Source organism: Monodelphis domestica, chromosome 4 (assembly GCF_027887165.1).
Source record: "Monodelphis domestica isolate mMonDom1 chromosome 4, mMonDom1.pri, whole genome shotgun sequence".
In the NCBI taxonomy this organism is placed as follows: domain Eukaryota; kingdom Metazoa; phylum Chordata; class Mammalia; order Didelphimorphia; family Didelphidae; genus Monodelphis; species Monodelphis domestica.
The window spans coordinates 136,091,605-136,235,783 of NC_077230.1; the positions used below are offsets into that span (position 1 = coordinate 136,091,605).

Sequence of the window (144,179 nt, forward strand, 5' to 3'; positions counted from 1 at the left end):
ACGCAATTCCACTGGGTACAAAATTCTGGATACTTTAAAGATAATCCATGACTCTCGGACATCTTTTTTTCTGTCAGTCTTGAACTGTAAAGATGATTCTTTGAACTCCAGAGGTTCTGTGGAAGATCAATACCCTTCCCCCATTACGGTAAAAGCCATGACCTCATGGGCAAGCCTGTGTGTGGAAATGGCCTGCCTTCTGTTGGTGTCTTCTTTCCTTTCATGAAACCTCAAATGGCAGCTGGTAGTTTCCTTTTTCCAGGCACATTTTCAATGTGGAATCAGCTACCAGAGCAGTTGGGGAAGAATGAATAGTAGAAGCAGAAAGGGAAAATATAGCTCACAAGAGAGAACGACCTTATGGAAGAAGTAATCCTTTAATATTGAGTTAAACTATATTTAGAGAAAGTGAATGTAAAATAGTCAATGAGCAGCCTCTTTGCAAATGTCCCATGAGACTTGAGAACTAATCATTTGTAATCATTTTATGATAGCTCTATGGCTTAGCGTCTCCTTGTTGTATGGGAATAAAACAATCTATTCCATACCTGATTTATGTTTATATTCTAAGTAACATTTTTACATCTACATACTGGAAAAGACTCCTCAGACTAGTTCCTCCAGAAGATAATGAAGTAGCCTTATCTTTTACAAGGGTAAATCTTTCTATGAGAACCCTTGATCCCATTTCATTCCACCTTCTTCAGCAGATTACCCATTCTATCATTTACTCTCTCTCCTGAAACTTCAATCTCTATTGCCTGATTTCTTCCCTGCTACAAATAGAAGAGTCCATGTTCCTCCTAGACTTTCAAAACCTCTCTTGATTCAACCATTCCTGCTACCTATAATATCTTATTTCTCCTCCTTTTTGTGGCCTATACTCCTTAAGAAAGCTAGCTACCTTCAGTATATGGTTTCCAAAATAATCATTTGATAGAAACTGTTTTTTTCCCCCCAATGATCTTTTAATGACCAAATCTAGTGGTCCTTCTTCAAACCTCATCCTTTTTTTACCCCTCTATAGCTTTTAACTTTGGCTTCCATCTTTTCTCTGGAATATTTTTTTTTGTCTCTCTGCTTTCATAACACCAGCCCCTATAGCTTCCATATAGTAATAGTAATGCCTGGCCAACAACTCTGTTAGATGCTGAGGGTACATAGACAAAAATGAAAAAGAATTAGACCCTGGACTCAAAAGCATCCAAAATAAGTAAATAACAAATTATTCAAACTAGAAACAAAATGATGCTGTGTATGAAGGGGAACAGGGTATGAAATGGGGAGAGGTTAACATTTGGGAAAATCAATAAAGGCTTTGATAGGAGGTGGCCCCTCTAACTGAATCTTGAATGAAACTAGTCTTTGCAAAGTCAAGAGGTAAGCCAGCAAGAGAGCAAGAACTGTAGAGAGACCAAGAGAAAAAGTAAAGTTTGGAAATGTCACTCTTAGGAACCTTAAAAAGAGCCATATCACAGGCATCATCAGAGAGCCAGAACTGGATAGCTGAGAGCAAACTAGAATAGTAACAGGTAACAGTCTATGGAGCCACAGTTGGAAAAGAGGCCTTGTATTTTAGTGACCATATAAATGACAGTAAGTATTTATATAACTCTTTAGTGTGGTTACTGCTTCATAGATTTCTTACTTTTAAAAATAACTTCTAATTTCTCAGTATTCTGTAATATTGTTTCTAGAAGTGGTGATCTTTTCTCAGTAGATTGGGAATTAATGTGTAGGTGTATTTTCAGGTTTTTTTTTTTTATCCAAGAAAAGTAATAAAATCCTCAACATGTGCTTGCACCCTTCTTGCCATAATAGTTTTTGACCTGTGTAGATGAGCACTTAGAAAAGTTTGTGTTAAAAAACTTGATTTATGGCAATTCAAAAGAAAAAAAAATTGAAATGAGAAAAAAAAGCAAAAGAGAGATAGAGAGAGATAGAGAGAGAGAGAGAATGTGCTAATCACAGGGAACCTATATAAATTCAGTAAAATCTAATTATTCCAAACTAGCTTAATTTGTTTTTGTTTGTTTGTTTTTTCACATGGCTATTTAACCAGTAGATCAAATAATTGAAATGATTTTGATTTTGCTAAAACCTTTGGTGAACAAAAAAAGAGTTGGAAAAAATTACAAAATGTAAAATAAATAATTTTGATTACATTAAATTAAAAAGGGTTTGTACAAACAAAACCAATGCAACCAAAATTAGAAGGGAAGCAACAAATTGGGAAAAAATCTTTAAAACAAAAACCTCTGAAAAAGATCTAATTATTCAAATTTATGAGGAGCTAAATCAATTGTACAATAAATCAAGTCATTTCCCAATTGATAAATGGGCAAGGGACATGAATAGGCAATTTTCAGCTAAAGAAATCAAAACTATTAATAAGCACATGAAAAAAGTATTCTAAATCTCTTATAATTAAAGAAGTACAAATCAAAATGACTCTAAGGTACTATCTCACATCTAACAGATTGTCTAAGATGATAGCAAAGGAAAGTAATGAATGTTGGAGGGGATGTGGCAAAATTGGGACATTAATGCATTGCTGGTGGAGTTATGAATTGATTTCAACCATTCAGGAGGGCAATTTGGAACTATGCCCAAAGGGCACTAAAAAACTGCCTTCCCTTTGATTCAGCCATAGCACTGCTGGGTTTGTACTCCAAAGAGATAATAAGGAAAAAGACACATACAAAAATATTCATTGTTGTGCTCTTTGTGGTGGCAAAATGGAGGAGAATTGGGAAATGGATGAACAAATTGTGGTATATGTTGGTGATGGAATACTATTGTGCTGAAAGGAATATGAACTGAAGGAATTCCATGTGAACTGGAACAACCAGGAATTGATGCATTGAGAAAGGATTAGAACCAGGACAACATTATACACAGAGACTGATACACTGTGGTACAATCGAATGTAATGGAATTCTCTAGTAGTAGCAATGCAATGATCCAGGATAATTCTGAGGGACTTATGAGAAAGAATGCTATCCACATCCAGAGGAAGAACTGTGGGAGCACAAATGCAGAAGAAAAAAACTTCTTGATCACATGGGTTGATGGGGATATGATTGGGGATATAGACTCTAAATGATCACCTTAATGAAAATGTCAATAATATGGAAATAGGAGTTGATCCACTGATACATGTAAAACCTAGTGAAATTGTGTGCCAGCTATGGGAGGGGATTAGGAGAGGGGAAGGAAAGAAGATGAATCTTGTAACCATGGAAAAATATTCTAAATTAATTAATTAAGTAAATTTTTCCAAATTAAAAAAAAGGAAGAGATAATTTTTGTCTAAATTAGGGGCTTTCCATTATTTATTTATTTGTTTTATTTATTTATTATTTATTTTTATTTTTTATTTTATTTAAACCCCTCTGATAATCTGTTAATGTACACTACCCTCTTCTCAGAATAATTTTTGTGTATAAAATATAATGTATATAATTAAAAAATAAATCAATTTATTAAAACAATTATCTAAAATGAGCAATCAAACAAAATAAGCCTGCAGATAGCAGGATAAGCATCCACAGTCAAATTCCACTGAGAAAAATCATGTGACTTTTGATTACAAGAAGAGTTTCCTCTTGAAGCATAGGAGTACAATGGCCTGATTCTCTCTGTTGTGGAGAGGAAATAAAATTGGGCAATTTTAAAGTCATGCAGACATTTGTAGGCTCTTTCTGTGGCTCTAGTTGTAAGAAGACTGCTGAATCTCTCTCTTTCCCTGCATGTAGCTGCATCAGCTCTACATAGGTCACCTACAGGAGCCACATGGTACCCCTGAGGTAAAGAGGGAAAGGCCATTATCAGAAGCAGATCCAGAAACTGTCTCCAAACTGCTAACCTGCTGCTTCTCAGCAGTCCTTCCTATGTTTTCCAATGTCTAAATAACTTTCTTGTTTTTCACTAAAACAAAAAGCCAGCAACCAAATGGGTATTTGCTCAACTTGTTTGCTATTTATATTCTAAAGTAGATGTTGAGAAATACAATTCCCCTGCAAAAGGCACGTGTCAAATTAGGCAAAATCAGTCCACTATGTCAGTTTCACAGGGAAGTACTCCTAATCATTCTCTATACTACTTCATGTTCTGAGATGTAGCTACTTTTTGCACAATATTTCTAAGCCTAGTGAGGAAGAAAAGTGTCTTGAATCCTTAGAATCTCCTTCCTTGCAATGTCCTACTCATGAGGACTTTAAGACACAGGTGATTGTATATATACTCTATCAATACTGTTTTTGTTGTCATATAGGCTCTGAATATAGATTTTCCATGCAGATGTTAATTAATTCTCCCACAATATTTGTTTGTTTGCTTTTAACTTATTCTAAATCTGAACTTTAAAAATAGAAAATAAAACAGACATTTCTATATATATGGTAGAACAGAAAAAGAGGGTTGTACATGAAATTGCAGGGTTCTAGTATGCACAGCTTGACTTTTTAAAAATATGTAATAATTTCAACCTCTAGCTTTCAAAACGAATCTGAAAATATGTACTTCTTTCTGGTTTTCTTCTTTTTTCTTCTCTGAATTTAAAAAAATAAATTATTCTTTCTTCTTTTTCCTTTCCTTCCTTCCTTCCCTCTTTCCTTCCTTCCCTCCTTCCTACCTTCTTTCCTTCCTTTCTTCCTTCCCTCCTTCCCTCCTTCCTTCCTTGCTTCCTTCCTTCCCTCCTTCCTTTCTTGCTTCCTTCCTTCCTTCCTTCCTTCCTTCCTTCCTTCCTTCCTTCCTTCCTTCCTTCCTTCCTTCCTTCCTTCCTTCCTCTCTCTTCATTTCTTTCTTCCTTTATCTCTATCCTCTTTTACCTTCCCACTCTTCCCACCTATCAGACAAAAGGAAAAAAATTAACTCTATAACAAATAAGTACAGTGAAGCAAAACAAATTCTCACATTGATCCTCCTACATGTTCACATCAAATATTGTTAGGGTTGTTCTTGAGTGGAAGAATATGTTGTTTTTTTCCCATGTCTTTGTCACCATGACTTTTCTGTAATAATTTTGAAAAATCCAGGTAAAAGACAATAGAAGACAGTAGTAGCCGCAGTAACTACTTTCTATGGAAGACAAAGCCCTACCAAAGATTTCCTCTCCTGCTGAGATATGACATGGCAAGGCCCTTACCTGCAGGTCTAAGGAGCACTATGATTTTGGTGGTTGATGGAGAAAGTAGCTAGGATCATAGATAAAGAGCGAGAAGAGGCCTTAAAAATCATTTAGTTAAACCCCTTTATTTTACAATGAAAGAAATTAAAGATCAGGGAAATTAAGTTACCTATCCAAGGCCACACAGGCAATAAGCCATAGAAATGAATTTCAAAGCCAGTTACTGTAAATCCAGCATCAGCTCTCTTTCCTCCCTACTTGAGTTATTTCAGTTTTTCCCTAGAATTGATACGCATGGCAAACAGAAGTATTATAGAATGGAGTGACCATCAAGAAAAAAGTAAAAGGTGGTTATAAAATGAATCCCCTCCCTGCAACTCTCTATTAGTTTAGCTAAATGGAGTCCATGGGACAATTTAAAGGAACATCAGATTAAGAACCAAGGGGTGTGATAGGAACTAGAAGGGATTTTAGACCATCATAATAACTTAAAAGTTGAAAGAAACAAAAGTTAAAAAGATAGTCTTAAGGCATATATATATAAAGCCTTTTCTAACCCAACTAGATTGGTACTATTGGCTAGGGTTTGCATCATAAATCTAAAGCTTATCCTATTGCTATCAAAAGAAAGAAGTTCCAGCTGAGGGGGAGAGGTAGTATGTTAGTTAAGGACGCCACAGAGGAGCAAAGAACTGCCACAGAAGCCCAGCAGAGAACAGAAGCAACAATGGCAAATATCCAGCAGAGCAGCAGCAGCAACAGCGGAGATGCCAATAGAGAGCTCAGAAAAGAGAGCAACCGTAGAACCTTGGTGAGAAAAGCAGCTTCCCTGATGGGTATCAGATGGACATCAATGGTTGAAGGACATCATTTCATTCATTAGTTACTTCAACTTCATGTGAGCTCTAGCCACAAGTGTTCCCTACCTTACAGGTAACCTCCGCGGCTAGTGGTGTTGTTACCCCTAAGTGTTCAACTGGATGGATTTATAAAAGATTTTTTTCACTTAAATTAAAATATGCAGAGAAAACATGTGGATACAATATCTGGACTTAGAGTCAGAAAGACCCAAGTCTGCATCCTGTTTCAGACATTTAATAATTGTGTGGCCACTAGACAAGGCAATCTCTTTGAACCTTAATTTCTTCAAATACATAGAAACAAGAATAATAATTGTTGTTATGGAGATCAAAATAGATAACATATATATATATATATAATTCTTTTCAAACTTTAAAGAACTGTGTAAATGTGAACTTTTATTATAATATTGTTTAATTACATTTCTTTTGCTTTTAACAAACATATCCTATAATTTGCTGGTAAAAGAAACAAATCAGTGGGGCCTTCTGAACAATAATACTGACCTTTACCAACAATAAGTATTAAGTGTGGATGAGCATTTAAGAACAGCTATATGAGGGGCTATGGCTATGACATACGATTGAATAGATGCCTTTTCTGTGTTTGATCTCTGCCCATTTGCATTATATTAAGCTAATATAGAAGATTCTTCATTGGATTTGACTCAATATGTTTTGAGGCATTTTCTTAACAATTCAAGTGGTCTATTCTTAAATGCCTTTAAAAAACTCTGTTTTGACCAAATGTGTATGAAGTCATGTAACACTTTTATGTTTTTTCCTTTCATCCTAAAACACACATAATCTACAAATTCTGTTTCTTCTTTTCCTAAAGTAATTGTCTTCAGGCAGGTTTCCCCAATTTTTCTGTAATAAAGAACTACTCATCATTTATCAGCAGTCCTGAGATGACTGTGAGATGGAGCCTGGCAGTAATTCACTAGAACCTGGCAGGAGTGCACTGAATCCAGCTCAGACTGAAATTCTGGTTGTTAAATTTTTAGCATGAGCATTTTACACTTCAGAATTCAGTAAATACTACAAATCAGTGCTTGATTTATTGTTTTGTTGTTTAACTCGACTTGAAATGGTAAAGAAAATGTTAATGATGCAGATTGAAGTTAAAAATCTGTTGCATACACTTTTTTTTTCTTGAGGGTGGCAAGGTGGTTGGTAAGCATGCACTAGGACAACTCTGAATAGGAGTAGAAAGCAAGAAAGATGTCCACAGCAAATACCCTAAGTAGAAAAGGAGTCACTATTGCTTGTTGCTATTTAATCCAGTAGTAATAACTAAAAAGATATGTGAGAGAATGGGATTTAGAGGGGTATATGGCCTTAGAGATCTAGGAAGTGATTTTGAAATTGAGTTATTGATTGAGGTTGCTTTGACTTAAGTTAAAGCTTATCGACATAGATACTAGGATTTTAAAATTGAAAAACATAATATTCCAACTAGAGTGGAGGTGTGTTTCCCTCTTGCTTAATAATTGCCCTTGGTTTTTTGTATGTTTTTTTTTTTAATTTTCTTGGCACCATAGAGCACAATAGTAAAGGGCATTTACAGGATATATTATCTTTGAAACATTAATGGTTGTTTTTTTTTTTTTCCCCAAAGAATATGGTACTGTCTCCATGTCAAAGGATCAAATCTAAAGATGGGGGCATAGGGATCTTGTGACGTCAGAGAGGCCATTTCTGGAACAGAATTACAACCCCAGTACAAAATTAGAATTATTACTCCAATAAGAAATGGCCTTTATGAAAGAAAGTTCAAATGCTTTCTGGAGAATCACTGTCTTGATAGAACTTTTAATTAAGTTTCTCAAAAGTCTGAGCTCATTTCTCCTTACTTGTGCTGAATATTTGACAACAATGGGATCTTCAGAGTGCTCCCAAATTCACCTAGACTTTACTCAGAATCCTAATTATAATTTGAGTCTTTAAAAATGTATTTTGCCTCATTCCAGGGGCTTTTCGAAAATGACTTCCTTGCATATCATAAAGATCTTTTTTTTTTTTTTGATTCTCACTATAGAAACTTGCTGGGTCCCATCCATTAAGATAGTTGCATTATTTCTCCCAGATAACTGGCAGTAGTTCATATTGTGAAACCAAATTAAACAAAATGAATTCCCTAAACCAATTAAACTCCAATATGCTCTCATTTCTTATCCCACCTCAAAAAAAATGATAAAACAAACCATAGAAAAATGACTCAGCTACAATATTTTTTAAATCAGGCTTTTTAGTGTTCATCTAATAAAAAACTAAATCCTGCAGAAAGTTTTTACAAACCTTAAAATGCCAAATCAACCTTTTCTGTGCTTTTTGAATAGGAAAGAAGCAATGAAATTTAACAAAGGAATTTTGTAAGCATGGTCTTGACTGTTTTCCAGGGAGGGAGATGTCTAAACACTGAGCACTGTGTGACTTACATGTGTGTACATATGTAACATATTCTTAGAATACAACAAGGACATTCTAGCTGTGAAATTTTTCCTTTGAAATCTGAAACTAGTCTGACTTTCTGAAAGTTATTGAGATACTCCTATCTCTTTACTAACTTCAACTTAAAAGTTGGTTTTCATTGCTATTGAGTTATATATAAAAAAAAAAAAACAAGGAATTGAGGCAAAGAGGAATCAAAATTGTACATTTCCCTATGAACATTAGGTTTAAACTTTCAATTATCTTTTCATAAGACTGCAAAATTCACTTGACTGCAAAAAATATATTCAGGATTGATAGCCTTGAAATTTAACAGCAATTGGATTTATGTGAAGGAGGCTTTCTAGCTGTTTGAACTGATTTGACATCTAGCGTATACTGCTTGAGTTGAATTTTGGAAATATCTTGGGAGGTAGCCTGTTCTTTGGTTTCTCTATGTATCTGTTAGGTATCTAGGTGGCACCCAGTGACTAGATCACTGAACCTGGAGTCGTGAAGACCTGAGTTCGAATATGACCTCAGACCCTTTGAAATGTGTGACATAGAGCTAATCATAATCCTGTTTGCCTCAGTTTCTTCATCTATAAAGTGAGTTGGAATAGGAAATGGCACACCACTCCAGTATCTTTGCCAAGAAAATTCCAAATGGGATCACAAAGAGTTGGATATGACTGATAAGATTCAACAATAAAATGTATCTCTTGTTTTTCAGAGGACAGCTCCAATAGCACTACATAATAAATAACATATATAAATATATATCTATAAGATTAAAAAATGCTACTCAGTCATAATGATGAACAGATCTTAATTATTTTCAGCTACATGGGAGCATATGGATAATTACTATTTTTCCCTTATGTTTTCCAAATGGTTATTAGTACATTAATGTGTAATCCATGCTCAGATATAAAAGATGATTTTGGATTTTCAAAAAAAGTGGGAAAAGAATCAGAGAACATGGAAATGATTAAGGCATGGTCAAGTGCTGTTTTAAGATGACTTGTGTGAGAGAAGGAAATGTCAAAATGAATGGAAAAGACTGGATTTGAAAAGCTGTCTCAGAAAAAGATGAGATGGAATCCTGCTGCCATTGGGGGATAGGATGGAACATTCCAGCCAAGTTAAAGCTGGAGCAGTTGAGAACTTATGAGTTCTTTTTCTCTCCTTGACTTGAAGAGGGAAGGAATAAAACCCTTACTGAAAAGAAAATATATATTCATCAATCCTTTGCGGAGAAATAGAAGATCCAGTCCATTCATTGTGATATTATTAGGATAGAGACTTTTCCCTTAGGGGAAGGCAAGAGTCTGTCCTGAAGAAGATTTTTGCCAACCATATCTCTGAGATAAGAAATACCAACATCTTTGATCTCATCAAGACATTCAGTATTCAAACCCCTAAAACCACCTGTAGAAGGGAAATTGGGACTTCCTGTTTCCTCTACCCACGTTATACCTCAACTCTTTTACCCAATAAATAGATATTTTTGGTTCTACTGAAGACTTAATCATCTTCATCTTCATCTTCAATGTGCTAGAGGGGGAATTACAAAATATATCAACTAAGAAGAAAGAGACTGAAGGGGATTTTCACTTACCCTTTGACTCTACTCAGACCTATCTCCATAGTCAAACAGCTCTGCCTGGGGAAGGGGAGGAAGAAGTGGTGCTACCTTTTATCTATTCCCTCTTTCCCAAGTATCTGTCAACACTTTGGTTCCTTCTTGATTTCCCCACTAGTACACTTGGGGTAGGAGAGCAGATTGGTGATTCCATTTGTGATAGTAACTCCATGGATAGGAATACAACTAATGGCAACTAATATGTACCTTATAGGCTTAAGAAAGTTGTTTGTAGGCTACTCTCAGCATTGCAATGATCTGGGACAATCCTGAAAGACTTATGATGGGGAGTGTTAGCCACCCCCAGAGAAAGAACTGGGGTCACATTGCACATCAGTGTATTTACAGTTTTATTTTGGGGTTTTGGTTATGTATTAGTGTGATCTTACAACAATGACCAATATGGAAGTGTGTTTTGCATGGCAATAAAAAATGAAAAATAAGAGAAGAAAGATGTTTGGGAGAGCTTAGAGGTTTATAGCTTATGTGAGAGTTAAAATTTGAACTCATATCTTTCTGATTTTAAGGCCAGCCTTCTATTCACTATGGTATATTGCCTTTAAGATGCAGGGAAGAATCTGTCTATAGAATTAGCAAAGAACCTTATTGACAATACAGGCTCAAGATGTGATTATTTAGAAATTGTTGTTGCTATTTGTCATTTTCAAAAAAGAACAATGTCATCACAATGTTGGGGTAAAATAGTGAATGATGGGTGATATCTTGACTTGCACTTGAATTGGATTTAAGTGAGAGAGAGTTATAGAAGGTTATCAGTCTCTGTTTCAGAGTCATCAAAATCTAGTGTCAGGACAAATGCCAAGCCAATTGGCAATGGCCTGGGATGCAGTGGATGACCTTGGATTCTTCAATATCTGACCAAGTTCTAAGAGCTCCAGAGCACTTGCTTTAGCCACTTTCATGGCCATTAGAACAAAATACCCATTTCACTAGGGGAAGTCTTTACATATTTGGAGTAGATACTTCCCTATCTCACCAATAGGTTTAAGGCCTATTTATTACCCTTACAGCCTGGTTTTGCCTATCTGCCAAGATGACTTTACTGGGGTATAGCTAATGTTCATACTACAGATTCTTGGAGTCACAGGTGAAAGTTGGGTGAGAAAAGATACTACCATGAAACAGAGACTTGGGACTACTAAATTCCATATTTTATGACTCCTATTTGAAAGTTAGGTCTCAAGAAGGTAGATTCAGGGGAAAGCTGGGAAGCTCAGTAGATTGAGAACCAGACCACACTTCCCAGCTATGTGACCCTGGGCAAGTCACTTAACCCCATTGCCTAGTCCTTACCACTCTTCTGCCTTGAAACCAATATACAGTATTGATTCTAAGATGGAAGGTAAGGGCTTTTAAAATTTTAAAAAAAAAAAGTAGATTCAATCTGTCAATAAATAAGCATTTATTAATTTTTTAACTATAAATTTAAATTTGTTTACTATATTCCATTAATTCTGTTGATTACTGATGGGTATATAAAGAAAATGGGGTGTATGGGGTGCTCAGGGAGGGGTAGTATCTCTGGTATGGAGGGCTTGTCGTGCCCTCCTAGGGCAGCTCTCCAGCCTCTGACCCCCACCTGCCACCCAGCTCTCACTTGTGGCTCCCAGTAGCTGCTAGCATGTGGCAGCTGCCACACCCCAGGCAACGGCTTCGACAGGCCGATCAAACCTTGTGAGGGTAGCCATTGGGTCGTCGACCCCTGGTGAACCAGGGCTTTGCTCACCCAGCATGTGAAGACTGCTTCGGCTGAACAGGCGGAAGAAACCAATAAGAAGGTCCAACGGCTGAGATGGCGACACAGCAAAGCACTGTGGAGTGCTCAGGGCGTGTTGGAGCACAAAGGACAACACGGCCATCCAATGCAGCTGAGGAAGTCTCCAGGTGTAACTATTTTTCGTGCCACTGGACCCAGGCTTCCAATGAGAGAGTGGGACTGTCTCTGTGCATCGGCTTTTCCACTTAAATCTCCTTCACGCACAAGTGTTTTTGTGCACACTCATCTATCACAGATGAAAGCGCACAAAGACAATCGTCATCCTCGGTTATCGAGAGACCACTACTATTATATAAAGAAAAGCCATAACAGTAGTGACTATCCTCAAAGAGGTGACATTCTAATGGGTGAGGAAACATCTAAGTGACTAGGTTCAGACAGCCCATATACAGAGAGGAAGGTGAGAAAGGAACAGATATCTAGATATATTGTATTGAAGAACAAGATTAGGGTTTCTGTATTTGGCTTAAGACACCAAAATGATACCATGGAATCTATTTACAGAATGAGACTACAGAGTACAGTGTAGAGAGCTGATCTCAGATGATTCTACCTGGTACCTACTAGACAAGGACAAAAATGGGACAGAGAGAGACAGAGAGATTTAGAGTCAAATGTTGTTATTCACTTATTTTTCAGTTGTGTCCAACTCTTTTTGATCCCATTTAGGATTTCCTTAGCAAAGATCCTGGGTGGTTTGACATTTCCTTCTCAACTCATTTTTACAGCTGAGGAAACTGAGGCAAATAAAGGGAAATGACTTGCCCAGGATCACACAGCTAATATGTATCTGAAGTCAGATGGGAACTCAGGAAGATGATTCTTCCTGACTTCAGGTACAGCACTCTCCACTGTGCCACCTCACTACCCAAAGAATCAAACCACCTGGTTTTAAACGCAGGTACAGCTTCCTTATGACCTGAGGAGGTCACTTTACCTCTCCAGACTTCCCTTGTTGAACTCAGAGATATTTAATGTGTCTTTTGTAGTCTCAATCTATATAGTTCTGTGAACTTAGACCATCTCAAGGTTTTAGTTTCCTCATCTATAAAATGAGGATAATAATATGTGTGCTACTTACCTCTTAGAGTTATTGGGAGAAAGTACTTTGTAAACTTTAATGCTCTATAGAAATGGGAGCTATTATAATCATCATCATCCCTTAAGGTCTAAGGAAATTGTGTTTCGCCAGTGATATCATTTTAATCAAAAAGGCTGAAATGAAAGATTAAAAAAATACTCTGAAAGTGTCTAAGTAGGTACTGAAAATGCCCAGATAAAATTGTAACCCTAATTACTACTAAGAATATCATGTACAATACAGAAAGAGAAATAACAATAGTAGAGGGTATTCAATAATTAAGTAGAAGAAATATACTGATGAAAAGGTTAGGAACAAAATTTCTGTGCTAACCAGAACTTGAAGCTGATTAACTCTCTAACAAGCAGCTAGGTGGCACAGTGAATAGAACACTGAAATAGAGTCAGGACAACCTGAATTCAAATCTGACCTCATTCACTTGCTAAATGTGTGACTCTTGGCAAATTACTTAACTTCAGCTTACCTCAGTTTCCTCATCTGTAAAGTGAAAATAATATTAGCACCTACCTGCTGGTGTTGTTGGGAGGATCAAATGAAATATTTTTTAAGGTTCTTTGTACACTTCAAAGTGTTTTATAAGGGTGAGGTTCAACTATCCTTAGAGGAAAACTTCGGTGACCATATTGATAACCTTCAAATACTTTGTCTTCCCAGCTTCTTAAACTCTTCAGATACTATGACTTAAATGACTTCCTGGCACCCACCAAGAGATTAGCATCTTTACATGTTATGTCCAAGATCCTGAAGATTCTTGTCTGAATTTTCAACATAATCTCTTCTCATTCTAAAACACACTTGCTTTTTTCCTTTACCTACTCTTTGACCTCATCATGATCTTTCATCAAGTCCCTAATTACATTCCCTCCTCTTCAATATCAATAAATGATGCTATTTTTCTGAATGAAAGCTGAAAGATGCTACTTGATATCAATTCTTTCTGTTTCCATATTCTTCTACCCTAGACCTTTCAAGGACATAATACAGGATTTCCTTTCTCACTGCTCTCTCTTCTAATTTCTAAGACCCTAAATTTTTATCATGCTCCTTCTACATCTCAGATTGCTACTTCCCTCTCTCTTTTTCTGGATCCTTATTTTCGCCTTGTTCCTTAAATATGGGAATATTCTAAGATTTTGCTCAGACCCTCTTCTCTTTGTGATCTTATTTTACCTCTTGTGGTTTCCATAATCACCACTATGCACATGACTTCCAAATCTTTATTTCTATCCCAAATCTCTCCCTGGAGTCTTCATTCTCATGTTCCCAACAGGCTGATAGTTCTCTTCACCTATATATTTAGGAAAAGCTCCAACCATGCACCTTGAAGTACTTCAAGTTCAAGACACAAAAAATTGAACTCATCATCTCCTTTTGCTTAAATCTATCCTCCTCCTTCTCCTCCTGACATATAATAAGTACATAATCAAAGTTTATTGACTAAGTATTGACTAATAATAATAATAAAACCTAACATTTACATAACACGTTTCTGCCCTGGCCAAACCAGATCTAAAACAGTATGTTCAGTTTGGAGCATCCTATTTTAGGAAGAATATTGGGAGAACAGAGAATATCCAGTGATTACCAGGATGTTCAAGGGTCTCAAGACCTTGTTCTAAAATAATCTGTTAAAAGAAACTATTGTCTAATCTAGAAAGAAGACCTGATAGAGATGTGATTGCTGCCTTCAAGTATTTGAAGAGCTGTCAAATAAGAGAGAACTTAAATTTGTTCTGTTTGACTCCATGGGAAAAAACCTGGAACAATGGGTGGAGCATGCAGAGTGGCAAACTCTGGCTTTGTATGACAGGAATTAGAGCTCTTCTAAAACAGAGTGGGTTGAATCAATATGTGCTGAGTTCTTCCCTCCTTGAGATCTCTAAGAAAATGCTCTAGCATCTCTTGTCTAAGGTGTAACAAATATTCTTGTGGAAGCATGGTTTAGACAAGCTCTAAATCACAGTTTTAAAATAATAATTGTAATAATTGCTGAATTGTAGCACTTTTAAATTTGTAAAATCTTTTACATACATGATCTCATTTGAGCTTCATGACAACCCTGTGACGTGAACAATAGAAGGATTATTTCCATTTTACAGATGGACAATGTAAGGGTAACATAAGCTAAGTGATTTGTTCATGGTCACATAGCTATTAAGAATTTGAACCTAAGTCTTTATGATTCCAAGTCTAACCCTAAGCCACCAAAGATGAAAAAAGTCCTAATTTTTTTGAAATGGGAAAAAGTAGAGTTTTCATAAACTATAGGTCACTGAACATGTTATTGATCCTAGGTAAAGTTCTAGGAAGGATAATTAAAAGCTAATTTTTGAGTGTTTAGTTATGGGAGTGATGTCAATAAAAAAGATAGCATTCATTCATTTAGAAGAAACTATTCCAAATTAACCTTAATTCCCTTTTTGATATGATTACTAGATTAGTAGATTGGGGGAAGAGCATAGCCTTTGAAAGTCCATATTTATTCAACAAATGTTTAATATGATCTTTAAATACCCCCATGCTAGGCAGTAGGCAGTAGAGATGCAAAGATGAAGCTATATATATACAAATATATATATACATAATATATAAACATTAGTGTATATAGTCGTTGCCCTAAGAAGTTTATAATCTAATAGGTGATAAAACCAATATGTAGGTAAGTATAATATAATTTACAATATAATTGTTGATAAAAGAAGATAGGAGGAGGAGATATTTTTTGAATGGGGAGTCCAGGGAAGGTTTTATCAAAAAGATAACACCTGAAAAAAGAAAAGAAGGACTTTAGCATCAAGATAGGAGGAACAGAAGTACAATATAGTCAAAGTGGGTGGTTTAAACCAACACGAGAAGAAAGGAAAACATAGGAAGTAAAAGTGAGAACACAGAATACATAAAAGAGAATAATATATAGTAAGACTAAAGGGGTAGTTTGGAATCTGATTACAGAGGGCCTTAAATGAATTCTAAGTTAAAGAGTTTATATTTTTTACTTTAGACAATGAGGAGATATCAAGGGATTTGGAGTAGAGAAGAGATATGATTAGACTTCTGGATCATCAAATTTGCAGGCAACAAAATAAAAGATTATAGAGTTAGGATAATAGAAAGAACAGAGTTCTACCTCTCTATACATCAGATGAAGAAACTGAGACTCAGGGTGGTTAAAAAGCAAGGTCACAAGAGTAGGATGAAAGGCTGGATTTGAACCCAGATCCTCTGACACCAGAGCTAGTATTCCTTCTACCATACAATATTGATTCGGGGAGAAACTAGAGGATAATTAATATGTTAGATAATAGAATTGATACACAAAATATCTCAACAGGGTTAGGCAATAGGCTGAAGCAAAGGAAACAAATAGGGAAAAATGAAATTCTGGGCATAGGTTAAAAAAATCTACTATAATTACTGGATAGGATAGACAAAGCTGGAAAACAAGTCATGGAAAAGGGGCTGTCTTATGGATTTTATTTAGCTAAAAAATAAATATGTTAACAGTATGGTATGACTATTAAGTACTAAATAAAATACTAATTCAATCTTGGACAGCATTAATGAAAGTCTAATAAATGAGAGCAATGTTTTCACTGAATTCCATGTTGGTTAACCATTATCTAAGATCCCACATTCAGTTCTGTTGACATTTTGGAAGGGATGTTGCCCAATCAGAGTCTCCAGGAAAGGGCAACCACTTTGGTAAAAGATTCTCTAAACCATAAATTCGTGGATTTAGACTTAGTGTCTCAGAGACTATCTAGTCCAGTCCCTAATTTTGACAGATGATTACAACTGAACTCAAGAAATGTTGCATAACACATAAAAGGTCACACGGAAAGCATGTAGGTCAGCCAGAATTAGAACCTAAATATGATGATGACAAATCTTTCCACTTTACAACATTCCTACAGTTAATGCGAACACAGTAGTCATCCTTTTTATGAGCCTAGTGAAATGACAAGAATGCATATTTGGCAACAACACACAGTAAAAGCCATGATTGCCAAGAGAGAAATGCTATCCTGCTGGCTCAGTCACACTATTTCATTGAGGGTGAACAATTTCCAGTCCTAAGGTCCTCTTAAAGAAAGATAAACACACACACACACACACACACACACACACACACACACACACACACACAAACACACACACTCACACTCACACTCACACTCTCACACACACAAAGAATGGTTTAAAAATCTAGCACATGTCAAAGAGAAATGAAGATGTTTATGGCAAAGAATACATTATTATGAGGGAAATCATAGCGATTGCTTTTACATATTGGAGGGTCTGTAATGATAAATAGAGTTTTGACATTGTTTGGGATTCCTGAAAGCAGAGTCAGAATCAATTGGTGGAAGTTATTGTGAGACACATTTTACTTCATTATAACAGAACTTTCTGGCCATTAGAACTCTGAAAATGAAATGGTCTGGGGAGGGGGGATATGGCTCAGTGGATTGAAAGCTAGATGTAGAGACAGTTCCTGGGTTCAAATCTGGCCTTGGATACTTCCCAGCTGTGTGACCCTGGGCAAGTCACTTAACCCCCAATGCCTAGCCCTCACCACTCTTCTGCCTTGGAACTAATACACAGTATTATTCTTAAGATATAAGGTAAGGTCAGTGGATTGATAGCCCTAGAGACGGGAGGTCCTAGGTTCAAATCTGGCCTCAGACACTTCCCAGCTGTGTGACCCTGGGCAAGTCACTTGATCCCCATTGCCTAGCCCTTACCACTCTTCTGCCTTGGAGCCAATACACAGTATTGACTCCAAGAAGGAAGGTAAGGGTTTAAAAAAAAAAAGATATAAGGTAAGGACCCTAAAAATAAAAAAAAAAATTGAAGTGGTCTGGATCATAGAGTAATCATCTTTATTTCTCTATTCTAAAACACTTTCTGAGGGACTTTTACAATTGATATATTAATTACAAATTGGAGTAAATGATCTCTAATTCTAAGTGATTCATCCAAGGTTACCTGGCTGAGAGATGCTTGAACTCTTTCAATTAAGCCATGTTGTTTTTCAGTGTGAGAAAATTTACACAAGAAGTGGAAAATCACACCCAGCTCCTGGTCATTCATCACAATTTCATAAGCCTTGAAAATTCCCAGATGCCATTTCCGTGTTTTTATTTTGTGAATATTGATGACCTTGGAACATCTATGACCATCTATAATCCAAAGTTAAGAAGGTCTTCACCTCAAGATCCATACCTGGAGCATGAAGACCCAGATCAAGCCAACCTCGTTTCCATTTATATTGATATTGATATAACTAAAGCTACTCAAATTGGTCTTCTCTCTTTTCTCACATGTGCTACTCTATATTCCATCTTCAAAAATTTATATGTGGGAACTAGATGGAATAGCAGATAGAGCACTAGACTTGGAGACAGAATGGAACTTAGTTCAAATCCTACCTCAGATACTAACTATATGACTGTAAGCACGTCACTTAATCTCAGTTTGCTCATCTGTTTGGATAATTGATATTATTGCAGTTAGAAATCTATTGCCTTTATGTTCTCTTATTTGATAAAATATGGCTATGCAGATTAGTTTTTTGTTTTGTTTTTACTTTGGTATTTTCTCATTTCCATGACAGCTTTTAAGTTATCACAATTTAATAATACAATATATTATTGTTGCCTATTAGAATTTGCTGGCTTTTATAAGCTAGTCTAAAATTAAAATTTTTGTAAGCATTGCATGTGTTTTTAAAAATATTTATTCTCTACTCAGCTTATTTAGTGTTCTCCTTTTAACTTCCAATGTATTAAGTAAGAAGTTCAGTTCTTATAATTATTTACTTTTAACCTTTTATTTATCATTCTTATGATGGAGTATCAATATGTACTCTTATATGTTTTCTGTTTTTTTGTATTTCTTATATTTCCTATTTTGAATTAAACAGTTGAATTGTTTGGTCAAATAAATTGAAATGTTGCATTTTAAAAATCAGTATGGTAAAAACATCTGCCTTTCAGGAATATTTCCAGCATTACACGTGCTAACACATGTAAAGTTCTTTGCAAATTTTAAGAGTAGTATAGTGTTGTTGTTATTTCTGTCCTTCACTGTACGAAAGCACTCCTTTCTACCTTGACCTCTAAGTATCCCTAGTTTCCTTCCAATCTCCAGTTAAGTGCAGCTTTCTGAATAAAGCCATTCTTGAACCACTCTACTATGAGTAACTTCTCCTTGAAGTCATATTGTGCCTACTTTGCATGTACATATATGTATATAAATAGGTGGATACACACAACTCATTCCCCATAGCTAAATTGTAAACTCCTTGAGGAAAAGTGACTATTGTACTTTTGTCTTCATATCACCAAGGTCTTGCAAGGGACCTAAAACATCAGCATCTAATGAGTTGTTTAATGAATTGATTTCAGAGCACATATTTGCACGAGTGGATTGAAAGCAGTCTGTCTTTGCATTCAAGGGCCAGTCCAACTCCCAGGAGATCCAACATGCTCCTACTGGTTCCAGAATGTGCTGGGCCTTGGAACCTGGTTTGCCTTGGACCCAATGTATGCAGGTATCAGCACTATTAAAAAAGATCTCCTTCTATTCTACTTGTACATCTTACTGTAACATCAAAGACTACCCCTAGCAAGCAGTATCACTGTGTGGCTCAAACAGAGGCAGTGCAGACATCTCTGGCTTCTTCCTGTATCAGCTGAGATAATATTGTAAAGCACTTAGTATGGTTGGAACATTTTATAATTCTTGTTGTTACTCAATTGTGTCTGATTCTTTTTTTTTTTTTGGCAAAGATACTGGAGAGACTTGCCATTTTCTTCTCTAATTCATTTATAGATGAGGAAACTGAAGGAAACAAGTTTTAAGTGACTTGCCCAGGGTCACATAGCTAATAAGTGTCTGAGGCTGGATTTGAACTCAAGTCTTCCTGATTTCAGGCCCAGTTGCCTGTCTGGCACATAATAAGCACTATATACATATTAGCAGTTATTTTAGAGAGCAATCTTTGTGATTGGTACTATCTTTTCATCTCTGCACTGCACATTTCAGCCCATTTTTCAATTAAAAGTCACATATGGGGGGCAGCTAGGTGGCTCAGTAGATTGACAGCCAGACCTAGAGACGGGAGGTCCTAGGTTCAAATCTGGCCTCAGATACTTCCCAGCTGTGTGACCCTGGACAAGTCACTTGACCCCCATTGCCTAGCCCTTACCACTCTTCTGCCTTGGAGGCACTATACACTATTGATTCCAAGAAGGAAGGTAAGGGTTGAAAAAAAAAAGTCACAGATGAGAATTAGCTTTCAGTTGCCTTGTAAACTATTCTTGATTATCTTTGGGATCTTAATAGAGGTAATAATGTGTTTTCATACCTTGCCATATGCCATTTTGGTATATCATTTTGTGTCCTGCATCACTCCTTATAAGTCTCAGGATACAAATCTGATCAGAAATTATCTTCTGTATGACCTGCACTTTTTGCTTGTCTTTTAGGAGATTGGAGAATAGATTATTCCATGTTTCTTTCATAGAAGAATAGCAATTTTATTATTGAAAGAAATGAAGAACAAACAGTAACAAGCTCTACTCTGCCCAATCACGCTTAGTCTTGTATTTGGGAAAGGTGCTTGGGAGTTGTGCATGTATAAAAGTAGTCAATAAAGCACATTTTCATCATATGCCAAATAACAGAGTTTGAAGAGCTATTCTTGAGTCAGAAACAGAGTTCAAAATATAGATAATCTAGGCCTCAGATTCTGCTGGCTTTTACTTGCTAGTTGGATAGAACTCTGGTTTTGACCCCAGAAAAAGCAAAAAGTAGACATCTAGGCAATGACTAAAAGAGCTCAAATCTTTCCTTGCAGGGAAAAATGAAACAGAATAAATAATTAAAATAGCAACCCAGAAGTGGTAGAGTTCAACAGAGGCCCCCCAAAGAATGACCAAATGGGGACATCAATGGATAGATAACAGTTCCTCAAAAGAATAATACATAAAATATTACAAGGAGGCGGATAAGATCAACATGGAACACAGTGATAGGACAGTTTAAAGAAATCACCGAATCAGTGGAGAAAATCAGAGAGTTTTCAGGGGAGGAACAAATGGCAGCATCAGAGGTAAAGAAGGTTCTAATGGGGTTGTCCAACTACCTGTACTCTCCCCTATGTATGGCCTTTTCCCCATTAGTTTTGTGGGAATCTTTGAGAAGATGTATGCCTTCTGTTTAAGGAGGCAACAGAGTTTGTCATTTGCGGTGCTCTGTTGTTTAATTAAATGTCATTGGCTTTAAACTAATATGTCTTTTAATTGGTTTAGGGGAAAAAATGGGTTGACACTTAGGCGCTTTGGTTTTGAATGTGGGACCACAGAACTTTCAAGGGGCTCACAAACAAGGGAGGCCAAGGCTGTGTAGTCTATGCTAGAGCTCCTTCAGGGCATACCACACAAAAGCCAGATGGCATTGAAAATAGTCTGAGTCACACTCATCTAATCCGAATCCTCAAGAAATGGATTAAAGTAGTTCCTTTTATCAGAACTATTACGTGGAGGGAGCAATTCCATTCCATACATGGAATGTAAATAGTTAAAAAAAACAGTACTTGGCAAACTGTAAAATGCTAAAAAAAAAAAAATCTGTTATGCTATCACTCATTCTGTGTTCACAATTGCCACATTCAGTAACTAAGCAGGCACAGTGCCAGCACTGTGGGGAGGCAGGAATGTCCTTCTGGAAGGAGAGGGAGAGGGTAGCCGACTGGAGAGTGTTAGATCAGAGTTAGCGTGGCCTAGTGGAAATAGCACTGCGACCTTTATCAGGAAGATAAAGGAAATGATGTGTGGAGCAGGAAGCAACAGCTGTTAACAATAACCTTAATGAGACCTCCAGCTTTTGTCCCCCTCCAAGATTGCCTTTAGCCAGGCTATGAAAGCTAAAGTTAGCCTAAGCTTACGAGCCAGAATTTCTAAAATGGCCCTCATCTTGCAAAGCTGGCCATGCTCTCGGGAATTCAGAAGATGAAGTCAAATATTAGTATAGCAAGGAACAAAGTTGAAGATTTTCCAGTTCCCTCCATGGCAGGAAACTGAGAAGAGAAAAAAGGAAGGCACAAATGTGTTTCCTAATGTAAGATTATTCCCAGTTTCCACCTCGAATAGTCTTTGGGTGGTTGTCTACCATGAGAAACAGATTTCGGTAATTCATGGTAAGGGTTGGGGAGTATAACCCCAAATAGTCTTAGCTCAGATACTTACTGACCGTGATTGAGGGAGCAGTTTGGGAGATGACTATCCAAAGGTATAGAATTAGTCAAGGATAACATTCTGGGTGTGCGCCCATAGGGAGATGAGAGTATGAGGGACTGATATCTTCTGGGAGTTAATTCGAGTGATTAGAGAGTGGGGAGTCAGAGCTCATTGAGATTAGAGAGTGTGCAAGTGAGAACATAGATTCATGCTAACATGAGTGGAAATGCAGCGTTTAGGAGACTCTGTAGCATTTTGTAGCATCTAACGATAGTAAAGGAAATGAAAATGGGAACCATTTTGTTTGGAGTCCAGGTAGCAGGACTCTGAAACATTTGCTACTGCCTCCTTTGTCCCCTACTTCAGGTGGTACATTCAAACAAGGAATGAATCTTCATAAAATTTAGGACATTGGAAAATATCCAATTGAGAGTGTGGTGGAATCATGGGCTTCTGTATTCTTCTTGGTCCATTGCAAAAAGGCAGTATTCTGGTAGAGGATGAAATGTTAAGGAAGTTAAGCAATCTAAGGTGTCTATCACAGAAGACTGTGTCACCACTGGGGACAGCCAGGTGGTGCAATGTATAGAGTGCTAGGACTGGAATCAGGAATACTCTTCTTCCTTAGTTCAAATCCAGCTTCAGACATGACTGAAATGATTGAACAAGCTGGCGCTAATATTGATTTCCCCATATGGTCCCCATGTGGCTCCCAAAAGTCCTTAGTTCATGTGGACTGATTTTGGTCTTGAAGGTAACCCAGAAGATTACTAACTCGTTGGCCCATATTGTATCGATGCAGAAGGTACTTACTTTGGGAAAATATCTAAGTAAAGCTCATCAAGGACTCCACAAGATATGAGTAAAAAGGATCCCTACTCAAGGTTATAAGGAAAGAGATGCATTTAATGACTTCCAGAGAGATGTAATTTCACCTCAAAGAAAATGCCAAAGAGCAAAAAGACTTAAAGGAACTCATGAACATTGCAGAAAATATACAAAACATGCACAATAGCCGATAATCATTACAATCCCTTCTATACTCTAATAGGATCTACTTTTCCTGAGAATTTTGAGATCCTCCAGATTCAGTCCCATTCCATGGTATCAGAAGAGTAATAAATTGAAGACTACTATTAGATGGGCAACATCATGATACTTTGTTAAGCTCCTCTTAAAACTCACAGTCTCTGAGGCTTTATACTCTTCTGGCAGGGAAACGATAACCTGGGGCTTATGAACAACTTCCTACCCATTGAACCTACTCTGTTCAAAAAAGTCATTATAACTTTTAAGTAATACATTTGGTTGAAATTAGTTGAATATTTAGATCCTGGTTCCTCCATATCATCACTTTAGTCCTCTGACATAGCTCCTCATGGAACCAGGGGCCATGAACGTGACCCTCTTCTCTTGCCAACCCAGAAAATTCCTTTTCTCTCAATGGAAAGCGAGCTCCTCAAATTCTCAAAGTTGGAGCTCCTTAAAAGGCAAACTCTAAATCTAGAACTGCCCCAGTAATTACTTGAGAAAACTAGATTGCAGGATCCCTCAGGTAGCAGGAGATTAGAATTCAAAAATGACATTGATGTGATGTCACTAAAGCCAAGAATTGAATTACTTATGATCAATTCTAAATCTGTCCTTATTCTCTTCATATTCTCCTTGTCATATATTATGGAACCTTGAAAGTAAGTGATAGAAGAAATTTATGACACTGGACTGACATTCTGGATTCTAGTTCTAGTTCCAATTCCAACTTGGGTTCACTTTGTACTCTTTTTTATAACGTTTTTTTTATTTTTTTCAATTACATATAAAAAATATTGATGATTGTCTTCTGACATCTTTTGACTCAGATTCTCTCCCTTCCCCCCTTCTTTCCCTATCCCCAAGACAGTAAAAAGTCTGATATAGATTATATCAGTGTTGTCTGCAATATCTATTTCCATATTCCTCATGCTTTGACCAAGGACACATATTACACATACCATAAAAAAAAAAACTCATGAAGTAAATAAAATAAAAAATGTTGTGCTTTGATCTAAAACCAGACTCCAGCGTTTCTTCTTTGGCTATGGATAGCATTTTTCATCATGAATTCTTTGGGATTGTGTTGGAACCTTACATTGCTGATAATGGTTTAGTCTTTCACAGTTGTTCTTGGTATAATATTTCTATTACTATATACAGTATTTTTCTGGTTCTGCTCACTTCACTTAGCATTAGTTCATATCTTTCCAGGTTTTTTTTTTAATTCAACCTGTTCATTATTTCTTATCTCACAATAGTATTACATTAAAACATGTATCACAACTTGTTTAACAATTCCTCAATTGATTAATATAACTTCAGTTTCCAATTATTTGCCACTACAAAAAGAGCTGCTAAAACTATTTTTGTACAAGTAGGTCTCCCCTATTTTAATCTCTTTGGAATACAGACATGGTGGTAGTATTGCTGGGTCAACAGAGTTTGCATAGTTTTTTGTTTGTTTGTTTTATAAAACCCTTACCTTCCCTCTTGGAGTCAATTCTGTGTATTGGCTCCAAGGCAGAAGAGTGGTAAGGGCTAGGCAATTAGGGGTCAAGTGACTTGCCCAGGGTCACACAGCTGGGAAGTGTCTGAGGCTAGATTTGAAATTAGGTCCTCCTGTCTCTAGGCCTGGCTCTCAATCCACTGAGCTACCCAGCTGCCCCCTGCATAATTTTTATGGCCCTTTGAGTGTGGTTCCCTATTGATCTCCAGGATGGTTATATCAGTTCACATTTCCATCAACATTTCATTATTCACTGTGTAATCTTGTTGTTGTTCAGTCATTTCCAACTTTTCCTGACCCCATTTGGGGCTTTCTTGGCAAAGATACATTTTCTTCTCCAGGTGATTTTGAAGATGAGAAAACTGAAGCAAACAGGGTTAAGTGACTTATCCAAAGTCGCCAGCTTTTAAGTGTCTAAGACCAGATTTGAACTCAGGATGATGTCTTTCTGACTTCAGGCTCAGCATTCCACTTACTGCATGAGCTAGCTGTCCTGTTTACTCCTGAGAAATCATTTAATCTCTAGGACTTTAATTTCATTGTCCATAATGCTGGTAGTTTGGTAGTAGACTAGATAAACTGTAAGGCCTTCCCAGCTTTAACATCTTGTAGCTAAAATAGCCTGAAAGCCTTTATGAAGGAATACATCAAAACTACGGCCGACCAACCTTACCCCTAGAAGCATCTTAAAGGACTTGTTTGCCTTGTAAGCATTAGGTTTACTACAACCCATTTCTTTCTTAGCCCCCTGACTGGTCTTCCTAATATGCTTCCTTAAAGCCATTGGTGGTTGGCAGGTTTGTAATTTGTGACCTTGGGACTCTTTGAAATTAGTTGTTTAATGAATCCTTTACATCTTGTGCTCTGACAGCTGTGTAGTTTTCCCTGGCTTTCCAGGGTCTGGCTTTTTGCCAATTGTCCCCTTGTGGCTGTATCTTTTGGTCTAGGTCATTCTAGGTTACTTCTTAATTGATCCCATTCTGCACATATACTAATCTTGTTCCATAGCCCTTCATCTTTCCCCATGTTGTTTCTTCATTCCCTCTTTTGAATCCACTTTCTTTTGCTATCTTTATATCTGTTACAAGTTATTCTTCTCTAGCTTTGAAGGTTATTTTGTATCCTGGTCTTTCCCCGTTTTTTTCTTGTTCAATCCCACCCCATCAACTTAAAAACATATTGAGTTAAAAATCAGTGTACTCAAATGGTTTCTCATGTTTTACTCACTTCATTGTTATTTCACTCACTAGTCGAATGAGCTCAAATAAGTCATTTAACCTCTTTGGGCCTTGCTTGACTCATCCATAAACTGAGGATAATAATACTCTTCTAGGTAGAAACTGGATGGGAACTATATCAGATGATCCTTTGAGTTTTCTTCTCATTTAATTTTAAGAAAACTGTGTTCCCTCAATGAAGAACCAAATGAAAACAGATTTTTGAATCCACTGATTTTAAACTCAGAAATTATTTTCAAAATGAACCACAGATTTTCAATTATTGAATCAAGCTCTGTTATCCAGTGGATTGTGCCTGTCAGTTTTAAAATAATAATAGTAATAATAATAAGCACTGATATTTAAATAGTGTTTTCAGATTTATCAAGAATACATTATCTCAACTGGAGCAGGTGATAATATTACTTCCTTTTTATGGGCAAAGAAAGTTAGGCTTGCAGAGGTCACATGTCTAATAGGCACCAAAAGTAGAATTTGAATTCAAGTCTTCCTGACTTCAAGTTCAATACTCTCTCCACTATGACACTAGCCACTCTCATGGCTGACTTGCTAGAGTTATACTTTTATATGTGCACATATATCCTTACTTTTCTTCTCCAAGAAGAGAGGAAAATGGAGTTCATTGAAATGGCAGGTTAAGAAAATTGGAAATAATATACTCTAACCCCTTTTTGTACAAATTTGTATTTTTAAAAGTACACATTTAGGGGGCAGTTGGGTAGCTCAGTGAATTGAGAGCCAGGCCTAGAGACGGGAGGTCCTAGGTTCAAATCTGGCCTCAGACACTTCCCAATTGTGTGACCCTGGGCAAGTCACTTAACCCCCTTTGCCTAGCACTTACCACTCTTCTGCCTTGGAACCAACAGTATTGATTCCAAGATGGAAGGTAAGGGTTTAAAAAAATATACACGTGTAGCCATGGCAGCAAGGACCCACGTTTAAAGAGAAAAATTTTTTAAATTACAGGTATTTTAAAATAGTATTTAAAAATTCCAAATGAGTTAAAATAAATTAAATATGCAAAAGGCAAAATAAATTAACTTTAATATATTGGGAGCAAAAAATAACAAAGATCAATTATGAATTGAACAGTAAAATTTGTTGCTATCTTTTCTATCAGTAAACACCATTTTTAAAACTGAAAAGAGTAGAAATCATGGTTAAGAGGGCACTGAATTCCAAAATGGTTGATGCTTGCTGGTGTGGAGATAATGGCAACTGTAAGGGGGAAAGGGGTTTATTTATTAAAAAGGTTGGACTGGATTATATGTAAGTATATGGTCACCAGGAATTTAATTTATTCCAAAGAGATTTATTTACAATTTATTTACAAAATATAGAAAGAATGAGGTAGGGAATCAGAGAGAGGACAGGGGAAGATATCTAGCCTAAGCCCTAAGTAATTTACTCCCTGCCCCTGGCTTAAACCAAGAAGGGGAGTTTACTCCTTAACCAGAGAGGCCTCAGCCCTTGTAGATGATGGCCTGGGGAAGTCTCTCTCAAAAGATAGGTCTCTCCTGAAGCTAGTTTTTTTTTTCTTCAGAAAATCCAGGAAGGAGTCAGCTCTTTTCACTCACCACATCAGTCCAAAGGAAGAGATTTAAGAACAGCCTCACCAGGAACAGGATCTTAGGTGCAGTCAGCAGATTCTTCTCTAGTCTCAAACTCAGAACTCCAGAAGGCAAAGTCCAAATTGAACTTCACTCAGGAAATTATAACTTTTTTTTAAAGACATTTTCTTTTGCGTCACTTCCTATGCCTTCTCCTAATCTTACATCTACCAATCACAGTTGAAGCTTTGCTTTAGGACTGCCCAGGGGCAGTTAGTTTAATTCTGATTCATTATCCACTATTGCACATGTGGGTCACAGACCTCCCCCACTCAACTTTTAAGTAGGCTGTTTACGCTTTGGGTGATAAAATCTAAAAATGGTTAGGGGAGTTAATTTATTTTTCACAATCAGGGGAGAGTTAAATTTAATATTCATATGACTTTGAAAAAAAAGTAATTATTCCAGGTAAGATTTGTGATACAGAAGAAGAGGAAGGACAGGTAGGCATAATTTGACATGTGCTGAGACCTGGAAAAAAAAAAAACACACCATTCAAAGCATATAGTTTGCAAAAAAAAAAAAATAGAATTTAATGAACTAAAATTCTACAGAAGTTAGTCCAGGAGAATACATAGGAAACACTCAAAAATGAAATTATAAAGACATATAGAGAAAAAAATTCTGGTGAATTCATTTGTATATAAGGTTTTTGAAAGCAGGGGCCATTTCTGCCACTCTTTGTATTTTTACTTAGCAAGAAATTAATATTGTTTCTTTATCCTGATTGATGAAGAAAAGGGGTATAACTGCTTAAAGAGAACAATGTCGATGAAAAGGGAACTAAGTTGCCAAGTTAAATTTTAAAAGTGTAAAAAAATTGAAGTTAATACACTAAAGGAGGAAAAATGCCATAGCATTCAGTTACCCAGTACCCTGTAACAACTGTATCAGAAATGCTAAAATTCAGAATGAGTTGAGGTGGGAGAGGAATTCTAATGATAATTAAAAGGATACTTCTTGAGAAATAAAGAGGAGGTTAAAAGCAAGGATTGGAGAATTGATTATAGTGGGTAGGACAATAGTAATGGATTTTTTAAAATTAGTTCCCATATTTACATTTCCCTACCACAAAAAAACATGATATTTGGACAAAAGAGGACAAAGCAAGAATATCTAATAAGAAATTTATCTTTCAATGGAAGATCATTTTGGAAATTTCAGGAAAGAAGGGGAAGATACCAGGAGAACCAGTAAAAATACAGAGTTGGGAATTTGAGAGTCTTATGCAAAGACCAGCAATGCCATAGATCAAAGAATACATAGACTGGAGTAAAGTGGAAGAAGACTGGAAAGGTAGGAAAGAGTCAGGATATGAAGAGTTTGAAAAGCCAAATAGAGCATTTTATTGTGATCCTAGAGTAAATAGGGCACAACTAATATGGTCAGACCAGCACTTTTAGGAAGATTATTTTAATGTAGTTGAATGGATGATGGAGTAGAGTAGGTAAATACTTAAGCCAAAGAGACCAACTTGAAAGCTATTTATACAGTCTAGGCATTAGGTGACAAAAGCCTGAAACACAGTGGGGATAGTAACACAGGAGAGATGGAACAAAATGCAAGAGATATTGTGAAGTTAGAATTAACAGGTTGGTCTTTATAATAGATCAAATATAGAGGATGAGAGTGAAAAATTGAGAATAAGGTCAAACTCAGTATGAATAAATATAGCAATGTATTTGGCATGAGAAAGTCAGCTTCCAAGTACAAGATATCTATCCATGTAGATGCATAGATAGAAATTTATCTGAAAGGTTAACATGGGGATTTTATTAGAATACAAGGTCAGTATGAGTCAGGGGGAAAAGTCAATATGATTTTGATCTACATTAAGAAAGGTTTACTTTGTGAATGAGGGAGATGACAGTATGTTAAAATTATATCTTGTTCTGGTTTCCCTGCCCAATGCCATCCTTCTAGACATTATAACAAGTTTATAATTAGCTAGTATAAATGAATAATAGCAAGAAGTAAGATTGCAAACTGAACCTATGTCAGGTACAGACCATTCCAAAGAGCATAGGAGCATAATTTGCAAACTGTATCATATATTAACAAAAAAAAAATCATACTGAAACTATGGACTGATATCAAGGGAAGTCATCTAAACCGTGCTGTCAAGGTCTTTTGGGCCTTTGATTTGTAAATCAGAGATAAACTCCAGACAATCTGCAGTAATAAGACTAGAAGATCAGATGTCCCTGATAATGTTGATATGACAAGGATACCTTCACTTTAAAGTTTTACTGCCATCTTTGGAATGCTTTTGATATATTAATGAGATGATACAGATGAGAGTTTTTTCCCTAACAAAACCCTATAAAATTAAGACCTCAAACTCATGTACACTTGTCCATCTGGCTCCATGCTTCTCAGATTTTTCTCAACTCAGATCCAGGATTATATAAATTTGCTCTTTCTTTCTTTCTTTCTTTCTCTTTCTTTCTTTCTTTCTTTCTTTCTTTCTTTCTTTCTTTCTTTCTTTCTTTCTTTCTTTCTTTCTTTCTTTCTTTCTTTCTTTCTTTCTTTCTTTCTTTCTTTCTTTCTTTCTTCCTTCCTTCCTTCCTTCCTTCCTTCCTTCCTTCCTTCCTTCATTTCTTCCTTCCTTCCTTTCACAGTAAGGTCTAAGTAATTGGTGTTAAGACAATTGCCCATGATCACATAGCTAGTACGTATCTGAGCCCAGATTTGAAACCAGGACCTCCCAACTCTAGGCTTGTCTCTCTATCCACTGAGCCACCTAGCTTCCCCCTATTGCCCTTTCACCTCAACCCATGCTAACTGCCTCCATCACTTTAACCCTGTCTTCATGCCATCAGCCTCTACACTCCATCTATCTCATGATTTGTCATTGCATTTTCTACATCTTTTCCCCCTCAATCCTCTGTGCCTTGTTAAAATACATTTATAGTCTCAATTCCCACTGCCATCATGTTGTTTTTTTCCTGGACTTTGTATCTGCCCCATTTTTTAATTCCATAAATTCATTAGGAACAAATAATATCCCACCTGTTGCTGATGCCTTTTTTATCTTTTATGAGAGTGTCACCATCAGAGGATAGCAAGGGAGTGGTGGTGGGTTTTAATGGCCCATAGATAGTCTTGAGGGCACTGAAAAATTGTTTGTAGTTTTTCGTATCAGCAAAGTGCTGGATTTCTTCTGCTTTTTTTTCCCACCATCAGTCTTGCATCTTCCTGATCTCACACTGTGCCGTGGCTTGGAGAGACTTGAATCTGTCCTTTTTAGGAGCAGAGTTTGGGTTATTTTGCCACTCCATAAAGGCTTTGTTCTTTTTGCTCAATAGGTCTTCAATAGCAGTGTTGTTCTCGTCAAACCAGTCTTGGTGGTTGCATTGTTTGGGGCCTAGGACTGCCTTTGATGTTTCCTTCACTGCATCTCTGAACTGGTTCCATCTCGGTTGAGCTTCCAGTGAGTGGTCCCTTGGCAGACAGCTTTTCGTCCAGGCAGGACTGCAATGTTTGCAAATAAGACGGATCTCTAAGATGATTCACATGGTAAAATGTGCAAACTGTCTGGGCACGTTTTGGATGGTGAGGCGCAATGCACATTTAAAGAGTCTCTCTAACCAATCGGTGGTCTGTACAGCATTCAGCTCCTCTCATGGCTATGGTGATCTGTACATCCTGGATGTCTTGCCAGCATACAATGATGTAGTCAATGAGATGTCACTGTTTTGATCGTGGGTGCATCCACATTGTTTTATATTTGTTCGCCATTCTGAACACAGTGTTCGTGATGGTGAGTTTGAACTCTGAGCATTTGCTGAGTAGCAGTAGGCCATTGTTGTTCATTTTGCCCACGCCGTGTTTGCTGAGCACTCCTTTCCATCTTTCATGGTCCTGGCCAATGCGGGCGTTGAAGTCTCCCAGTAGTATTAGCTTGTCATTGGTGGGCACTGAGTGCAGGATGGCACTCAGGTCAGAGTAGAACTGCTCGATGGTCTCCTCTGTGCTGGTTAGTGTTGGGGCATATACGCTGATGATTGTGGCATACCAGTCTTTGCTGAGAGGCAAATGGATCATCATGAGCCTCTCGCTGATGCCTACAGGCAAGTCTGGCAGCTGTTTGAGCAAATTGGTCTTGATAGCCAGGCCAACACTGTGGATTCTGTCTTCATTTGAGGCTCTACCTTTCCAGAAGAAGATGTATCCAGTGGTGGATTCGCTGAGTGATCCCTCTTCTGGTAAGCGTGTTTCACTTAATGCTGCGATGTCGATGTTATATCATGCCAGTTCTTTACCAATTAGAGCTGTTCTTCTCTCAGGTCCTGGGGTATTCTCTCTGTCAAGTAATGTTCTGATGTTCCATGCTCCTAGTAGGAGTTTCTTTGTATTTTGTTTTCTTTGATTTCAACCCCTTAAAGGGATGACCCGCCAGCCACGGTGTGCTGTGAAGAACACTTCAGTCAGCTTCTCAACCGACCCTCTTCAGTCGACCAAAGTGCCCTTGACCAGATCCCCCAAAACCACTCCATTGAACAACTTGATGTCCCTCCTTCAATAGAGGAAGTCCAAAAAGCCATTAAACAAATGAGTGCAGGCAAGGCACCGGGTAAAGACGGGATCCCAACCGAGGTGTACAAGGCCTTAAATGGAAAGGCACTCCAGGCATTCCACATAGTGCTGACCAGCATATGGGAAGAGGAAGACATGCCCCCAGAACTCAGAGATGCCTCCATCATAGCCCTATACAAGAACAAAGGCTCACGAACAGCCTGTGACAACTACAGAGGCATCTCACTACTCTCCACTACTGGAAAGATCCTCGTCTGTGTTATACTCAACAGACTCCTGTCATCTGTTTCAGAGCAGAACCTGCCTGAATCACAATGTGGCTTCCGACCAGATCGCAGCACCATCAACATGGTCTTCATGGTGAGGCAAATGCAGGAAAAATGCCTTGAGCAAAACCTGAGTCTCTACATTGTCTTCATAGACCTGACAAAGGCGTTCGACATAGTGAACAGGGATGCATTGTGGGTGATCCTCAGCAAGCTTGGTTGCCCAGCAAAATTCGTCAAACTGATCCAGCTCTTTCATGTTGACATGACAGGGGAAGGCCTATCTGGTGGAGAGACTTCCCATCGCTTCAACATCTCCAATGGCGTGAAACAAGGTTGTGTCCTTGCTCCGGTACTATTCAACCTATCCTTCACCCAAGTATTACGACATGCTGTGATGGATCTAGACCTGGGCGTCTACATCAAATACCGACTAGATGGCTCACTATTCGACCTTCGCCGCCTGACTGCAAAAACAAAGACAACAGAGAGACTCATCCTGGAAGCTCTTTTCGCAGATGACTGTGCTCTCATGGCCCACCAAGAAAATCATCTCCAAACCATTGTGGACAGGTTCTCCACCACAACAAAACTGTTTGGCCTGACTATCAGCCTCAGCAAAACAGAGGTATTGTTCCAACCTGCACCAGGGAGGCCAACTAACCAGCCATACATTAAAATTGACGGCACGTATTTTCTAACGTCAGCACTTTCAAGTACCTGGGCAGCACCATCGCCAATGACAGGTCCCTAGACCACGAGATTAATGCCAGGATCCAAAAGGCCAGCCAGGCATTCGGGCGGCTGCGCTCCAAAGTCCTCCAACACAGAGGTGTAAGCACTGTGACGAAACTCAAAGTGTACAACGCAGTGGTCCTCAGCTCGCTCCTGTACGGTTGTGAGACATGGACACTGTACCGGAAGCACATGAAACAGCTGGAGCAATTCCACCAACGCTCTCTCCGGTCAATCATGAGGATCCGATGGCAGGACCGAATCACCAATCAGGAAGTCCTCAACAAAGCCAACTCCACCCGCATCGAAGTCATGGTCCTCAAAGCCCAGCTACGATGGTCTGGACACGTCATCCGCATGGACCCACAGTGAATACCAAGACAGGTATTCTATGGTGAACTGTCAGCTGGACTCAGGAAACAAGGCTGACCAAAGAAAAGATTCAAGGATCAGCTAAAGTCCAACTTGAAGTGGGCTGGCATTACACCAAGGCAACTAGAACTTGCTGCCTCTGTCAGAAGCAGCTGGCGAACCCACATTAACCATGCCGCCACCACCTTTGAAGATGAGCGACGTCAATGTCTTGCCACTGCGCGTGAACGCCGACACCAGGCCCTAACCGCACCTCCCTAACAACTGGAGTCCCAGGCCCCATGCGTCACAAACTTTGTGCTCAGCCTTTGGACTTCAAAGCCACATGAGGGTACATCAATAGATGATAATGCACAAAGACAATTGTCATTCTCGGTCACCGAGAGACTACCACTAATATACCAGAATTCTTCCCTGGTCAGTGTAAAGATGAATTTTTAGAAATTCATATTAGAACACATCTTGAGTATTGTGTTTAATTTAGGGCCAATTTTTAGGAAGGTATTCCAAGGAGAAAGATCAAAATGGTGAGGACCTTAAGATTATGTCATGACTGTTTCAATAAGACAGGAATATTAGAAGTCAAGAAGGGAGGTGGGGATGGATGGGATAAGAGCTATCTCCTATTACTTAAAAAGTTACCATGTGGAAGAGTAGTTAGACTTGTTTTGGTTGTCCTCATGATCAGAAACAGGAACAAGTTTGCAGCAAATTTGCAAAGAGGCAGATTTAAGTTTTTTTGTATGGAAATTTTCCTAACAATTAGAGCTATCCAGAATCAGAATGGTTTGCCTCAGAAAATTATGAGTTCAACCTCAGTAGATGCATTTACATGTTGTAGAGAAGATTTTTGTTAAAGTATGGATAGCCAATAGCCATTGAAACCTCTAGTTAGAAGATACTCATAATTCTTTAAAAAGCTATAATATAGCTAAGAAAAAAAAACAGAACATAACTTATTTCTAAAAAATTAAAGATCTCATTCTAAGATTAATTACAGCAAAGATTTAGACTTGAAAAGGATCTCACAGGTAATTTAGTCTAACACATTTATTTTGCAGATGATGAAACAGGTTCAGAGAGATTAAGTGATTTGTTCAAGAGCCATTGGAACCCAGGTAGTTCTCTCCATTGTACCATGATGCCTCTTAATATCTGAAGCTTCTGAAAGTACTTACAAATTTGATTGTAGAACCCCCATTGAGGATCTTTCAGACTTCAGAGAATAAGGGGGAAAAAGTGCCAGAAGATTGAATATAGATGTAATGGGGGTCTAGCACTTGCACAGACACCATCAGCTTGCAGGTGGCATCTCTTCATATGTAGGACATTAGGGAGCATCCTTCAAGAGGTGGGCATTAGGCAACTGTTTCTGAGAGAATTATGATGACCTGTAAGAGAAGTGCCTTAGAAAGATCTCAATGATTGGGTCCAGGTGGCTGAAACTACTAACATCTTCTAAAAGGTCTGAGTCTTCTCTGTGCATCTGTCTATTTTATTTGCCTTTGGAGTAAGTCACAATAACTGGGTTTTCCTTTTATGAAATCATATGGCCCCCAAGAAACAGGATTCCCTTAGTCTTTGTATTTGTTCTTTTCCATTTTAGCTATAGGAAATGGAGTCATCAATTAGCTCAGATAACAAACCTCAAGAATTTAGGAATTGAAACCCAGGCCAGAGTTGCAGCCAGCTTAGCAGGGATGCCTCAAGAAGCAAAAGATGATTTTCAAGAGTGATCTTGGAACCTCCGGCCACTGGAAGAAATGGTCCAAAAGCAATGCCTTTTTTGAATGTGAACTTGGTGGAACCAGTACAATAAAGGAACTAAGCTAAATTTGGGGTCTGTTTCTTCAGAGATCAAATTAGTGAAGGTTAAAGTATGCCATGTTGGCATGGAGGAATGCTTGTTTTTTGTTTTGGTTATACTTTCAAAATAAATATTTCTTTATAAAAATTATACAACATTAAGTGGTTAAGTGAAACTGGGGTACTAATCACCTCTAACAAAAGTGGGAACATACATTCAGAAGATTGCAGTGGAACAACAGACACCCTATTCTCTGAGGAGGGGATATAGCGGGCCCAGCCTTGAAAGAGAGAGGCCAAAGCATATTTGTCACAGAGGCAAATGCCTAATGTCTTGAAACATTTTTTAAAACTTAATTCCAGAAATTAAAACACAGTCAGCTTGATGTTGAGCTCTAAAAATAAATTCTAAAGTATTAAATGGATGGTTTGTGAGAACCTAGAGAAGGAAATGTTTTACTAAAATCAAGTCATGCCAAACTAAGCTCATTTCTTTTTTTAATGGACTGGCAGATAAGGAATACTCCAGATGTGCTTGATTCAGCCCACTATTTGACAGAGATTCTCATGAGATTCTTTTTGATAGAATTAAGAAATGTGGGCCTTGTGATAGTACAGCGAGGTCAATTTTAGCTCATTGTACAACCATACTCAATGTATGTTGATTAATGAATTGATGTAAATCTGAAAAGAGGTCTCTAGTGAATCTTTTTTTTTTTGGTCAATGGTTTGGATGAAGCACAGAATTCGGAGACATATGACCTGAATACAAATCTCATGTCTACTGATTACTTTTGGGTGCCACTGGGGTAGTCCCTTTACCACAGTGAAATGATAAGGGTGAATTAGAATACCCCTGAGTTTCCTTTCTCATTCTGAAACCCTTTGATCCTATAAAGAAGACTTTTTCTTTCTTGTTTTGTTTTTTTTTTAGTTGTGGTCAGTTGTCCTATGATTTCATTAGTGGAGGAAACTCCATCCATTAATATAGAGCAGTAATTCACTTTTAAAAAAATTATTTTTTTTAAACCCTTACGTTCTGCCTTAGAAACAATACTATATGTTGAATCCAAGACAGAAGAGAGGAAAGGGCTAGGCAATGGGGGTTAAACGACCTGCCCAGGGTCACACAGCTAGAAAGTGTCGGAGGCAGTCCTGGATCTCAATCCACTGAGTCACCCAGGTCATACAAATAACATGTGTCAGGAGAAGTATCAGTCTTCTTTACTCCAAGACTATCTATTATGCCACACTGTCTATATGAAGATGTTAAATCAAATAAACATAAAATTTCTGGACATGTGAGATGACAGAAGCAATATTCTAAAAGATCTAAATTCATGAGAAAAATCTAGTGATATGAAATTTAGTAGTGATAAATGGAAAATTCTATACTTTCATGCAAAGAATCGACTCTTCAAGGAGAAGATGAAAGATATAAGTTGAACAGATAATCATGGAGGGAAAGAAGCAGAATGTTAGTTGTTTGCAAATTCCACATATCTTTGTCAACTTGAACTCTAATGCTGTTCCTGCCACTTGCTTCCTGTGTGCTCTTAAGCAAGTCAGTTCACCTTTATATGCCTTGGTTTGCAGATACGTGAAATGGGGAGGCTCTCCAAATCTATAACCTTATAATCCTTTGGATTGTGTTAATGTAGCTAATTAAAAAACAATAATGACACATTTGATACCTAGTGGAATTGCATGTTGACTAGGGAAGGGATGGTGGGAGGGGGTGGGGAGGAAAAGAGAATGATCTCTGTTTCCAATGAATAATGTATGAAAATGACCAAATAAAATAATGTTTTAAAAAAAACAATAATGAAACTCTTATGTTAAACTAACAGAAACAGTGTTCAAATCCAAATCTGTAATTGTCCCTTCATTATACTGTGCCCTGGTGACACTATTTCTAGGTGTCAACAAACTAGAAAATATATAGGACTATATAGAACATTATTACCAACCAGCATGGCAAGAAAATCTGTAAAGCAATATCACAAGAGGAATAATTGGGGGAAAAAACAGAAAAGTATAGCATATTTAGCTTGGAAAAGCCAGAACATACTATTGTTTCAAATATTTGAAGGGAAAGAGCAGTGATACTTAATCAATATGGCTTCACATGGAAAAGTAGGACAAGCTGATAAAAGTTTTAGGGAAGTAAATGTTGATGTCATATAAGGAAGACATGCTATCAAATAGAGCTTTTAAATATGAAACGTACTTTCTTTTTTTTAATTAAAATTTTTTTTTGTTAATTCAGAATATTTTTCTATGGTTACATAATTCATGCTCTTTCACTCCTCTCCTCCCTTATCCTTCCCTCTCCCAGAGCCAAGGAGCAATTCCACTGTGTTTTACATGCATCATTGTTCAAAACCTAGTTCCATATCATTAATATTTGCAGTAGAGTGATCATTCAAAGTCAACATTCCCAATCATATCCCCATCGAACCATATGATCAATCATATGTTTTTCTTCTGTGTGAACCATACTCTCTTATGGGTTCACTAGAAATTTTGGTTTAGAAGAATCCACACTTTTTTTAGGAGTAGGTTAAGGTAGGGGTTACTATATTTGGTAAGAGACTAGACTTGTCAGCTTCTAGAGCCCCTTCCAGGATTAAGAATTCTAAAATACCATTATTAAAACTCTCTGTTCTCTTTCCTCCTATGGCTCTTAAAATCCTTCTTTCCTTCAAGGTTTGACTTAAGCCCATTTCTAGGCTAAGCTTTTTCCTATCACCCAATTGATTATTGTCTTCTCCAGGGAAACCACTTATTTCTTCTGTATTTTGTACCAACTTATGTGTACATGTTGTTTTTCCCCAGTAGACTAAGTTCCTTAAAGTCAGGGACTTTATTGATTTATTTTTCTCTATAACGCCACACTTAATAGAGCCCATGCCACAACAAATGCAAGTTGATTGAATGAATTAATAAGTATTATGAACATATTAAACATAGTACATTAAAGGCAGGCTAGCACTTTCCCTTGCTGAATCCAGAACACCTCTTTGGTGCTGGGAATTATTGGCAACACATTTCTTCCTAGCCAATCTCCTTTCTCCACTAGTCATGATATCATCTTACCTTTGTATATCTAGAGTGAGGCAACTGGGGTTATTTCCCAAGGTGACAAATTTATGAACCCCTGATAGTTCTTGAAATCTTTGGCATGTTGGCAATAGGTTCTGCCCCACAATATTATTGATACAGATTCCAGCTTTGGCCTTCCTCCAATTATTGCCAAGTCCAGTATACCCAGAGGGAGGTATCTTCTTCCTCCATTTCATCATGGTAGCCTCTCCAGCAGCTAGTGTACTATATAGTTTGCTCCTGAAATCCCCATGTCCAGTTTCTCCAACAGTTCCCAGCTAGATGGGTCTTCTCATTGCAAAATATTCTAGCTAGAACTCCTTTCTGATGTCAACTTTCTAAGACTAGTCTTCTATTTAAAAAAGAAAGATACTAAACAAAATAGGACCCAAGTTCCACATTTTGATGATATCAATTTTTAAAGGTCAAGTTAACATTAAAATGTCACTTAGGAAAGACAGTATTTTCCCCCCAAGGTTTGGAGACAATGGTCAACGTGGAATGTAGAAACCTGTAACCTAGAAAGATTTAAACCTGAGGCTTTCACCTAGTCTCAAGAGAGTTCCTCCCTGAGGGAAAATCCTACTTCACCAGTTTCAGGTTAACAACAGACCTTGAGTTATAGCGCAGTAGGTAGCCCATCAGTCTCATAAACTGAAGGTCCCTAAAGGGGGATGTGGTACAATGGGAGAGGTTTCTAAGGCAAAAAGAGGCACCTGATGAGATTGGCCATCCCCACTCTGAACTAACTCAAGGTCTATTGTTAGTCTGAGACAGGTGAAGTAGGACTTTCCCTCTGGACTAGGGTGAAATAACTTTCCTTCTTGCATCTGACTTTCCTGGGTCACCCACAGGGAAAAACAAAATAAGCAGCAAACAGGAAATGAAGCCAAAGCAATCTGGGTTTTTATAGGTCTAGCAAAAAAAAAAAAGCCCCCTGAGGTTTAAAACAAAAGTTTCAGCTGTGGGATTTACTGCCTGGTTTTACTACCTTTTCCCCTTTCACTAAAATAACAATTCAGCAGGGGTTAAAGTCTCGGGAATCAAATCCTGTGGGCATTTTATATGCTAATGAGTCACTGCTCCAGTGGCAGCCACTGGTGACCTGCTCCCCACAAGTCTAAGTTCTGGATTGGGGGCTGGGAAGGGGGTTGTGTCCAGGAGGAGGAGCGGGGTGTCGGGGAGAGAAAAACTTCCCTTCCTTTTCTGCCTTTTTCAGAAAACCAAACATGGCATCTTCCATGAGAAGCTTGTTTTCTGATCATGGCAGATACGTAGAAGCTTTTCGCCTGTTTCTGGCTAATTCCACCGAGCACCAGTGCATGCAGAATTTCATTGAAGAGAAGCTGCCAGGCATAATAGCAAGGTAACAATAGACAGACGCTTTCTTTAGAAGGACAGACCCCCGGGAAGCCACAGTCCGTGCCAAGTGATCTATGCATGCAGCGGGAAGAACGGAGGCTGGGAAAGTGGTGGCGAGGGAGAGATACAGATTGCTTCTGCTTCTCTCTCTCCTCACCCCTCCCTCGCCACCCCTCCCCCAATTATTTAATACAACCTTTCATTTAGACATTCCACCCAATGTCCCTGTTTGCTAGAGGAGCCTTTAGAGCCACAAGTAGATAAGGGTTAACCATTTCCAGGCATCCAATACATTTTTCCGGTGAAGAGATAATAAGCTTTTAAACTCAGATGTTTTCTTTCCTTCCTCCCTTCCCCCGTACCTTCCTCTCTCCCTTTTTCGCTCTCTCCCTTCCTTCCTTTCTCCCTCCGTCCTCCCCCTTTCTCCCAACCTCCCTTTCCTCTTCTTTCCCCCCTCTCTCCCATCTTCCCTTTCTCCTTCTTTACCCCCTTTCCTCCTTTTTTCCTCCCTCCCTTCTTTTCTTCCTTCCTTCCTCACTGCTCCCTACCCTTTCCTTTTTGCCTAAAGTTTGACCTACCACTGGACATTATTTTTCACTCTCATAGTGTTTGTACTTGTTCAATTCTGTTTCTGCTCTGCAAATCATTCTTATTTCCCCTAGGTCTCAGATAGGGTTTCCTCCATTTATATTCTCTGTATTAGACTGAATTTTAAACAGTCACTAAATAGCATTAACCATTGAAAAGACTGGGTGCCCCTTAGCCTTAGTAATATCCATTTAAAACTATTTCTTTATGTATTATTATGATGATCACTTTACTTATCTACCAAAAGAAAAATCATCATTCATGTCTATCCTTTTCAGACTGATATTAGCTGTATGACCCTTTAGAAAGAGTTTCCCTATTATCAGTGAAGCAGACTTGCTCCCCTAAGATCCATGAGGTTCATTTTTTTTTTTTGTGATAAATGTGTTCAATTTGTGCCAGAGCTGATAAGTGTTATGAGAGGACTAGATCCTACACTCTAACTATAATCAAATCTTCTGCCTTGGGGATGTGGATTTCAATAAATTAACAGAGCGTTGGTTGGGGCAAGGGAAAAAATACTGTATATCCTATCTATAGTTGCACCAAATTCCTAAATTCTCTCCTCCTGGGGTTTTCACTCCCATTTCTCTTAAATTTTGTCACTGGGCCTTTCTGTCTGACTATAGCAGACAAGGGAGTCCTTGGCTTGAATTTTAATAGATCTCCTACACCCTTCTCAAATCTTTCCTGTTTTCTTTTTCTAGGTATAAAACAATTGTGTCCCAGGAATTCAGTGTTAGAATAACATTTTATTTTCTTATGATACTAAGGTCCATCTCTAATGCTTCACCAGGTGTATAGATGAACCTGAACCTGGGTTCTGGAAGGTTATTCCAGCAGAGCACAAATTTTAGTATATCTTTTTATGTAAGGCTTCAGTTAGATGCTAGGTACCAGGGTGTAAGTCTGTTGTCATCGCACCATCCTAGTGAAGATTAACTGAAGTCATCTCCAGATTGGCCTTAAAATGATGAATTTTTGGTTCCTGTGACTCTTTAAGACCATCTATTAAATTATGGAGGGATTGTGATCTATGTTGGTGGAGACAGTATCCATATCAAAAAATACTACAGAGCCTTGACATATAGAATCACAGAATTTAAGATTTGGAAGAAACCTTACGTGCTAGCTAGTCTAAATCATAGAAGAAAGGAATCCCTACTACATCAACTAAAAAAATAATAATTTATGAAATTAAAATAGGATATATATATATATACACACACATACGCACATATATTTATGCAAATAGCTATAAAGATAGCTTAATGGATAGATGATGATGATAGATAGATAAATACATTGATTGATTAATTGATTGATTTATAGGATGAATCATAGACCTAGAGCTAGAGGAAACCTTCCAGGTTATCTAGTACAACCTATTAATATAACTTAAAAGGAAACTGAGACCCAGCGATATAAAGTGCCCAAGATCATACAGGTAGGAAGCATAGAATTCATGATATAGGCCAGATCAGACATTGTTATTCACAACTTAATGATCTATTGTACAGAAATATCAAATATTTGTTTTACTATTTAGTCATCATTCAGTAACATTCACTGAGCACCAAGAGTTTGTAGTGGGGCTATTTGTATCAGTACAAAGGAAATAAAAGGAAACAGTATATATACTCATTGGATATCTATTTTAGTTGAGCATACATGAGTCCAGGTAAAAAACTAAAGAATTTTCGAAAATTATGTACATTAAGGGGCATCTAAGTGGCTCAGTGGCTTGAGAGCCAGGCACAGAAATGGAAGATCCTGGGTTCAAATCTGGCCTCAGACACTTCCTAGCAGTGTGACCCTGGGCAAGTCATTAAACCTCTCATTGCCTAACCCTTACTGCTCTTCTGCCTTAGAATCAATAGAAGGTAAGGGTTTAAAAAAAAAATGTACATAGTGCAACTAGGTGGCTCAGTGGATAAGGATCCAAGTCTGGAAATAGGAGATCCTAGGTTCAAATCTCAACTCAGATAATTCTTGGTCACTTAAAATTGCCTATTTCTTACTACTCTTTTGCCTTGGAACCAATACTTAATAATAAATAAATAAAAATAAAATAATAAATCTAAGACAGAAGATAAGAGTTGAAAAAAAATAATGTTCATGTTTGCCCTAAAATTCCAGGTGGAGGGGATAGCTGGGTAGCTCAATTGTCTGAGAGCCAGGTTCAGAGACTGGAGGTCCTGGGTTCAAATGTGGCCTCAGATTTATATATGTAATACGATGGCAGAAAGGATATAAAGAGAACATCACAAAATGTATGAACTTCTTTAATGGCATAAGAACTTTTAGAATCATCCTGGGTCTCCTGTGAAGAAATGTTTCCATGACCTTTAATCGTGAAAAAGGGCTCTCAACCTCCACTGTTTGCAGAGGTGCTGACTGAATTGCTTCACCAGATCTTCCTTGATGAATACAAAAGTGTAGTCCATTAGAGGACAATTCATATGAACTGACAGATACACCAAGGTTACCTTAGCACAGCTGTAGTCATCACATAATCACAATCTCCAAGATCAAAGAAATTGAGTTTTCTCCCATACTATGATCCCCAACCTCAAGAATCTAGCTGTGTGACCCTGGGCAAGTCACTTGACCCCCATTGTCTAGCCCTTACCCCTCTTCTGCCTTTGAACCAATACACAGTATTGATTCTAAGACAGAAGGTTTTTATCTTTAAAATAAATAAATAAAATACAATTCCAGGTGATATAAATATAAAGCAAAGGGATAATTGGACAGAGGCTAAAATTAATCCCCAAAAGTTTCTTTGGGAGAGGAATTTGAGGTAGATTTTGAATAAAGGAAAACAACATGCATCTTGGTGCATGCATTCTCTTGCTTCACTTAAAAAATATAAACTAACAGAAATTCATGAGATGTCATTTCTAGTTTCTTGATTTTAGGTCCTATGAACCAGGGATAGGTACCTCCTTCCCACTGCTTAGTTTTGCTTTCCCATTACCACACATATTCTTCTGTTCTTACTCTCTTATATGATGGGATGAGAAAACTGACACTAAGAGGCAAAGGGACCTGCCCAAAGTCAGATGGGAAAATCATAGAATAGCATTACTGGAAGAGACTTTAGTGGTCATTCACTTCAGTCTTCTGGTTATCCACTAGTACCTCTCCAAATACTTCTCTGTATCTAGAGATGTACAAGTTCTCTTTGAGGAAAAGGACTGTTTAGTTGCCAGATCCTTAGTACTTAGCACAGTGCTTTACCCAGAGGCGCTCAATTAATGTTTGTGGGATTGAGTCATTGAAGGAGACAAATATCAAAGTTTCTGGGTTTTTTGGAGGGGTTACTCCTAGTTGTTGAGATTTTGTGCCTTTTTGGGGAGGAGAGAGGGAGTTGTGTCATCTACAATAAACTTTCTAATCAGATTTCCCAATGCGGTAATACCCATTTTAAAATATGTAAATGTCTTTTATTTTCAGGATTGGAGACACAAAATCAGAAATTAACATTCTAAGCATTGGTGGTGGAGCAGGTATGAATAAAGATTTTTGTTTTATGATTTGCATATTGTTCTGCCAAGAAACATAGTTATGTTGTAAGTACCATAGGAATTCTTTTTCTTTTCCCTCATTAGGGAGATTGAATTATTATTATCTCTTCCTTTTAAGGATGATGATGATGATGATGGTGATGGCTTTTACTAAGCCAGTTTAGCCTAGTGGGTCAAGGCTTGGTCTTGGTGCCAGAAAGATCTAGGTTCTAGAGCTGCCACTTTGGATAAGTTATTTAATCTCTCAGTGGCCAGGACAATTTTCTTAGAACAGTTGCTTATTTGGGTTGGAAAGAGAATTTCCTTATGGAGAGTTCCATATGCTAATGATAAAAACTGCACACCAAGCAATCCTGAAAGTTAACTATCTATATACTCTCTTTAAATATATCCTGAAGGAAATTCTAAAATCTCCCTTAGTCACTGATTCATTACTTTTATAGTGAATTCCATGTGGTAATTGTCTAATGTCTTAAATTTAGTATTTCCTGTTATAAATTAAAGGTTTTTTTTCCTCTTGTCTGATCTGTCCAGACTGGAATCTCTCTCTCTCTCTCTCTCTCTCTCTCTCTCTCTCTCTCTCTCTCCATATATATATTTATCTGAGTATTTACAAACATCCAGGTACTTTGAATATAGTAGTTTCTCAATGAATATATGTTGAGTGATTGATGTTGATACCACATCTAGATTATTGACTCATTTTCATATTTTATCATATATTCCAAGCTTTAATCTAGTAAATATAGATTATAGATTTAGTAAATATAGATAAAAATAGTGCTAGGTCTTGTGAATTTTATGTTAGTTCACATTACCACTAAAATCACCACCAATCTTTTATTGGATGGAATGGCTTCTTTTTTTTTTCACCCTTACCTTCCATCTTGGAATCAATTCTGTGTATTGGTTCCAAGGCAGAAGAGTGGTAAGGACTAGGCAATGGGAGTCAAGTGACTTACCCAGGGTCACACAGCTGGGAAGTGTCTGAGGCCAGATTTGAACCTAGGACCTCCTGTCTCTAGGCCTGGCTCTCAATCCACTGAGCTACCCAGCTGCCCCCAGAATGGCTTCTCTTTGATAGAAAATGGCTTAAGATATAGCCACAAGAAAGCCAGAGAAACCTCATTTGTGTCCCAGAAAAAAAAAGAATGCACTCAAAGTTCTGAGATTCAAGAAAATTCAAGGAACAATGAACAAAGAATATTGCCAGGTGGGAAAATTTCAAAAGCTTGTGGCCAAAAATAATCCATTTCTGATGACTGTCTTGGGTCAAGAGAATTCACAGCTACTAATTGTCTAATTAGTTTATTATAACCAGGACCAGCATTTCCTGTGTGTTCTGCATCTAAGTTACATAGGCCAAACAGGCACTATGAATATCATATCACAGTTTCACTAGTGCTTAGACAAGGGGGAAAAAAGGATTACAAGGAAAAGTAATTAAAAACAATCCATATGAAGGCCAATTTAATTGACCTCTTAATACAAAGTTAATTGAATTCCTGATGTACATTTAGCCAGCTGCTCTAAAGCTGGCTGGAGTAAGGAAAATTTGCCTATTGCAGGGGTCCCTTAGAGTTGCATCTAGGAGCTAACATATACCATTTACAAAGAACATGAGAAACAACTGCCAGAGAGTTGAACCTGACTGAAATTAAACACCATATTAATAGCATGAATTCCTCCAGGTGGGGCGTGAATGACCTTTTGGGTCACTTTGAGCTGTAACTTAATTTCCCCTAAGGTATGAATCAGATGCATTAGAACTCCAGTTATTGCAAACTAGATTTCTTTTTCCTTGGTGACTACCTGAAATCAAATGCGATGCATTTTTTTTTAACGGAAAGTATGTGAAACCAATCTGAAATCTCTGTTGATCTGAGAATCTGGGAATACAGTGGAATTCCCTCCAGCAGCAGCATAATGCATCCAGCATTATAGGTATAGCTCTAGCTCATGTCCACATAATCCGCCCAACACTCTAGGAACTTTCTTCCTGCTTTCTATTGTTTGAGCAAATAGACATTCCACCCATTATCCCTCACTCTGGCTTCTTGACCATGGAAGATCCTTCAGTTCAAGGACTATCTTTATATATACATTGCTTGGCATATAGTGAATGTTTAGTTTTTATTCTGATGGGAAGGCACTTAATAAATTTTTTTTTGACTGATTGACCAATCCCATCTTTTATTTTTTCCCTGCCATACATTTCTTTGAGGGCATCTTTTATTTTACTTCTTCTGGTTTCCTGGTTTATAAGTGGTTTGAAGCCTACAGGTGACTATCAAGCACTTCTTCATTGCCTATTATATGAACTCTTAGCCTGATGTGCATTAATGCAAATAGAGAAACAAATATACTTCTATGTAAGTGAATTATATATTATCTAATTTTTTATTACCACATAGAGAAGTTGCTATTATTATTTCCACTTTTCAGATGAAGAAACTGAGGCACATCAGGATGAATGAATAGCTAAAGTTAGATTTTCATTCAGGTGTTTTTGACTCCAGGCTCAGCACTTTATCCATGTGTCACCTAGATACCTATATAGACAGACACACAGAGACAGACAGGCACAGTTAGCTGTATTACTTTTATATTATTGATTTCCTTTTGGATTTTCTTCCTTTGTATTTTGTTTGCTTTTAGAAATATTAATCTGAGGGGGCAGTTGGGTAGCTCAGTGGATTGAGAGCCAGGCCTAGAGACGGGAGGTCTTAGGTTCAAATCAGACACTTCCCAGCTGTGTGACCCTGGGCAAGTCACTTGACCCCCATTGCATAGCCCTTACCACTCTTCTGCCTTGGAGCCAATACACAATATTGACTCCAAGATGGAAGGTAAGAGTTTTAAATATATATATATTAATCTGAAAGGGGGCAAATAGGTTTCATGAAACCACCAAGAGGATCATGACATGAAGATAATATTAAAAATCCTTGCTTTAGGGAATCATCAACTTAAGCTACTTTGGCTAAAGCCCATCTTCAGTAACAACACATGTTGATTGAGAATCTCTCATTTGAAGATTTATGAACCATACAAGAAAAAGAGTTAATCAGAAAGTTTTGAAAATACAGTTGATACCAACTATATCCAAATGGAATTCTAAGCTATATATGCACAGGTTAGAGTAAAAATGTTAGATGCATGGGGCAACATGGATGACCTCTCATAATTAGTCATTATTTTGTATATAATTGCAAATATGTGTACACCTCTTAAAACAGAGAGATCTGAGAAAAATCCCCTTTGCCAGTATTTTTAATCTGTGAGTTGGTTTAAGGGAAAGCATCCCAAGAATTAGAAAGACTTCTTATTTTAAGAACTTAAAAAACTATCAGATAGTCAACCATACTTTGTTGGAATCAAAATAAAATAGATGGGCCAGTTGAGAGAAACAACAAGACTTTCTAAAAAGGTGTTCAGCAACTCTTTGTGGAAGCAGTACAAGAGCTAGAGTCTGGAGCAATCCAAAAGAAAGGAAATCAATGATAACCTTTTTATGTGGCCTTCAAGTAATCTCTCCCATCAATAAAACACTACTGATAAGAAGGTACTGTGGCCCATAGATTATACTTTCTAATGTAGCAAGGTGTGCAAAGTCCATTCCTTTTGTCTATATAGGAAGAAAAACAAAGATCAGGAGGGAAATAAATCTTCAACCTGAGCTTAAAATGTGCTGCATTTATTGGCCCCAAACTAGGAAGTATGAAGTCCAGTTGAAACAAAATATCTATTGTTATTATTATTATAATTATTCAGAATTTCTTTCCATTTAAAAAATTATTCATTTTATTTTCATTTCAATAACATATTTGAGTTATTGTATTTTTTTTATTTCATCTGCCTATATCTCCTTTAATGCTTTTTTCTGATAACCCTATTTCCTAACATAAAATTGCCCTGTGCAACCTCATTATTATTCACCTTTTAATAAATACTATCCGTGTGTTAGAAGTTTAAAGAGAAAGGAGAGGAAAAAGCCCATAGCCTTCCTGGGAGGGATTGAATGCTATAATTTTACTTTACATAAACTTATGCCTAGAAGGAAAATCCCAGAAGGGGATAATGGCTTATGGTTTCTCCTCACTCTAGGCTCTGCTTTAGGGAGAACCACATTATCTGCCCTGCTGTTCCCTGCTTATGTCCAACTGCTAGAGGGCTTTATAAGGAATAGGCTGAGATATAATCCAGATGAATTCACCTTAATCAGATTTCTGCTGGCTTTTATTAACCTATTGTGGAACTGAGTCCAGTGCTGTAGCATAACCCATATACGTAAGACAGGATCACAGAAGATTTTAACATCAAAAATCTACAGCTGAAAGCCATATAATAGTCTGACCCCCTCATTTTATAGAGGAGGAAACTGTGGCCTGGAAAGATTAAGTGACTTGCCCAAAGTCTCACCAGTAATAAGGGCAGACATGGGCTTCTAACCCACATCCTATGAGTCCAAACTCAGTTTCACCATATAGCCTCGATATACAATAGCTTTTTTTTTTTTGGCTGGTGTATAAGAAAATTAAGGTTGAAGTCCCAAGTTATTTCAAGTACACATCGTAATTTTTCACCTTCTACAATTCATGTAATTTTAGAACATCAAAAGAAGCTAGAGTTCATCTACAACCTTAAAATTTAAATAGTAATAACAATAATAGTAATATAGCTAGCATTTATATATATATATCACATTAAGGTTTACAAAATGCTTTATATATGTTAACTCATATGATCCTCACAACTCTGAGGCAGATGTTATTATTATCTACATTTTATAAATGTGAAAACAGAGCCACAAAGAGATTAAATGACTTGTCCAGGATCACACAGCTAGTAAGTATGTAAGAGGCAGGGTTTGAATCCAGTTCTTTTTTTCTGTTTCTTTTTCCTATTATATATATATATATATATATATATATATATATATATATATATATATATATATATGTATTTTTTTAACATTTAAAAAAAGTTTTTGAGTTCCAAAATTTCCCCCTCTCTCAAGCCCTTTTCCCACCCACTGAGAAGGCAAATAAAGTGAAAACCATTATACATGCAAACTCATGCAAAACATACTTCCATATGTTTTCAATGTCATAAAAGAAAGCAAGAAAAAGAAAGAAAGGGAGAAAATTATACTTCAGTTTGTCCTTAGAGTTCACCAATTCTCTTTCTGGAGGATAGCATTTTTAACAAGTCCTTTAGTCAGATCATTGTATTGATAAAAATAGTGAATTCTATTCCAGTTGTTCATCATACAATGTTGTTTTTTGTATAATGACCTTCTGATTCTGATTAATTCACTTTCCATCATATAGGTCTTTCCAGGGTTTTTTTTTTCCCCCCGAAATTGTCCTTCTCATTGTCTCTTCATCATTTCTTATTGCACAATAGTGTTCCATCACAATCATATACTACAACTTTTTTAGCCATTTCCTAATTGATGTGCATCCCCTTAATTTTTAATTCTTCACTACCACAAAAGAATTTCTATTAATATTATTGTACATATAGATACTTTTAATTTTTCTTTTATTTCTTTGGGGTACAAATCTAGTAGTGGTACTGCTAGGTCAAGGGATATGCACAGTTTTATAGTCCTTTAGGTGCAGTTCCAAAAAAATTATTCTCCAGAATGATTGGACCAGTTACAATTCATTAGTGTACCTATTTTCTCACATCTCCTCTAGTATTAGTATCTCTAATAGCTGTGATATGGTGCCTCAGAGATGTTTTAATTTACATTTCTCTAATCAATAGTGATTTAGAGTATTTTTCATATGTCTATTGGTAGCTTTGATTTTTTTTTCTGAGAAATATCCTTTGATTATTTATCAATTGGAGAACAGCCGTTATTTTTATAAATTTGATTCAATTTCCTACATATCTGAGAAATAAATTTTTAAAAATATTTTATTTTCCCAATTACATGTAATAACAATTTTCAACATACATTTTCTGAAATTAATTCTGGCCATTCAGAAATGAAATTTTGAAATTTCTGTATTCTGAAAATATAAAAATGAAATCCAAATTATCTCTCTCCCTCTTTCCTCCCCTCTTCTCAAAGAATTTTACCTGAGCTATGCTTGTATTATCATGCAAAACACTTCCACATTGGTCATTGTTATAAGAGAATCCTCATATGAAACCCAAATACCTAAATTAAAACATAAATGAACTAATGTGAAAAAAAAATATGCTTTAATCTGGATTCTTAATCCAACAGTTCTTTCTCTGGATGTGGATAGCATTATTGGTCATATGTCCTTCAGAATTGTCCTGGATCATTGCCTTACTGAGAGGAACTAAGTCTTTCACAGTTGATCATTGTCCATTATTGCTGTTCCTGTGTATAGTGTTCTCCTGGTTCTGCTTATTTCACTCAGCATCAATTCAGGCAGATCTTTCTAGCTTTTTTCCAATTCATCTTGCTTATTATTTCTTATAGCACAATAGTATCCATCACTAACATGTACCACAATCTGTTCAGGTATTTCTCAATCAATGGATATATTCTCAATTTCAAGTTCTTTGACACTACAAAAGGAACTGGTATAAATATTTTTGTTTAAGTAGATCTTTTCCCATTTTTTATGATCTCTTTGGGATATAAATCTAGTAGTGTTATTATAGGATCAAAGGGTATGTACAGATTTCTAATCCATTGGGCATACTTCCAAATTGTCTTCTAGCATGGTTGGAATCATTCATAACTCCTAAAGAAATTAAAATTTTGAGAAAGCCTTTAAATATTTTTGACATTTTATTTTGTATGGTATCTTTTGTCAAAATGTAATCTCCCTGCTTATCTCTTTTAATTAGGTCAATTTTTGCTTGTTCGATTTTGCTGAAATCTTTATTACTGTGCTTGCCTTATTTACTTCAGCCAAAGCACAATAGATTTTGTCCAAGCCACATATTTTAACACTGTGGGTGTGTCTTTTGTAAACAGCAAAATGTTGAAATCTGGTTTCTAATTAATTCTGTTATCCAATTCCATTTTATGGGTGGGCACTAAGCATTTCTTGACTCCAAGTCCTGTACCAATTTATAATTGAATCACCTAGCTTCCCAGAAAAGATCAAGATAACTCCTATGGGTCTCAGATTTCTTAAGTGATTTTCTCAAGGTCACACATTGAGTCAATAGAAGAATCTGGACCAGAATCTTATTTTCTCAGAGTAGGAAATTAGGCTAAGCAAATGTAAAAGGTAAGCTTGTCTTTACCTCTGTATGACCAGGCTGTGTTTATAAGGAATAAGTCTTTTAGATTAAGTCTTTCAGATATGACCTCCTTATATAAAAATACTGATGAAACTCTAATACTACCAGAAATTCTAATATTGTTAAAGTGAGACAGACTTGATAAAGAGAAAGGCCAGGGGAGTTAGAACTATGTAAGGGTCCAATATATACCAAAGGTCCAGAAATCTGGGAGTAAGGAGAAGCAGACTAGGAGAGAGTTGTAAATGACAAGGACTCAATATGTTCTTTGGGCAAAAGCAAGCCAGAGGTCTCATTTTGCCGGGTAAAGAAAAGTAACCCTCCCAGGTCCCCATGTCTATTCTTCAATCGACTTGGTAGCCACCCACATAGCTGTGGTGCAGAATTAGAGTCTGACTAAGGAATCTAAACACCTGGGCAGCTTTTAAACTCCACAGAACAGCTCCTCACCCATTCTAACTTAAAGAGAATAAAAAATAGATATAATAATATGAAGCTATAGCAGGAGAAGAAAGCAAAAGTAGTGCTTATCCTGATGGAAAGATACCAGCTTTTTTGCTCATTGAAAGGCTTCTGATTAAGTGTTATTGTATACCCCATCAGAAATGACTTCAATAAGTAATTATAGTTTGGATCTTAACGTACTTCTAATTGTGAGTATTTTTAAAGATATCAAATGAACCTAAAATTATTATATGTACACAAATAATTTTTCTTAATTATGTTCTACTATTTGACCCAGCTATTTCCTCCCTACTTGTTGATTACATTTAATATGTAGCAAAATCCTATTCTGATAACATCATTATGGTAAAAAGATGACCAGGGTTCTTGAAGGCTTTACCAGTTGTGGCTTCTAGTGAAATACGTATTAAGTGTTATATTCTAAGAATAACCTTTCCCACTTCTTCCTGCTGCAGGTTCCTTGCCATCTTAAGTTGTTCCCTTCTACCTATCTAAACGTTTCTTCTATATACCTATTTATATTTGAATTTTCTTCTTCTTTAGAAGGGAAAGTCTTCAAGGACAGAGAAACTGGTTTTGCTTCTTCTTTTGTATGCTCAGATCTTAGAATGGTGTTTATCAGTTTCTTGATATAAATTATTGTGAGTCCAATGAAACTGTCTACAATATAACTGTATATCTGTCATTTAGGAATCAGCAGAACCAGAAACATGAAGAATAGACAATTAATTTTTGGTACACAGCAACTCACAAATACCATCTAGTAAAACATGGAAGGACTGAATCTCAGAGGTGGCAAGTCAGAGGATGTAAGGATAAAATGAATAAGGAAGCTAACTAGAGATAATGGAGTTCAGCCTCCTTATCTTTTAGATGATGAAACTGACTTGCTCAAAGTCACATAAATAGTAAACGGGAAAGCTGGGATTTGAACCTTTTTGTATACATATCATTGAAACCATTGATCCTTGTAGTAAAGGTAAACAATGCTGTGCTTAATAGTAGAACAGTATATATGGCTTAAAGAAGCACTATTAATAAACTTTTTTTTAAATTAAAGGTAAGAAATGTTATTAAACTGAATATGCATTTTTTCATACTTTATATGGCTACTGAAGTTTTTACCTTCGGTATATCACTTATGTATTTTATATTGATGGCTAGAGAAAATATAAAACATTATTTAGGCTGTAGCCCAATGTTGTAAGTGTGGCCCTAGCATGGCACTCTCTTCGTTTATGTTTAATATTGGTTTGAAATGAGGCTTTCCAAGTCAGTCAACATTTTTTAAAAAGGAGATTTACTTTGTTAGCACAGCAAGAATATGCAAGTATCCAGTGGCACTTGGCTCCTTTGGATTCAATCCCTTTTCATCTCTTTTCAGTAGGTCTTTAGGATATGGTGTCTCTGGCATTAGGCTTCCACTAAGAACAGTAAGAAGCCAGATTTAACTCCAGGCCCTGCACTCTATCCACTGTACCACCCAGCCAAATGACTGATAGTGTTATACGATTAATGCCACGAATAATTTTTGAACTTAGACCCAAAACTTAAGCTAAAACTGTGGTGAAGCATTTTAGTCATTTCTCAGTGGATGGACCTTTGTTGGAGGATGGGAACTTCCCAGTGCCTCTGAAATCATGGAGTTATCTACTTAGAAAGACAAATATGCTCAGATTCACCAGTTTCTTCTTGATACAACCCATATGTCTATGTTCATATCTATATATGACTATATATATAATATATATGTTATATAGATATCTATATCCATGTATCTGTACCTTTTGATGCAAGTAACATAAATGCACACATGCATACGTATGTGTGTATATGCATATATACGTGTGTGTATAACCATAAGACTAGAGCTAGAGGGGACAAACAAGAGACATTAAAGTTTACAATCGCGGAGTAATTAGCTTAGAGAAGAGACAACCAACCTGTTATCACAGACCTTAAAGGTAAATTAATGCATGAACACTGAGATTTTTAAAAAATACAATAGTTCCGAATTGTTGTATCTATTATATTTTTAGTCAGTAATCAACAGAGATCTATACTCTGGATTTTTTCTAAAGTTCTTTTGAGGACTCTAACTTGTTTCTTTTTGTTTCTTTATCTTTTTGTTTAATAGATGTAAGTATGAAATGTACATGCTGAGGTTCCTACTATTATAACAACATTGTGTATTTTTTAATTAACTTTTCCATTATTTATATAGATACAATGCTATATAAGAGCTATATATTTTAATAATATATAATATAATAAATATATATATTTATTATAGCTATAGAATAGCTATAATAAACCAAATTTTATTTGTTTAAATGTATAATAGTTTTACTTCAGAATCTTCCTTGGATCTTTGTATATGCTTCCATTGACAATTAAACTAATGCGTAAAATATACCATTTAAAAGTTGGAAGTGAAGATTAAATACAGCATACAGCATAAATACAACAAAAAAAATACTTTTTGAAGCATATACACAGATATAGACAGAAACACACACAGGCAGGCATATGTATTATATTATGTAATATATACAGACAGACAAATACATAATTTCTCTTTGGTACACCTGATCTGTCCAATTTAGCTGTTCTCTTGAGTTCAAACCCATTTATATCATTTTTTTCATGTTTCCATACCAGAGGTATTTTGGTAGCTGGTATGTTCCAACATCTTCGTTCACTTTCACAACTTTAAGACAGAAGTTTTTAGGAGCCAGATGCCAAGAGACAGCAAATGCCAGTGCTCTTTTGACACCGAATGTTTATTTACAGTTGCCTCCCCTTGGACTCTATAGCTTTTTAATATTCTGCTGCAAACCTTCCACATTGACAAAACTACATCAATACTGAAATATCAAGAAAAGAATGCACTACCTACGTATGAGACAGATACATTTTTCACTGTAGGCCAAATCAGATTATACATCTTCTGGTGCCAATTTATAATCTAAATTATTTTCTCTGGCCAGCTACAGCCTTGTAAATCCTAGGAATAGTGTAGGTAGAGATTCTTGTAATGGGTACCAGATAAAGAATAATTTGAATACAGCATGTAATAGAGTAATTATCTCCTCTGCCCCTCCACCCAAAAGGAAAATCTAAGGAATTCATACGCATTTTGAAATGATGTGAGGAAATGAAGTAAGCATGGATTCATAAATCTTTCTAATTTGCATGATGCTTTATAGTCTAAAAACTAATGGTGATAATAACAAGAACATAGAGAGGCAGTATTTCTTAGTGATAGGGAGCTGGCCTCAGAAACATGAAGATCTGCAATGGAAGCCTAGCTCTGACACATACTGATGGAGCGACCTTTGGCAAGGGAGTTAATTTTTCAGTGCCCTCAGGCAATTCTATGACTCTAATCTTATAAATGAGCAGTTGCTCATCTTTGGTAGAATTTTGTCACCAGGAGTTGCCTACATAAATGGAATCTGAGATCCAGAGCTCCCTTTCCCAGAGGATGATAATAGTGGATTTTTATTATAGCTATTTAAGATTTTTCATTTCCTTTTTTTCATAATTCATCTCCACAATAATCAATGAGATAGTGCAGATATTATCTGAACAAATTAGAAAACTGAGGCTCAAAGAGAGCCAAACTACTGACTCAAAGCTCCCAATTCGATCAGACTTATAAGATAAAAAATACTGTTTAGGAAACAATCAATAAACACTAAAATCAGATTCAGGGATCTAGAATACCACTTGGACAAAACCTTTCATTTTTTTTTAGATTAGAATTTGCTCATTGATTTGCCCAAATCACAAAGATAATTATTAACATCCTTAAGGAAAAATTAAGGAAATGAGATTGCTTAAGAGGCTATTTCAGTGATAGCTCTCTCCCTAGCTTTCCTTCATCTTCCTCTTTATGCTTAGAGATCCCTTTGTTAAATTTTCATTGTGAGCATTTAGACAAAAAAAAAAAACAAAAACAGGGAGGCCTGATTTACTGTTTTACTGATTGTTTAGACTGAAGAAAGTGTAAATAATTCAGTATGTATGCATATCTCCTTTTGATGTTGTCATGTTTACTGTTTTTGATAATTGCTTCTTTTTCTTCATATTCATTAATCATCCCTTTAACATTTTTTTTAGAATTTTGCCAGGAATCAAAGTTAATCCATCTGACCTTACAAAGCCAATCCCCACCCCCACATCTCCACCCTCCACCCCCAACTTTTTAAAAATTTCTTCCTTTAGTCCAACATCTCTGCCATTTGCTGTAATGACTAACGTAGTGGAAAGAGCACAAGATTTGATGTTGGAGGACTGAGGTTCAAATCCCTGCTCCACCACTTTACTATCTAGATAAACTTCAAATAATTTTACATTGTTGATCCTCTGTATCCTTATATGTAATATGAAAGGATTGGACTAGAACAAAGATGTCAAACATGGTCCTGAGTGAGACCTCAACTAGATTAAAATGTATTTGGGAAACAGCAAAATAAATAAAAATACAATAAAACACATATGACATAACATTTTAAACCTAAATCAATACATGGTCCACAATGATCCTTAAGTATGGATGAGTGGCCTCTAGTCCCTCTATCCTTTCTTTTTGAGATTGATGCTATTGGATTAAATGATCCCCAAAGGTCAATTCCAGCTCTAAAACTAAGATCCCATAACCTTTAAAATCAGAGGCATTCCCTGCTTTACAAAGCAACTACTGTTCTAAGCTATCCCTTTATTTAACATGTTTAATTAGAAACTAAATGGTGAACATCATGGTAGCCTTTAAAAGGTAATTATCCCAGAGAGTTTAAATAATTCCAATGGCCTAAATGCCAAATTGTTGATAATGCAAGCTGCCACATATTTGACTATAAATGCCTCAGGACATTCATTTACATATAAAAGAACTAGCCTAGTCAATTAAGACCACAGGTTAAATTATGACTCAAAGTGATTTGGATGAGAGAGAGGAATGTTAAAAATTAACAATGGCTACTTGGATGACATACTGTAAGATTATCAGGTTATGATACGCACTTGTATTTGTAGTGGTTCTACATATTTGGCAAATACCGATACATGAAAAAAACCCAGTTACTTAATCATGTCATTCTCCTAGTTTTTAGACAGCATGCTCAGTAGGACTTAATTTGCTTTGTTCTTCACCAAAGGTTGGAGGAGAGGAAAGAGGAAATGGTGAATTGTAAAAATAGTAAAACCATTGTTATTTCTGCAACCCCTTCCATCTGTCATGTAAACCTTTGCAGATTTTGTTCCTTTAGGGGAAACACTCAAATGTGTCACTGCTTAATAAGGCTTTTATTCACCCAAATAACTGCTGGCTTTTGTGCTTGCTGAAAGTGTGAACAAGGTCACAGATTTTGAGTCAGAATTGTCAAAATCATCTTCAAATAATGTTTTTAAGTGGCCTTGTGATAGGAGGATATGGTTCCATCATCATCAACAACAACAACAACAACATATATGCATTGATTGATTCCATTGCACACAGTTTTCTTGGATCTCAGCACTGTGGGACCCAGATGGCTTAGGAATGAACAATAAAAGTCTGCTTGCATGCTTCCAAATTTCTCTTTTTTTTCACTTACTCTAAAATTTCCAAAAATTGTTACATCAGTGGTTGCTGGTTTCCTTTTTAAAATGATGCTTCGATTCAGTATTACGATTGTGTTTTGTAGGTCATTTAAAGAAAACTAACATGTTGAGCCCTGGAATAAACATAAAGTATCATGGCTCCTGCCAAATGGTTCCTTTTCTTTTGTTTTTCTTGTACTGAGTCTTCTTCATTATTGTGTCCATAATTGTGCAGGATTTGAATAACTGGGTGAAATGAAGTTCAAAGGAGAGTTGGTTGGATGATGATAGGAAAGTAATGGTCTGCAAATAAGGACACTAGCTCCAGGTCACATGGGAAGTGGGAGAGGGTTATGGCTAGTGTTAGAGAAGACTGCAAGAGTGGTAAATTTCTTAGGTGAAAACGAAATTTTAATTAATATGAGGAAGCAAAAGTAATGTAGCCTATTCCTAACTTCTCTATTTCAGTTAAGGATCTTATTGCACCATATTTTAATAACCATACAGATTTACCACCATATCTTTGAACTTCATTCTTTTGTACATCTCCCATATCTAAGCATTTACCAGATCTTAACAATTTAACCTCCTGACCATTCTTTGCATGTGTTCCTTTCTCTCCATTCAGTCAATCATTCAATAATTATTTATTACATACCTACTATGTGTCAGCCACTGTGCAAAGCACATTTAGAAGACTACCGCCCTAGTACAGGTCCTTTCTACCTCTTACCTGGAGTGACTTTAGCTTCCTATTTGGTCTTCCAGTTCCCTATCACTCTTCTCTTCCAATTAGTGCTCCACAGAGCAATAGCACAGTCCTGACCATGTCACTTCTCTGTTCAAGAAGCTTCACTTCAATGCCTCCTATTTCCTAGAGATAAAATACAAATTCCTTGATTTGGCATTTAAAATCCTTTGCAGTTTGGTTCCAATCTATCTTTGCAGATTGATTCCATATTAACTGTCCCCTCTTCATCACTCATGCTTCAAATAAAATGTACTCCTTATTATATGGTACCTTATACGTGGTATTCTAACTCCTGATTTTATGCTTTTCTACAAGCTGTACCTCCATGCCTGGAATTCATTTCCCTTCTCTCCTTCCATCTTTTGGCATCTCTAGCTGCCTCCAAGGTTTGACACAAGTCCCACCTCTTAAATGAGATCTTTGTTAAGCTCCACAGTTGTTAGTACCTTATTCTTTCCCCCAAATTACTTGCTATGTATTTAGTATATATTTTGCACTGACATAATCAGGGGCCTGTTGTTTTCCCCTAGTAGAATGTCAACTCCTTGAGGATGGTCATTGTTTCATTTTTGCCTTTTCACTTCTTATGCCTAGTATAGTGCCTTATCTATAAGTCAGGAACTTAATAAATGCATGCCAAATCAATGAAGAAATGATCCTACCTAAAGGAAAGTCTGCTAACAATGGCAAAGGGCTTCCAAAAAATGTACAGTGGAAGAAGGTTTCTTTAAGGGTGAATAGAAATTTGGGAGCATTGAGTCAGGAATGAACAGTAATGAAAGCATGGAAAGAGATATTAGACAAGAATTAGAAAGTTGGGAGGTTGAGAAACAGATTAGCTATAGAGAAAGGTTACCTGATGAGTCAGATAGAGTTAATGGGGAAACTTGTAATTCCCTCCCTTTCTTACTTTAAGTCTATGTTTCTATGAGTCTTGGATCATTTTCTAAAAAATGATATGATGGGACTTTTCACTTTTCATGCTCTCTTTGATGGCCCTAACATATAGATAGCACCGGGCTAGATGTCAGAGACTCATTAGGAAGTATCTCAAGGATACCTAAATATTTTGATAATTTCATTGAGAAAACTGGAGATAAATGACTGAAAAAAGTTAAAAACCATATGAAGTATATAAGTGCTTAAACAGACAGTGAATGCTAATTAAATTCATATATATATATATATATATTATTAGGATGGAGGCAGGGAGATTTGGAATTCTGAAGGAAAGGATGGAAAAGAAGTTGAGTGACAGTTGAAGAAGCAAGGGCTTGTGGGACAAAAAAAGGGTTCTGAGGGTGACATGGGCACTGTACCCCAGAAACCCAGACCAACTATTATCAGGGAAACTCCCTTGCCTTTGCATCCTTGTGACTCTTAACCTAGAAACACCCAATGACCCCACCCAGGGTCCTGAGATGTTTATCCTCTTTTGTCCTCTAGATTTAAGGTGGACAAAGAGATGAATCTTTATGCCTCCAGGCAGACCCCAGTCAGGTGACCACCCCACCCCTCCAAGTGCCTGAGGGACTAACACTCTCCAAGTCACACCCACACCAGGACATAGCATCTAAAGAGTATATAAACCCCAGAACTGATGTTGTCTGGGGGACAGCCTCCCCATACATGCTGTCCCCATGGAGGAAGAGCCTTTCCTTTCATGCTGTCCTCCCAAGGAATTGCTCCCCATCTTGCTGTCCCACCTTGCTATCCTCCTGGCCATTCTCAACATTATCTCCTAAATTAATACATTTCTTTTTTTGTTTTTAAGCTCAGTTTTGGAGTCTTGCATTCTTGCAAAAGGTATCCTTCCCGAACCCCAAGGGTATCCTTCCCACCCATAACAAGGGGATTCTGAGGATCTTCTTGGTCTTCTGCCTTGGGACCTGAAGCTGCTAAATCCAGTTTCATGGGGTTCAAGGATTACTTAAGCCACCTGAGAAGACCCTGCTTCTTTCTCCAAGTTTGTAACTGATCTCTCATTAAATCTATCACCATTACCCCCCTCTTCTTGAAGAAAGACATCTCAAGTTGCCTCTAGGGGTGATGATTTAGACTCTCAAAGGCGGAGACACCGCCCTAGACCCTCCCTGCCTCCTTGAACTATTTTCAACATTTTCACATAGATCTAGCTATTGATTAAGATATAGAAAAGGGGATATTTAACTGGGAAGGGGCGGAGATGTCTGCCAGGCACTGATACAGACCCAGCAGATTAAGGATCCTGGTAGTGCTACCTAAACCCTCTCTCCATATCCCTTTTCCCTGCTTACCTGTTCCATAATAATAAACTATCTGTAGCAGTCAGATCCTGGCCAAGTCTCTCAATTCCAGTTATAGGGAGACATTCCTTGTATTTGGTCCAGATCTCATATTGGGGCCACCTCCAAACCTTTCTGAGAGAAAGGCATTGAAGACATCTACAAGGGGGCTGACTGGGGAGAGAAACATTTAATCTCCTTAGCCATTTCCCCAAGAGGCATCAAGTGATAACTGTCAGCCTGATATCTCTTGAGTGAGAGAGAAGGAGCTGCCATTTCTTCTCTCACATAGGCTTTCCCTCACACCCAGTTTCTGCTCCCATAATCCACCCAATACTTCACCAGTATTCCACCTTTATCCAGTGAACTAAAACCATTTATTATATCTGCCTGTAGGTCCATTTTTATAGTATATATACATATATATATATATGAAAGGATTCTTTTACTTTTTTTTGTCATGGTATATCTAGGAACATTCTTCATCTCTCAATCACGTGTCATATATATATTTTCTATGAATAAATTTCTAGAAGGAACCACCAAGATCAGAATATAGTGAAATCATTGTAATTGACAATGAAGTTGAAGGGCCCTGATAGCTTGCATCTTGTAAACTATGCAGACACAACATCAAACTTATTTATGTAAAAGCAAACACTTTCCAAGTTATAGGACAAGAAAACAAAATGTGATTCATCTTAGGGATCTGGCATCTTGCTATTAACTGACATCAATCTGATCCATGTGGCTGAGCTATTATTATAAGATAGGGCAAACAGTATGATCCCGCATTCTATAAACATACTTGTTTCTATTTTTTTTATCATCCCATAACTTCTTTTTTCTTCTCATGAATATTATATGGATTTTTTCCAAAACATTTTTATTGATATCTATTGTTTTTATATTAACTTTATGTATTCAGGGTGCTGGAGCCAACTCCTATAGGCTAGTGAGATCTGATTGTTAAATTTTCAGTGGGAAAGTTGAGCTTCAGAAATCGGCAAATGTTACCAATCAAGAATTTATTGATTGTTTTATTGGTTGTCTAGATTTAAGAAAGTGATGAAGAAAATTTTAATGATGTAGATTAAGTCTAAAAATATATTTCATATGCATTTCTTCCCCTTGGAGAAGCAGTTGTTAAATATATATCAGTATACTAGTGCCTATATTTCCCAGTATATTCTTTCATCCTATCTAGAGAGCCATTCTTTATAATGAAGAATAGAAGGGAGCAGGAAAGAAGGGAATGCTAGTAGTGGAGCCAGCCTGTTTCCCTCCCCCCCCCTTGGATCCAGGTACCTTGGATTCATTGTCAGGCCTTAATTTGTCTATGGTACTACATAAGAGATTGCTTTTTCTCAGGCCCTGAATGGATTAGAGTATTAATCCACCTAGCATAATGAAGAAGCCTCTTTGATCACTTCAGTTAATAGATCTCTTTTCTTCACCTTTGACTAGATAGAAGGGAAAAAAAATGGAAGGAAGAGAGTGAAGAAGAATTGAAATGTTTAAGGGAAATGATTGTCCAAGGGTGTGGCATAAGATTTCAGTGACTGGTGTTTGGTTTGAGGAAGCAAGCTGTTCCTCAGGCTGTTACCCAAAATGTGTACTCTTGCTCAATCTTAACTGTGAAATATTCTTTATTCAAGGATGTGAGAAATTGTTTTTAAAATGACTGTGCTGGAGTTTTCCTGACTCACGGGGTAGCTCTGTCCATCTTTAGTTTTTTTCTAAGCAGAAATGCTTAGATTAGAATAATTTTAAAATGATGCAAATTTTTCTGGCATATTGTGTAAACAATATGGGTCACAGTCTTTTCTTTCACATTCTGTTCTTTCTACTAAAACATTCTGGGCCTCAATTATCTATGTTCCAGAATGAAGAGACTGGAACAGATAATCTCTAAGATTGGAACAGATAATCTCCAAGATCCTTTCCATTTCTAAATCTATAAGCTTCAAATCTGAAATCTTTAAGTCTCAAAGACTGGGGGAGGTGAGACAAAGAAGAGAGGTCAATGAGTGACTTCCAGAGTCATTATATGAACCATGTCAATCCCTGACCATATCTATCAACCCATCCAAAATATTTTAGCCTATTTTATCTCCTTGACTACTATAATGGACTTTAGTGTACAATTTTCCCTGCACTCACAAATCTTCGTATTTTTAGTAGTATAAACTACTTTGTTTCTCTGTTTGTTCTCAGCATACTGTCACTTTGGGAAGAACCTTGTAAATTAATTCACACCAAGACATTAATGACTAGAAACCTTCATGATTTTAGCAGCTAGATGGCTCAGTGAATAGCATATTTGCCCATAGTTAGGAAGAACTAAAGTTCAAATCTTATTTCATACTTTTGAAGATGCACAAACTAGTTGTGTGGTCTTAGACGAGTCACAACTTCTGTCTGCCTCAGTTTCCTGGATGGTAAAATGGGAATAATAATAGTACCTACTTCACAAGGCTGTTATAAGGATTAAATGAGATAGTATTTGTAAAAAGCACTTAGTAGAGTTCCTGGCACATATGTGTTTAATAAATGCTTGTCCTCTTTCCTCTTTCAGAATAAGGATCAGCATGAGTACCCTAAAGGCGTGAAGCCTAAGTGTCTTGAAATTAATAGTCAATAAGATAAGGGAAAAGATATCATTTTGAATTGAAAAGCCTTCCGAGTGCTTCTTAAACAAAAACACATAGACAAGGGCTTAATAGAGAGAAAGCTGGCCTCATCTCTAGAAAGACCTCAGTTCAAGTCTTCTCTCTGAGACATACTGGTTGTGTCTCTGTGGGAAAGTCACTTAACTTTCCAGTTTTTTAAGCAGATTTCTGAGATGATGAGTTTCAGGGAAGGTACCACCCTGAATGAGTAGAGGGAGTTTCATCATCAAGAAGTTTCTATATTGGGGCAGCTAAGTAGCTCATTGGATAGAGTACTAGACCTGAAGTTGGTAGGACCTGGGTTCAAATTTGGCCTCAGATACTTCCTAGCAGCTTGACCCTGTGTCTATCACTTACCCTCATTTGCCTAGCCCTTGCCCTTCTATCTTAAAGTTCTTATTAAGACATAAAGTTGTTTTTAAGTTCCTATAGCAATAGAAACACAAGTTCTGTCTCTATCTCTGTGAAGCTCAACTGATAGAAACTTAAGTATCAGCAATTTCTAGGGGAGATAGCTGTGGACTATAGGGGCTTCCTGACACTCCTTAAATTGTGGGACATGGGCAGTCATTTAACTGACTTCATCTCTGCATGGGCTGGCTCTCTTGCATGTTGCTCCTTTTAAGTCAAACTTTCACACAAATACTGTGATTCGCTTCTATCAGCTTCAAAGAAGATGGAGAGGCTTGCAGAATAATTGACAATGATAAAATCAGATCCTCGCAACAAAATGGACTTAGAAACCCTTGAAACTGGATCTGCCCACTGGCAAGACAAGTCAGGTAGCAAAATGACTTTGTATTGTCAGAAAAGATAACTTGGTAGCAAACTAGCTGCTACCATGTTGAGAACCTTCCAAATAGGAGAGAGCTAAGACAGGTCCACCTGCAATTTGGTCCTAACAACAATTTGTAGGTCCAGGGGACCTTAACCTAGGATAGAATCTAGGAGTTCTATGAACATGGAGGAGAGTGTGGGAATTAACTATTTGGGGGACCTCCAAGCCAGTCCAATCCCTGAAGGACTCATTGTCGGAGTCACAGAGTCATGCATCTGCCAATGTGAAGACAACATGACATGATGGCCCCATGGGAGGCCAGGAGGCATGACATAGGAAGGCCATTTAGCAATCTTTAGCAATAGGAGGATCTTAGGTTTGAAAAGCCAGCCCCAAAATCCGGGTCACTCTCTTGGCTCCTATCACTCTCTCTGGTCTGATTCTTTCTCTGAGCTCTCCAGGTGGCTCTTATCATGCTTGTGTATGGGATGGGATTATGGAGTGTATCAATCTCAGAGTAACATTTTGGTTTATAACCCTAATATACTGAGTTAGTCTATTTCCCTTGTAGGACAGGAATGAGTTTGTTGCTGCCCCCTGGTAACTTGCCTTAAGGGAAGTCCATATTGACCTTGTTTTAGGCTGAACAGTGATCTCAGCTTAGATAGAATTAGTAGATATAATCAAATCTGAAGTACTCTTTTGTCTCAGAATTTTCTCCATTGTATCAGAGACTTCTCCCAAGGAATCCAGCCCTGGGCTGGAACCATTTTTTCTTTGTAGCATTATATAACACTAACCTCTCCCAGGTAATTCAGCCCTGAACTCCTCCTTTCTTTGTATCCATTGTAAAACTAATCAAAAGGACAACCTCTGTCTCCAACCCTTGACAATTTCTTAAAAATGTTCATTTGAAGGATAATCCCTTCAGAGAGGCTTGATTGTACAGGATTTTTCTGTGAATAAAGGGTTTTTTTTTTTGTAAATCTTTGGGCATTTGTCTCAGGTCATTGACTTGAGGCTTTACCCTGCATCTCTCTCTCTCAATAAAATATATTCCATTTTAAAGATGGATTTCTCTGGTCTCATTTTGAATAGTGGACCAAATGGTACATCTTGTTAGTTCAAGATCCCACTTGTAATCTCTGGCAAGCTGAGGTGTGGAGGGCCCTGCAATGGGCTGGAATCCAGGACCTTATCTTACAATAAGTTACAAAGACTGGAAATCTCATATATCTCTCTTTCTTTTTTCTTTTTTTTTTACTAATAGTTATACATTTAGTATAAAGCTTCCTAGGTTAATTTTCATCTGTAACTAGGAAAAAAACTTCAATCTTTATTTCAGTATTGTTGTGGGGGTCAATGTGCTAACTGAGTTGAGTTGCTTGGAGAAGTAAGCAATGGGATGGAGATCAGATCCTAGGTACTGTGCTAGAATGCCTAGGGAAAACTGCTTTCTCTCATCAGTAAACAAGAAAAACGGCTTTTCAAGGTCTGGAATCCCTAGGGCAGGGGGCAGAAGAAAGCTGGTTTTTTTAAAAGTGAAAAGGCTTGTTCCTGGTCTCCCCCTCCCACCCACCCCCCAATCTAGGGGTTCCGAATCAGGCCCCTTAGTGGCTTCATAAAGAGGTTTTGTAATGATCCCGAAATTAGGTATCCAAATATGGCAAAACCCTGCCATAGCAAGAAAAGTTGGGAGCTGTCTTTTGGTAGAGGGGACAGAAACAGACAGTATGGCTTGTTTCCTGTCTATGGTCAGGGAGCAGAATTTGGGGTTAGGGTGTGTCCTGTGACAAGGAAATCACTTTTAAAAGACTGATATATATTAATTTAAGGTCGCCAAGGAATTCAGCTATGTAATTCCTAAATGAAAACTCAAGTCAGCCGTCAACCTTTTATAGAGTTTAATTACAAACAGGAGGAAGAAAGGAATTAGAGATAGAGAGAGAGAGGGAGAGAGAAAGGGGAGAGAAGGGAATAGGGCTTAAATACCCCCTCTGTTTAGGCTGGGCCAAAAGGCCCAAGCCCTTAGATAGCTGGGGCAAAGAAAAGAGATCAGTCCCTATTACTCACGTGACCAAAATGGAGAAACAGTCTCAGAGGCCCCCACCTTCAGCTTCCTTCAGAGAAAGCTTCTCAGAGCACACTCCAACCACTCAGACAAACTCCTCAACCCTCCCTGAGTCTTCAGACCCCTCTATCTTTAAGGAAACCATCCAAGTTCCCTCCCCTCAGTTCTCACATCTACCAATCACTGTCCATCAATTTCCCTGTGCCAATGGAGGCTCTAGCTTAACCCAGGACCGCCCAGAGGTCTCTGGCTTTGCACATGTCTGTTGAAGGTCATATTTTCAAATAATTAAATCTTTGATCCTTTGCTACAGCCCTTCCTAAATCCTGTTACCCTGAGTAGGGTAGAGATTGGAATAATTAAATTTTGATCTATGCTGCAGCCCTTCCTCAATCCTGTTAGGACTGAGTAGGGTGGAGATTGATTCTAAGTATCTCCATTGTATCAATTTTAAAATCAATCATGACTCAAAGAAATTCCTGTTCTATGCTTAAGCATAGGTCAAAGTCCTTTCCATTGTTCAGCAAAAGGTTTCTGTCCTAAAGTAATCTTAAGAAGGGAGGAGGAAGAACCTCCCATGCCAATGGGGTTCACATTCCAATAGACTATCAGTAAGAAATTTTCCAAGTATAAAATTTCCCAATGGTGAAATTTCCAACATTTATAAGTCTAAGGAATTTTAAGGTTTACAGTTCCAAATAAATTACAGACTGGGAGACAAGTTGGGCTTTAGAAGCAGAAACCTTGTAACCCCATTCTCCTAGAAAAATTAGGGTAGAAATGGTGTCTGCGATACAGGCAGCCTCAGATGGACTAGATATTAAATTATCATCAACATACTGTAAGACTGAACTGCTTGTGAGTCTCAGGGCTCTGAGATCTTTGTTGAGGGCAGCCCCAAAGTAGTGGGAGCTGTCCCTTAATCCTTGTGGGAGCATGCACAAGGTGACCTAATAGGGTTGGGGGTCTGAGGGAAAAACCCACTCAAAGACAAAGAGGAATCTGCATTTTGGGTGCAAGGGTATGCAAAAGAAGGCATCTTTCAAGACAATAACAGAGAACCACTGAGAGTTCCCTGGTATCTTAGTTAGGATTGTATAAGGATTTGGGACAATGGGGTGAACAGAAATTATTGCTTCATTAACATGTCTGAGATCTTGAACCATATGCCAGCTACCATTTGACTTTTTCACTGGCAGGAGGGGAGAATTGCAAGGTGAAGAGCACTCTTCTAAGAGGCTCTAGGCTAGGAATTTATCTATGAGAGGTTGTAATCCTTCCCTGGCCTCTGGGGAAATGGATAGTGCTTCCTGTGTGGGTAAGGGAAATCAGGATTGAGGCTTACCATTACGGGATCCACCTGAAGGGCTCTTCCTGGTATGCCTTGATCCCAGACAATGGAAGGCACTTTCTCCCAGATTTCTGAAGAGATTGTTGCAGGCTTCTACAAAGCACTGTTTGGAGAATTTAGAACTGAGATAAGCAAAAATTGTGAGCCTAATTTCTTCATAATGTCTCTGCCCAGTAGAGGACATGGGGAGGAAGGAATAACCAGGAATATATGTTGGAATAATTTATCTTCATGGGCACATGTTAGTGGTGTCGTTTCTCTACACCTAAGTGTCTTTCCCCCAACTCCAATTACCTTATTCTCTGAATGGAATGTAGGACCATTGTCGAGTTTGGAGAACAGAATATGTAGCTCTCGTATCAATCAGGAAGATAATTTTCTTACCTTCAACCTCGAGAGTAACCCTGGGTTTGGCCATGGTGATGGAAACTGGGAGCGAGCAAAACCTAGCAAACTGCTCTGCAGCCAGTGTAGGAGATGTTATCTCCCTACCCCTCACAGAAGCTAAATTGCCTGGGAGAGCTAAGTCATCCAGACCATCCTATTGGGGACTTTCCCCAGAAGGGGTCAGTAAGGAGGTGGCAAGGCACATGCAACATAATCATCTTAGTTCAGGGTTCTGTCTGAGTTTAATGAACGTGGAAATGTAGGGAATGGCTGTCCATTTCCCTTCCCTTCTGCAGAATAAATCCAATTGTCTGATGGTGTTATAATTTAGAGTACCATGGATAGGCCATGTCTCTTGATCCTTAAGGATATAACATGGCCAGTCAACATTACAAAAAGAAATTAGTTGCTTTTTCTTTAAGCTGTTTAGTGCCATTTTTTTGCAATTTTTAAGTATACACCCCAAAGGGGAATCTCAGGGTACTCTCTGTCTCTGTCCCATTTAGATGCAGAATGGTCAATTCCACACCAAAGGGTCAACAACTGTGTGTCCACAGAGGTTGCCCGACCAAGAGCACTCAGTTTTAACACTGAGGGGAGCGAGACTTCCCACACACCAGAACTTCTTCCAGTATAAGGGGAAGCCGACAGATAGACTCCAAACTCCAGTGGCCAGACTGATCTGGGGCCGATGGGAGAGAGAGCATGAAAGAGTTCCCACAAAGATATCACCCAAAAGATGGGGGTTTCAGGAGTCAAAGAAAAGGCTCCTTCCTACCTGAGAAACTGTGTCCTTGTGGATGATCCAGGGTACAGGGGTAGCTTTCAGGAGAGTCAAAAACATTGGGCGTCAAAATGTTGTGGGGGTTGATGTGTACCCCTGGGGTTCAGAAAGGATACCTTTTGCAAGAATGCAAGACTCCAAACTTAGCTTAAAAACAAAAAAGAGATTTATTAATTTAGAAAGTAATGTTGAGAATGGCCAGGAGGATAGCAAGGTGGAACAGCAAGATGGGGAGCAGTTCCTGGGAGGACAGCATGGATGGAAAGGCTGTTTCCCCCCAATGACATCAGTTCTGAGGTTTTTATACTTTTTTACAACAGGTACTATGCCCTGGTGGGGACGTGACTTAGAGTGGTAAGCCCTCAGGCATTTGGTGGGGTGAGGTGGTCATCTGACTGGGGTCTGCCTGGAGGCATAAAGATTCATCTCTTTGTCCATCTTAAGTCTAGAGGAAGTTCAAAGGTAGATAGTCATCTCAAGACCCTGGGGGGGCGGGGTCTTTGGGTATTTCCAGGTTCAGAGTCACAAGGATGGAAGGGAGTGAGGGAGTTTCCCTGATAATAGTCCACCTGCATTTCTGGGGTACAGTGCCCATGTCAAGTAACCAATATCATTTTTCATTGTCATCCTGTGTTATTTTACTTTATGCATTTTAAAACATTCTAAAAAGGGATTCATAGTCTTTACCAGATTACCAAGGGCTTGGGACACAGAAAAGGTGTAAAGAGCTCTTGGGCTAGTATCCTAGTATCCTTGTGACACCAGCTGGGAATCCTCTTGTGAGTGGTACAGCATGCAGTGGTTCTCAAACTTTTGTTGCTCTTGCTCACAGCTCAGCATTTTTCCTGACTCTGAGGAATCCAGACATATGATGGGAGAGTTAGATATTCCAGTCTTAGAAATAGAATTACAAGTACAAATTTCATTCAAATTTTGTGAGGCTCTTGCATGTGCATGCAATTGCAAGTATAAATTCCATATCATTGGTAACTCACAGAGCTACAATTTCAAGCATAGACCCTGGCACACCCTTTGACAACCAGTATTCTAGGAAGTAGAAAAAAGCAGGTATGTTAACATAAATTATCTTTAGAATTTTTTTTTTGCCTCAAATTTCACTAATCGTAATCTTTGTCTCTCAGGGGAAATTGACCTTCAAATTATCTCTAAGGTTCAAGCTCAGTATCCCGAAAGTCACATCAACAATGAAGTAGTTGAACCCAATGCTGAACAAATCACCAAATACAAAGGTACAGTATTTTGTCTATTTAGGAGCAAATGGGACTGGGTGAAGAACTAGAGAAGTCGAAAGAGGACAGACTATCAAGGTAAAATACCTTTCTCTAGAATGACCATGTATAGATCTTTTTCTTCTCTGACTTCTCCTGCTATACCTCCTTTTATCCTTCCTCCCCTTTCTCCAGATATATATGATTAATTGCTGCAGTAGAAATTCTTCTCAGGATGCAGATCAGTTGTTGTTTTCTTGTCATTTCAACTCTCCTTGACTGCATTCTGGGGTTTTCTTGGCAAAGATACTGCTAAAATATTGCCATTTCCTTCTCCAGTTCATTTTGCAGATGAGGAAACTGAGGCAAACCGAGCTAAGTGACTTGCCCAGGGTCACAGAACTAGTAGATGTCTGAGGCTTGATTTGAACTCAGGGTTCCCTGATTCCAAGCCCTGTACCCTACCCAATGTACTACCTAGTTGCTCTTACAGATCTATATCTAATAAATAACTTATAGTCCTAGAGAATTGCCTGGAGCACTGACTTGCCCATGGTCATGCAGCAGAAGCAGGATTTGAGTTGGTTTTCCTGGTTCTTGTTCCTACTCTCTATATGCACTATGTTATACATCCTCTCATCCCCTTAGGCATTTTCAGTATGACTTTTGTGATATGTTCTGCAATAAGGCTATTAGGAGAGAAGCCTAATTAAAACTACTTCTTGGTAAGCACAAGTTCCTAGAAAACTAAGCAGTAGGTAGTAAAACCTCCAAGTGTTGTTTATTTACAAAAACCTTTAACTCTATCACATTCTTCCCTAACCTTTGCTGTAAGCCTTTTCATCTTAAGTAATTGTATAATCTAAGGTGTGTTTAACTGAGTCCTCTGAATCAAATAAATTGACTTTCTATTGGTAAGATTGACCAATTTGTTTTGCTTGACTTTGCATATTTACTATAAAGAATTTGGTTTTTTCTCTTTTTTTTTTTCCAGTACAGTGGAGGGTTGGAGAAAGAGAAATTTGATTCTTGTTCATTTAAAAAATAATTTAAAATAAAGAGGTGGGGAAGTGGTACAGATGTATAATAAAAATTATGTATAACTAAAAGCACTTTCAGATGAGGTATATGTATTGGTGGCTGTGTTTAATTGTTTTATTTCCTCATAAGAAACCTGTCTGGGGGTAATCTACAAATGTCATGAAGAAACAAAACACATGAATAAAACTTTTTTTAAAAGAAAAAAAAAGACAAGATTCATCCCAGGAAATAACAATCTTTACCTGGACACAATTCCTATCATTATTTCTTGTCATCTCTTTCTTTGTGCCCTTAATTAAGTTTAATGCTATAAGACAATTCAGATGAGATCAATGGCCTTCAGGATTATGTAAAAAAAGAAAAATGTGTTTTATACCTGTTATGTATGTAACTTTGATTACATTAAAATTCTAAATGGAAATGGATTCCACATTTGCAATTGAAATTGACAGTGTGCTACCTCTTCTCTGTATTTTAGAGCGTGTAGCTACAGCATCAAACCTGAAGAACGTAAAGTTTGCTTGGCATCAGGAGACATCATCTGAATATCAAAGTAGAATAATGGAGAAAAAGGAGCTTCAGAAATGGAACTTTATTCACATGATTCAGGTACAGATTGTCAACTAGGAAAAACACAGAACTATTAAATAGTCAAAATCACTCTTTAATCAAGGGAAAAGGGGTTAGCGCTGCTACTACGACAACAGAGCTGATTTCCAAGACTGCACCGGAGTCAAGACGCTCTGGTCACCAGCCCCTGGGAGTGCCACCGACTCTGTACCACTCTAGATGACCTGGGGGCTTTAGGATTAGAGGGACAGTTGATTGACTTTACAATGGTGAGAAAGGAAAATGAAGAGTTCCAGACAGGAATAATAGTGAGGGGCTGGGGCCCCACAATGGACACAAAAGGGAAAGACTCAGCCTAGGGCTGGGTCACCTTGGTCATGGACTTTAGCCTAGGGGGAAGAAACCATTGGGACAAAAGGGATGTTTAACATTGGATGGGATTTGCTGTTCCCACCCAAACTACCAGGAAATTCACTGTCTGGTGAAGAGGGACCTTCCCTCAGGGGGAAACTCTCCCGTGAGAAAAGTCAAAACCTGGGGTTTCCACACTCCAACTAAATAAACTGGGGATCTCTAGATTTCCATGTTGACACACCCCCCTTTTGGTCAAGACTGAACGTCGCTGACCAAACATGGACAAATGAGTAATGCTATATGGGATTGGACTCCATCCCCTACTGGTGGGAAAGTCTAGGGACACAGATACTGGTGATTGGCATTTGGGGGCGCTCCCCAATGCCACCGGCGCATTGACAATTGAGCCAGAAAGGCAGGCAGTCTGCCTTTGGCCAAAAACTGACTAACAATCAAAACACTACCCCAATTCCCAAAGTCTCAAGTCTTTCACTTCTGGTGGGTCCTGATGATGCCTTCAGCCTCCTCTCTGGCAGACTTCTGTCCTCTGGCAGGCTCCTCCTTTGGTATCAGTCAGCTTCCTTGCTGCTGCAAGAGAAAACTTAAGAGAGATCTATAAACACATTCTTTAACGGGACTTGATCTACTCCCTATATGCTTATTCACTATAAGGATTATCCACACTGCTAACCTTAAATCTGTAATTCCATCTTATTAATTTTTAATAATATCTTTTCCACACAAATCATAAAATCATGTAATTTACATGCTTAATTAGAAAGATTGCCTTACTTTACCAAAATATAAAAATCCTACAAACTGTAGAAATATAAAGGCAGAAAAATTCTCACTATTAAAATGCTTCTAATCTTCCCTAAATTTAAAACCTTATACACTCAACTCACACACCCCCCTTTAGGGAGGTTGAGATGCTAGGGATTTTGAAATTGATTTCATTCCTTTTAGCTACTTAACCATAACCATGGTCCAGATTTAAAATATTTATCTTCTATTACTAACAATCATTTCTAGACTCCATCATTTCTTCCTAACCTCTTCTGATACTACTTTGAGACAAATTAGCACTCTGGAATCTTTGCTGCAAATTCTCAGCTGTCACTTTCAAGTTTCAAAACTTCCCTATAAGGGTAAAAATGTTCCCTTTTTAAAACTTTTCCTACTTCAATTAAGTTTGGGGAATAGCTCTGTCCTTTCTAGGTTCTCTATTTAAAAGGACTTTGCTCAGGGTAAATAGAATTCTCAGGGGAAATAAACTTACCAATACCTCTATGGTTCAGAGATATAACATGTGAATGATAGAAATTTTAAAAGAAAAAGAATACTTAGCCAGTTCAAACTTCTTTTTATCTTCTTCTTCTGGTCAGCCGTATTTTTGTGTCACTCATCGACTTTACTGACCACTTTGGAGTTGGAGCTTTCTTTAGATGAGATAGATGTATCCAACTTTCAATTCCTTTTAGTTTTGCTGCAGATGGATTTACCAGCAATACCTGATGAGGTCCGTCCCATCTGACTTGTAGAGCATCCTTTCGTAGGTGCCTCTTTCTGTATACCCAATCTCCGGGCTTCACTTTAGATGTTGAGGGTGTTTCTGAGGAAGAATTCCTGGAAACTGACTGAGATATAAGGTGGTTAAGGCCTTGGAGAGTTTTTGCTAGTCCCTGGCAGTATGATAAGAGGGAAACCTTGGTGCTCATGGAGTCAGTATAGGGTGGAAAAAGAGACATTGGCCGACCTGTGATTATCTCGAATGGTGAGAGTGAGAGCTTGCCAAAAGGTGTGGCTCTCAGGTTCAATAGAACTATTGGAAGGGCTTTGGGCCAGGGTATGTTTAAGTCCTCCATAAATTTGGCTAATTGTACTTTAATGATGCCATTCACACGTTCCACTAATCCTGAGGATTGTGGGTGATAGGCACAATGTAGATGATGTAATACAGGCCATGCTGTTAACAGCTGTGACACTACCGAACCAGTGAAATGTGTTCCTCTATCACTATGTATTTCCCTAGGAATTCCCCATACTGGAAATATCTTTTCCAGTAAGCACTTGGCTACTGCTGTTGCTGTGGCCTGTCTGCATGGAAATGCTTCTACCCAGCGAGAAAACATGCAAACCATTACTAAAACAAATTTGTATCCAGCATGAGGTGGTAACTGAATGAAATCAATTTGCCATACCTGAAAAGGGGCCTCAGGTAATGGGAATTTACCTGGCATAGGTTTTAAAGGCTTACTGACATTATATTTAGGGCAAATTTGACATTGCAAATACACATCCTCCGCTGCTCGCCTCAACCTCCCCCACCAATATTTGCGAGCGATGCTGACCAATTTGTCTGGTCCCCAGTGACTTATGGAATGCAAGTACTCCATCATGGGACGGCATAGAGGGTCCGGTAGGACTACACACCCATTTGGTCCTTGCCACAATCCAGTATCCCTGTTTCTAACGCATCCCTCCTTCTCTAGTTTTTCTTGGATAGTTCTAGACATGACTTCTTGGGCTGAAACAATTTCTGCCTGGGTCAGCTTATTCTCAAAAATAGGTTCTTCCTTATCTGAAAGTGCCAGACCTATTGTAGTTGGGACCTGCCTGGCAGCTTCTTTGGCATACTGATCTGCTAGGGCGTTTCCCTTTGCATGGGGAGAATTCTCTCGGGAGTGCCCTGGGATTTTAATAATTGCTATTGCCTTTGGTAGTAAGAGGGCTTCTAACAGTCTCCGGACTTGTGCCCCATTCTTGATGGGGGTTCCAGAGGAAGTTAGGTATCCCCTATGCTGCCACAACATTCCAAAATCATGAGCCACCCCGAATGCATACCTGCTATCCGTATATATGTTTACCCGCTTTCCTTTGGCCAGCTCACAGGCTCTGGTTACTGCTTCCAGTTCGGCTTGCTGAGCAGAAGTTGCCGAAGGGAGATGTCCTGCTTCAATGACTTCTGCAGTGGTAGTGATGGCATATCCGGCCACTAAAATGCCAGATTCATTTCGGAGACAAGAGCCATCTGTATACCAGGAAAAATCTGGATTCTCCAGTTCTTTTTCCTGGAGATCTTCTCGTGGACTTAAAACAGAATCAACAATGTTAACACAATCATGGCCTTCAGTACAATCCCTGTCACTTTCCTCTATATCTGGCAGGAAAGTGGCTGGATTAAGGGTTTTACACCTAGAAATGGTGATGTTGGACTTAGCCAGGAGAGAGGCTTCTAGCTTTGCAAGGCGGCTTGTGGAAAAATGCTGAGTGTGATGAGAGTTCAAAAGCACCTCTATTGCATGTGGGACATGCAGTGTTAAAGGAGATTCTAATGTCACTTCTTCTACTAGTTCTAGTAAATCTGAAGCTGCCACTACTGCCCTTAGGCATGATGGTAGCCCTCTTGCCACTGAATCTAGACTTTTACTGTAGTATCCAAGAGGCCTAAAGTGGTCTCCATGTTTCTGGCTCAAAACTCCCAGGCTAATCCCGTTTCTTTCTAAAAGGAAAAGGTGAAAGGGTAGTGAATAATTTGGACGCCCTAGGGCTGGGGAGCTAGAAAGAGCTGACTTTAAGTCCATGAAAGCAATTTTTGCAGCCTCATTCCAAATCAGAGGTTCTGGGGACGAGGCCTTGAGGAGATCAAAAAGGGGCTTGGCTACTAAAGAGAAAGATGGGACCCATAACCTACAGTAACCTGCTAATCCCATGAACCCTCGAAGCTGTCTTTTTGTTTTAGGCCTTGGGAAATTCAATATAGCTGCTACTCTGGCGGGATCCAGGCTACGCCCTTCAGCTGATATTAGATGTCCCAGAAACTTCACCTGTGAAGAGACAAACTGCATTTTTTCTTTAGATACCTTATGGCCTTTTTGTGCTAAGGACTTAAGGAGCACAATCGAATCTTCCCTCGAAGACTGGGCATCTGGGGAACACAGAAGTAGGTCATCCACGTACTGGAGTAAGGTGGACCCAAATGGAAATTTAAGGCCAGCAAGGTCTGCTTTTAGTACTTGGGAGAAATATGTGGCACTCTCTGTATAACCCTGGGGCAGAACAGTCCAGCAGAGCTGAATTCCTTCCCAGGTGAAAGCAAAAAGGAATTGGCTGTCTGCATGTAGTGGCACACTGAAATAAGCACTGCATAAATCAACTACAGTGAAAATTTTTGCACTGTGTGGGATTTGATTTAAAAGGTTGTGGGGGTTGGGGACTACTGGAGCTCTGGGGATAACACAGGCATTTACTGCTCTTAAATCCTGAACTAGACGCCACCCTCGGCCTCCAGGCTTTCGGACACCCAGTATGGGTGAATTGCAAGGGCTGGTACATTTTATCAAAATGCCTGCCTCTAGATAACTATCAATTAATGGTCTAATTCCTTCTGTCGCTTCCCATGAGAGGGGATATTGAGGGACCCTTGGAAGGGGTTTGGATGGGTCTAACTGAACTTGTATTGGGGGAGCACTTAAAATTCTCCCGATGTCAGAAGAATCAGTAGCCCACAGAGAGGAAGGAACTTCCTCCAGCTGTGGAAGATCATAGGCTATAATGGGAGCTGTAAGTATTTGGAAGGTGGGAGGGGCATCCGATGGGGATAGGGAAAGCCTTATTTCCTTTCCTGGGGAAAATTCAATTGTGGCTTTGTATTTGTCTAAGAAATCTCTACCCAAAAGATGCAGGGGGGCATCTGAGGAAAGAAGAAAGGAGTGCATATCTTTCACTTCTCCCAGAATAAATGGGAGAGGTTGAGACAAGTAAACAGATTGCACGTGGTTCGTGATCCCCACTATTGAAACTTTTTGGTCACTCCGAGGAAGGGGGCTAGGAAAGGCCGTGGGGTTTAAAACTGACATTGTGGCCCCAGTATCTATGAGAATCTCAATAGGATGGGATACAATCACAATGTGAGTGATGCCCACTGGGGAGGCGGACACCACAGTGAAAACCCCCTTGATACCCTCCGAGCCCCGTCAGTGTGAGGCTTCCCCTCGGGGGAACTTTCCTGAGTGGTATTGAAACTTACCTTGGCGTCTCCCCCTCTTACCCAGGAGCCGATGGCAGTCCTTTTTTAAGTGCCCGGTCTGGTGGCAAAAGTGACATCTCCAGGCTCTTTGCCTCCCGCCTGCTTTTTCAGCAGAATAGGGTTCAGTCGGTCTTCTCTCCTTCTGCTCCCAGTGTTTTAACTGCAAATTCATGATCTGGTTAGTTTTTTTTGTCATTTCCTCTGCTGCCTTCTCCTTTTCTTCTGTCAGTGTTTGTTGGAATTTACTTGCTAGATAGACTAGGTCAGGGGTGGGAGTTAAATTCCAGTCTACTTTCCCTCTCTTGAGGAGATTTGCAAGGGCCTTATTTAACCCTTCCACATAGAGGGTGTTAAAGGTAATTAAGGTGTCTGGGCTATCTGGGGAAAGTCCAGAATTTGCCCTGAAGGTATCTAAAAATCTATTATAAAAATCAAATACAGATTCTCCTTCTTTCTGAGTGCAAATTTGGATTTTTCCCCAATTTACAGATTTTGGAAAGGCCTTGGGGATTGCTTCTAACAAAGCCTCTCCCATCTTCTTTGCCTCCTGAAGATGGACTTCAGGTCCTTCCTTTCTGGCCATTAACTGATTAATATATTCTAAAGGGTTCTCCCAACTAGCAGTTTTAAACCAGTGAGTAGCATCTCCTGAACCTACTAGTATGTGAGCTAGCTGGTAAAGATCTGATAGGCCAGGCTGGTATGTAGAGAGAGTTAATTCAAATTCCTTGGCAAATGCTATGGGGTTTTCTCTAACCTTTGGGAATTCCTTGGCCATGGCTCTGAGCTCTGTTTTTGTCCAAGGAGTAAAAGATACCTGCATTGTTTTGGTTCCTTCCCTTCCCTTAATTTTAAAGGGGAATTGAGGGATGGGTGCCTCAGGCGATTCTAGGGGCTCAGGTATGCTGTCTAAAGAGGTTGCTGGGTTGCTAGAGCCTTTCAGGAGTTCTTTAAGACTTTCTACCTCCTTCTGTAAATCAGCTATTTGCTTTTTAGTGGCTTCCCTGCCTTGTTCACCTTGATTCTCCTCCTCCTCCCTTACCTTTCTCTTGTTCTTACCCGTCTCTTGTTCTACGGATCGTTCTGACCTGTGTTTTCTCTGGGTGTACTCCTCGAGCCATAGGTTGAAGACTTCTCTTTCGTCTCCTTCAATTTCTTGACCTGCTTCACTTAAAACAGACTGCAGAAACATCATCCTTTCCTCATTAAGTGAACCCCACCTTGGCCAGCTTACCTTCGGATTGGCCTTTGTCATTGCTTGCCATTTCTCTAAGTACTTGCTAGCATCCGGTCCATACTTCGAAACCATGTAACTTGCGGCCGTATTTCTAGGTGGTTCTTTGGGCTGCTGACCGCCCCCACCAAATTTTGGGACAACAGACAAGCTGTTACCCATGTCCAATGACTGGACAAATTGACTAAGGATCCCTTAATTAAAGAGCGAGTTATTCCCAAACCAGAGATGTGAGTCCTTCCTCCGAGAGAGCCGCTTACCTGGCCCTTGCTAACCGGACTCCTGACCCAACCCCAAACAGGTTGTGTGTGGTACCTCAAGTCTGGGGTCCTCGTTAGCTGGAGGGCTCAGGCCGCGGGGACTTCGGATCTCGGTGGAACCTCCATTAATGTCAACTAGGAAAAACACAGAACTATTAAATAGTCAAAATCACTCTTTAATCAAGGGAAAAGGGGTTAGCGCTGCTACTACGACAACAGAGCTGATTTCCAAGACTGCACCGGAGTCAAGACGCTCTGGTCACCAGCCCCTGGGAGTGCCACCGACTCAGGATGGACTCCGAGGAACAAAAGAACTTGGGGAACCTATGTACCACTCTAGATGACCTGGGGGCTTTAGGATTAGAGGGACAGTTGATTGACTTTACAATGGTGGGAAAGGAAAATGAGAAGTTCCAGACAGGAATAATAGTGAGGGGCTGGGGCCCCACAATGGACACAAAAGGGAAAGACTCAGCCTAGGGCTGGGTCACCTTGGTCATGGACTTTAGCCTAGGGGGAAGAAACCATTGGGACAAAAGGGATGTTTAACATTGGATGGGATTTGCTGTTCCCACCCAAACTACCAGGAAATTCACTGTCTGGTGAAGAGGGACCTTCCCTCAGGGGGAAACTCTCCCGTGAGAAAAGTCAAAACCTGGGGTTTCCACACTCCAACTAAATAAACTGGGGATCTCTAGATTTCCATGTTGACAAGATCATTTTGTGATAATATGTTGTCAGGTAGAAGATTTTGTTTGTTTTCAGAAATATATATGGAGGACAACTAATATCTCAACCCTTAGAACAGTGAAATTCTTCAGAGATTTAATTTTACCAGTGATCTAAGTAACTGAAGGCAAAAATCAGTAACTATGTTATTTTTTTTTCTTCTGAAGTTAAGTTTGAAGGTCTCTGTTCACTTGGGTGTTTGCTTTCCATTTCTCTCTAATCATTTGCTGAAAGCTCTTGTTGGGTTTAAGGAAGATTGTTATCACTTCTTCAGATACATTTTTTTAGCCATTCTCATTGACCCACCTAGATTCTACTCTTTTGACTGTATTAGTGTTTGAAGGTTAAGAGTATTCTGTGGAAGACTGTCCCTTGCGCTAGAAGGCAAGGGTCCAAGTGGCTTCTGAGCTAGTCTAGTCTGTGTTGGGTTATTGGATTTAACCATTTCTGCTTTAAAATTTGTACTAATTTTAACTCTGTATTTTGGTCATCTTGAGCTGAAAAGGTCAGAGGGCATTAACTAGGAGTTTTGAGAAGTAGCTGCCCCATGGTTCTTCTGTAGTGGTCTTCAAATATGCCTGGGCAGGATCCCTTCAGAGAAATTGACTAAGTTTACAATGCTTTAGCACTGTCAGAATGATGGCAGTTACTGCTCTTCCATTGATCAACACAAAGTTACTTATGTTGAATGGGCTGGCATATCTTTCCCAATAACCAAACATATCACCTTGTGCTGGGCATAAGTCAGTTTACTGGAGAACCTGTTAATAACATCAAAAGCTGTCATTTTTTCTAAGATTTAAAGAGGTGACTGTGCACAAAAAGTTGAGCCAGTGCAAAGGGCTTAATTTTGAAGCAGTGTTCCATGAAATAGAACCTGATTTTATTGTGTTGGCACCATTATCTTTCAGAAATACTACAATTTTTCAAAAAAGAGAAAAAGAATGGAATAGGTTCCTTATGTTTGGTTGCTCTACCAATATCTGAGAAGTTGTATGCTATAAATATGAGAGCATGTGATATTTGGAGTCATGAAAACTTGGGTTCATATCCTGAATATGAAACTGATGTGCTGTAAGAACATGGAGAGTCACTTAAATTCTCTTTGTCTATGATCCGATAGCTCTGTGGTCTTAGAAGACATTTGAAGAAGTTATTTGAAGATACCTAGCTTGGTCCTCTAGTTTTACAAATGAGGAAACTAAGAGCCAGAGAGTTTAATGTCTTGCCCAATATTAGACAGTGAGTGACAGAGTCTTAATTTGAACCCAGATTTTCTAACTCCAAATCTAACCATCTTTTTTCCTCCTCTTTTCCTATTTCCTCATTATTATTCCTGTTCTTCTCCTATAATTCTTCTTCCTACAACTGCTACTACAAGCATTTTTATCAAACTTTGGAATTTACACAGAAATTTATTGCTTAATAAATATTAATTCATTTTACCCTAACAAGAACCTTGGGAAAGGAGTGCTATTATTGTTCACATTTTATATATGAAGAAACCGAGATAGATGGAGTCACTTAACTGGAGGTTGAGTGACTTACCCTAGGTCACACAGTTCATAAATCTCTGAAGTTGAATGTGAACTCAAGAATTTTCTGATTCCAGGTCCCCTACTCTATAAAACTATCTTCTAGCTACCTCTGTACCATACTAAGAAACTGCCTCAGTTTCTTCATTTGTAAAATGGAGATAGTGGATATGGTGGTACATTGGGGAAGCTAAAGCTAATGGATCATTTAGATTCAGGAGTGCAAAGTTATAGGAAACTAAAGCCAAAAAGATGGCTTCACTATGCCTGGATTCAGGATGGAGAAGCTCTATGAATAGGAGATCAACAGGTTATCTAAGGAAAGGAGAACTGTCCCAGGTTAGAAAAAATGAATCAGGTTAGTTTCCATGTTGATCACCAGTTTTGAGATCAGCCCTTGAGTAGCCACTGAACTTCCTGTCTGGATGAGGCAGCAAGATCTAGTCTCAAAAAGAAAGTGTGGGGGGAGAAGAAATAATTCTGTGACATTCAGGTTAGGTAATGTATAAAAATACCATGTATATACTACATGCACTATATAAATATCAATCATGAGGCACTCAAGGGTTTTGGTGGCCTTGGAAAATTTTGCCTCAAGTTGATAGCCCAGTGCCTCCCTTCCCCCCAAATTCCCTTTTGTCCAATACTCTCGGTTCCCATGAAACCTTCAAACTTTGCTCTTTTTTTAAAATAAAAACTTGCACACCTTAGAAACCACACTCTGGTTAACATTTTGTTCCAAGAAACAAAAAGGCGGACTGTCAGTTGTAACAGTCTAATTGCTTTGTTTTCACATTTTTCCTTTTCCTTACTTCTAGATGCTGTATTATGTAAAAGATATCCCAGCTACTCTGAAATTTTTCCACAGTCTCCTGGATACTGAGGGCAAGATTCTTATTATTCTTGTGTCAGGTACACTATTCTCCTTCCAAACTGAATTTAAGAGTACCAATGAGTGAGAATATGTGTGTGTGTGTGTGTGTGTGTGTGTGTGTGTGTGTGTGTGTGTGTGTGTGTAGGGGAATGGTTATATAATTTAGCTTCATCCTAAGTCACTTGAAGATGGCTCTTGCTAGACAGTCAGTTGATCTTTTGGGAATTGGAAAGACCATTCATGGCAGATCTTAATTTGAGAGCTCTCAAGTGGGCTAAAAATCCACCTGCATTTCCCATGTGGGACCAATTCAAGTGTGTGACTTTAGTTTGAGAACTCTTCAATGAGGGCTGCTGAACAAACAAAGCAGAGTGCAGTTATTTGACTGTACAAAAAAAAATGGAAGTGTCATTTTTACATACTCTTTTACTTCAACCATTGAATAGGTACCTCTAAAAGAAGAGAATATAGTATAGGGAAAAGAACACTGAATCTGGAGCCAGGAGAGACATAGTTTTGAAATCTGCCTCCAATATCCATTAGTTGCATAACTTGGGGAAAATTACTTAATTACTGGAGGCCTACATTTCTTCATCTGATGAATGTAAAATGTAAGATATGGAATAATGAATTTTTAAACTCATAGGCTGTTATGAGAATTAAATCAGATACTGTATGTAGAGCACTTTACAAACTATAAGACACAATATAAATTCCAGTTATTATATCATTAAGAATTTCAAATGGCTTCAGGATCCATCCAAGTATATATTTCTATACTGTTGACACATGTGGAGACAGCATGGTATTGTGGATAGAGAGCTCTCCTTGGAATCAGGAAAACCTGGGTTCAGTTCCCACCTCTGACACATAGACTGTGAGACCCTGAATACATTCCTTTACCTCTAGGTGCTTTAATCAACTCTTTTAAGTGCTGGCAAGCATAAGTAAAAGGAAATGTCTCGTCTGAGAGTTCCTTTTATCAATGAAATTATAGATATGGACCCTATACTTAGCCAACATATATATGCAATTTTATATAGAAAACTAACATGGAAATATAATAAAAGAGAACTGAAATGGGAGTAATATTCCATTGAGGTGCTATTGTATCTTCTTTGATCCATTATTTTCTGACTTTAGACACCTAAACTAGTTGGCACTGAGTCAATAAGTGACTTAATTAAGGCCCTACAGCTAGTGTTCATCAGTGGTGAAGCTTGAACCCACGCCTTCTAGATTCTGAAGCCAGCTTGCTTTCCTTTATAGCATGCTATTTCTTGAATGGTCTCTATATTTGAACCATTCACCTATATTTGAAACATTCACCTATGAAAAATCAGCTTTACTATAAGTTATTATCAGATAGTTTTGTCCCAATTTCAATAAGAGGGAGGGGAGCCCTTTATTGGGCATTTCCCTTCTCATTAAATGACTGCAATAGGGGAAAAATTAGAAGACTGGCTATAAATTTTATTAATTTATTTAATCAAAAAGGAGTAGGGGAAAAGGCTGGAAAAAAAAAGAAAGAGGGACTACTTTCCTCACTGCTCTGTTTAGTTTACTATTCTGTAGCTGCCATCTGGGCCCCTTACAGTGGCCACACTTACATGGAAGTACAGCCAGAATCAAACACAGTCCAAGGGACATCTGGCTTGCCCCCATCTCATGATTTCTTATCTCCTTTCTCTATTGCTGCCTTTTTTCTGACTGACAACAGGAGGCACCAGAGCTGCCATTCTATCCTCATGACCCAAATCCTCTCAAGGATTTCCCTCACTCATGATTGCCTAAACAACCCTATGTATCACCTCTACCTTCCTAATAATGTTTCATCCATTAAAGTAGTATTAAAGTTAACTTGCATTTTTTTAGAGAAGGCTGGCCAGCAACAGGAGACTGTGTAGGGATATATCTGTCAGGAAGAGGAAGCCAGGTTTAGATATGAAAATTAGCATATAAAACTCACATGCAGATAGCAGTTGTTGACTTTACTAAGTGTCAAATTAGTGCCCGTGGTCATAGCATTCTTTAGAGTATTTTATGAGCAAATTAATAAGATAATGAGTTCTATCAGGAGGCTATTTACAGTAACATGATTATAAACACAAATTTGAAATGTTAAGAATTATGATCAAGGCAACAGCTAAAAACTAGAGGACCCATGATAAAGCAAATGTGACATCTACCTCTTAATGGAGAGGGGATGGACTCTTTGCTCCAAGTTAATATATATATTCCTTAACAATGAAGTAATTTCCATTAAAATCAGAGTTATGTCAAATTCCAATATCTGATTAATATTTAAGAAAAAGAAAATTCAAATTAATGTAACACAAAATATAAAAAATAATAATAAATTAAGTACATTGATCAAACAAACAGTATTATATGTTTGCATGTGTATACCCCATGCATGAGGTGAGAGAGAGTTGAGGATAGATCAAGTTCCTCCATAATCTAGAGTTCCTGACCTTCATTGAAGGCTCAAAGATAATTTATTTTTGTGGTTTTCCCCCATGCTTAAATGTGTTGTCACTTACCAACTGTAGCTGCAATTCATTTATTTCTAGGAATTATGTAAAATATCAGAGTAGCTTCAGAAAATGTATTTAACTATTTCTTAAAGACCATTATTGATACTTTTTGTACCCCTAATACTGAATCTTCCTTTAAAATAATGAAAAAAAAATTAGGTAAAACTAATGGATACAATGGCCAAGTATAGAAGTGTTTGCAACTTTCCATTTTCACTGTCCCACCTCTGCTAAAAGGAAGGAGGCATGTCTTACTACTAGTTCTCTGGGAACAAGATTAGTCATTCCAATAACTTAAAGTTTACCTTTCCTTTTAGTGTTCTTCTCAACAATATTTGTTATCAAACTAGCAAACATTTATCAAACATCTATTATCAGTCACCACTCTTTCTGAGGATAATCATTTAAATGTGAGGCATTCTCAGCCATCAAGGAGCATACATTCTTCTGAAAATGACTACATTATTGTAATTCACAGAAATTAGTTCACACATATCTGAATTCTACATATCCCTGGGTAGTTCAGTGGATTGAAAGTCAGGCCTAGAGGCAGGAGGAACTAGGTTCAAATCTGGCCTCAAACACTTCCCAGCTGTGAGACCCTGGGCAAGTAACTTAACCTCCTTTGCCTAGGGTTTACCACTCTTCTGCCTTGGAACCAATACACAATATTGATTTCAAGATGGAGGGTGTGAAAGGGAATTCCTTATTCTCTTTGTCTATGTTGAGTTAATTAACCAAAAACTTAAAAACACCCCTACTTATCCTACAAAGTAAGGGAGTTCACAGTCACTTACATGAAGAGCTCCACCCTTTTAACTCAGTTAAAAACTTGTCAATCCTCCAATCAGAGTTGACACTTTCAGAGGCCTTTGATAAGAGTTGACACCTTCAGAGGATGAGAGGTGTGAATCCCACAGACATTGCCCCCTGGGCAGTGCTAGACAATTTGGAAACTGTGATTGGCCCCTGTGAAAAGGGGAAGGGACAATAAGTCACCTTAAAAGCAAGCCCCAAACTCCCTTAGAAGAGATTGCCTTTGAGAAGATAGTCTGAAGAGATTGTCTTCTGGAGATAGTCTTCTGACTAGGGAGAGTCTTCAAGGGAGTTTCCTTGGAGCCTGTGGGCTTGGGGCTCGGCTTCAACTTAGACTCTGACTCCTGGACTACTTTGTTGGATGAATGAAAGACTGACTCCTTTCCTAGTTTCCTAAGAGACTAACTTCCATTTTGGAAGAGGCCACTTATTTTCTACCAGCCTTCCTGATTGAGAGCTAATTAATCTCTGCCTGAATTGAACAGACCTGGAGTAAAACATTTAAGTTGATAGGATAGATGACCTCTCTAATTCCCTCACATTTCTCATCTCTATTTGTAAATAAATTTCTGACTTGAGATATAATAAATATTGGCGACCACATAATTTTATAAAATTATTGTCCAACCATTAAATTTGACCCTTATATTTCGATTCAGAGAATGGCAAGGCAAAGCACAGAATCATGCTTTTCACTTGGCTTCTTTTTTTATAATATCATTTTCAGCTTTCCAATTCCTTTGGGAGTGAGATTCAGTAATTTTTAACAAGTATTTAGTGATACTTCCCCTTCTTAGTGCTAGTAGAAAATATGTGAAGAAATTATGCATTTCACAAATTCTGTCTTTACTCTGTAACATATTTTCTAAGATATTATAACTACAAACTAGGTCATTGCCAAAAGATTATATATATATATATATATATATTTACATATATATGTATTGTATTTACATATATATGTAGATGTATTATTAATTATATAAATATATAAGAAAAATAATTAGGTCAACTTTCTATCAAATTTCCCTATCTATAGCTTCAAAACTGTACATATAAACCATCAATTAATACATACTATTAATTTATATACTTATCTAAAGCATGTAAAAATATACACATAAAGGGATGACCCATCCAAGCACTTTAAGATGAAGAAAGCTGTTAGAATCAGAGTATAGATTATTATGAGGAATAAAACCAAAAAATAAAAGTAGATAGGAAGGGATGGAGGAAGAAAAAAAAATAAAGAGAATGAATATGGGAACAAAAGAGCACAGAAGAGAAGGCATAAGAAGGAAAAAGAGAGAAATCCATCTGTGCTTTGATTTTTTATCTTTTCTTTGTCATCTTTCCTACTAACCTTTCTCTTCATGTTTCTACTTGACTGTCCTAGTCTCTCTCAGTTTTATCCCTTTATTTCATCTCTCAATAGCAATGGGGGAGAAATGAAAAATCTAGAAACATGGCAACTCCATCACATCCTTGAAGGCAGTTGTCTCCCCTTTTCAAGCCAACCCTGTTTTGTTCAACTGTTCCTCATTGGTGTGGGCTCTATTATCTTACCTCCCTCTTCTAGAAACTGCTTTAGAGTGTAAATTCCTAAAATGGGTTTCCCAGAACTGAATGTAATACTGCAAATATCCAGTTAAGACAAAGCAAAGTGAAATTATTTCCCTTATTTTTTATTCTTATTTTTCTGAAAAATTTATTTAGTCAATTTAGCACATTATTCCTTCGTTACAAGAATCATATTCTTTCCATCCCTCCCCTCCCTCACTCTTCCCATACCCAACATGCAATCCCATTGGGTTTTACATGTGCCCTTGATTAGAACTTATTTCCATGTTGTTGATGTTTGCACTAGGATGATCATTTAGTCTATATCCCTAATCATATTCCCCTTGACTCATGTGATCAAACAGTTGTTTTTTTCTGTGTTTCTGCTCCCACAGTTCTTTCTCTGGATGTAGATAGCATTCTTTCTCATAAGTCCCTCAGAATTGTCCTGGGTCATTGCATTGCTGCCAGTAGAGATGTCAGTTACATTCGATTGTACCACAGTGTAGCAGTCTCTGTGTACAATGTTCTCCTGGTTCTGCTCCTTTCACTCTGCATCAATTCCTGGAGGTCTTTCCAATTCACATTATTTCCCTTATTTTGTAAACAATGCCTCTATTAATAGAACTTATGACTATATTCATATTCTGAATCCATATTGAAATTGGAGTGTACTGAAGGCTAAAGATTTTTTACAAATTGCCATCTAGTCATACTTTCCTTTTTCTATTATTTGTCTAATCCATTTTCCAACATATAAGAAAGACTTCATTTTGATTCCTGTTTCATATCATATGATTCAGTTTTGACCTATTGTTACAATCAAGCTCTTTTATCCAAAGCGTTACATGGAGAGATGCTTTGTATCAGCCACAGACTGGATATATTGACAGTCTTTTCTTTCACTTGAACATGCCCCAGGGGCTTTCACAGAGTAAGTAGTTGATGGGTTTTTTTTGTTTGTTTGTTTTGTTTTTTTGCTGAATTGATACTTTGCTTGATAAAATATACTGATCAACAGGACCAAGGACAAGTACCTGGGCCACTGTACTGGAGAATTCTTTCCAGATTGACAATCTATTTATTGTAGCTCTGGTTTGTCTTATCCAACCAGTTCTGAAATAACTTATTTACTACTATCAAGCCCACACGTCTCTATTTTATCCAAGAGGATATCATGAGAAACTTTTCAATGATTCTCTGAAATCTAAGTATGCTGTGACTATAGTACTAATAACCTATTATGTGCTGGCAAATATTTAACAATAGGCTTTCTGAAAAAAAATGTACACATGACACACTTTTACTTTTAATCTGCATTAATAATATTTTCTCTATCATTTCCTTAAGTACAAATGATTAGTAAAACAAGAAATGAAGCTCTTATTTGTAGTACTTGGCTAATTCCAAAGTGCAAATGCTCATTGCAATTCATGCTGACATGTAACAATTGGCTCCAACTTAACCACTGCTAATAATGATCAGAAGTGAAAATCAGTTTAGACTGGAATGACCTATATTGATGAAACTTCTTGTTAGTGATCACTGGTTCCCTCTTTAATTGACCACAATCACCTTATTTCCAAAAGGTTGTAGAATTTTGATAGAAATGAAAGGTAAATTAATCATATGAGAAACCAAAGAATTCACCAGCCTCTTTTTTTGTTGAAAACTACATGATAACATTTGTATTTCTCCACTTCTAAGTCATTTCTCCTATTATCCCCAGTTTTTTAAAGATCACTGATAAGAGTTTAGTAACAATGCTTATGAATTCTTTCAGGATACTAGGATGTAAGTTATCTGAATCAATTGACTTAGACACATTGAGAAGAACTATGATCTCACAGCATTTTCTTACTTATCTGTATTTTAATTTCTTGTTAATGTTTTGGGGTTTTCTATCATCTCTAATTCAAGGATTAGTATTTATGGCAATAGAAAATCCCACAGAAGCAAAAGTGTTGCCTCCTTTCTGATATTTTCCCTTTTAACCTAAATTGTAGTTTTATCCTTTCATTGACCTGTATCCTATTCCATATATACCTTCCTCCCTTTTATATTCATAAACAGCACATTATACACTTAATGCTCTTGATATTATTCTTATAAAACACTTCCACTTTGGATTTCTTTATCCTTCATTTTGTGTTTGCTTCCATCTTTTAAACAAATCTTTTAAATTATAAATTGGTTCATGAATTCCTTGTATATCCACTTTTGTCTCTCTTTAGAGTTTCCCTATTTCTGTCATAAGAATTTTTTTCCAATTTAAATTATTTATTGGTTTACTTGTTATGTTAAAATACCCAGTTAAATCCATCCCATTTTCCCAGAACTTCCTTCTCCCATTAGCGAAAGTGTCATTTGACAAAAAGATATATGTATATATAAAATTGTCTTACTTTTTTCTATTCATCAGTTCTTTTTCTAATGGTCAAAAGATAACAACAGACAGTTTTTAAGCAAAGAAATTAAAGATTTATATAATTACATAAAGAATGCCCTACATCATTATTAATTAGAGAAATAAAAATCAAAACAACTCCTGAGATGTCATCTCACGCCTATCCCATTAACTAAAATGATGAAAGGGCAAAATAAGCACTCCCTCTTGGGTGGACTCCATTTACTGTGTGCTGATTATTTCTGTGAAATTTTAGACCATGGAATTCTTTACCTGAACTCTTTGAAACCCACACACTATAAATGTGGCATGTTCTTGAGACTATACTCGCTTCCCTTCTGTATATATGTAACATGAACTCCTAAAATATCATGATCATTTCCTCCCAAGTTTCCCAGCAAATGATTCCTCTTGTTATAATCAGCCCTAGAATTTCAATTTGTTGTTTATTCTACCTTTTGAAGAATGTAATAATTTTCACACATAGAACTTTTTCAGCTACTTCATTTTTAACGAAGACAAGATTTCAGATTTTGCTTCTGTTATTCACATTTCCCATCACTATTACAATTCACTTCCCTGATAGGTTTGTTTCCTGAATTCATTAATTTTCTCCCTTGAGCAGGGTGATCTGTATTATACTCTCACTACAATATGGTTAATATTTTCCCCCACATTGATTCTCAGGCAAAAGTTCACTATAATGTTTTGCCCTTCCAGTTTGTGGATTGTTTGAGTAGAACTACATATATACCAGTATACTGTTTCTTCTATCTAATCTGTTCTTCCTAAATAAGATATATCTTTTTGTTGCTAGATTACAGCCATGAGGCACAGTCTATCAAGTCTCAGTACTTTCCACAAGGTCAAGTTTCCCTCTTTTCATTAAGACAGTATTTCAGATTCTCTCTTGCCCATACTCGTGTATTTATGTAGAGACATATGAGCCCATGGGTTTTGTTACTGATCTTATGGTAGTGTCTTCTATAAATTACCTTGCCTCTCTACTTACATTCTTTTTCCTGTACTTCATCTGCCACTTTCTGTGAGAACTAATGGTGTATGTATGTGGTCAAGTTTCTCCTCCCCACTTCCATTTTCTTTTTAAAGCCCTTTTTATAAATTTCTGAAGTCACCAGGCTCTTCAATGAGGCTATTTGTCAGGATGTTGTAGAGGGGCGATTGCTGCTCAGACAGGAACTGGGCTAGACAATTTCTTAAATCCCTTCCAACTCTGAAAGTCTATGATACTGTAAACTGAAAGTAGACCAAAAACCTAAAATTTCTTTTCTCCTCTTTTAGCTGTCTTAGGAAATATGCAAATTACACTGTTATTTTTAATGCAATAAAAAAAAAGAATCCAACACATATCACATTGAAAACAAAAGTAACACCATAGTTGCACCCAGTGAGAGCTATTATAATAACACATCAGTCAGGAAATGTATAATGTGTATACAGCTTATCTCAGAAGTGGTACTGAGTCACAGAATACTGACACCAACAACATTTCCACGGTTCAAGTGCTTAGTTGTCATTTACTACCATGTGAAAAAATATCACTAAGATGATTTTCAACCACTGCAGTGTTTGTTTTCCTAAGAGCTTGTTTGTTGACAAACTTTTTTTTTTTATGCAGGAAGATAAACAGCTAGCTTCTGAATTAAGTGTTTTTGAAAAAAAGTCACATTTTCAGATTGTCCTTCAATGAACTGAAGGTTTCTCCTTCCCCCAACTCAGTTCCTCACATGCAATCCTATCACTCACCTAACCAGCAAGAAACACTCTTTCCTTCTTTGGAACTCAACGTTATGTCATTCATTTTGGGAAATAAATCATTAAACATAGTTTGTTTTCTGATATCTTTTCTTTGTTATCTTGGAGACTGATGTCCCTGATGATTTGGCTCCAAGTTCTTTACAGCCTAAACTCATGTATCTCCCCTTGGAGAATTCAGTATGGCAGCCAACCTGGTCTACTTTCTTTCTCCAGTTCTCTTCTTGTCTCTTCTTGTCTTCACCTCTTTGCTCATAGCATCCCCTATTTCCTGAAAGGGACATCCTTTTCCCTCATCTGTTCTCTCTTTATCACAGTCCCACCCATCCATCTTTCAAAATCTAAATTAGGTTTTCAGCTGCTCCATAATGCAAAGAAACTCTCCCCTCCTCAGATATCTCACAGCATTCTTTCTAGACCTCTTCTTTATTCTGATTGTTAAGAGCTAGAAGGAGCCTCAGAGGACACCCAGATTTCACAAATGAGAAAAGATTAAGGGACCAAGGTCATGCAAGTGGTGAGCAGAATTTGATCCTGGTTTTCTAACTAAAACTCTTATTCCCACCAAGAAACTCCTCCATGAATATGGGCATCTTTCCATCCATTAAACAATAAGCTCCTTGAGAACACAGGTTGAGTTACATTGCTCTTTATATTCCCTAGGACCTTCCTAATGTAGTTCCCTGTATGCAGTAGGTACTTAATAAGTACATGTTAAATTAAATTGATTTGCTATTTTTAACTGTCGTGAATTATCTCAAGTTAATACATGTAAATTGCTTTGCAAACCTTAATGAGTTTAAATCAATGTGAGCTTTATTGTTTTCACCTTTTTGGCATATCTCAAACTAGCTCCTTAAAGGAGCTTTCCTTATATTGCTGTTTCTCCTCCAGCACATTGCTCAGAGCAGGAGCTTAGTCCTTGTAGAAGCATAACAGGAAGGCAAGGAGAAGAACTTAATCCAGAAGATATGGGAGATATTCCTGCTTTTACTGATTTGACAAATGACTTCACCTCTTGAGACTCAGTTTCCTCAGTTATAATGAGGGTATTGGACCAGATAATAGCTAATAGCTAATATTTCCCTGGTATTTACTATGAGCCAGGCACTGTGCTAAGCACTTTATTATTGGTAGGTCATGTGATCCTCACCACCACCTTGGAAGGTAGGTGCTATTATCTCATTCATTTTATACATGAGGAAATTAAGGCAGACAGAGGTAAAATGGCATGCCAAGAGTTACACTACTAAAAGTGTCTGAATTTGGGTCTTCCTGACTCCAGGCTCTTAGCTCTACCCACTGAGCCACCTAGCTAAATAGATCATCTTTTAGGATCCTACCTTGAAGAAAAAATGGATTCTATCTCATTTACTTTCACTTGCTTATTCAGCTCAACTTTGATATTTGATGCTGTGTAGCATGGAAACAAGGTTCTAAAGGGACAGTTTGGGTTCTTAAGGAATTTTCAAATCAAAAGATTCTTTTACAGGTTTTATCCCATGTTGTCACTTTCCTTTGACATAAAAGTGGATGAAGTACTGAGTTGTAATATTCTGGATCCTCCTATGAGAGTTGGAGAGAGTGAAAGAGCAAAAATGAGAGAGAGAGAGAGAGAGAGAGAGAGAGAGAGAGAGAGAGAGAGAGAGAGAGAGAGAGAGAGAGAAAGTGAGAAAGTGTTTGACTGGGTGGGTGGGGCAGCAGATAGAGTGCTAGGCCTGGAGTCAAGAAGAGCTAAGTTCAAATTCATCTTCAGGAATTTCCTGGCTTTGTGACTCTAGGCAAGTCATTTAATCCTATTTACTTCAGTTTCCTCATCTGTAAAATGAGTTGGAGAAGGAAATGGAATCCACTCTAGTATCTCTGCCAAGAAAACCCCAAATAAGATCTTTAAGAGTCAGACCATCCTGAAACAACTTAACAACATTGAATATCTACATATCACCCATGGGTCTCTCAATTGTTTTTTTTTTTTTAAGAGTATTATAACTGAGCTGAAAAAACTAGACTCACCAAACCTTTTTTTTTTTCCCCATCTAGAGTTGGGATTTCATCCATGTAGGGAGATTACAATGAGAAAGTTTCCTCTTACCATGTTGTAGTTTTATGAGTTGTCTAGGGCCTTAAGAGGTTAAGTGATTTCCCCAGGGTCATATAGCCAGTATGTGTCAAAGGTGTTATATTTATTGGGAAAGGAAATAGGATCGGGAAAAATGGGGATAAATGGGAGGTTTGTATGGGGTAAAGAGGAGTTAAGGGGAGAGAGGGAACACTGCTTCGTGAGGCAAGGGAGGGAGATGCCCCCTGCTGAGAGGAAACAGCAGGGGTCCAATAAGGACGGTTTGTCTTTGAATGACTAAAACTGAAGTTCAGCTCCCTCTATGACCAGAAAAGATAGTCCACTTATCTGACTGCGTATTCAAAATATAACATTTAATAACTAGTTGGGATTGGAAGTTTTCTCAGTTTCAGACCTGAGGCCAGGCCCCAGAGGCTGGCAGAGAGTTTGTTCTAGTCCCGTCTACTCTCGTTCTAATTCAGAATCTTAGCAGTACACAGAAAACAAACAAGAATAATTCTAACCTTTAGAAGCCTGTGTCCTTGGGCTGAACCAAGAAGAGCATGCCACTCCAGACTGGGCTGAACAAGCTTCTCTCTTCTCCAACACCAGGACGTAAGTCCCACCCGGCAGGAAGGAAGTGCTAGTCACAAGACCCAACTGCCACTCCCAGTTGGCCCCTTCCCCCACACAAACTATTAGTCTAGTTTCCTTTCCACAAAGGCAAGAATTAAACTCAGATCTTCCCAATCCATGAATGGTTTCCTTGTCACTCCATCACCCTGCCTTCTCACACCCGCATCATGAAACAGTTAAATGACAGGTTTAGCTAATCTCTTAGTGAAGTTTTCAACAAGAGACAAAAAGTCACCTTGCTTTGTGGTTCATTTGCATTGTCAAAGAGTTTATTGAGCTTTTTGCCTGTAGTCATCTGATGATTAAACATTTTTTTTCCTTTCTATGATAGGAATGAGTGGTTGGGACAAACTGTGGAAGAAGTATGGATCCCGCTTACCCCAAAATGATCTCTGCCTCTATGTGTCATCCTCTGACATCACTCAAACCCTAGAAACTTTGGGAATTAAATATGAATGCTTTGAACTTCTATCTACTATGGATATATCAGATTGCTTTGTTGAAGGCAATGAAAAAGGGGAGTTACTGCTGGACTTTTTAACAGAAACCTGCCACTTTAGCCAAACTGCGCCACCTGATCTCAAAGCTGAGATTATCGAAGACCTTCAAAGGCCAGGATTCACTGTAAAAGAAAGGGGAAAGACCCTTTTTCAGAATCACTTAAGTTTCATAGTTGTTGAAGCATAACCGTGTACCACCAAGTTGTTTATCAATCATTCAAACAAGCATTTATTAAGCAACTACTCTGCCAAATATTGTTCCTGGTAGAAAGGTGAGGGAGATTCAAAAGCCAAAAACAGAATGACATTGTACTGAAGAAGTTTATATTCCATAGGAGAAGAAAATGTGTGCATATAAATATATGTAAAATAAGTCAATTCATCTTAAATAATAAGGCACAGAATTAACAGTAATTTTCTCTTGTGTTATAGTAGAACATATACTATAAAACATGGCTAGTATATCACAATCTCATATAGTTGAAGACAGTGCATAATCTAGACCTGTGACAATCTGGAAGGCCTAGTACCTTCTGTCATCCATTTATATATAAAACAGGATCTTTTTATGTCTTCTGATCCAGCAGAGTCTCATCACCATCATATAAAGCTCATTTCGAAAGTTAAGTTGAAAAGATAGACCCAGCTAAATCCAATTGCCTAAACTCCAGTGTATTATATCTGGTAGTGTGATAGATCTAATTGATACTAGTTCAAGAGAACCAGTTCAAATTATTAAATTGTTAAATTTTCCATATGACCATTTATCCATTTATACCTTGGATGTCAGCAAATGTTACAAATCAGGATTGTTTTTGTATGTGGTTATTTAGACTTTAAAAAAAAGGACAAAAAATTTAATAATTCAAATTAAATGTAAAAGTGCTCCATTCATTCATTTTTTGAGAACTAGTTATTAAGATATTTACCATTACACCTTTGGCCACATCCACCTGAAAGTGTTGATAAACTTTTCTAGACTCCTATTTATGCAAATGATAAATAAGTTTTGCCTTCTGTTCTCTAAGTATCTTCTCAAATTCTTCCATAAATGTTATTTTATACAATAGAACTTTACTGAATGTGACCATTAAACCATTAATATTACAGATTTAAAAAGACAGCCAAACACATTTAAATTATGAATATGGACCAATGATGACCTTAAATGACTTTACCTTGAATGACATTATTGTTAGAAAATGATATAATATAATAAAGATATTATGGAAGCAAAGTGGTACTTTATTCTAAAAGCAAAAAAAACAAAAAACAAAAAAAAACAAAAAAAACTAAAGTGTATTTTGCAGAGTGGCATAGTGAAGAGAGCCAATCTTAGCTTCAGAGAGTCCTAGGTTCTATACTGCCTGAGGACTGTGTTGCTCTAAGTAAAAATACGTAGGGCTTAAATTTATGGTTGGACTAAATATGAAAAATGTAGTCATCAATTTATAACAAGTCAAAATAACTTTTTTTTCATTTGATTTGAAAATTTTTATTTAAGTAATTTAGAATATTTTTCTATGGTTCCATGACTCATGTTCTTTCTCTTCCCTCCTCCTACCCCTCCTGTAGCCAACGAGCAACTCCACTGAATTTTACATATGTCATTGATGATGACCTATTTCCATATTATTAATATTTGCACTAGGGTGATCATTTAGAGTCTACATCCCCAATCATATCCCCATCAACCCATGTAATCAGGCAGTTGTTTTTCTTCTGTGTTTCTATTCCCACAGTTCTTTCTCTGCATGTGAATAGTGTTCTTTTTCATAAGTCCCTTAAAACTGTCTTGAATGATTTCATTGCTGCTAGTAGAGAAGTCCATTACATTCAATTCTACCACAGTGTCTCAGTCTCTGTGTATAATGTTTTCCTGGTTCTGCTCCTCTCACTCTGCATCACTTCCTGGAGGTTGTTCTAGTCCCCATGGAATTCCTCCACTTTATTATTCTTTTGAGCACAATAGTATTCCATCACCAACATATACCACAATTTGTTCAGCCATTCCCTAATTGAAGGGCATCCCCTCATTTTCCAATTTTTTGCCACCATAAAGAGCACAGCTATGAGTATTCTTGTACAAGTCTTTTTCCTTAATATTTCTTTGGGGTACAAACCCAGCAGTGCTATGGCTAGATTGTGAATCTTAAAACTGCTCAAACTGTACCTTAGAAGATTTGGTTAAGCAAATTCCCCTATTGTAACAATGTGAGAACTTTTAAAATTACTCCACCCTGCTCAGACAGTGCCTTAGGGCAAGATAAAGTTGTAAACTCCTTACTGAACAATGAAAAGTCCCCAACTCATACTTATAGTGAAGCTAAAGCCCTAAGCTAGGTGGTCTAATTTTAGATATATACAAAAGGGTGCTAAGTACCTATAAAAGTTAAATTTATCACTAAAAGGTCAAGCAACTTACAAAGGGCAAGCTTAGCAAAGAGATGTGAAATACACAGAAGATATAATCTACTCAGAGAAGGTGATAACAAAAGAAGATGTGAACTAAGAATGGTCAGTCCTGGGGAAAATGTCTACTGTGATTGGTAGATGTGAAAATTTAGGGGAGGTGACATAAGAGAAATTTCTCTTTAAAAGGAGCTGGCTCTCTGAATTTAGTTGGAGTTTGGAGTTAGTTGGAGGAGCTGGGTCTCTGAACTCAGTTCAGGAGTTGAGGATTTCAGTGAAGGACTGGAGTTTTGCTTGGGACAAATCTTGTGGTGAGTGATTAAAGACTGACTAGTCTCTCTTAAGGCTCAGGCCTAGGCCATTTGCCCTAGGCCTTTCATACTATTTTTCTCTTATTCTCTCTCTCTCTCTCTCCCTTTCCTTAATTCCTTCATTTGTAGTAATTAAAATCTCCATAAAACCCAGCTGACTTGCGTATTTTCACATTTGGAAATTTTTCCCATGGCAACCACTTATTTTTGATTAAGATCAAGACACCAAAATTATCTTTACAGTTTTAGCAATTTACAGTCTTGAAAACCATGTTTTTACAGTCACAGGATCAAAAGGCAAACAGCCTCAAAATGACTTTTTAGCAGTTTATTTACAAAAAGGTATAAAGAGTGAAAGTAGAGAAATGAGAAAGAGGGTAGAGAAGATATCTATCTTATCACACTAGATATTTGCTCCAGCCTTGTGGTGAATAAAGCAAGGGTTTCACCCATTAGACCTCCTCCAGAAGCCAGGAAAAGAGTCAGCTTTTCACTCACCCAAGTAGTGGCTCCAAAGGGATAATCCAAGAGCAATCTTACCAGAAGCAGTCCAAGAGTCAAAATACTAGTTCAAGCCCAGGTCCCAAGGCCAAGTCTGAAGGAGAAAGTCTATTTGAAGAGGAAGTTCAGTGCTTTTATAGTGCTTTTTCCACATCATTTCCTGTCCCTCCCTCCACTTTACAGGGACCAATTGCAGTCTTTAAATTTGCTTAGCTAGTAGTGCCCAGGGGGCAGTCATTTGCTTCTGGAGGTGTAAACCACTTTTGTAAGTGGTTTGTGGATTTCCCCTACTTAAACATTAAGTAGGGATGTCTTCACTTTTTTGTTGATTAAATTTAGAATCTTAATCTCACTTCCACAGGCAACTCTTTAAGACTAAAGTTACAGAACAGTAGTATATTTGCATTGATAGAAGGAATTTCCTCAGCTGGAGCTCCCTATACCAGATAAAAGCATAGGTTTGACCCAAGCCTAAATGCTATTGACTCTTCTCCTCTTCTCCCCACCAGCATCCATTGCAAACCTTCTACAATTTACATGATGAATGATCTAGGCTATACTATATTTCAGTGGTTCTTGACCTGGGATCCAAGACTTTAAAAAAAGTTTTCTTTAATTAAATTTCAATATGATATTTCCTCTGTAACCCAACATATTTCATTTTATGGTTTTAAAATTATCATTCTGAGATAGGGGCCTTTTGATTTCATCAGATTGTAGAAGAATTTGATGACACAAAAATGGCTAAGAACCCTTTTCTATTTGGATACTTCCACTGATAGAGAACTCACTACATAAAAAGCCTATTTATTTTTGAACAGCAATAGTTATTAGAAAATTTTCTCCAATATTAAGCTGAAATTTGCCTATACTAGTGAGTATAGTATGGAATATGGTATATATCTATAATATATATAGATATATACTATATGGAATATAGCATAGTATATTGTTTAACTGACTAAGAAGTCATTATATCTCCAGGTCACATTTCTTAATTCTATTTTCAAAGATAATGTGATTGTCTTTACCAAATGTCTGCCTAAAAGCCAGATTTCTCTGAACTACAAGTCAAGCAACTATCAAAAAAGGAAATAGATTTACTTTACTATGACTTGTTCTTAACAGATCTATATTGACATCTGTTGATTCGTCTAAATGCTCAAGACCATCTTATTCAATTATTTTTTTCCTGCCAAAGTACACATCAAACTTAACAACTCTGTAGTTTCCAAAATTCACTTTCCTTCCCTTTTTGAAAATTGTTTCATTTGCTGAATCACCAATTTTTTGCTATACCTCAATTTGCATGATTTCTCAAAGATTATTGGCAATAATTCTTCCATCACATCAAAGTCTGTCAGTTATCCTAGAGCATAATTTTTCTGGATCTAGAGACTTCACTTCTGTTAGTTCAAAGTAGCAGCATGCTCCTTCATTTTCTTTTCCAACTTTGACTGGATTTTCCTCTTAACTACGTTTGTTAAACCCTTCTGTATTGGAAGATCATTCTCCTTAATGATTAAGAGCAAACTAAATAGAGATTAAATAGTCATGGCTTTTCTCTGTCACATGTTAAGAGTATACATTCTATGGAGAATATCCATCTCATTCTTTCCTTGCTCATCTATCTATTGATAAAAATAATACTTCAATATTCTAGACCCATTCTTCTCTAGCCTTCTTGGCATCACTGACCAAATTTTCCAGATAATTGTGCCTATATTTAAAGAGCATTACTAGGCTTCAGAGAAGAGATTAAAATTCAGTATTCTCAAAAACTTTGGCTTTTTTGGTATATATATATATATATACATACATATACATTATATATATATACATACATATACATTATATATATATATATACATATATATACACACACACAGACATACAAAGTAATAATATTTATTCTTCCCTAAAGAAGCCTATTACCTGCTATGGAAAAAACGATTTGTTTGAGTCAGAAAATCATATTAAGTTTTGGATAGTAATTATTTCTTTAACCAAAACATACAAACAAAAAACAAGAAAACACATATATAATAATAATGTACAAATAATCTATGCTTGCATTAGTGTGGAGAGCTCCATGGACACAAGTTTTGTTTTAAACCCTTAGCTTCTTAGAATCAATATTAAGTATCATTTGCAAGGCAGAAGAACAGTAAGAACTAGCAGTTGGGGTTAAATGACTTGCCCAGGGCCAAATAGCTAGGAAGTATCTGAGGTGAGATTTGAACCCACTGGAGGTGGAGCCAAAATGGCAGCATAGTAGTAGGAGCCCTCTGAATCTCCTTCCAGCTGATCACTACAAAACATTTCAAAAGGGCAGAAGTCAAAACCAGACAAATAAAGGGGTTCTCTCACTGGACACAGCATGAATGGTAGGAAGTAAGTGGTGATTCTCATGCTATAAGGGAGTAAAACTACACTAATCAAAACACCACTTGACCACTCCTTCCCCACACCACCTACTGCACCAGTTAAGAGCTAGGGCCAGGGCAATCTCCAAATTCTCAGGCTTAAAACATCACATACTTACCCCTGAGGGCTATTGAAGACCTAGGCAGTGAGACTTGAGGCAGTGGGAGCCAAAGCAACAGGGGCTAGGAAAATAGTCTTAGGGAAAAACAGTAGGTGCACCTGAAAATCCAAGAAGCAGTAGCCAAGGAAAAGAGTCCCAGGGCAAAACACTTTAAAGCTTGCTACACAAAAACATCACATATCTCCCTGCCCTCACTTGGGCTTTTGACAGGAAAGGGAAGAAAATACCAAGACAAAGCCCTGTAAGACAGAAGCTAAGAAAGCAATGACCACCAACACGCAGAAATCCCAAACCTCCAGAAACTAAAGAAGTAAACAACCCCAACAAAAGGTCTTGACCCTGGAAATTTTCTATGGAGAAAAAGAGCAAAATACAGAAGCAACAACAAACAGCAAAAATAAGCAAATATCCAAACTCCCCCCCACCCCAAAATGGAAATTGGTCACAAGCTCTGAACGAACTCCAAAAGGAGTTCAAGAACCAAGTAAAAAAGATAGAAGAAAAATGGGAAGAAAAGTGGGAAAAAGAAATTAAAGTAATAAAAAAAAAGAAAATAACAGCTTAAAAGACAAAATTGCCCAAGTGAAAAAAAAAAGATACACAGAAATCAAAAGAAATAATAAGCAAATTGGAGATCAGAATTAACCTGCTGGAAACTATGAAAATCAGGATAGACCAAACCAAAAAGGAAAATCAAAATCTCATAGCTGAAAATCAGACTTTAAAGACTAGATTTGGGCAAGTAGAAGCTAATGATCTCACAAGACAGCAAAAATTGATAAATATTTAAATCCATGACCTCCTGTCTCCAGGCTTGGTTCTCTATCCCTGGAGCCATCTAGATATCCCAGATAAAACTTTCTATGCAAATCTATGCAAATCAGAGATTCTCTCATTTGGTGGATAAATTTTTGGTTATTGCGCAAGTCACATAGGGATTGAGTGATTCAGAACCACACAATTCAATTTGATTCAATTCAAGCTAACAATTTAAAAAAAGTATTACCAGTAGGAAGAGAAAGAGAAGTTCATTTGAAAACAATAAAAGACTATATCAATGATCTGAAAGTTTACCTTACAGATATAAACAAGAACTATATATTTATATTGCATGCAACTATAAAATACTTTGAAAATTTGACAAATATTTGGAGGAATAATATGTTCATGATTGGGCTCAGACAGTATACTAAAAATGACAATATTACCTAAATTTATTTACTTAGTGTCTAACCAGTCATATTACCAAGGGATGATTTTATAGAATAAAATGATAATGATAATAAGTTAATAAAATTCTTCTAGAAGGAAAAAAAAATAAAAACACTCAAGTAATTTTTTTAAGTGGGAAAAAAAATTTAAAGCATTACTAAATCTCTAACTATATTGTAAAGCAATAATTATCAAAAATATTTATTATTGGTTAACAAATATAAGCATTAATTGGTGAAAGAGATCAAGTATTTCAAATCCAGGAATAATTAAATGTAGCGTCATAGTGTTTTATATAGTCAAGAACATCAACTTCTAATATGACATTTCACTATGTAAAACAAACAAGCAAACTTACTAAGGAAATTAGAAAGTCATATGGCAAAAACTAGATTTAGAACTACATTCCCACAATGTCCAAGTGGAATATGTGAGTGACCTATATATAAAATCTCATATCATTAACAACCTGGGGAGGGGCTTAGGTGAGAAGAGAAGATATCTTTTATAACTATAAGTGGGAGAAAAGTTTTTGAAAATATGAAGGATAAAGAGAATAACAAAAAGATTAAATGGTTAATTTTGATTATTTAAAATTTAAAGGTTACTGCCCATAAAATCCTTGCAATTAGAATTAGAAGGAAAGTAGATGATAGAAATAATATATAAGTGTATTAAAAATTCAGAACAAGAGCCTTTCCCCAATAAATAAAAGATATGAATAGGCAGTTTTCAAGAAAGACTTTCAATTTATTAAGAAGCATATGAAAAAATGTTCCAAATTGTCAAAAAATTGAGAAATATAAGTAATAACTGATGTTTTAGTTCATGCACTTTATATTAGGAAAAAATGACAAAAACAGGAAAATGGAAAATTTCAGAAAAGATGTGGGAGGACAAGCATGCTAATGCCCTCTTTATGAATTGGTCAAACGACTCTAGAAATCAATTTGAAATTACCCTAAAAGTCACCAAAGTCTGCATACTAGTCATGTATACTAAAGGTATTAATTAAAGATAAAGGAAAAGAACCCATATGTACCAAAATATTTATCACAACACTTTTTGTTGCTTAACAAAGAACTAGAAACAGCAGTAGGTAGAGTGGTAGAAGAAATTATGGTAGATCAATATAGCAAAATATCATTCTGGGTTTAGTTTTTTTAAAGTCAGAGTACATTCAGAGAAACTTAGACTAGTACAAGTTAATGCAGAGTGAAGTGAGCAAAAACAAAAAAGAAAAAATTTCTATAATATCCACAACACTGTAAAGGGAAAACAATTTTGAAAGACTTAAGGAATCTGATCAATAAAATGATCAATTATGAGTCTATAGAATGAATGATAAAATGCTTACTAACTTTTAAATTTTTTATTTTTTCTATATTATGTCAATATAATTTTTAATAATTGTTTTCTGACATTTTGTGACCCATGTTCTTTCCCTTCCTCTCATTCCTCCATCTTCCCCAAGATAGCAGGTAATATATATATATGTATACATATACATATATATATGTTATCATAGAATATAAATTTCCGTTTGACATATTGTGAAAGCAGACGCATGTCCCTTACACTAGAGAAAATAAAGTGAAGAAATGGTATGCTTTTCTCTCCACTTAGACTTTCAATTCGTTTTGTGGTGGTGGATAGCTCTTTTGGTTATGAGTCCCTTGGAGTTGTCCTGGAGCCTTGCAGAGCTGGTAATAATTCACAAGTGATTATCCTACTAGACTGTTCTAATGATACATAATGTTCCCTGGTTTTTCCTCACTTCACTTTGTATCACTTCACATAAGACTCTCCAGGACTTTGTTTTTGTCTTATCCTTTCTAAAAATTAGCAGAGGAGGGAGTGTAAGTACAGAATCAGACATACATTATCAGACATGATGACTGTGGAATTTTTTTCGGGGGAGGTGACTTGGCTAGGCTTATTATGAGGAACTTTTTTTTTTTTTAGGAAAAGAGTTGTAGAGCAATAGTGAAGTGATAAGAAAGACAGAGACAGATAATGAGGGAGGAGAGAGGGAAGGAAAGAGGGAAGGAGGGAAAAGGGAGGAAGAAAAAATATTAGTGAAACAAAATTCACAGAAGAAAGCAAAAGGAAGATAAGAAGGGGGGCACAGACAAGTATGATAGTGGTGGTATCTTTGTATTAAATTTAATATTCAGTATACAAAAAAGTATGTAATAAAGATTTGGAATTTTTATGTTTAATCCTCTTTTTTCTAATGTGAAAACATATGTATGTGAATATGTGTCTAATTCATAAGAGGAAAAGAAAAGCCAAACACTTCCTAAGTATCTACTATCTACCAGAGTCATATAAACATAAAAATGAAAAAAAAATTCTAACTTTCTAATTGTTTTAGAATAAATTATCTTACTTGAACTTTACAATAACCTTGTAAAATAGATAAGTGAGCTATTACAATCCCCACTTTATAGGGAAGTAAATTGAAACAAACAAAGTTTAATTGATTTGCCTAAGGTCTTAGTCAGTTTATAATGATGCCCATACCAGCCTGATTTTACCATTTCTAGATCTCAGTCAAAGACTCATAGAATTTTATAGTCCAGAAGGATCTTACAGGTCATCTAATTCAGATTAGAAAATTGTGATCTCAGGAAATTAGGACATTCATAATCTTTGGCCATGATGCTAAGTTACTATGAGAAAACACATTGGATAAGGTAGTTAGTAATAATGGGTAGAGGATTTCTCTTATGCCTAGAATTTCCCATCCCACTTCCATGTACCTGTAATTTTTTTCAAAGCTCAACTCAAGCAAATCTTCCTATAGGAGGCTTTTCCTGAATCCTACAGCCTTCTAGCGATTACTCCTTTCTCCATTCAAATGCATATATTCTGTATATATTAACATATAAAGCTATTATTTTCACAAGGAAAATGAAGATTCCTTGAAGAGAGGGACTTTTGTTCATTTTTGTCTTTGTATTCCACTTAGCAAATTACCTTGAACATTGTTTGTGTCTAATAAATTCCTGTTCCTTTCCCATCCCATTTATTTAGAATTTAATAAATATTGGTTGACTGAATGATAGATGAATTATGGGTTGAGAGACTGGTATTTGACTATTACCTTTTGCCAATTTAAATCAATTATCTAGTTTTAGTTTCTTTACCTAGAAAATGAGAAGATTGAACTAGATGATCTCTAATATCTGTTCCCATTCTCAAATCACTTTCATCTTAATTCTCTTTGCTTAGGTCCAAGTATTATGAGTATGTAGGCTGAGATATTTGTCTTAGAACTAAATCAGTTATAATGGTTATGAAAGGAAATTTTTTATTCCCTTGTCTATTTTTAAGTTAATCAGTCAGGAACTTAAAGTACCCCTATTTAACACTTAGTAAGTCACTAAGGAAGAGAGTTCACACTTACTTAGACATTAAAACTTAGTACTAAAAGACCACAAGCACTGCTCCAGTCCCCCCACCGCACCCCCACCACCCGTGGGCAGTACAAGGCAAATTGAGAGACTTTGATTGGTTCCTGAGATGTGATAGATCAGCCCACAGCGAAAGGAAGTAGAAACCAGAAAGATGGAAGTGACTCTATAAAAGTCAGCTGAGGGCATTCTGATGGATTTCTGCTGCCTTGGTGGCTCTTGCTGAGGGAGGACTTTTGCGTTGGTGTCTCTGCCCTGGAGGGTCTTCTGCATTGGAGGGACTCTTCTGCCTTGGATTTCTGTGTTGGAGATTGATTTCTGCGCTGGTAAGACTCTTGCTGAAGAGACTACTGTGACTCCTGGTTGGAGATCAGGACCTGAGGGAGCCTTTGTCAGAATTTGGATTTCTTTGGATCAGCAATTATAGGGTATTTAGCCAGACAATATTTTCTACCTCCTTCCTTCATTTCCCTCTTTACTATATGTACCCTGCTGTAATAAAGCTATGAAAGAGCTACTAACATACTCATAGTTTAATTTTTAATTTTTATACATGGTGACCACAATATTTTTTTAACTCACAAATTTAGTCAAACCATTTTTAACCCTTACATGGTTAAAAGGGGACAACTGACTGGGTAAATCAGGGAATTATAGCTCTAAAGGACATAAGGGAGATCATGTAAACCAATTCAGTGTTTCACAGAGAAGAAAACTCTTTCACAGATAGGTTTAATGTTTTCTTAAGGCTAACTGCTATAGATAGCCAACAAAATTAGTCATTTAATCCATCAGATCAATCATATAATCCAATTGGCAAGATCTTTTCCATTATTGAATTCAATCCTTTTTAGGAACATTTCTCCCCATCTCCAAGAAGCTAAAAACCGCCAGTCATGAGGACTCACATTAATACAGTGAAGATAGTTCACAGTTTAGAAATCATTGAACTGGTATGGTTTGGCAGGAATTTCCTTTCATTTAACATTCTCTTTCTAGTCTTCCTTTAGATATGGTTGTTATTATGTAGGTTATGTTTCCAAATGATCAGTGAAAAAATTCCTGACAGGACTGAACTCAGTATGAGGACTGTGAAAGAGAGAATATTGAGAGTTAACAAATAGGAAGACACTATACTGGTCCCAGAGGTGCAGGTACAGGAAATAGTATTAATGTGATTTGGGAAAGTAGCATAAACAAAGCAGAAGAACGGCTGAAAAGAAATAAAATACTAAATAACAAAAGAAGAAACTTAAAACAAAATGGGAGTTGGAATGATAGATTAAAAGAAAGAGAAAGCTCCTGAGCACAGAACAGCAAGGCATTATAAAAATAATGTAAAAAAAAATACCAAAGTCTTATTTAAATTTTCTGGAAATCAGATAATGACAAACTTTTAGCCTTGATGATGTGGAGACTTGATGACTGTGACAAGGAAATCACTTTTAAAAGACTGATATATATTAATTTAAGATCGCCAAGGAATTCAGTTATGTAATTCCTAAATGAAAACTCAAGTCAGCCGTCAACCTTTTATAGAGTTTAATTACAGACAGGAGGAAGAAAGGAATTAGAGATAGAGAGAGAGAGGGAGAGAGAAAGGGGAGAGAAGGGAATAGGGCTTAAATACCCCTTCTGTTTAGGCTGGGCCAAAGGGCCCGAGCCCTTAGATAGCTGGGGCAAAGAAAAGAGATCAGTCCCTATTACTCACGTGACCAAAATGGAGAAAAAGTCTCAGAGGCCCCCACCTTCAGCTTCCTTCAGAGCAAGCTTCTCAGAGCACCTCTCCAACCACTCAGAGCTAAAACTCTCCAACCACCCCCCAGTCCTCAGACCCCTCTCTCTTTAAGGAAACCATCCAAGTTCCCTCCCCTCAGTTCTCACATCTACCAATCACTGTCCATCATTTTCCCTGTGCCAATGGTGGCTCTAGCTTAACCCAGGACCACCCAGAGGTCTGTGGCTTTGCACATGTCTGTTGGAGGTCATATTCTCAAATAATTAAATTTTGATCTATGCTGCAGCCCTTCCTAAATCCTGTTAGGACTGAGTGGGGTGGAAATTGTATTTTCAAAGACCTGATTCTGTCATTCCAAGTATCTCTATTGTATCAATTCTAAAATCAATCATGACTCAAAGAAATTCCTGTTCTGTGCTTAAGCATAGGTCAAAGCCCTTTCCATTGTTCAGCAAAAGGTTTCTGTCCTAAAGTAATCTTAAGAAGGGAGGAGGAGGAACCTCCCATGCCAATGGGGTTCACATTCCAATACACTATCAGTAAGAAATTTTCCAAGTATGAAATTTCCCAATGGTGAAATTTCCAACATTTATAAGTCTAAGAAATTTTAAGGTTTACATGACATAGAGCACACAGAACATTTCAGGAAGCAAACATCTAAACTAAATCAAGGCAAAAATGTTCATAAGCAACTATGTATCCAAGCTACTTGGAGTCAGTGGCTTCAGCAAGCTGATTTCTCTGCCCTACAATAAACAGATTTTACCAGTGGATGGATGTTCTCAGTATTGGTCCCACTGTACATCATGACACCCTCTCACTTTAGATACTACTCATTATACACTAACAACTTTACCAGAAATCCTTTGTCTCAAACTTGCCATTCCCAAAAAGGAGAACATCAGATTGAAGAAGAGAAGAGTAAGGGGAAAAAAGAACAAATATTTAAGGGTATTCCTTATACCCATCCCAATAACCGAAGGGGCACTTTCTGCAAATAGCTAAATTTTACCAAATAGTTTTTGAAAAAGCAACTAGTATTGCACAATTATTCTCTTCAAGTCAGGAGTTATGTTCAGTAACTGTGATTCTCTTTCTCTTTTCTTCCCATCCCCCAATCTCATCCCATTCTTCTAGATTTCATGTTTAAATTATTTGTCACCTGAATCCCAACTTCTCTATGATTCATATACTGTGCAATGACACATCTGTACTACCAGACCAACTAATGCAAGGCAGTTAAAGCTATGACTCATGCAATCCATTTCTCAATGTGATATACACCAGGCAGAAGCTACTGTAGTAAAAACAGAGGTGATTTAAGACGATTACTGGGCAATGACAGTCACAATTTTTAAACGTGCAAAAAAAAAATTCATTAGTGCTTCATGTCAGATGGTTATAATCTCACTAGCAGTGGATTAATAAATATGGCAGCACCAGGGTCTGGTAGCAGAGATGACATGTTGTGGATATTGGGTTTAAGTGTCATCTTCCTAGGATCATAGTTCCCTCTTGAAAAATATCTATAATCTCCTATTTGTCTTAATGATATTGCTTTGTAAAACCACCTGTTGAAAACAGAAAATGGGTGAATAAATCATATGTGCCAGCAGGTATAGCACCCACATAGTAAGTTTTCAAAAGACATTCTATCAGAAGATATGGTAAAATGCCAGTCACTATTTATATCCTTTGGCTAACTAATTTCATGCTAATTCCCTTTCCAGAATATGACTTTTTTTCTCTCCCATTGTTGTTTCTTCTGTTTTATGAGCTGACTCTGTCATTATAGATTTACATAGCCCAAGTATAAATTTGAAGACTTTGTAGAAGAGGAGACAGTTGTTTCACGCTTCTTATTATCAAGATAAACACGTTGGAGCCTTGGTTTATTTATCAAGATGTGGTACATGTTTCTTGGAGTTCACTCACATAGTTCAAAGGATAAACATTTTTATTACTTTCTGCTCCTGAGGCTGGAATACAAGTTGGCATGTCTTCCTTAATTACCAAATCATACTCAGGAAGTGATGAAGTCACTCTCTGACATTCATGGATATTTGGAAAGATCAAGTCAAGAAAATTAGACACAGAACACCAACCTAATGTAAAATCCTTCCTGAGTAAACAAATGCTGCTTGAAAAAGGTATGCTAGCCATAGGAATCTCAATGATGTCTTCTGGGAAAACATGTATCACATAATGAGTGAGTCTAAAATAAAAATTTTAAACTATTTGTGTCATTTTTATATTCTATCTACTGTGACAGGGAAATCACTTTAAAAGACTGATATATATTAATTTAAGGTTGCCAAGGAATTCAGCTATGTAATTCATAAATGAAAACTCAAGTCAGCCATCAACCTTTTATAGAGTTTAATTACAAACAGGAGGAAGAAAGGAATTAGAGATAGAGAGAGAGAGGGAGAGAGAAAGGGGAGAGAAGGGAATAGGGCTTAAATACCCCTTCTGTTTAGGCTGGGCCAAAAGGCCCAAGCCCTTAGATAGCTGAGGCAAAGAAAAGAGATCAGTCCCTATCACTCACGTGACCAAAATGGAGAAACAGTCTCAGGGGCCTCCACCTCCAGCCTCCTTCAGAGCAAAACTTCTCAGAGCACCTCTCCAACTACTCAGAGCCAAAACTCTCCAACCAACCCCCCCTCAGTCCTCAGACCCCTCTCTCTTTAAGGAAACCATCCAAGTTCCCTCCCCTCAGTTCTCATATCTACCAATCACTGTCTATGTCTTCCCTGTGCCAATGGTGGCTCTAGCTTAACCCAGGACTGCCCAGAGGTTTGTGGCTTTGCACATGTCTGTTGGAGGTCATATTCTCAAATAATTAAATCTTTGATCCTTTGCTACAGCCCTTCCTAAATCCTGTTACCCTGAGTAGGGTAGAGATTGGAATAATTAAATTTTGATCTATGCTGCAGCCCTTCCTAAATCCTGTTAGGACTGAGTAGGGTGGAGATTGCAATTTCCAAGACCTGGTTCTGTCATTCCAAGTATCTCCATTGTATCAATTCTAAAATCAATCATGACTCAAAGAAATTCCTGTTCTATGCTTAAGCATAGGTCAAAGTCCTTTCCATTGTCCAGCAAAAGGTTTCTGTCCTAAAGTAATCTTAAGAAGGGAGGAGGAGGAACCTCCCATGCCAATGGGGTTCACATTCCAATAGACTATCACTAAGAAATTTTCCAAGTATGAAATTTCCCAATGGTGAAATTTCCAACATTTATAAGTCTAAGAAATTTTAAGGTTTACACTACTCTAGAGGTTACAGATTAGGAAGCAGGATAATACTTTGAATTATTTTTTAAGATTTATGAATTATTCATCTGGCTAGTCCATTCATTGGTGCATAAAATCTATTTGTCTATTAAAACTAGTCTTAATGAGGCACTATGGCTAAAAAAACAACAAAAACCCCCAACAAAAAAACACTAGTTGTTAGCAATTTCAGTTAGCCAAATTGGTTCTTAGACTACATGACAATGACTATACTATATTTGAAGCTTCTCTAACTACCTTCAGCTTGCCAGAGCTTCTATACCTAAGGCATAGTCTTTGAGGATATAATATCACCACCACAATATTAGAGAAGTGCTCTACGAAGAAGATATGAAGGACAATTTGATGAACTCTTTGAAGGATGAGACAAATCTTAATGAACCTTTAAGTGATTTGCATAGTGATGAATATAAACAAATAAGTGTGGAATGCAATAGAATGGAATTGGCTAGACAGTAACAATTGAGACATACATTGTCTGAGACTCACTGCAGTAATATAATTTGTACCCTTCCTATGCCTTAGAATTTGGTCTTCATGAGTTTCTATGACCAAAAGAGTTCACAACCTGATGATTGTGGAAATTACCAGATTATAAATTCTTTGAAGCTAAAGACTGATTTTGTGTGTGTGTAAATCTTCCATTTTTAGTATCTAATATAATGTGTTGCATATAGAAGGTACTAAAATATTTTGAAAAATCTATTCCACAAATGTTCATTGGACAAGTATTTATTTAGATTCTCTTTATGCATGAAAGACTTTTCTCAGTGCAGGGGAAAAATAACACACAATCTTTGCCTCAGGAAATTTAAATTTAGTCATTCAGATCCAGGGTCTAGGTCTATAGATGTCACTACCGTATGTCAATTGAAAAGCGAAAAATAGCCAAGTTTTCATACAGCAAGTTATTGGAATATATTCTGCACCCTTCTTTTCTTTTCCACTGAATTGGCCTGTTGTTTTGACATTGTCTAAATACAACATTATGCAGTTGTGGGTGTCTGTTACTGTAGAGATTTCTCAAAAAAAAAATGGCCTGGCTTCCCCCAATAAGACTATTAATGCAATTATGATTAGCCCTTGGTAGCAGTATAAACAAAATGAAATTTATCTTTAATATCCTCCCACTCCTTTTACCAACTCTGTCTCCATTTTACACAGACATCCCCAAACAACAGATAAAAATACTTTAGATTATATGGCACAGGGAATAGACAAAATTGGAATCACAGATGGAGGTAGGCTTTGGGGAGCAAATTCAATGATGAGAAAATGGTGCCAAAAAAGTTGTGATGAAAAGCTAACAATTTCAGAAGTCATCTAAAACCTTTATTTGCATAATGTTCAAATTCTTAAATCTCTATAATTAATTAAATATTTTATGTTGTATAGACACTGAAAATATCTACTTCAGGTCCCTCAAAGACCCTGTGATCCTAAGAACTTTTACATAAATGCATTTTTTTGAAAGTACTGATAACACATTGCTTTATACACCAGAATTTTACTTACAAATAGAAATGGATATAAGAAAACTATTTGAACATAAAAGTTCACGGTCTTTGTATTTGCATATGTGTATATAAGGGAAAATATGTTTAGGTATGAACATATATTCAGACTTTTATGCAGAAAACACCCAAGACCAGTTAGAGGAGGAGGCTTGTCTAAACATGAAAAACAAGCAACAAAGGTAATTTAGGGTAGAGAAAGCAATGAATTATTTTAGTATCTCAAGGATCAGTGGGTCCATTGGTGTGATACTAACCATGAGTACAGTTTATAACACTCTATCCCTTAGTTTTTGAACTTCATAAATTTCTGTGGTGAAAAGAATTTATCACCTACTGGCCAAAGTTCTGGTAAGGACCTTGACTGCTCCTTATGGGAAAAACAGACATAGAGTCCAGAGACTTTCTAGCTTGTTACAATTATTATAACTTGTTTGTGTTCCTTTGAGACAGTATTTCACCAGAATATTACTCAGATATCTCACTGTGTTGTGGGGAATGATCCTAGAAAAAACGCTAATTAAAAAGCCCTTTGACTCAGTTCCAAGATGAAGCTAACACAGATATCTTTATTAAGGTAATAGGTTGAGTTCAATTTTTTTTAATCTAATAAAATCCTCATATTTTCATTGTGTTTCAGAGATGCTAAAGCTTTTGTTGATGTTTTTCAATTCACTGCTTTGAAACTCAGTGAAAATGGTTTCGATTGTTTTGTTTCTTTTGACTTCATTGTTTTTTAAATTCACAATATATACTTGGCCAGGTTGCATCTACCAATTTCCAAATGAACTCATTTCTAAAAATCAGATTTACCATATACATATCTTAGCTATTCAATACCTTTGATCAGAGGGATCATGATGTAGGTTATAAATCCACAACCCTTTAATTTAAAAAAATTGTAAATCTTTAAACTTAAAATGTTTTGTATTATACATATAAATTCAAACATATAACAAGTTCTAACCAGTTCCTTAATTACAACAAGTTGAATAAAGATATTAACATCTAAGATGCTATCATTATCTCAGTGACACCATTGTATTTCATGGGCCAACCTTAATGGGATATATTCTTTTTAATGGCATTACACAGTAGGAGAAAGTCTTCATTTTCAATAAAAATAAAAATGCTGAAATGAAATAGATTAATATCTAATTTATACCTTCATTTACATCATGTGCAAAATTATCTTAAGTATTTGTTATGGATGAAGTGGCTTTCTACCAATTTGGGCTTTTTTCATACTGGAGAATGTTAACATAAATTGTAGCATAAATCATTGCCTTGTAGAATACCAGAAGGCGCATATAAAAACCCATATCTTTACTGCACATATTTCCCATTAACCATAATCTATTAGTAATTGAAGTTCATTACAAATTCTTGTAGACTTTATTGCTATCATGCTGCATGACATACCGAACCTGGCTTGCATAACAAGAAGTCCTTGCTGGGAAATATCCTATTAACAATGACAGTGCATTTGTCATTGTGATAATAAACCGAAGAGCTGCCTGTAGACTATAAATTATCAAGGCGCCATTTGCGCTGCCATGGCTTGAAGGTTTGTCAGCACTTCCATTTTAAAGCCCTGGTTTTCAGGGAGTTATAACTCAACCATCAGGATCTGCAGTGAGCTGAGACTCAGCTTCCAAGGACTCAGCCCCAGACTCTTTTGAAAACAATTCCTAAGTGAGATTCACATTTTATCATCAGAAAAAACACAGTAGTTGCTGGCATCTACACAAAAGCATGGAGAGTATCTGCAAAGAAACAGTCTTCCTTCTAAAGAGGGAGTGGTGGGAAACAAACTAGAATTGGTCCAGGAATTCACTGGACATTTTAAAGAAGAGCTTTAAGAAGATTTGTATTTTTTTTTAAACCCTTACCTTCCATCTTGGAGTCAATACTGTGTATTGGCTCCAAGGCAGAAGAGTGGTAAGGGCTAGGCAATGGGGGTTAAGTGACTTGCCCAGGGTCACACAAGTGGGAAGTGTCTGAGGTCAGATTTGAACCGAGGACCTCCCATCTCTAGGCCTAGCTCTCAATCCACTGAGCTACACAGCTGCCCCCAAAGATTTCTATTTTTAATGGTCCTAAGGAAATTACTTAAATTGAAAGAAGGTATCAAGTAAACTCAAATGTCAAAGGGTAACAGTGGGCATTCCTGGCCATTCAATATGCCTCAAAATTATGTCTTTCTTCTTCCATGTCAATAATTTTTAAATGGCAAGAATTTACCTGAAGCACTAGGAAAACATTAGTGGTAAATATGTAGAAATCTCATTTAATTTCTGAAATGTGACACTTACTCACCTGCGGCATTTCTTAGTACAACAGATGAAGGATTGTAGGTCCAGGAATGTGGGGAAAGGATAAAGGAATGATGAAGTCTGGACCTGGGATTTCATCAAAACAAGGAATTCCTAGTATGAAAACTTCCTTCACAATGCAGATCAGCAACTGACTTGTAACAGAGTCTTAGAGACTTTAATACAGCACTGGGATGCTAAATGACTTGCCTGTGGTCATATAGATAGTATATGTCAGAGGCAGAACTTGACCCCAGTATTTTCTGACTCCCAGGCCCCTCTTCACTTCCCCTTTTCTATAAGTAATACTGTCTCTATGCCAGGAGCAGGATTTTACTTTTTTCCCCTTTATTTCATTTTGTGCTGATTTATTTTGTTTTGACAGGATACAAACACTAACTCATATAATACTCCCAAGCAGGTAAGAATTCCAGAAAATAGTCAAATATAGTGAGATAAAGGAGAGAATGTGAATGTTAATACAAGTATCCATTTGTTAAAAGAAAAGAAAAATGTGTGATTTAACTCTAATAAATAGTATCTAAGTTCTCCATTCTTTTTGAGCTATTTCCTTGTCCTCTGGAGTTGTTTTCATTTATGTAGTTGTAGACATTTTACATATCGCACCTATTGTTCAGCTTTCTTCACTCGGCATCATTCCATATAAGGCTTCACATATGTCTTTGAATGTTTCATGTTTGTTGTTCTTTACAGTCTAATCATATTCCATAATATTTGTCAGGAGCAAAATTTTAGAACCAGTCTCTGAAGAATGCACTGTTTCTTCCATATCCATTCCCAAGTGAAGCATCTCAAAAAAGGCTTTAGAAAAATGCTTTGCAAAAACCCTATTTAATCTCAGAACTACAGGCATGCATTTCCATGGATAAGTTGATAGTAACCATGGCTACTTAGGTATTTGCTAGAGGTGATTAGAAATGCTTAAATGTTTACATAGAGAATCAGACTCCCCAGGGTCAATCAGGTTCTCTCAGATCACAGGGAGAGTGCTCAGGGCACCGACATAGTTATTGAAGAAATTGGACTCCACTGGCCTCATTGGTTTTTCAAAACTGCTGAACATACTTTCAAGGAGTATTTAATGCCCTGGGAGGATATGTATGTATTGAAATCTACTAATCAAAATGTCAGCTAATAACGTCAAAGAAATTCGTGGATAAAATGGGAATTAATATTTGTCATTTACTTTTGCAAAATATACTCTTACCCACCACTAGGAAGGCATGGGTTTCAAGATATGTTTTCCACCAGTAATCATGGTTTGTCATCCATACTTGGCTAGTACGGTCCCTCTAGCTCTAGGAAATGAGTTAAATGAGGGAGTCAATATGGTACCTTCTATGGTAAGCATAATGGATAGAGCACTGGACCCGGACTCAAGTAGACCTGAGATCAAGGCCAGCCTCAGATACTATATGACCCTATGCTCACCCCTGCATATACCAGTTTCCTCATCTGTAAAGTAGAGATAATAATAATAATAACACCTACCTCCTAGAGTTGTTGTAAGGATCAAAGTAGATAATAATTTTAAAGTGCTTAAAACAGCCTATCACATCACAAACACTAAATAAATGTTAATTGTGATTAATTATCACTATCATCTATCATACATAAGACTAAGAGGAAAAGAGCTTTGGTGACAGTCTGGGCAAATATAATTTTTGAGATGTAATAATACAATAATATACATTTATTGTTAATGTTCAATTGATTTTCATTCGTGTCTGAGTCTTCATGACCCATTTGGGATTTTCTTGGCAAAGATATTGGAGTGGTTTGCCATTTCCTTCTCCAGCTCATTTTACAGATGACAAAAATTAGTAAACAAGGTTATGTGATTTCCCCCAGGTTACAAGCTAAATATCCAAGGCCACATTTGAACTCAGGAAGATGCGTCTTCCTGATTGGAAAACCAGTGATCTACCCACTGTGCCACCTAACTAACTCTAGCCTAGAATACCAATATTTACAAAGTGATTTATATATGTTAATTCTTTTGATCCTCACGATAAGCCTGTGAGGTAGGTCCTATTAATGTCCCCATTTTACAGATAAAGAAACTGGGTTTGAGGGAAGTTAAGTGACTTTCACAGGGTCATACAACTTATAAGTGTCTGAGGTTGGATTTGAATCCCGAGTTTCCTGATTCCCAGCCCAACATTCTATCCATGGCTAAAATGAATTTAACAGTATTGGGTACTTCTTTTTAGGAAATTGATAATGAAAGGTTATAGAGAGGCATAATTTTCCCACACACACACTCCAGCAATAATCTAATAATAGTATCAGGCAAATAATGATAAAGAAATCCAAAGAGAAATACCAGTAAGCTTCTTCATGCAGCCCAGAATTGGATTAAAGCATAGCTGGATTCCATGAACATTGTGGAAAGGTATCTCACCAGAAAAGCTAGTATCAGCTCAGAAAAAAAGAAGTCAATAGCAATACCCAAGAGAGGGAACACCTGAAAGGTCAGAAACTCCCAGATATGTTTGGTTGGGAGAAGCCCCAGGAACAGATAAGCACAGAACTTTTATTGGAAACATTGAAGCCTGAGTATTTTGAACTGAATCACCTCAGGAGAGATGAAAAGCAACCATAAGCAAATGAAGGTCAAATCAAACAGGTTGACCATACAATCCAAGAGTATGGGAAAAAGGTAAACCTTGGCCCTGACAAAAAACTCAAAACAAGAAATGAGGTTGAAAATATGACCACACAAAACATTAGGAAGAAATATAGTCAATAGATGCCTAAAAAGTAAACCCAGAAGAAGAGAGTAATTCTGTAATAACAGGGTCTCAGAGGGGTAAAAAAATGGCTTGGGCCCAAGGACTCCAATAGCTCTTAGAAAAATTAGAGCAAGAGAATATTTTTAAAAATAGAATTGTAGGAATAATACAATCTCTGGAGGAAAAATTTGGATAGAAAATAAGTAACTTAAAAAACCTTTCAGAAAGTATCTAAATCCCTGAAAATTAAAATAGAACAAAAAGAACTCAATAACCAAATGAGACAATAAGAAATATGAGAACAAAATAAAAGATTTTTTAAATAAAATAGGTCAAATGTAAGGCGTCTACTGTTAAAAAAAAACTGACCTAAAATAGGTAAAGGAGAGATAAAATAAGAATCATTGCATTTCCTGAAAACCATGAAATAAAACAACAACAACAACACCAAAAAAATGCTGGATACCTTACTGCAAAAAATTATAATGAAAAGTATCCAGTTTTAATAAATTTAGAGTACAAAATTTAAAAAGAAAGAATCCACTGCTCATTTCCTGAAATAAATACTTAATTGTAACCATACAAGAATGTAAAAAACAAAATCCAGAGCTACTAACTGAAGAAACAAACAAACAAAAATGGCAATAATCCAGAAATAAAGAATCAAGCACCAAGGAACCAGTTTAGATATAAGACTTGGGAGCAAATATTATGAAGAAGAAAAAATCTTTAAATTAATTATTTCAAAAGGCAAAAGATAAAATCTTAAAGCAAAGAATAACTCACCTTGAGTTACTGAGCAGAAACTGGTTTTCTTAATGAAAGAGGCTTTTTTGATCCAAAGACCAGAGCTAAATAGAAACTTAATTGCAAACACAGGAGCCAAAAGAAATCTAGATAGACAAATATATTTGAGGAATTGTAAAGCGATATTAAGATGTTAAAAGAGGAAGAAGAGGCAACTGTCCATTTGGAATGCCAATGTCTTCAAAGGTCATAAAATGAATAAAGAGATAGAAACAGAAGAGAGTTTCTTTGTTTATTTTTGTTGTCCTTTGTTTTAAATGTACTGATTTTCTTAGAGGAAAGAAGAGGGAAGATAAAAAAAATACACTAGAAAAGAAATAAAAAGGGGGAACTTATTCCATCTTTGGGGTGCACAAGAGAAAAAGTATAAAAACATGGATTAAGGAGGACAGATTTCACATAAATCTCACTCTTATTTGAATAGGATAAAGAAGGGTTGGTCTAGCATTCCATCAAATTCAAGAGGGAATTGAACAGGGAAAAGTAGAGATAGAGATTTAAGAAGAAAAAGAATAAGCTGAAACAGCTTTAAAGGAAAAAAAAGGACAAGAAAAAAAGTAAAAAACCCCTCCAATTCCAAAGAATGCTTTGTAAAAGGATGCTTAAAAGGAAAAAAAAAAAGAATAAGAATCAATCATTAAATTATGGTTGAGAGAAAGAGAAGAGGTTCAGTGAAGTATACGCAAATTACTTCAAATACAGATAACTGAGGGCAATCACTTTCTTTTTCATTCATCATCTTATTCTTCATAAAGATTGGGAGCTGCAAAGAGAAGGGAAAGAATAGATGACATGATAAATGAAAATACACAATTGACAGTCATAAGCATGAAAGTGAATAGGATGAACTCACCCATTAGCCAAAACAGATTACAATTATAAAATGCATTATAAAGCATTTTCCAATAATGTTGGCTTACAAATAATGTAATCTTGTTTACTAGTGATGTGTCCCTGGACAGATTATTTAATCCTGTTTGCCTCAGTTTCCTCATTTGTAAAATGAGTTGAAGAAGGAAACCACTCTAGAGTCTTTGCCATGAAAATTCCAAATTAGGGTTATAAAGAATCAGACATGACTGAAAATGATTGAATAGGAACAAAAATGCTGTTTACGAGAAACACAACTGAAAGGTAAAGATTCACATGTTTCTGAAATGAGTGGATGGAGTGCAATTTTAAATTCTTTGGGTTAATTTTAAAAGTAGGGGTAGAAAACATAATCTAAGCAACACTAAAAATAGACATTGTTAAATGAGATAAATAGGAAAACTACAATATATACAAAGGCACCCTGGGGAATGAAACAATATCAATAGACAATATATATATATATATATATATATATACAAATGCTGTAACATCTAACTGCTTAAAAGAAAAACCATCCAAATTACCTGGGGAAATAGACAATGAAACTTTTAATAGTCGGGACTTTAATCCTAGGCAAATATAAAGAAAAAAAATAAACAAGAAAGGAGGTAATTACCTGAACAGAATGCTTGAAATGTTATATATGAAAGATCTCTAGCGATTATTGAATAAAAATAGAAAGAAATATTGATATTTCTCAGCTATACATGACACCTTATAAAAACTAATCATATATTTTGGCATTAAAACCCCATACACAAATACAGAAAAATGGAAATATCAAGCATATCCTTTACTAACTACAGTAAAACAAATATAATAATTAGTAAAAGGACTTTGAACAAAGATTCTTCATCAAAGAACCAATGTAGAAAAAGCAGCATATGTGTAAGTATGGGGGATAATTGAGTAAATCAATAAAATTACACATAAATTAATGATAGCATGCTGTGTCCTAATTTATTTGTCTGTTGAGAACACATCTTAATTGGTCTTTCTGTGAATATGGCCTGTATACGTCTTTGGTCTAGGTCTCTATAATTCTTTTCTTTAGGTTAATTGAAAGATTGGTTATTCCTTCTGGGGCATAATTAAACCTTTTAAGCTATTCAGAATCAGGGATATATGAGAGGCTGCCATGAGAAAAGAAAGAATAATTTAGTCATTCCTCCTGATTGGAGGTAGAAGGAAGGAGCAGAGACCTAGGCCTTGGTCTTTGTCTCTTCTGCCTGCTCTTGAACCATTTTCCCCTTCCCCACATCTCTCTACCAACCAGTTTTTTCTTCTTTAAAGGCTCAATATTTGTCTCCTTAACAATTTACCAGCATTTATTATCTCTCCTATTCCCGCCTCTTTGATTAAGAAATGAGTTTTTACTCTCCATTTTTGTTACTGTTTATATTTTATATAATATAATAGTATAATTAATATGATTTATTATAAATATATAATAAATTATAATAAATGTACTTATTGAAGAGAAATAAATATATTACATATGTCCAAAAATCTGTCTCATTTTTCCCCTCCCTTCAATCCTTTTCCAAGAAGGAAGGTAATATGATAAAGGTTATACATAAATTATTCTATAATATATAGTTTCCTTTTCATCATGCTGTGAAATAAGACCCAAATTGCTGATGCTAAAGAAAAATTCATGGAGAACATAGAGCAAAGAATGGTATTGAAACTTCATTCAGATTTCATCTGTTCCTTCTATGGCTGTGAGTATCCTTTTTCATTCATTGCGACCCTTGGAGTTGTCCTGGATCCTTGCCTTATTGATAATAGTTAAGTCATTCATAGTTGATCATTGTACATTATTGTTGTTACTGTGTATAATGTTCTCTTGGTTCTACTCACTTCATTTTGTATCACTTCACGTAAGTCTTTCCAGGGTTTGGAGTTTTTTTTTTTTTCTGGTGATCATCTTGTTAGTCATTTCTCATGGCACAATAGCATTCCAGCAGCCTCATATACCACAACATGTTCAGCCATTAATTGACAGACATCCCTTTAATTTCCATTTCTTTGCCATCACAAGAAATATTTTTAAATGAAAATTAAACCCATCCTCATAACAAGTAGTCATAATTTAGCAAACAAATTCCCATGTTGGCTATGTCTAAAAATGTATGTCTTTAAAAAAAAAAATTGTCTTATCTCTCTAGTAAGAATTGGGTGTGTTCAGTCCTCTGGTTTCTCAGTTTATAATAGCATCAATTATAGTTCCACAGTTTTTCAAAGTAACTTTTCTCTATAATTTTATTTTACAAACTGTTCTAAGTCTATTCATGCATAGAAATTCTTAGAAGTTCATAGAAGTCTTAGTATCCTCTGAAAATATGTAATCATTATCTTATTTCTCTACATTCCATTGTACTCACATAACAATTTGTTTAGCCATTCCCCAATGCAAGTACATTCCCTTCTGTTCTAGATTTTAACTACTTAGAAAAGAGTTGCTATAAGCAGTTTGGTACATATAAATCCTTTTTCTCTCATTTGATCTCTTTGGGGCATAAGCATAATACCTAAGTCACGGAGCATGTGAAAGTTAGTAAATTTAGGGTTATGATTCTAAATTATTTTCCAGATTGACTGGACCAAAACAGTTTCACCAGTGTCAGTTTAGTTTTCTTACTTCTCATATCCCTTCATCATTTTTTATTTTCCTCTTCCTTATCTTTGCCAATCTGATGAAATATGCAGAGAATCCTTATAATGGCTTGAATTAGAATTTCTTTAACTAGTGATTTGTAATGTTTTTTCATCTGGTTGTTGAAAGCTTTCTCCTTTTAAAACTGCCTACCTATATCCATTAATCATTTATCAATTGGAAAATGGCTCTTGGAATTGCATTGAATGAATTCCTTATCTGTCTTGGATTATGAGAATTTTTATAATAGGAATTTGCTACACAGAATTTTCTCAGTTAAGTTTCCTTTCTAAATTTAACTTCTTTTGATTTGTTTGTCCAAAAGTTTTATAAAATTTTATATAACCATTTTGTCTATTTTTACATTTTGTAATCATCCCTATCATTTATTTAATGATGAACTTTTTCCTTATCCATAGATCTGAAAGGTGATTTCTTCTTGATTTCCTGGTTTTCTTATAATGTCACCTTTTATATCTAAGTTACATATTTATGTAGAACTTATCTTGGTATATGTTATAAATGTTGTACTATGCCTGATTTCTGCCAAACTGCTTCAATGTAATGTCCAACCATCACTCCATAGGACCCGTGGTAAAGAATGTCACCTATGTCTCACATGAGAAGAGATGTGCCAAAAGTCATGTATGATGACCATTATCTTTATTGATGAATTCTACAATAACATAAACACAAATATATACACATACAGTAAAATATAATCCTCTTTATTCTATCTTCATTTTTATATCAAAATATTCATGATTGTGTTTGTTAAGTTCTGAATAACTAAAAAAATTAGAATTTGGCAGCATTGCCAATTTTGAAAACTATTAGCCATATTATTTCCTGAAGATGAAAACTTGTGCAAAATTATGCTCCAAATGCACCATTTGTATAAAAAACTGGCCAAAATTCAATTTTGTCTTCAAATCATATTTGTTTCTGCATCTTGTTAAATAAGGAAGATCTTTTTATTGGTGTCAGTCTCTGGGAATACAGAATGATATTTCTTTAATTCTAATGGACTTTGAAGAATTCACCTGAAATATGTTTGTGAGAAAATGCCAACCTTGTTATTACATTTATCAATCCATTAAAGACTCTAGACTGTTCATTTTTCCATTCAAATAATCTGTTTATCAATAACAAGCATAAAGATCAGAGTAATAGGTGACAAAATGATGCACATTGCCATCTTTACTGTCCATCTAACTTTGCTTTTGCTGTAAAACCAATAATGAACAACCTTGAACTCCACTAACATTGATGGTCTTCTGTGTGTTGAATGCACTGCTGAAAATTTTCTGGTAGACTCAGAAAATCTGATTCAGAACATATTGCAGCCTAACAAACTATCAACTAATGTCATCAGAGAAATTTGATATGAAATTGTGAATTAGATAAGAAATATATAACATCTTTGGAGAATGACCCATTATAAGCATAGATGTCTTGGGGCCCATAAAAATTACACAATGATTTTCTTGGGTTCCTTTAAACAAAATCACAATTCAAAATCTCCCTTTTCACACACACACACACACACACACACACACACACACACGCACACACACCTGTCAGTCTGTAAGATACTCATATATGTATAGTATTTACCCACACCAGCAATAAGATGAGCTACATTAACTCCAAATTCCATAATGTGCTGAGTTACCTTCTTCAGGCTCCTTGCTACTCAGTGATGGATATCTGTTCCTTCACTTGGCTTTCTTCCCACATCTCTGTCCTGCTGTGCTAGTCAATCATAGATTTTTCTATCAAGCTTCATGTCATATTACAATGGTGAACATGACTTGCATAGCACAAATAACAGTGAAATTTTCTGAACCAACTCTTTCAGTTGATCTTGGCCTCAGATAATTATCTAGGGCACAACTTAGCATTATGATACATCCATGAATGTCAAGGGAAACCTTGTGAATATTTGCCTTTCTCATCCTTTTCTTTATTTTTTCATCCTTTCTACATCTCTCTTTATTTCATTGTCTTAATCTCCATAGGGCTCCATCTCTCTTTCTATTTGTCTCTGGCTCTTTCCACACAAATAAAAGATGGATGAAGTAAAAGAACCATTCATAAGATGATTTTCCCCCAAAGACGTTTCTAAGTTATTCTTTATTCATAGTCTTCTCAGAGATCATGGAGCAAATTTTAGTTCACAAAGCTCTTTCTCCACAACAATCCTATGAGGTAAGTAGTACAAGTATTATTAACTTCTTATCCCTGCTCTAGCCCCCATCAGTAAAGGAACAGCCTTAGAAAAAAATGTGTTGTTTTTTTTAATTAAGTAGCAAAGCACACATTGAAACATAAGTCTTCTAACCCCGGATTCAATATTTATTCTACCACAAAATGATGCTTGAGCAATTTGTCAAGTTTTATTAAAGACAGATTATTCCAAAGTTAAAACAGCCATTTCTCTCTTTCTGCTGTAATTCATAGATTAAACACTTTGGTTCTCCAAAACTGGGAGTTTTAACAAGGATTTTGAAATAATAAATATTTCTTTAGTGTCACAGAAAAATAACAATATAAACAACTTCAGGTTGGACCTAGGGATTGAAGAGGGAAGGAAGAAGGGATAGTAGCTACTAAAGATGGGAGGAAAAGAAATGATGACTAACATTAATGGATATCATCTCCAGGTCAAGGAATTGGTTGTTAAGTGGCCAATCAATATCTTAGGATTTTATGTAAAGATGCCATTTGTTAAAAGGAAATGGAATTTTTCTTTTTTTATGTTAGTTATGGTAACTACTTGCTTCATGGGAAAAATGTTGGTACAGAACATATCTTTTCTTACTTCTTTGATATTTTGGGGGTTTTGTTGTGAAGAAAAAAAAGACCAACCCTGGAAACTAAGATGTCAAATAATTGGAGAATGACTGAATAAGTTATGGTACATAAATATGATGGAAAATACTTGTGTTGTAAGAAATAAGGAAACTTCTGATTTCGAAAACACAAGGAAAGACATATGAACTAATTCAGTCAAATTAGCAGAGTCAGAAAAAAATTTATGCTATAATATCAATATGTCAAAAAGAACATTTTGAGAATTTTTCTAAAGTGAAGTGAGTAAAAACTGGATAATACTTCACAAAATAAGAACAATGTTGGTGGTGCAGTGGATAGAGCACTGAGCCTAGAGTCAAGAAGATCTGAGTTAAAATCTATCTTTAAATACTTACTTAATATCTATGTGACTCTGGGCCAATTACTTAACCTATATTTGCTTTATTTCCTCCTCTGTAAAAATGGGTACACATTAGAAAAGGTAATGGCAAATCCCTCCAGTTCCTTTGCCAAGAAAACCTAATGGAGTGTTCATGAAGTTATAGAGAGTTCCTGACTGAACAACTGAACAATAACAAACAACTTTGAAAGTCATAAGAAACTGTCATCAGTACAGCAACCAGTTATGATCCCAGTGGACCAGTGACAAAATATGTTATCAACTGTAAGGATGGGGGCATGGTAGGATTTTTGAAACTTTGGCATCAGGGCTGAGGGATGGAACCTTTGTTGGAGAGCAAAGGATTCTGGAAAAGGAAATTGACCTTAGGAAGACCTGAAGAATTTTGAGGGGCTTTTTGAGCTAAGTCTTTGACCTGGCAAGGGTCAAAGGTTGAGGACTTCATCTAAAGCCACCAGAAGACATCCCTGCTCCTAGATTCATCTCTGTAATTGATCCAGCCTTCACTTGATACCTTTAACTACCTCTTAACTGAGAAGAAGATTCCTCAAATCCCAAAAGGGGGCTGTGGACTCACTGAAAGGAGAGCCCAGCCCTCAGGCTCTACCAGTCCCCCAGCACCCCATCTAACTATTGATTATATAGGCTAGTCAGATAGATACATCATAATAACTGCGGGATTACTAGTTGGGGAAGAGGAGACATCTGAACAAATATAGCAGGAAGGCATTCAAACCAGCTTTCCCTCATTGAGGTTTGTCTCCTATATCCACTCAGTGTCCTGAAGAAGACTGAGGTTGTCCTAAATTAGATTTTAGGGGGAACCTTGTCATCAATTTCACACTATCCCTTTCCTCAGGGAACCTCAGGACATCTGTGCACTAATTAGCTGCCACCCCTCTCAGGGGGGCTGAGAGGAGAGTAGGTGCTAATCCATTTAGGCATCTACTCTCTCTCTGTCTGTCTGATCCTCCACTGATACCCCATCTAAGTCAGTGGAGGGAAAGAACTTTTATTTTTACTATAGGCACATTCATTTTTACACAAATACAGAGAGCTGATTGATTTATGGTAAAGAGTGAGACGTGTATATCTTTGTGTATAATAGTTGAGGAAATTTTGTTTTGTTTGTTTATGCATGCTTATTATAAAAATTTGAGTTTTTTCTTTTATTTCTGATGAATGGAAGGAAGAAAAAACAGATTTCTGTTTATTTTAAAAATTAGAGAGGAGAGGATATGCTACAGGTGTAAAATATACAAACTTTCTAATGCAATCAATGTCTCATTATTTTTGCTTGACTATTTTGTTTGTTACAAGATACCTTTTACAAAGTGGGAGTAATCTATAAATATTGGTAATATAAAAATTCTCAATAAAACTCAACAAAAAATGCTAGGTCTGGAGTGAGAGAATTTGGCTCATATTTTGGCTTTGTAACTTAATATTCATATGATTTTAGAAAATAAATTAATTAAGCTGACTGGTCTTAATTTTCCTCAACTCTAAAATTAGGGGGTTGAACTAGAGCTCTCTGAGACCCTATGCTATTTTAAATCTATGTCCTTTGGGTCACATCCTTTCTTTGAGTGGAAAATAATAGTTCCCAAAAGATCCCAACAAAAAAACAATTATCACAACTATTATTATAAGTAGCATTTGTATCATGCTTTAAAGTTTGCAAAGCATTTTACATATGTCATCTCATTTAATCCAATAAGAGATATCCAAGATAGGATTGTAGTTCACTTTAGAAATCAGTAGACTTGAGTGACTCACCTATTAGCTGTTTGGACTATAAAACGTTATTGTTTTTCTATATGCATTAGCAATGTTGTAAGGCTTAATGGAAGCCAAGAAAGATGGAAATCTGATTTAATATCTCTTGGGATAGATTAACCTTCAGTAGCAATCTATCCTGATGAATCATCCGTAGATATATGTTCATATTAAGGCTACTGGTCTTCCTATTGTACCCTACTATTTTCCAGAAGCAAGTCTACTTCTCTTGTTTGAATGGGAACAACTGAAGACCCACCTTTTTCCCACTGGTAGCTTCTTAGACAATGAGGTCTAGTGTGCTATTTTATCCACTATTAAATTCTTGCTGTTAGCTCATCTGGTTAAGGGCAACCAAGGTTCTACTTCTGTGGGGTTTATGTAATTTCGCTACATTTCTATAACCACAAATTTCATCTTTTAAATGTACATAATACTATCAGGATGTGAGGTTTGGAGGGGAGGGGCAAAAGTGGGTCTGAGAATGGAAATGAAATAATGGAATTTCTTTCCTAGTTCTAGATTCTAAGTTCTCTCCCTTCTGATTAAGTAAGTCAAACAACCTTTGTAGGGGAAGAAAAGTAGATTTCTTTACATATGACTCTGAGGCTCTCATGTTCTAAAAACATCCTTCCCAGAACTACTGTGATTTCTCCATTTCTGGAATATTTGCTCTGGATCATTCCTGAAATGTGAATCACTGTTTATCTTTCCCTTGACCTTCTACTTAGTATGCTCATTATCAGCAATCCCTAATTAAAGTTTCCAAGCTGGCATTTTATAGCTTAAATAATAAGCTTGACAGTTGCTACATATTTTCTTTGAATTATCCAATCAACCATCTCTCCACCCTCCACCCCCCACCCACAACACACACACACACACCTTGCTTATTTTGGAAGAAACTAGAAGAAAATTATTAGAAAAGAGCTCTTCTCTTGTCCTTGTCACTTTTTTATCTTTTGTTTCTTGGACACTCCTTAGGATCATCTCAATCTTCTTGCCCTTTTCCAGGTACTGATTCTGCTTCCGGAGGATCCAATTTCAAAATCTTTACCTGTACTGACCCAGGCCACATGTTATTACCTTGCCCAAAGGAGAACCTCAGAGAAGTAGGTCTGCAACCTCAATGAATTAGCTGAGCTGTCCTTGTACCCTTCCCACTGGGGCAAGCTCTAGTTCTCCCAAGTCCTGTTTTTAATTTTGTTCAACGTTTTCCAAATCTTAGACATTGGAATTTGTCCCAACTTTGTAAGACACCATTGGGCAACTTTTTTTAAGTGGGGTGATAATTTAGGCTGAGAAATAGTAAATTAAAATGTTAATTTCTTTCACCTATGACATTCCTGCATGAGAGAACCCTAGAAGGAATAGAAAGGATGGTTCATACTTTTTTATTTCCCTCTTCAAATTTAAGCAGCCTGCTCAATCAACTACTGTTATTTTTTTTCATGTTTTCATTTCTTTATTTTTATTTTTTCTGAGCTATATATGTATTATAATAAATGAATAATCTTATAAAATCAAAACCACAAAATATAAACCCAAATAAACAAGTGAAAAATGGTATGCATTCCAACTCCAACAGTTCTTTCTCTGGAGGGGGATCACATTTTGTCATAAGTCCCTCAGAATTGTACTGGATCATTGTATTGCTGAGAGTAGTTAAGTCTATCACATCAACGACTTTGAAATAACCTATACTACTTTGTTTCTTGCCATCATCACCTGATTATTAGTCTTTGCACCCAGTGAACTCCTGGGTCTTGCCATTCACCCTAACTCGCTAAGGTCCCTCTGCTCTTCTTATGTCCCCTCTAACTAAAATCTTTATTCTTATCTTTCCCTGTTGTTGTTATTGTAAAGAGTAAAGTGCCTAGCATAATGCCGGGTGCATAGTAAGTGCTAGCTAATAATAATAATAATAGCAATAGTTATAGTAGTAGCAGCATATTAATAATTATCATCACTAAAATTCATATAGTACTTACTATGTGGCAAGCATTAGGCTAAACACTTCATAGTGATAATTATATCATATAATTCTTATCACAACCCTTAGAGGCACATGTTATTCTCCTCATTTTACAGATGAGGAAACTGAGGCAAACAGGTTATGTAACTTGTCAAGAATCATACAGATGGGCAATGTCCATTCAAAGATAAAAAATGAAACAATCTTTACTTGCAAGAAACTTGCACTTAATAGGAGTGTCAACAAGTATATAGATAAGAATATGAAGAACAAATATTAAGTTAATAAAGCATAATTAAATATAAGGTAATATAGGACATGGCCCTGGGAGAAGGGATAGGAAAGAAAGGCTTCATGAAGATGCTGCATGAACAACATCTCAAAAGTAAAAGAAGGGCTTTCTGAAGTGGATATGAGAGGAGAATTTATTTGAGATCTGATACAGTCAAGGGACAGGCACAATGGAGGGGCACAAAATATTGTGAGTGAAGAATAGAGAAAAGCACAACTGGCTGGATTGCAGAGTCCTGTGATTTAGGGCCAGTTTGTGAAGGGTATCAAAAGTTAAATGGAAATATCTATATTTTCACCTAGAGGCAACCATTGAAGAAAACTATTGGATTGACTTAATGAGGGAGTCTAGTGATCAGATCTGCATTTAAGAAAAGTGTTGGCAGCTTGGTGTAGGATATCCAGGAGATTTTAAGCTCTTCTGAGTTAGGGACTATCTTTGGACACTTTCTGTATTCTAGAGCTTTGCATCATGCCTGACACAAGGTAGGTACTCACTTTAGTGAGTGAGTGAATAATAAGAGATGAGGTAAAGAGATCAATTGGGAGCCTGTAGCAATGATCTAAGCTTTTTGAGATGAGGTTCTGAACTAAGGTGGCAGGTATTTATGGCAAGAGAAAGGGTCACACTAAAACAACTGTGAGCTACCACTTCACACTTATTAGATTGACTAACATGTAAGTAAAGGAAAATAACAAATGCCAGAGTGGATGTGGAAAAAAAGGGACATTAATGCACTTTTGGTAAAATTGCCTAGCCATTCAGAACAATTTGGAACTATACCCAAAGGGCTATAAACTATGTATACTCTTTGACTCAGCAATACCATTAGTAAGTCCATTATCTGAAAGAGATCAAAGAAAAGGGGAAAGGATCTTTTAAAAATATTTAGAGCAACTCTTTGTGGTAGCTAAGAATTGGAAATTGAGGGGATGCCCATCAATTGGGGAATGATTGAATAAGTTGTGGTATATGATTGTGATAGAATACTATGTGCTATAAGAAATTATGAGATTTTTAAAAAATTCTTTTTAAAAAAAATTTGATTAATCAAGAACATTTTTCCATGGTTACATGATTCATTTTCTTTCCCTCCCCTCCTCCCAACCCCTCTCCCACAGCCAATGAGCAATTCCACTAAAGTTTTACATGTATCATTGATCAAGATCTATTTCCATAATTTTGATATTTGCACTAGGGTATTCCTTTAGAGTCTGCATACCCATTGACCCATGTGATCAGGCAGTTTTTTTTTTCTGTGTTTCTACTCCTACAGTTCTTCCACTGGATGTGGATAGCGTTCTTTCTCATTAGTCCCTCAGAAATGTCCTGGATCATTGCATTGCTGCTAGTAGAGAAGTCCATTACATTCAATTGTACCACAATATGTTAGTCTCTGTGTATAATGTTCTCATGGTTCTGCTCCTTTCACAATTAGATGCTTTTTAAAGAAACATTGGACTCTCTGATGCCATGAAAAATGTTTAGATCCTATATTTTAAGAAATCAATGAAACTATCCAGATTTGTTAGATCCAAACGACAGAGAGGAGATAAAATTCAGAGGATCTGGGATCAAATGGCACCTCCAATGCCTACTACTTATGTAAACATGGATAGTGACTAAATAAGTATTGATTAAGCTCTTACTATGTATCAGTCAGTGTACTAAACAATAAGGATTCAAAGGCAAATTTGAAACAGTTCTTAACTTTAGATCACAATTGAAGGAGACAATATGTGAAATATAAGTAAACGTCATAAGAAATAAATAAAAAGGAAATTGGGACAGATTAGAATAGCAGATGAGGAAGAAAAAAATGATTCATGTAGAAGAAGATACTTAAGCCAAGATTAGAAGAAAACAAAGGACTTTAAGAGGTAAAAGTAGAGATGTAGCACATTCTGGGTGTGAAGTGGTAGCCTATAAAAAGGGCCCAGAAAAATAAGAAGGAATGCAACTTCAAGGAGTCACAGGCTTCGTGAAACCACAAGTGAAAGCTGGGTGGCATGTGGACATCAAAGGAGGAGAAGGCTGAAAAAGGCTCAGCAAGCCCACACAACATTGGTGCTAGACTTCCCTGAACAGCCTGCACACACCTAGATGATATTACTATTTACTACTACATGATAGAATCAATATGCTAATCCATTCCACTATGTAAGTTAGTGTAGGTTTTCCTAAAAAGATATTGAGACCTTCCTCAAGACTCAAAGCACTAAAGACTCAGACTATTGATGTCACTTCCTCATTGCTTGAGTACAAAAGCAGGGATGGAGTTCCAGGATCATTTTGGTGCTTAGCTGATGAATAATAAAGGGTAACTGAGGAAAGAGAGCTACACTCAGCTGAATCAACTTGTGCTATTCTAAATCCCCATCCTTGTTGAATATCATTTTGCTATTTGTTAAATCTCCTTCTGTTTGTGTGTGTGTGTGTGTGTGTGTGTGTGTGTGTGTGTGTGTATCTTACCTCTTAATTGAGCTTTCATCCTGTTCTCATTTTGCTCCAATATCAAGTGGAAACTCTTGGGATAATGACTTGAGTTTATGTAGCCCAGGACATCCTAAAACAGCTAATTTGACTATTGGATAGCTCTACTAGGACATTTTTTCCTTATATCAAAGACAAATCTGCATCTCTGTAACTGATGGGATTTACTCCTAGTTCTGTTTTTCTTTTTTGGGGGGGGGGTGGTTAAACAGAACAAGTATAGTTCCACATCAACATGATAGTTCTTTAAACAATTGACAACAGTCATTATGTCCATCACTCTTCCAGGATAATGCAATTTTCTTAGAACCATCTTCCTATGGCATAATTTATTTTATTTTTTAAATTGAAGACTTTAATTAATTAATTTAGAATATTTCCATGGTTACATGATTCATGTTCTTTCCCTCCCCTGCTCCACTCCCCACCACCCCAACCATGGTTGACACACAATTCCACTGGGTTTTACATGTATCATTGATCAAGACTTATTTCCATATTATTGATAATTGTACTAGGGTGATCGTTTAGAGTCTATATCCCCAATCATATCCCCATCAACCCATGTGATCAAGCAGTTGTTTTACTTCTGTGTTTCTGCTCCCATAGTTTTCCTCTGGATATGGATAGTGTTCTTTCTCATAAATCCCTCCGAATTGTCTTGGATCATTGCACTGCTGCTAGTAGAGAAGTTCATTACATTCAATTGTACCACAGTGTATTAGTCTCTGTGTATGATGTTCTCCTGGTTCTCTGTGGCATAATTTAAAGACCATTCATTATCTCCTCTAGACATTTGCACTTATCATTGTCTTTTCCAAAATGTGGTACCTGGGATTGAACTTGCAACTTCAGATGTGATACAATCAGAGGGTCTATTATTTCTCTTCCTCTAAATACTATGCCTTTCCTTAAAGAGCCATAAGGAGCTTACATGGGGAGTAGAAAAGCAGAATTCTTTATTGAACCTTATATTCATATATATGCACAGACATATACTTTATTGTTAAAAGGGGAAACATTCTTACAGATTGTTAAACCATTTGTTTTGCCATATGGCTATGCCACTGGTCAAATCCTGTTTGTGTAGCAACCAATGTTGAACATACCTTATTGACTAAGATATAGAAAGTCTATAGGTTAGCACATAGGATACTAGTCTCCAGACACAAAATTACAGTGGATAGAGAGAGTTTTAAATGTATAAAATCCAGAAAATGGAACTCACCAGGGGAGCATTAAGATGCATCCTCCACATATAACGCATCCCATCATTTCAGAAGAAACAGAAAAAGGTAATTCTGTTTAAAGGGATCTTTTAATCACTGGTACCTGCAAACTCATTCTTTTAGAATCCTTTCAGTGCTAGGTAAGGTTATTTCATGTTAACTGCACAATTAGCTCATGTCATCAATGAAACTTTTTCATTTGAATTAGGTCCCCCGTTCCTATAAAATGAGAATTTCCCTCATTTGCTGAAGTCTTCCAATTACTTTCCAAGTTGAATTAGTAGTGCACTAAACTTTTATTTCCAGAGAAATGAGTTCAAATTGAGGTCACCAATGTAAATGAGTTGAGTGATCTCACCCTAGTCTTTAAAGGTGTCAAAATAGTTATATCTATTTCAGCTAATTTTAAGAGGAAACACAATGACTAAACAACAACAAAAGAGTGAACCAAATGTCAGGTCATTCCAATTCAATTTCCAGCACTCATTGATGTAAACTTATCTAGGATAAAATCTTATGGGATACCATACATTCCCAGGTACTCAAAGGAAGTAAGCAGTTTATTAGAAAATTAGAGATACCAAAGTCATGAATTACCTAAACTTACCAAAATCCATATCAGTGTGACTGTGATAAGAGGAATAGGTCATTGGAATCAGAGTTTTGTTATTGCTGTTGGAAGAGGTCAGGGCAGTGGGCACCAATAAAGACCCTCTGGGAAAAGGTTGAAAGAGTTTCTGTCTCTCTCCATATAACATGTGTGTTTGTAAAATCTGGAATCACGAATACTGCTTTTCCACTATTCATGTAAATCACTTCCATGAAAAGCAAGGTATTAAAGTTCAAGGAAATAGTTAACACTACAAAGACCAATGAGGCTAGTTGCTTAATACTTAAAAGTATTCAAAAGTTTTATATTTTTCAGTTTATTTTAAAAAAAGAATCACAGAGGATAAAAATAATAATCCCTATTTAGGGAAGGATTTTTGTTTAATCTTTTCAATCATGTTCAATTCATCATGACCCCATTTGGGGTTTTCTTGACAAATATAATATACTGCATTTGTCATTTCCTTCTCCAACTCATTTTACAGATGAGGAAATAGAGGCAAACAAGATAAGTGATTTGCCCAGGGTTACACAGTAAGTCTCTGAGGCTGGATTTGAAATAATGGAAATAAATATTCCTGACTTTGAGCCTGGCAATTGATCCATTGAACCACCTATCTGCCCCTTACAGAAGGTTAAGAGACATTATTAGACCAGCTTGGGATGAGGGGTGGTGTGAGCTGAGAATGGGTAATGTAAGGATAATTTTAGTGTTTTGACTTAAATCTAAATAATTGGTCGCCAGGGATGATTCCCAAATAATAAAATACCCAAGTCAGCTGGGAATTATGGAGATTTTAATTAATATAGAGAGAAGGGATTAAGGAAGAGAGAGAGAGAGACAGAGAGACAGAGAGACAGAGAGACAGAGAGACAGAGAGAGAATTAATTTAAACTGCTCTGGATCAGGCTGAGTCAGGCAGTATTTAAAGGCCTTGGCCAAAGTAGCCTTCCTGAGTCTAAAGGAAATGGAGTCAGTCTTATCACTCACCAGGAGACCATCTCCAAGGAAGCTCCAGTCCTCTACTGAACTCAATCTCCTCAACTGAGTTCAGAATCCTATTCTACTCCAAACTGAATTGCCTGAACTGACTTTTTACTCCTCCTTTTAAAGAAATTTTCTCTTATGTGACCTTCCCTAAATTTTCATGCCTACCAATCACAGTAGATGCTTTTTTCCAGGACTGCCCATTCTTAGTTCTCACCACTCTTTAGTTCTCACCTTCTCTGGTTATATCTTCTGAGTACTTCACACTTCTTTGTTAAGCTTGCCTTTTGTGAGTTACTTGACCTTTTTGTGATTAATTTAACTTTTATAGGTACTTAAAACCCTTTTGTATTAGATCTAAAAATAGACTTAGCTTAAAGTTCTAGCTTCACTATAAGGTATGAGTTAAGTACCTTCATTGTTAAATCAGGAGTTTAAAACTTTATCTTCCCCTAAAGTATGTCTAAGTATGGGTGGAATAATGTAAAGTTCCCAATGATTCTTGTTAGACCAAGTTATCTCCATTGTTACAATAAGAAATAGCTAAATCAAATCTTCTAAAGTATAGTCTGAGTAGTTTTTTAAGATTCACAGTAAGGATAGTTGAAGGACTGAGTTAGCCAGTATACTTGGCAAGGGTAGACTGCTCATTAAATCAGGCAAGCCAGGTAGGGTAAAGGGAGATGGTAGGTAGAAACCAATGCTCACATGTGGAGAATATAAATATGTGATCAACTTACATATCTGGATCAGAGAAACCAAACATAGTAAGCATCAGCATGAGGTTAGAGTTAATAGTCAGACTCTCTTCCAGAAGGACAAGTTATACCCACACTGGTTTTCCATTGGCATAAAGGTTTCAATGCAACCTTATCCCTTGGCAATAGAAAGGAGGTTTCCCTATTCACTTTGTATAGAAACTATATTGTCTTCCAAATGGGAATCCTCCGAATCTAACACAGGGGGTCATGCAATCTCCTCAGAGGAGATGTGGAACTCTATAGAAACCTGGAGCACAATCTCCTCTAAAATTGTTTGGATATTACTGTCCCAAGCCTTGTCATTAGTAAAAAGATCCTGGTCTTGGTTCTTGATAGCCCTTATCTATCTTAGGATCATAGATTATGAAGGAAGCATGTCATAGGGGATTCAGTGATAACCTTGAAACCAGGAAGAACTGGGAACAAGTCCCACCCCCTCACAAATCTAAGTTGTATGACCCATAGCAAATAATTTTGTTTCACTAAGCAATTTTCCTAGAAATTGTTGAAGAATATTGTACACAGTAGTAACAATAATGTATGATGATGAATTGTGAATGAAAACTATTATCAGTAATGCAGGCATCCAGGACAACTCCAAGGAACTCATGATGAAAAAGGCTGTCCATTGCTATAGAAAGAAATGCTGAAGTCTGAATATAGATTGAAGCATGCCATTCTTCACTTTATTTCCTCAGTGAATTTTTCTCTAATATAAACAGTATATGTCTTCTTTAACATGAACATGGAAATATGTATTAGATGATAACACACGTGGAACTTAATTCATATCATCTGCTATCTTGGCTTGGGGTGGGTGGAAGAGAGAAAGAAGTAATGGATCACAAAATGATAGAAGACAATAATTAAAAATTGTATGGATTGACATATAAAAATATTTTTTAAGATCATAAATTGCTTCCCTGCTCTCACCTGAGAGTGTCTAATGTAAGGATTGAGGTACAGAGGATAAGGAAGGGTTTGTTATAAGGAATGGATTTGGTGAAAAGGACAGGGAATATGGAGGGCTAGTGAGGTAAAGGGATAGGTACCCACAGGGGCTGAGACAATCTTTGTAATTTCTTCACACTCAACCCACAAGAGAGGTACCCTTGGGTAACTTTAAGTTAAGGATGTCATTTGGGCTCAGCTGAAGAAGCAAGGACAACTTGTAGAGTCTCCTATTCCCAAAAACCTATTCCCTTTCTGGTGGTGGGCTAGGTTAGTTGTTTAGCCTTGTTAAAATGGTTTAATAGCCTTAGTAATTACCCCTGGGTAATGTTAAGTTAAGGATGCTAATGGCCTTTCTTTTCAGCAGTTTCTCCCACAAGCCTCTTCTCCCACTTCAACTGTCACTCCTCCTCCCATCACATTCCAAAGGATGGCTGCTCAATCTCAGTTTTCCTTCCCACATTAATATCAGTGAAGTCATATGTCCAGTTCATATGCCTATCTCTCGCATAGATTTAGAGGTGGAAAAGAACTTAATTGACCACCCAGTTCAAAATCTTCATTTTATCAAAGAGGAAACTGAGGCTCCAGGAGGTTAAGTGACTTGAAAAACATTGCATAGGTGGCAAGTTTCAGGATGAGGGATAGGATTTGAACCAAAGTGCTCTGGGCATAAATCTACTATTCTTTCCAATGTACCACAGCCAAGCTGATTTTTTTTTTTCATCTTTAGTTTGTGTCAGAGGTGTGATAATCAATTACTTTTGTCAATAAAATCCAGTGTAACCAATATGGAGTATGTGTGACTCAATATTTTATCTTATTTTCCCCCTGATCTTTTCACCTTTGTGTTCTAAGTATTTATTTCTACTTCACAGAAAAGAATACTCTGATTGGCTGTCAGAGAGCCAGGATCACACTTTTATAAGGAATCATATTCATACATGAGAGATAGCAATCATTGTAACATGTAAAATGGATAATTTTGATTAAATTAAGTTAAAAATGCTTTGTGTGAATAAAATTAATGTAGCCAAGATTAAAAGGAAAGAAGATAATTCGTGAAAAAATTATTATAGAAAGTTTCTCAGAGTTCTCATATCTAAAATATGAACTTTGTCAAATTTATAAAAACATGAGCCATTCCCCAAATGATAAATGGTCAAAAGATAAAAATGGACAGTTTTTGGATGCAGAAATCAAAGTCTTTTATAGGCATATCAAAGAACAGATAAATAGAAACACAATAGACATAGTTTATATATATTTGTAAAGTGATGCCTTTTCAAGTTCAGGGAGAGGTGGGAGAGAAACAGTTGACAATTTTAATGTAGCCATCAAACAAATAAATTAGTTAAAAAAAGTAAAATCATATTTATATAACCCACAATTGAAATAAAAACATCTGGGATGCAATATTTGACTGGATGTTAGAATCCTAAAAGTAGGGTAAGTTTTTTTTTTCCAACTCTCCAAAAGTTAGATTAAACACCAAAATTAATTTCTAATTACCTTGTTTGGTACGGAGAATATTATCACTTATGTGCTTGTTGTAAGCAGTAGGTGTAGATCAGTTATATATAGCAGGTAATCAATAAATATTTGTTCAATTTAACCAAGTAAATAAAACACAAAGAGAACATTTGACAATTTTTAGGTAGTACCTTCAAAATATAGGATCTTTCTTTCTGCTAACTCAGCCATTCAAAGGTCATTCCTTGCATGGCGAAAGCTTTCTAGAAAACACTTAGAATAACACCTTTAAGGAAAATGAAATCATTATATATTGCAACATCACAAATACCCTTCACAATACTCCCCTCAAAAAAAAATCCTTCAGAAATTGCTCATGCACTCAGAATCTTTTCCAAAACAAAGTGAACTCACTGCTGTGATGGTGAACATTTGTTATTGTCATAGCAGAAGGTAAACTATTTTCATAAATATGCAAATATCTCCTACTGGGCCTCTGTAATATTTCCAACAACTCTGCTGCAGCGTCTGTCTGTTTTGAATCTGATGATATTAAAAAGAAGGATAAAGTGCAGTGTATGCAGCCCAGGAAAGCTAGCAATTATAACACAGTATAGAAGGATAGAACTGGGATATTAAGAACTACAAAGATAATGTGTTTAATTTGATCTTTCTCCAAAGTGTGAAGATATCAAAAAACGAAATAGTTGTTTTTATTGGATAAAATTGAGAGGGAGAGAAGAGAAAATGTCCCTTATTTCTTTGTTATTATATCCATTCAATGTTTTGCAATCAGAGGAAAATTGTTAATTCTTCAAATAATGTGAAGCCCTGAATATGGTCTTAAAGGTAGACATGTTATTAAATTAACTATGTGTAATGACCTTATAAGGAAATCTATCTCCCTATTTAAAAATATTTCTCCCATGGAAGCCTGATATTTTGCCAAGAGGGATTCATGTTTTTGGTTTTAAATATTGCCCTGCTCTCTATTGCCATTAGAACAAAAACAAAATACATCGAAGAGAATATGTTCATCAGGGAATATTATAACGTAAAAGAATTGATCCTCCATCTGTAATGAATTAAATTCTCTGGAGGTTGTATTTTTTCATTTTAAAATATTAATTTGTTAATCTGCTCCTCAAAATTTCCTACTAGCAATGGACTCCTCCCCACAGGACTAGGCAAGAGAGAAGAAAGGGGAGAGGGAGGGAGATCAGAAGCTCAAGCACAAGCAAAATTAGCAGCTAGGCAAAAGAGATGGGCCAGAAAAATTGCCGATGCACTTTCCGTTGTGCAAACTAATATACATCCCTTCTGATGCTCTAACTCAGCCCCTCCCTAGGACATCTCTGATTGGAGAGTAGTCATGCAGGGACCTCCTCCCTCATCATTTCATCAAAGGAAGAGGTGGGGCTCAGGAGGATATCAAGAGGCCTTCTTACTTCCTGTCACATGACTGCACAGCACACACTTCCCAATAGGGATGTTGCCTAGTTGATTTCATTATCTCATCTATTTCTTGTTTACAGATAAATAGGGAACAGGTGACCATACCGGTTTTTTAAAAAACTAGCCAGCAGAAGCATGCGGGAGAGATGGTTTGTGGGTTTTTTTTAAATCAAACTGTACTTGAGGTTCAAAGTGAGAGCCATTTCTCAAAAAGTATCCAATCTCAGTAGTAATTGTCCACACATCTTTGATAGGAACCAAGATGAATGAAAACATAGTGTTCTTGGGGAAAGGGATTAGAAAGTGGCAAGGGGAAAGAAAGGACCTGTGAGAAGGCACTTAAAGAGAAAGTTTCTATACTGAATACAAGTTCTCTGAGTTGTCTAATTTGCTTCCATTGAACTTGGGAAGCTTTAAACTATAAACAAACTATGTGGTCAGATATGAAGGAGAGAAAAATTTGTTTTTAATCTCTTTCATATTCTTTGGGTATTTATCCTCCAGAAGAAGAATAAGAACAAGAAGAAAGAATCAGTTTAACTTTATACGATCTACATACAACCAACCATACATCTGCCTATGTGGAAAACACATTCATTTAAATTAGAATAATATTTATTAAGTGCCCACTATTTGCAAGGCATTCTACAAAACAAAGGTTTTAGTGTTCTGGGTAGAGGGAAGGTGGTCTGTAGAGCATTATGAGAGAGTTACAATTACTACATACTTTCTGACTTTGTCTTACTCCATGAAAGCAATTATGCCCCAATAACTTGTAAAATAACCCTGATTAGCAATAGAATGGTGAAACTCTAGCTGGAGAGCTAGAAAGAACCATTTTGTGATGGAGAAGGATAATTTTAGAATGAATACCCAGACTTTTTTCTAGAGCTATTCCTAAATATTCTAGAGATCCACTCATTCATTATGTAAACATATTTAAGTTGCTACAATGAAGTATTCAGTTGGTACTTTTCTAAGTGCTGGAGATAAAAAGACAATAACAAAATAGTCCCTGATTTTAAAGGGCAGTCATTCCTTTGAGGGCAATAGAAAAGAAGTTCTGAAAAATAAGTTTTTTAGTTTGGGGATTATGGAGAGTCATCAATTCCAGGCCACTGATTCTGGGCTTACTCAGGAAATGATGGGAAATCTTAAAAATGTTCAGTGGAGCAACATGGTCTGTACCATGGGAAGAATTCCCTGGAAACAATGTGTAGGATGTTTTGGAGAGGGTGTAGAATGAAATCCCGCCCATCATCTATCCATTAGTAGATTCTTACAATAACCCAAGCAATATGAAATGAGGGCAGTACCTAGATGAACACTATGACAATCTATACTTTGAGTCTGTATCTTGTCTAAAGATGAGCAGCATGTTTCATCATGAGGTTGTTCATTGTGTTAAACAGAATTCTCAAGTCTTTGAAAGTTGCTGTTATAATACTGGTTTTGTTAAATTTGTTCTTTTTGTTTTGTTCACCTTGTTGCATTAGTTCATATGTCTTCCCAGGTTTCCCTTAAATCATCTTCATTATTATTTTTAGTGCAATGGCATTATTCTGCCATTCTCTCTCCAACGGATGGGTACTCCTTGAGCTTCCATTTTTTTGCACCACAAAAGAGCTTTTAAAAATATTTTTTGTAACAACATATCCTTTTGAGCTCTTTGGAATCTAGACTTATTAGTGGTATTGCTGGGTAAAAGAGCATGCACAATTTAATAGTTCTAGGAGTATAGTACCAAATTACTTTCCAGAATAGCTAGACTGGTCCACACAAGAATAGTGCATTATTAATATATTTGTTTAAGGTGCAGCTAAGTGGCAAAATGAATGAAATTCTAGGCCTAAAGTCAGGAAAATTTGAGTTCAAATCTAGCCTCAGACACTTACTACCTCTGTGATTGCAGGCAATCATTTAACTTCTGTTACCTCAGTTTCTTAATCTATAAAAACCCTCTCAAGGATTGTTGTGAAGATAAAATGAGATGGTTAAACAGTGCTTTATATAATAGAAGCTATAGGAATACTTATTCCTTTCCCTTTCCCTGTTTTCTCATAGTCCCTTGTTACAAGGGAATCACTTTAAAAGACTGATATATATTAATTTAAGGTCGCCAAGGAATCAGCTATGTAATTCCTAAATGAAAAACTCAAGTCAGCCGTCAGCCTTTTTTGGAGTTTAATTACAATAGGAGCAAGAAAGGAATTAGAGATATATAGAGAGAGATAAAGGGGAGAGAAGGGAATAGGGCTTAAATACCCCTTCTGTTTAGGCTGGGCCAAAAGGCCCAAGCCCTTAGATAGCTGGGGCAAAGAAAAGAGATCAGTCCCTTTCACTCACGTGTCCAAAATGGAGAAACAGTCTCAGAGGCCCCCACCTTCAGCTTCCTTCAGAGCAAGCTTCCTCAGAGCCCAGGAACCACACCGACCAAAAACTCAACCTCCTTCAGTCTCCAGACCCTCCTATCTTTAAGGACACCATCCAAGTTGCCTCCCCTCAGTCCTCACATCTACCAATCACTCTTCATCAATTTCCCTGTCAATGGAGGCTCTCGCTTAACCCAGGACCGCCCAGAGGTTTCTGGCTTTTGCACATGTCTGTTGAAGGTCATATTTTCAAATGATTAAATCTATACTCCTTTGCTACAGCCCTTTCTAAATCCTGTTAACTTGAGTATGGTAGAGATTGGAATAATTAAATTTTGATCTAGGCTGCAGCCCTTACTCAATCCTATTAGGACTGAATAGGGTGGAGATTTATTCCAAGTATCTCCATTGTATCAATTCTAAATCAATCAAGACTCAAAGAAATTCCTGTTCTATGCTTAAGCATAGGTCAAAGTCCTTTCCATTGTTCAGCAAAGGGTTTCTGTCCTAAAGTAATCTTAAGAAGGGAAGAGAAGGAACCTCCCATGCCAATGGAGTTCCCATTCCAATAGACTATCAGTAAGAAATTTTCCAAGTATGAAATATCCCAATGGTGAAATTTTCAACAATTATAAGTCTAAGGAAATTTGAGGTTTACACCCTCCAGGATTTGTCATTTTCCTTTTTTTCAGTTCTCCAATTTTGCTAATCTGAAGAGTGAGGTAGAATCTCAGAGTTGTTTTAATTTGTGTTTCTCTTATTAATAGTATTTCTTCACATAGCTCTTGATAACTTGGATTTTTTCCCCCCTCAAAATTGCATTTTCATATGCTTTGATTATTTGTCAATTGGGGAATAGCTCTTATTCTTCACAAGTTTCAATAAATTGCCTATATATCTTCAAATGATAGCTTTAATTTCAACTGTTGATTTTGTTTGTACAAAACACCTTTGAAATTTATGCAATTGAAATTATCCATTTTACCTTTTGTGATCCTCTTATTTTCTTTTTTTGGTCATGAACTCTTCTCCTATCCATAGATATGACTGTTATCTTCTTCCTTGTCCTTTTTTTTAATGATATAAATATCAATGTATTTCATTTAGTTTTGTTGGCATATGATTGGAATTATTTCTATGATTTCTTTTTCTTCACCTAGTAATTTTTTGGATTAAGTTTTTAAATCTCCAATTATTTCATCAATAGCCCTCTATCAAATCATTTTTATAGCACCGTGTTTCATAAAAGATATGCTTAATACTGCTGCTTTTCTGAAATTTTCATTTTTTTGTACCTGTATATATGGTCAGATTTTTTATGAAGGTACCATTTACAGATGGGAATGCATATATCTTGCAATTTCTAACTTCTCTAAAATTATATTCATATCCATTTGTTAAATTTGTCTGGGTCTAAGAAGACTAAATTGAGGTCCTACACTATTATAATTTTACTACTTATTTTAGATGAAGGAATCAAAGCTATCAATATTCATATGGAAAAAATGTTCTAAATCATTCTTGATTAGAGAAATATAAATTAAAACAACTCAGAAGTACCACTTTCCACCTAGCAGATTGAATGATATGACAGCAAAGGAAAATAATAAATGTTGGAGGGGATGTGGCATTGTTAATGGAGTTGTGAACTGATGGAACAATTCTGTAGAGCAATTTGGAACTGTGCCTAAAGGGCTATAAAACTGTGCATAACCTTTGATCCAGGAATACCACTTCTAAGACTGTATTCCAAATCGATTAAAAAAATGGGAAAAGTACTTACTTGTACAAAATTTTTATAGCAGCTATTTTTCTGATGGCAAAGAATTAGAGATTTGGGGGGATGTCAGTCAGTTGGGAAATGGTTGAACAAATTGTGATATATGTTGGTGTTGGCATACTATTGTGCTATAAGAAATGATAAGCAGAATGATTTTAGAAAAAAATCGAAAAATCTACATGAACTGATACAATGCAAAATAAGCAGAACCAGGAGAACATTGTATACTGTAAAAGCAATATTAAACAATGAACAACTCTGAAAGACTTAGTTACTATCAGCAATGTGATAATCTGGGACAGTTCTGAAGGATTTATGAGAAAGAATGCTATCCACCTCCAGAGAAAGAACTATTGTAGTCAGATGTAGGTAGACCAAAGCACACTATTTTCCAGATTAGTTTATTTCATGTTTGTTTGTTTTTTTGTTTAATATAAGTATTATCTTATAATAATGGCCAATATGGAAGTATGTTTTGCATGATAATACAAATATAATCCAGATCAAAAATGCTCACCATCTTTGAGTGGGAGAGGGAAAGGAGAGAGGGAGACAATTTGAATCTTATAATTTCAGAAAATGAGTGTTAAAAATTATTATTACAAATAATTGGGAAAATAATATATCTTTGAATATATTTTTTTAAAGAATATATTGTTAAATTCTGGTTTCTAATCCATTCTGCTACCTTCTTTAATTTTATTAATGAGTTCATTCCCTTTGCATTCAGTTATATTTTTTAATTGTCCTTTTCTCTACCCCTTTTTCTTATGCTTTTCCATATCTTCATTTTCTTCTTAACTCATGTGTTTATGTTTGAGAATTGATACTTACCTTTGGTCTCTTCATTAGAAATTCTTGGAAGTTATCTGGTTCAATAAAGGTTCATCCAATCCCCCACATTATTATATTAAGTTTTGCTAGGTAAGTTATTGTTGATTATAAGCCTATATTTTTTACTTTTGGGATATCAGATTCTAAATTCTCCATTTCTCTATAGTGGTAACTACTAATCATGAGGTAGCCTGCCTGTAGGCCTTTGATGCTTGGTATTTGAATTCTTTCCTTCTGGTTTCTTGTATTTTTTTTTTTTAACTTGGAGGCTGAGGATTTAGACTATAATATTCCTGAGAGTTTTCATTTTGGGATTTCTTTCAGTAACTGGAGTCTTTGTGTTTATCTTTTGTCCTTCGGATCAAAGAGATCTGGGCACTTTTATCATTTCTTAAATTAAGGATGTCTGGATTCTTTTTTTTTTTTTTTGGTAATAACTTTAATTTTCCAATTATTCTTTTTTGGGGGGAGGGGCAATATAATTCATTTGGAAATTTTTATGTAATTAATCAATTTAGAATATTTTTCCATGGTTAAAAAATTCATGTTCTTTCCCTTCCCTCCCTAACCCCTTTTGTAACTGATGAGCAATTCCACTGGGTTTTACATGTGTCATTGATCAAGACCTATTTCCATATTATTGATAGGTGCACTAGGATGATCCTTTAGAGTCTATATCTCCAGTTGTATCCCCATCAACCCATGTGATCAATCAGTTGTTTTTCTTCTGTGTTTCTCCCCCCACAGTTCTTCCTCTGAATGTGGATAGCGTTCTTTCTCATAAGTCCCTCAGAATTGTCCTGAATCATTGCATTGCTGCTAGTAGAAAAGTCTATTACATTCTATTGTACCATAATGTATCAGTCACTGTATACAATGTTCTTCTGGTTCTGCTCCTTTCACTTTGCATCAATTCCTGGAGGTCATTTCAGTTCACACGGAATTCCTCCAGTTCATTATTCCTTTGAGCACAATACTATTCCATCACTAACATATACCACAATTTGTTCAGCCATTCCCCAATTGGAGGAAAACAATTTTCCAATTTTTTGCCACCACAAAGAGCGCAGCTATGAATATTCTTGTACATGTCTTTTCCCTTATTATCTCTTGGGGGTAGAAACCCAGCAGTGCTATGGCTAAATCAAAGGGCAGAGAGTCTTTTAGCATCCTTTGGGCATAGTTCCAAGTTGCCCTCAAGAATGGTTGGATCAATTCACAATTCCTCCCGCAATGAATTAATGTCCCAACTTTGCCACATCCCCTCCAACATTCGTTACTTTCCTTTGCTATCATTTTAGCCAATCTTGTAGGCATGAGGTGATACCTCAGAGTTGATTTGATTTGCATTTCTCTCATTATAAGAGATTTAGAACACTTTTTCATGTGCTTATTAATAGTTTTGATTTCTTTATCTGAAAATTGCCTATTCAAGTCCCTTGCCCATTTATTAATTGGGGAATGACTTGATTTTTTTTTTGTACAATTGACTTAGCTCTTTATTAATTTGAGTAATTAGACCTTTGTCAGAAGTTTTTGTTATGAAGATTTTTATCCCAATTTGCTGCTTCCCTTCTAATTTTGGGTGCATTGGTTTTGTTTGTACAAAACCTTTTTGATTTAATGTAATCAAAATTATTTATTTTACATTTTGTAATTTTTTTCTAACTCTTTCTTGGTCTTAAAATCTTTCCTTTCCCAACGATCTGACATGTATACTATTCTGTGTTCACCTAATTTACTTATAGTTTCCTTATTTATATTCAAGTCTTTGTAGATCTAAACCTAATCTCTCCCATACTATTTTCCAAATTTCCCAGCAGTTTTTGTCAAATAGTGGATTTTTGTTCCCAAAGCTGAGATCTTTGGGTCTATTATAGATTGTCTTGTTGAAGTCAATTACCTCAACTCTATTTGACTGATCCTCCCTTCTGTCTCTTAGCCAGTACCATATTGTTTTGATGACCACTGCTCTATAGTACAGTTTAAGATCTAGTACTGCTAGACCTCCTTCCCTCACATTTTTTTCATTATTTCCCTTGACTTTCTTGATCATTTATTCTTCCACATGAACTTTGTTATTGTTTTTTCTAATTCTGTAAAAAAAGTTTCTTGGTAGTTTTATGGGTATCACACTGAGTACGTAAATTAATTTGGTAGAATTGTCAAGTGCTATTGCTGTTCCTATTTTTCAGATGAGAGAATGGAAA

At 36.7% G+C, this 144,179-nt stretch overlaps 1 protein-coding gene across 1 annotated transcript; it reads left to right on the plus strand.

Moving 5' to 3' along the window:
• The first annotated feature begins 39,502 nt into the window (after window positions 1-39,502).
• HNMT (histamine N-methyltransferase) lies at window positions 39,503-94,638 on the plus strand. The gene is made up of 6 exons (XM_056793812.1): window positions 39,503-39,790; window positions 43,834-43,886; window positions 69,398-69,505; window positions 71,004-71,134; window positions 81,055-81,148; window positions 93,233-94,638. Exons 1-6 carry the CDS (start codon window positions 39,654-39,656, stop codon window positions 93,586-93,588), a joined length of 879 nt encoding a protein of 292 aa, XP_056649790.1. The 5' UTR covers window positions 39,503-39,653; the 3' UTR covers window positions 93,589-94,638.
• The last annotated feature ends 49,541 nt before the right edge of the window (window positions 94,639-144,179 follow it).

Coding starts and splice junctions, on each gene's coding strand:
- HNMT (XM_056793812.1), top strand. CDS start 39,654: ATGGCATCTTCCATGAGAAGCTTGTTTTCTGATCATGGCAGATACGTA. Junction 39,791..43,833: donor CTGCCAGGCATAATAGCAAG/GTAACAATAGAC, acceptor TTTTATTTTCAG/GATTGGAGACACAAAATCAG. Junction 43,887..69,397: donor AAGCATTGGTGGTGGAGCAG/GTATGAATAAAG, acceptor TTTGTCTCTCAG/GGGAAATTGACCTTCAAATT.